Consider the following 121,896-nt stretch of genomic DNA (forward strand, 5'->3'; position numbering starts at 1 on the left):
CTCCCTGGTCTCTGAAAGACATGCCTGCCGCACTGATGCAAATCCAGCAACCCACATTACAAAAAGAATGTGCAGAATTATAAATGTGCAACATCGTATTTGCCCAAGGGAGAGAATCAAACTCCCAACAACTTATGTTCCAACAACACGACCTTGAATCTTATGTGCCGAGGACAAGTGGCAGGAGAACGCCGCAGCAGCCAATCTTCCTGCGGACGGAGAGGGAGGTGCCAGAGAGGTAAGGAGGGCGGAGAGAGGGCGTCGGGCACCGACAGACACAACAAATAGTGGGCAAAACTAAAAGGAGATATTATAAGGACAATTAACCTTTTTATTAGGAAAGTAAATAAAGGAAAAAGGAAAGAGGAAAGAGGTCACTATGTTCTTCTAAAGAAATTAGCTGAAAAGGTAAGAGAGAAAATGTTAGCGTTCATAAACTACAAAAGATCACACTAAGTGGAAGACAGGCAACAATATCTGGAAAAGCTAAAAGAAGCAGGGAAAGTAGTCAGGAATGAAAAAAAATTCAAATGGAAGAAAATAGCAAATATGGTAAAAAGCGGAGGAACAAGTATACTTGGATTTTCAGAAGGCATTTGACAAAGTTCCTCATGAGAGGCTTCTATGAAAAGTAAAAAGTCATGGGATAGGTGGCGATGACCTTTCATGGATTGCAAACTGGCTAAAAGACAGGAAACAGAGAATAGGATTAAATGGACAATTTTCTCAGTGGAAGGGAGTGGACAGTGGAGTGCCTCAGGGATCTGTATTGGGACCCTTACTTTTCAATATATTTATAAATGATCTGGAAAGAAATACGACGAGTGAGATAATCAAATTTGCAGATGACACAAAATTGTTCAGAGTAGTTAAATCACAAGCAGATTGTGATAAATTGCAGGAAGAACTTGTGAGACTGGAAAATTGGGCATCCAAATGGCAGATGAAATTTAATGTGGATAAGTGCAAGGTGATGCATATAGGGAAAAATAACCCATGCTATAATTACACAATGTTGGGTTCCATATTAGGTGCTACAACCCAAGAAAGAGATCTAGGCGTCATAGTGGATAACACATTGAAATCGTCGGTTCAGTGTGCTGCGGCAGTCAAAAAAGCAAACAGAATGTTGGGAATTATTAGAAAGGGAATGGTGAATAAAACGGAAAATGTCATAATGCCTCTGTATCGCTCCATGGTGAGACCGCACCGTGAATACTGTGTACAATTCTGGTTGCCGCATCTCAAAAAAGATATAATTGCGATGAAGAAGGTACAGAGAAGGGCTACCAAAATGATAAGGGGAATGGAACTGCTCCCCTATGAGGAAAGACTAAAGAGATTAGGACTTTTCAGCTTGGAGAAGAGACGGCTGAGGGGGGATTTGATAGAGATGTTTAAAATTATGAGAGGTCTAGAACGGGTAGATGTGAATCGGTTATTTACTCTTTCGGATAATAGAAAGACTAGGGGGCACTCAATGAAGTTAGCATGGGGCACATTTAAAACTAATCGGAGAAAGTTCATTTTTACTCAACGCACAATTAAACTCTGGAATTTGTTGCCAGAGGATGTGGTTAGTGCAGTTAGTATAGCTGTGTTTAAAAAAGGATTGGATAAGTTCTTGGAGGAGAAGTCCATTACCTGCTATTAGGTTCACTTAGGGGCGGATTTTCAGAGCCCTGCTCGCCTAAATCCGCCCAAAACCGGGCGGATTTAGGCGAGCAGGGCCCTGCGCGCCAGTGAGCCTATTTTACATAGGCCTACCGGCGCGCGCAGAGCCCCGGGACTCGCGTAAGTCCCGGGGTTCTCCGAGGGGGGCGTGTCGGAGGCATGTCGGGGGCGGGCCCGGTCGTCGCTGCGTTTCTGGGGCGTGTTGGCAGCGTTTTGGGGGCGGGGTACGGGGGCGTGGCTACGGCCCGGGGCAGTCCGGGGGCGTGGCCGCGCCCTCCGTACCCGCCCCCAGGTCGCGGCCCGGCGCGCAGGAGGCCCGCTCGCGCGCGGGGATTTACTTCTCCCTCCGGGAGGCGTAAATCCCCGGAGAAAGGTAAGGGGGGGTGTAGACAGGGCCGGGCGGGTGGGTTAGGTAGAGGAAGGGAGGGGAAGGTGAGGGGAGGGCGTTAGATGATTCCCTCCAAGGCCGCTCCGATTTCGGAGCGGCCTTGGAGGAAACAGGGGTAGGCTGCGCGGCTCGGCGCGCGCCAGCTATACAAAATCGATAGCCTTGCGCGCGCCGATCCAGGTTTTTAGCAGATACGCGCGGCTCCGCGCGTATCTGCTAAAATCCAGCGTACTTTTGTTTGCGCCTGGAGCGCCTGGAGCGCAAACAAAAGTAGGCCTATTCGCGGAGTCTGAAAATCCGCCCCTTAGAGAATAGCCACTGCCATTAGCAATGGTAACATGGAATGGACTTAGCTTTTGGGTACTTGCCATGTTCTTACGGCCTGGATTGGCCACTGTTGGAAACAGGATGCTGGGCTTGATGGACCCTTGGTCTGACCCAGTATGGCATTTTCTTATGTTCTTATGAACAAGAATTTTTTTTTTAGATATGTTAGTAGTACATGGAAGTGAAAAATGGCATTGAGATACTCAGAGGTGAAGTGGAGGAATATGTAGATGCTGATGAGGAAAAAGCAAAATTTCTGAACAAATATTTCTGTTCGGTGTCCACTGTAGAGGGCCTAGAGCAGGACCACATAAAATGAACACAAATGAGATTGGCAGTGAATTAAAACTCAAATGATTTTCAGAACAGTGTGTTCATGCGGGGCTAACTAAACTTAAAGTAGATAAGGTGATGGGGCTGGATGTGATACATCCAAGGTTATTGAGGGAACTTAGAGAAGTCCTGGCAGCTCTGTTGGCCTATCATTTCTTTTTTTTTTTTTTTTATTTAAGCATTTTTAATATACAATTTTCCAAGAATCCACTTGAAAAGGAAATCTTGAATAGACAAAAGTAATCAGGTAAGAAAAATCCAAAGATAAGAAATTGAACATTCCATATTCCAAATCCTAGTCCTCAAACGATGAGAATCCAGACACTATTTCAGGCAATAATGAGTTAAAGAAAGAAAAAAAAGAAAATTCTAAGAAAGAATTCTAAACAATGCAGAAATTCAAAAAAGCAGGAAAAATAGCAAAGCAGGGACCTTACTATTTTAATACAGAATGTAGTTCCTGCCTAAGAAATCAAATGGCTGTTGATAGTGAAGACACCTCAGCAGATAACTTATCACTAAGGAAATATGAAAACTGAGATGGTTGAAAAAAGATATATGATGTATCTCTATACTTTATATAACATTTACATGGATATTCTAATAAGAAGAGAGCCCCCGCCCCCCATTGTAGGACTCTGGGCCTCATATTGAGAAATTGCTTCTTCTTTTTCTGAGTTTGTCTTGCCACATCTGGGAATACTCTAACTTTTAACTGAAGTAAAGTTTCCAACCGATGCCTGAAAAACAATGTAAGTATCCAGTTTCTGTCCAGTTCCAACACAAAAGAAAAGACCATAGTGGCAGGCCTAGCCAGCACACTATCAGAAGTCTCCAACACTGCAGAAATACTCAAATTACTAGATTTCATCAGTAATAAAGTCTGTATGTTTTATCCATCTTCACTCTATTTTTTAAAAGGAGGTAGGTAGTAGAGTTTTTAAACAGGAAGAATAGGTTTTTCAGGAACTTTTAAGACCTCTAATAAATACCTCTTTCACATTTCCTTAGCGGATGTAAGAGGAATTCTAGGAAAGTTAATAAATGGTAGATTTCTACCTCTGACAAGGTTCTCCAAATATTCTATTCTGTTGGACAGAATTTGATTTTCCTTCATTAATGTGTCTTGCAAAGGTGTGATATTTTCCATTCCTTGTTTAAAAGTATCAAGTTGTTGCCCAATATTTATATTAAAAATAAATCAAGAGCAACTTGGGGCTGCTCTGTCGCTGCAGAATTGTGTTTTTCAATAAATGTTTAAAGACTCTATTTTATGTAAATTCAAAATTACTCAGTTGACCTACACTCTGTGGAGCTGAATTTCAGAAAACTTTTCAAAAAGAACTGAAAAAATATTTTGATGGAGAACAAAACAAAAATTAAAAAAAAAAATTAAAAAATTTTTTTTGTTTTTTTGGAGGTGGTGGCGGTTAATGATTATAACCAATTACATATTGGTGTGGAGTCACCTACACTATATATGAAACTTCCACCTTCTCCATCAAAATATTTTTTCAGTTCTTTTTGAAAAGTTTTTCTGAAATTCAGCTCCACAGAGTGTAGGTCAACTGAGTAATTTTGAATTTACATAAAATAGGGTCTTTAAACATTTATTGAAAAACACAATTCTGCAACGACAGAGCAGCCCCAATTTGCTCTTGATTTATTTTTTATTATATTGCATCGCTGTATACAGTGGTGATTTAGGTAGATTTATTTAGGTTTGTCACAATATTTATATTAGTCATTTCCAGAACCTGCACTTACCAAACAGCACTGAGCTGGGGGAGACTTCCTTCATACTGCCTCTGAGTTCTTTCAGCAAGAGAAACCCCTGAATTTCCGGACATAGCCAAACCTCAACCACCGTTGTTCAAGGGAGCCCCCTGATGCGTGGTCTTGTGCGGTCGCTATCTTTAGTTGGTAGTTGGGTAGTGAATACTGGACATAGCCAAACCGGCAGCTGAGCCTGTTCCCTAAGACGACGCGATCATTGCCTGAATTTCAGTGACTTCAGTGTCAGTACTGTGCACCAATTCCCATTGCAGGGTATGGACTTTGGCCTCATCAGGATTAACAGGGGCCATTCTTTCAATTGTGGACAGCAATGTTATTGAATCATGGAAATGAACAAGTACCTCTTCTTCTCGTTCTAATTCCAGTGATTTACCTCCCGATCTGGATGCCCCTCGAAGCACATGTGCATCCTTTAGGCCGACAAGAGAGCACTCCAGGAGTTCAGCAGAGACAATCCTCTCCTTGATTCTTTATTTATTTATTTATTTAACAGTTTTATATACCGAAGTTCTAGCAACAAAGTTACTAATCAATTCGGTTTACATTGTAACAATAAAATTGACAGAATGTAGAATAATGTCTTACAGAGAACAGGGAAGATTTAACTTGGAAAAATAAAATAAAATAACTTAATGAGAACAATAAATAACTTCAACGGAGTAAGGAGAGTACAATTTAAACAACAAAATAATTTAGGAGAATATATGTATCAAGTTGTATCAAGTATATACTCTTTACTTACGACTAGGGATGTGAATCGTTTTTCAACGATTAAAATTATCGTCCGATAATGTTTATATCATCTTAAATCGTTATAGAACACGATACAATAGAAATTCTAACGATTTATCGTTAAAAATCGTTAAATCGTGTTAGTGCGCACTAAATCGAGTTAGTGCGCACTAACTCCCCGTTAGTGCGCACTAACTCGATTTAATGCGCACTAACTGAAAATGATACAAATAAACACTTTCCAGGTCACTGAAGGTCAGTTAGGAATGAATATGTGTTCCTATTGGCTGGCTGCCCTCTTATCTATTGATGTTACCAAGGTTACCACTGAGGTGATGGTTGGGGGGATGGGAAATGGAACTGGAAACTAACGAACACCAACAGAAAATGAAACAAAGTGTTCACACTTCCCAGGTCAGTAAAGGTCACTTAGGAATGAATATGTATGTATGTATTCCTATTGGCTGGCTGTGCTCTTATCTATTGATGTTACCAAGGCTAACACTGAGGTAATGGTTGGAGGGATGTGAAATGGAAACAGTTGGAAGCTTGACAAAAAAAGTAATGTAATGATCAGCACTCACGTGACTAGAACTTGTTTGTTTATTATTTTTGTTAGCAGGCACCTGAAATGCTAGTGCATGTTGAATTTGCCAATCACTGTGCATTTTAGAAAGGTGTTCCTGGCTGGAACTGTACACAGTTCAAATATATGTAATTGATTGTTGGTAAGTGTATTTTTTAAGTAGCCACACTGGCACAAGTATGTTTACTTTTCCTCCTACTTAACTCACTAGCTCAGCTTTGTAAGAAGGGCTTCTCTGCTTGTGTGTTGTTTTTGTTTGGTGTGAGGAGAGCAGAAACATCAGATCTTTATTCAATCTACTACAGTCATCTCTTACAGTGCCCTATCCCTATTAATACCAGGAGTGTTGTGATCTTCCTGCACACAGTGCCCTAACCCTGATACCAGTCTGAGACAGCTCCCTCCCTGCATTACTAGTGAGAGGCTGGCTTCACAGACAGGGGGGAGCTGCCTGACCCTCACTCCTGACTTCCCCCATGTCCCAGCTAGTGAATGGTGTGTGGGTGAGAGGGGGGGGGAGGAGGATGGTGAAGTCTGAGACAGCTCCCTCCCTGCATTACTAGTGAGAGGCTGGCTTCACAGACAGGGGGGAGCTGCCTGACCCTCACTCCTGACTTCCCCCATGTCCCAGCTAGTGAATGGTGTGTGGGTGAGGGGGGGGGAGGATGGTGAAGTCTGAGACAGCTCCCTCCCTGCATTACTAGTGAGAGGCTGGCTTCACAGACAGGGGGGAGCTGCCTGACCCTCACTCCTCACTTCCCCCATGTCCCAGCTAGTGAATGGTGTGTGGGTGAGGGGGGGGGGGAGGATGGTGAAGTCTGAGACAGCTCCCTCCCTGCATTACTAGTGAGAGGCTGGCTTCACAGACAGGGGGGAGCTGCCTGACCCTCACTCCTGACTTCCCCCATGTCCCAGCTAGTGAATGGTGTGTGGGTGAGGGGGGGGGGAGGATGGTGAAGTCTGAGACAGCTCCCTCCCTGCATTACTAGTGAGAGGCTGGCTTCACAGACAGGGGGGAGCTGCCTGACCCTCACTCCTGACTTCCCCCATGTCCCAGCTAGTGAATGGTGTGTGGGTGAGGGGGGGGGGGGGGAGGATGGTGAAGTCTGAGACAGCTCCCTCCCTGCATTAGTAGTGAGAGGCTGGCTTCACAGACAGGGGGGAGCTGCCTGACCCTCACTCCTGACTTCCCCCATGTCCCAGCTAGTGAATGGTGTGTGGGTGAGGGGGGGGGCGGAGGATGGTGAAGTCTGAGACAGCTCCCTCCCTGCATTACTAGTGAGAGGCTGGCTTCACAGACAGGGGGGAGCTGCCTGACCCTCACTCCTGACTTCCCCCATGTCCCAGCTAGTGAATGGTGTGTGGGTGAGGGGGGGGGGAGGAGGATGGTGAAGTCTGAGACAGCTCCCTCCCTGCATTACTAGTGAGAGGCTGGCTTCACAGACAGGGGGGAGCTGCCTGACCCTCACTCCTGACTTCCCCCATGTCCCAGCTAGTGAATGGTGTGTGGGTGGGGGGGGGGGGGGGGGAGGATGGTGAAGTCTGAGACAGCTCCCTCCCTGCATTACTAGTGAGAGGCTGGCTTCACAGACAGGGGGGAGCTGCCTGACCCTCACTCCTGACTTCCCCCATGTCCCAGCTAGTGAATGGTGTGTGGGTGAGGGGGGGGGGGAGGATGGTGAAGTCTGAGACAGCTCCCTCCCTGCATTACTAGTGAGAGGCTGGCTTCACAGACAGGGGGGAGCTGCCTGACCCTCACTCCTGACTTCCCCCATGTCCCAGCTAGTGAATGGTGTGTGGGTGAGGGGGGGGGGAGGATGGTGAAGTCTGAGACAGCTCCCTCCCTGCATTACTAGTGAGAGGCTGGCTTCACAGACAGGGGGGAGCTGCCTGACCCTCACTCCTGACTTCCCCCATGTCCCAGCTAGTGAATGGTGTGTGGGTGAGGGGGGGGGAGGATGGTGAAGTCTGAGACAGCTCCCTCCCTGCATTACTAGTGAGAGGCTGGCTTCACAGACAGGGGGGAGCTGCCTGACCCTCACTCCTGACTTCCCCCATGTCCCAGCTAGTGAATGGTGTGTGGGTGAGGGGGGGGGGGAGGATGGTGAAGTCTGAGACAGCTCCCTCCCTGCATTACTAGTGAGAGGCTGGCTTCACAGACAGGGGGGAGCTGCCTGACCCTCACTCAAGCAGAGAAGCCCTTCTTACAAAGCTGAGCTAGTGAGTTAAGTAGGAGGAAAAGTAAACATACTTGTGCCAGTGTGGCTACTTAAAAAATACACTTACCAACAATCAATTACATATATTTGAACTGTGTACAGTTCCAGCCAGGACCACCTTTCTAAAATGCACAGTGATTGGCAAATTCAACATGCACTAGCATTTCAGGTGCCTGCTAACAAAAATAATAAACAAAGAAGTTCTAGTCACGTGAGTGCTGATCATCACATGTCAAGCTTCCAACTGTTTCCATTTCACATCCCCCCAACCATTACCTCAGTGGTAACCTTGGTAACATCAATAGATAAGAGCACAGCCAGCCAATAGGAATACATATTCATTCCTAAGTGACCTTTACTGACCTGGGAAGTGTGAACACTTTGTTTCATTTTCTGTTGGTGTTCATGAGTTTCCAGTTCCATTTCCCATCCCCCCAACCATCACCTCAGTGGAAACCTTGGTAACATCAATAGATAAGAGGGCTGCCAGCCAATAGGAACACATATTCATTCCTAACTGACCTTCAGTGACCTGGAAAGTGTCTATTTGTATCATTTTGAGTTAGTGCGCACTAACTCGAGTTAGTGCGCACTAACTCGAGTTAGTGCGCACTAACTCGAGTTAGTGCGCACTAACTCGAGTTAGTGCGCACTAACGGGGAGTTAGTGCGCACTAACTCGAGTTAGTGCGCACTAATCGGAAAAAACGATTTTTAACGATTTTTCAATGAAATAATCGTGCCAAACACGATTTTCTTCTCCTGCCACACGATTTCTATCGTTAAGACGATATGGAAAACGATTCACATCCCTACTTACGACCAGAATGAGGCATTATAGAAAGTAATTTTGTCAGCAAATGGAAAAGGAGGACACCATGCAAAATGCTATGACGCCATCTTGGATTTGCCTCCTCAACCTGGCTGACCTTTTCAATGCTTATTTAGAGTCAGGCATAGTTCTGGAATACTGTAGAGGGGCAGATGTGGTTCCTATTCATAAAAATGGAAATAAGGAGGAGGTTGAAAACTATAGGCCAGTTAGTCTGACCTCTGTGGTGAGAAAAATTAATGTAATCACTGTTAAAACAGAGGATAATGCAGTTTCTGGAATCCAATGGATTGCATGATCCAAGGCAGCATGGTTTACTAGAGGTAAATCTTGTCAGACGTATCTCATAAGTTTCTTTGGTTGGGTGAACAGAGAGTTGGATCAAGAGAGAACACTAGGCAATGCATTTGGATTTCAGTAAGGCCTTTGACATGGTTCCACATAAGGGATTTATAAATAGAGTGCCCTTGGTATGGAACCTAGAGTGACTAACTGGATTAGTAACTGGCTGAATGAGAGGTGGAGTTTACTTGGAGGAGGGGATGTTACTAGTGGTGTGCCTCAGTGATCAGTCCTGGGAGCAGATCTTTTCAAGATTTTCATGAGTGACATAGCAGAAGAATTGTCACGAAAGATTTGTCTTTTTGCCGATGATACCAAAATCTGCAATAGGGTAGACAGCCAGGAAGGTTTGGAAAACATATGGAGAGATCTAGTAAAGCTTAAGGTATGGTCTAGAAACTGGCAGTTAAGATTTAATGCTAGAAAATGCAGAGTAATGCATTTAGGCTGTGTAACAGCCAATTGCAGTGCTGGAAATGATCAGGACACAACACAAAGAATGAAGTACAAAAGGCTTTATGTATGTATATCTGTCTGAGCATAAATGTAACAACAACAGAGGTATACAGACATTTATAGATGTACAAGATAAAAAGAGAGATATATGCAAAACAAGTAAATCACATAAGTAAAAAAACCAGTTATTTGTTCAGTAATTAAACTCCATAATTAGTTCCATAATTAAGCTCACTTCACTTATCAGGTCCCTCTTTATGATAAATGGTGCAGCCTCAAGTCTATCTCAGCTGGGAGCTGCAAACGATTGGTGATTTTTCCCCCAGGTTATGAGGACTTACAGTGCTAGGAAATAGACTGCTCTCTTAGCTTGCTTATATCCATTCCCATTGATTGGGGCTGAGGACGAGGATTTTATACTGTTTAGTGTTTAGACGTGTACTGCTCAAGTTTTTTTGTTTGAAGCAGTCTAGGCTATAAATCATAGTTCCTGCTTTCAGTGTTTTACTTTTTGGTGGGGGCTATTTCATCCCTGTAAATTCTTCCAGTCCACGTTCCCTAATTCTAATGCACTCTGCCAAAATCCAGGAGAGAGGTACATTATTGGAGGTGAAATTCCTCTAAGCACAAAAGAAGACCAGGATCTGGGGGTGATTGTATCTGATGATCTTAAGGAGGCAAACAGGTGGATAAAGCAACGGTAAAAGCTAGAAAGATGCTTGGCTGCATAGGGAGAGGAATGGTCAGCAGAAAGAGGGAGGTGAAATATTGAATACAGTTCTGGAGACTGCACCTTCAAAAGGATATAAACCAGTTGGAGTCAGTCCAGCGGGTGGCTACTAAAATGATCAGTGGTCTTTGTTTTAAAGTTTATAGGTATAGACTTAAAGATCTAAGCATATGTACCATAGAGGAAAGGTGAGATAGGGGAGATATGATAGAGACATTTAAATATCTCAAAGGTTTCCATGCACAAGAGGCGAGATTCTTTCAGTAGAAAGGAGTTCTAGAGCAAAGGGTTCATGGGATGAGGATGAAAGGAGGTAGACTCAGGAGTAACCATAGGAAATATTTCTTTACAGAGAGAGTAGTGGATATGTGAAATGGCCTCCCAGTGGAGGAGGTGGAGGCAAAAATTGTATCTGAATTCAAGAAAGCATGGGATAAATACAGGGAATCTCTAAGGGAATGATGGGAATTCTAAGGGCTACATAAATTGCATGGATGGGCACACTAGCTGGGCCATATGGTCTTTTTCTGCAATCATGTTTCTATGTTTCTAAGATGTTACCAAAAGGGCATCCTTGTTGGTATCCTTTGGGTTGTTTTGAAGATAAGATTAATATCCTTCAATTTATACTTTTGTAACAGAGGTTCTTTGTTCCTGATGTGTTTAAAAAGACTGAAGAGCATAAGTAGAGATTTTTAGAAATGCACCAGGAGACAATTGCCCTTGATGCATATTTCATTATTTTATATTCTTGTAAATGTCTTGTTAGTTTACTAACAATCTTCATGATATGAGGCACAAACTACGAAGATCTGAACGTCACTGGCATTGTGTCAGAATAGATGAGGTACTTCAGGCTTATAAAAATCAATTGGCTCTTTATAAGAAATTTCTTGATGTTGCAAAGAGGCTTTTTATAGCTTACAAATCCATTCTGTGGGAGGAATTTTAACAAATTCAAAAGAATTATTTAGACTGGTAAGTAATTTGACAAGTTCTCCTGAAAATCATTCATGCAATAATATGGGTGATACTGATCATCTTAATTGTGATATGATTGATTTTTTTTTATATACTTTATTTTTATACTTTCCAATAACACAACAATCAAGTGAACATTGAACAAGAAAACTATAAAACAAAACAAAAACTATAAAACAAAAAAAAACCTTAAATAAAAAGATCTTTGCAAATATTTTACAGTCCACATTGATAAGAGAAAACAGGGTGATAATTTTGCAAATAAGAGATTTTTACTTGGATTTTTAAACCCAATAACTGTGGCCTAACTAAAAGAACCATTATATAAGACCTGAAGCTAAGTAAAATTCCACTGAAAGCCTATCTTGGCCTGGAGACTTATTAGGTGTCAAAGATTTAATTGCCTCAGTTATTTCTTCTACAATAATATCTAATTCTAAAAGGCTGTGGTCCCCTTCAGGAAGACGGCGGTGCACCAGAGGGTCCAAAAATTGATCCACTTAATAATGGGATACAGCATTTTCTGATGAATATAATTGAGAATAATAATATTTAAACTGATGCAAAATATTCTGATCTTTAAACACAGTAGATCCATCCGAAGACTTTATAGCACCAAATCTTTGCCTGTACTGCTTGGCTTTTAAATATTGAGCTAAACGATATCCAGGTTTATTATTCTTAGCATAAAATCATTAAAGCCTATCAAACAAAGTACTTAACTGCTGACTTAGAATAGCATTATATTTACATTTTAATTTCTGCAATTGCAAGAATACCTCATATTGCATAGATTGTTCATATTTTCCAAAGAGACTAATTCCCTTAGATTTCGTGGCTGTATAATTAATAATGACTCCTCTTATAGTAGCTTTAAAGGCATCCCACCAAACATCTATCAAATAGGAATCCCTCAGATTACAAGTCAAATAATCCTCACAAAAATCCTTAATAAGCTTTTAAAAAATCATTTCGAAGCAACCCATTTCGAATTTCCAAGAGAGTCTTGGTGTGAGGAGTTCCCCTTTAGAAAGAGATCTCTGCATGATCAGAGACTAGGATATTCTCTATTTTAGTATGACTTATGTAACACTTTGTCAGGGATGTGTTGGTTCCCCTAGGGCCATAAAAGTATGCATTAGTCGGGGCTGTTCCTGCCATACATCCCCTTCTTCCTGCACCTCCCAGAGAGTGAGCTCTTTCTGGGGGGGGGGAAGAGGAAATTCTCTGTGGCCCAGATGATGAAGTGTCTTTCCTGATGTGTGTATATCTTACTGGTGTGGTGTTCTCTTCAAGGACAGCCAGGCTGGACTCAGACTGGATGTTCAAATCATATTTACTGATTATTTCCAAAAGCTCAATCACTGTCCCACAAACATTTAACAAATGAAAAACTGTACAGTTGCACTATTTACACGGTGTCTCTGCTGAAGTGCTGGGGTCCATCTCTCCAGCTCCTGGGAGGGAGCTTACCACTGCCTACTTATCTGTACAACAGTCCAGTAGAGGGAGAATCTTAGTGAGGCCAAAAGATCCTACCTGAGTCCAAAGTTCAGTCTGTGTCATGATCCCCTTGGGGTGGAGATTCGATTGGGAGTCTCCCAAGGCTAGATGTCACAACCTTGATGGACCTCTCAGGGAGAGAGGCCAGATGTTCCAGTTCAGCTCACAGCTCTCTATCTCCTTCACCAGGTTGTGTCGAGGGGTGGGAAAAGCCCTCCACTTGAACAAAAAGGTGAAAAATCCAAAGTCTGTATCCAAAATCTCTCACGATGGGTAGTTCTGTCATTGGTCTTGCTTCCTCTAGGGAGTAGAGGGGTTTCTCCCAGGTTTCTATCCCCTGCTCTCATTCTTGGAAGGGTTGCTCCTTTCCCAAGGCACAGGGTGTTCTCCAGAATAAGAAAACTTATCAAAACTGGAATCAAATCTACAAAAACTTTAACTCTCTACAAAAAGGAGACAGACTCTGTCAGACTAAGAGTTTACTGAGAAGGGATCTCCTCTACATGCAAGAAAAATACCAACTGGGACAGTGGGCCCAAGTCAGCAGTGAGAAAAGAAAAATCACTCCTTACTCCTCAAAACCTAACTAAAAAAACCTGAAACCCCACTCTCTATCTACCTCTAACACTACCTATGCCCCTGGAATATCTAATCACAGTCATCTCAGTGGAAAGACTAAAAGAGTGGAAAATCCCAAACTGTTACTAGTCCAGATGGTAAGGGACCTAGGGCCATCTAGTGACAAACCAAAGGGTTGATCACACTTACATAAGGTATTAAAGAATTAGATACCAAAAAAAATCAATTCTTGAATACGATTGATGAGGAGGCAAATAAAAAGTAAACTTGCAAGCCTAAGGATGCTGTAAATGCCAAGGATCCAAAATCAAAGAATGCAAAACTGACTGCGACCTTGTTTCCTTATCAGAATAGTAGATTTCCTGCGGGGAATGAAATCTGGGGGAAGGTTAAAATCACCATCCAAAACAGAAGGCAAATTCCCTTGTTCTGCAATTATTGAAGCCAGTTACTTAAACAATTCCAGGTCATCTGCCATGGGGGCATAAACATTAAAAACAAACAAAAAAACCCACACCACTTTAAGACCAAACAACTCTGCTATAACCTTAATCCATCTCCCAGCACTGCCTGATTCTTGTGCAAGTATTTTAACACCTAAAACATTATCACTATCACAACTCCATTTGTTTTTCTTTACTGCATGGAAAAACACAATAACCTCAAACAATGTCAGCCCACAAATGTTTGAGATATAATAAGATTTTTTCCTCTTGATGGAATTGTTATTACCTTTCACATTTAAAGAAACCAGCGTCATGTTAGTAGCCATAACGACACAAAAGATAATATAAAAAATAAGAAGTAGCAACAGAATTGGATGGCATGGGAACCTGTTTCTATAACAATAAAATAAAAAACTGCAGTAGATTTCCATTATTAGTCCATATGGTAAATTTGTCTTGTCCTGAGAATATAATATGTTTTTAAAAAATCCACATTTATATCATAACCCATATAAGAAAATATACTTATGTCCCAGTAAGCCTCCCCCAACATCAGGAAACTAGAGAAAAGAACTGTCTATGATCTCCTGCAGCAAAAGCAGACACCTGATAGAACCATCCGGCAGTACTATAAATAAAAACATTCAACCATTCAACCATTCAAAACATTCAACCATTAACAATACCATTTGTACATAGTATTTAATTAATTTAATTTCTATTTTGTCTAACCAGTTATTCTTTCCTATCTCTTCCTTCTTCTCCAAGTTCTGTGACCCTTGTTAATTGTAACTGTTTCCTTCGATCACCACAGTTTTAGTTTGATGTATTTAATGCACCCCGTTTCATGTAAACCAGCAAGATATGTCCTCATGATTGCTGGTATATAAAAACCTTAAATAAATAAATAAATAAAAAACAGAGAGGAGAGAAAAAAATGTGAATCATCCAAAAAGACTATCATATGGGTCTGCACACATTTAAAAAACAAACAACAACAACAACAACAACAACAACGTTCTAAGGCAGTGAAAACGATCTGTACTTGTGACTACAGACCAAACTTCCTGCCTGTATAAGGAGCAAGCTGACACATTTGCCCAGCTTTATTGACCAAACAAACATAATCACTCTCAGTCAACCTCACACTACAAGAACAGGAATGACTAAGTGACAGAATACAATAATGAAGAGAGAACCTCCTACAAAATCGGGGGCAAGTCAAAATAGTTCACAACATTGTCCAAAGTAATCCAACCTGATGCACAAGTCAGAGTGACTAAGGCCCCGGGACAAAACATCTTCTGTAATTGTAACCTGACGTATAAACAACACTCCACGAACAAAAGTTCAGGAAAGTTCACAGATTGTCTTATCTTCATTTAATATCCAGTCTCCAGATGCACGCCAGTGGATTCCTCAGTGTTCATCTGCAAGTCCTGCGGATCTTCAGTATTCTTTGGGACATTATTTAGTGTGACCGTCATCCTGGCAGGGTAGTATAAGCCACAGTGAGATCCTTTAGTTGCCCCCACAGTTCCAAAAAGTGTTTGCACCGTTGAACAATTGGTTTGTTCAAGTCAGGGAAAATCAGAATCGTTATCCTTTTCAACTGCAATGGAGCTTTCAGGCAAGCTCTCTGTAGCCCTTCCAAAGCTTGGAGAAACCATAATAAGAAGGGATATTTAGCATTCCAATTTACGTAAGCTGGTGGTGGGGTAGGGCCGCCCCCTTCTTTACCCCCTTGTTTTGATGTTAGGAGACATTCTCAGTATCTTTGAATAAAGATACTAAACTAAAATAACAAACCTAGACCCTTTTCGGATCACTGAGCCGATTTAACGAAGATTAGGCACCTAATATGCCTGGCCTGAAAAACTGAAAACAAAGAAAAAAACCTATCCGAATTATCTGTAGCCTTTCTATAGTTCCTGCACTAAGCCACGGTAATACATTACCACACACATAATGCATGGAATTTGAAATTCTGTGAGTTATCCGCAAGTTTATAAACCTGGCGCAACATGGGTATGTTAACGAGCTGAGGCCAGAGGCAGGCGTAAATAGGCAACAAAGGTAGGGGGGGATTTAGGTAGGGCTGGGGGGTGGGTTAGATAGGGGAAGGGAGGGGAAGGTGGGAGGGGGAGCAGAAGGAAAGTTCCCTCCGAGGCCACTTCGATTTCAAAGCGGTCTCAGAGGGAACAATGAAAGCCATCGGGGCTCCCCTAGGGCTCGGCGCACGCAAGGTGCACAAGTGTGCATCCTCTTGCGCGCGCTGACCCTGGATTTTATAACATGCGCGCATGTTATAAAATTGGGCGTAGATTTGTGCGTGCCGGGTTGCGTGCACAAATCTACGCACTCGCGTAATTCTGAATATCCAGCCCTTTGCTTTTTAGAAACAAGAACAATCTCTCTATTTTTATCATCTTATAGGAATATTCCTTTTCAAGATCTGGTCATCTTTTAAATTTTAGGGCCACTAATATGAATTGGTTTTCTGGTTTTTTTTTTCCTCTCATTTTGTGTTTCTGTGAAAAAAGTATAATACATCAGGCCCTTTGTGTCAGGTTCCAGCTCTGGGACTACAAACAGGTCCCCAGATACAGAAGTCCTACTAGGAAATTGGCACTAGAAATCTTTGGTATGGGTGGCTGGGTGGGGGAAGATAATAGCAACAGTCTGGAGTATGTTATGCGCCAAACACTCTTATGGCGCTTCTCCATGGATACAAGAACACTTTACACACCCACATCTGGCAGGGCAGATATCTTGTTAACCTGTAGAATTAAAATCTCACATACCAAGAAAAATGTGATTCGTTTAAATCTAATTACATGCGAAGACAAAAACAGCTACAGGATACCTTTTCATTTCTAACTAAAGTAGGAAACTACTGTGAATATTTTACCTAACTTACAAAGAAAGAAATCCTATTCTGTTCTAACCACATAATTTTTTAATTTATTAAGCAAAGAAAGCAAAAAGCAGAAAAGTAAAAAGGAAGCTTATCTCATCTCTATCAGATCTCTGTATAAACAATTACAAACATCTGCGTTGTTCAAAGAGCAAGGCACTCAGAAACTAACTGCATATTTCAACTCATTCTGCTTTATAGATTCCTTCCCTACATAAACAGTATCTATAGTATTTCATTACATATATTAGGGATAAAATATAAAAAGTTATGAACACAGACATCTAACAGGCATTCCAGTCTGATTCAGGACCAAATAACAAGTAGGAGTTTCTGGAGTGAGTGATGTGAAAGCAGGTACCCACAGCAGATCTACTTTATGGGATCTGCCAGATACTTGTGACCTGGATTGGCCACTGTTGGGAGACAGAAGGCTGGGCTCGATGGATCTTGGTCTGACCCAACCTGGCAATTCTTATGTTCTTAAGCACAGAGGCTAAGGGTTCAATAGCAAGGGCCTGGTTGCAGGTAACCAGAATTTATAGTACAGAGCTGAATGCCAGGCACTCAGTAGCCTTGTAGCACATTGGTGACAAGGAGCTGGAAGCAGGAGCTTGCAGCAAGTTGCTAACAAGAAACTGGAAGCAGGGAGGGTTATAATATCATAATGGATGATGATAGAAAAAGACCATTTAGCCCATCATATACCAAGCTGAATGCCTTACCTCATCCAGCTTGTTACCAGCTTTCTACAAGTTCCTGCTTCCATCTTCTTGTTACCAAGATTGTATCAACCTGTCAGGTGTCTGGTACCCAGCTCTACACCTCGCATTCTGGCTATTTGGCCACCTGCAATCAGTGCCTTGCTACTAAACCCTGAGCCTCGGCATTTTCTGCTGAGGGTGCCTATTTTCAAGTCCTTCAACCCAGAGACCCCTGCTCCAGATTCTTGCTACCAACTCCTCCTACCCAATCCCCCATATTGCAGGGTTCTGGTGCCTAGTTCCTGCTGGAGCTTTCATACCCAGGGACCCGTGCCTGTGACACCCCACCCCTACCTTACACATAGTCCCAGAACAGAAACCAGATTTATGTATTTATTTACAAACGTTTGATATTCTGCTTTTTTACAAAAATGGTCTCAAAGTGGATTACAATCAGTTTAGACTACTAGACTAACAGATGCATCAGCAGAAACATATCTTATAGTGTTGTGTGTAGTCAGCCTTGCATAGATGACTTGGCATAGTGGATATTAATGCTTTATCAATGATCAAGCTGGGGAAAGGATTCGTTGAACAGCCAAGCTTTTGCTTTTTTTCGGAAAGTGAGATAGCACAATTCAAAGCAAAGAGGTAATGGTTCCTTGTTCCAGATTTTGAATGGATAGTAGCTGAAAGCCCACAGTCTTGTGCAGTTCAGTTTCACAGATGACAGTGGGGAAGATAGAAGGGCCTTTTTTTTAAGGTTCAGAAATCTCTGTTGGGTGTGTAACAGGCAAGAAGAAGGGCGAGATACTTTGGAGCCTGTCTAATCATACATTTGAAGACAAAACAGGTGTTTTTTAATTTTATTCTAGTTCCTACTGGTAGCCAGTGCAATTTTTCATAAGCACAGTAATAGAAAGCTTGGAGCACAAGAGGTTCAGTTAGCAAGTATGCTCAGCAGCCTTTTGTTTGCTGGGAACAACTTCCTGGTGTAAAAGGGCCTTTAGTCCCTTCACTAAGCTCTGTGCTCCTCCCACAAGAGGACATATTGAAAATGTCAGAGTAGTGAATTGACTGAACCATTTGGTGTAGTACTCCTCTCTTAGGGGCCAATGTAATAAGCTGTGACAAAGCCGATTCTGAAAAATAAGACCGGTAGAATCGATGACTGGGACAACTATCATCCCATATCCAATTTGTCTTTTTTCTCAAAAACACTTGAAAAAGCTGTATTATCCCAACTTGTGAATTATTTGGAAGACCAAGATATTCTTTTCCCAAATCAGTTTGGATTTAGGAAAAATCACTCAACTGAGACTTTACTCCTCTCCTTAATGGACTCTGTTTTATGAAGTTTTGATTCTGATGAAGATTATTTTCTTGTGCTAATTGATTTGTCAGCTGCCTTTGACTCTGTAGACCATACCCTGCTATGCCAACAACTGAGCAATATTGGGGTCAAAGGTAATGCTCTCAGATGGTTCTCTTCCTTCCTATCTAATAGGTAATTCCAAGTCAAATTGGGAAATCACATATCTGATACTTGCTATATTGATATAGGTGTCCCTCAAGGTTCAGCCATCTCGACAACATTAGTCAATATTTATATGCTCCCACTGTTGCGGTTGTGGCCGCGAGCACCGCGGCCAGGCCCTTACCTCCGGGCTCCCGGATCTGCTCCCGCTTCCAGAGGCCTGCTTTGCGGCCTGTTTGGCGGCGTCCCCACTGGGGCTGCGCACTGCGAGGTCTCTCACGGACGCCCGGCTCCTAGGCACGCGCATGCCACTTGGGCGCTTTTCTAGGCCGTTTCCCGCCAGTGGTGACTCCGCCCAACTCCTGACTTCAGACGCCGCAGCCTTGATAAGTCGGCCACGGCCATCCAGGCCTTGCCTTGCAACGGGTTAGCCTCCCGGTTTCCTGTTGCGCTGTGCCCCGGAGTGACTCGCTTTGCTTCGTCGCTCCGTTCCTGCTACAGTACCTGCTTGGTTCCTGCCTGCTACAGTACCTGCCTGGTTCCAATACCCGGATCCTGCTACAGTTCTTGCCTGGTTCCATTACCCGTCTTGCTACAGTTCCTGCCTGGTTCCAGAACCCGAGCCACTTACATTATTGCTACTGTCCTAGTCTGGTTCCAGTTACCTGTCCTGATCCACAACCCGCCTAAGTCCCAGCAAGAACTATCTCATCTTAAACTAATATTAAACCCTAATAAGATCGAAATCATTTGGTTAAGTAGAAATTCTTCTATTTAAACCTCCGGTTCTAGCCTTGGGTACTTTTCAAATTATTCCCTCAAATCAAGTACCGGATTTAGGTATCCAGCTAGATGAAAATCTTACCATGAAAAAAGCACATCAATAAATTAGTTAATACAGGTTACACCAAGTTGCATATATTACATCGGTTGAAACCTTTATTAACTTTCAAGGACTTCTGTACTGTATTGCAAGCTCTTATTTCCTCAAATCTAGACTACTGTAACTATTACTCATTCTTTCTGGATGTCTCATAAAACCATTACAACTATTACAAAATGCCTCAGCTAGACTTTTATTAGGAAATAGGAAATTTGCTCACATTACACTCTCACTGATTTCACTGCTCTGGCTCCCAGTACAATCCCAAATCTACTGCAAAGTATTAACATTAATATTCAAAATCATTCATTACAGTAATACTGGTCTAATCGGGACAACACTACAACCTTACACACCTCAACGAACATTAAGATCTCAAAATAAAGGACTATGGACTGTTCCTACAATATGGCGTACACATCTGAGATCATGTGTTTCCATAGCGGGCCCAAAGCTGTGGAATTCTCTACCTGAGATGTTATATTTGATACTAGACAGAAAGAGATTTAAATGTGAGCTAAAAACATGGCTATTAAAAAATGCATATAACCTAACCCAAAAACATCCGACTGTAAGAGAACTACAATATAAAGAAAGGACGAGAGATATTAATCGAAGAATGAGGAATAAAATATAATGAGAGAATTTAAGAATCTTATCACAATGTACTAACTATTATGTGATATTTGTTATATTACTTTCATGTACTACTTGCCTTATGCCCTAGATCTTTACTAAGCAGTTAATATGTATTGGAACATTTCATTTGATATATATTAATTCCTGTTTATGAATAATACCCCTGGAAACCGTCAATATTTGTTGATTTATAGTTATGAATGTTACTTCTGTAAACCGTTGTGATCTTAATATGGAACGATGGTATATAAAATGCTTAAATAAAAATAAATAAATAGATAATAGACCCGCGGTGAAGCAGCACTAGTTGTGAGCGTGCGTTTTGATCACCTCACATGGCTGAAGCTGGCACCTCCACGGGATGTAAAAAAAAAAAAAAAATTATGCAAATAATTTGCATGCACAAATACACACAGTCATGAAGAAATGAATGTAGAGACACGCAGTAAGGTTTTTTGTGGCATCACAGGCCCCCTGGTGTAGCTCGGGTAGTCCTTTACCAAGCAAAGGAACATGGTGGTCTCAACCTCCCCAATCTCAAGTGGTATTATGCTACTGCCCAGCTCCGTCCCATCATAGACTGGCACAGAGATACTGATGATAAACACTGGGTTCAGAGAGAGCAGGCTTGGTTACCAGACATGCCCATATCAGCTTTAGTATGGCAACCGTGCCATACATGGCGCCCATGTCCTTCTATGTCGCCTTGCACCAGACAAACCCTGAATGCATGGATTGTCTGGAAATGTAAACTGGTGGGTGCTGCCTCTTACTTCCACCAGACTTCTTTATTTCACAATGCCTCCTCTCCGCCGAGTGTACCCAAGTCTGCTTTTTTATTATGGAAGAGTGTGGGCATAACCAGGATCACCCATATTCTTCCACAGGGCTCTATCTTCCTCTTTTCCACAATTCAGGCAACCTATAATCTCCCCACTAACAAATATATTGCCTATATGCAAATACGGCACTTTTTACACACAAGGTTTATTATCCTCGGAGCGCTCCCTATTTGAGGGTTACTGTTCAGTTCTCCATTCACCCAGGGGTCTGATATCTAAATTATATAAACTATTGAACACCCGACTGCCAAACAAACCTACCATGTTAAAGCTTGGGACATGGACCTTGGCAAAATTTTCTCTGATGATGAATGGTTATTGATTTTCTCTAAACATGCGACAGGCAGTGTGTCCACGAGACTCACTGAAGCCAACTATAAGGTGCTCTATAGATGGTATATTACACCTGCCCGATTACATAAGTATTCCCCACACTCAAGCCCTCTTTGCTGGCGGAATTGTAAACAACCTGGAAATTATTTACATATGTGGTGGGTCTGTGTTCATATTCAAGCTGTTTGGCAATATATTTCGGAAATACTCCAGGATATACTTCAAGTTCCTTTTCATCTTAATAGAGAACTTGTGCTTCTTCATATCCCGGATGATTCCCTCTCACAGCATATGCAACTCCTTGTACATCAAGTTTGAACAGCTACCAAGCTGGCAATAGCAGCCACCTGGAAAAGACCTTATCTGCTGACTTTGTCTGAGCTGCTGACCAGAATCGACAGGATATATACGCTTTCCCCTCTGACAGCCCTCAAGTACCATAATCTGCACAAATTTGACCAGATTTGGAACTCATATACCAACTGGAGGCACCCGACTATACCGATGGACACCGTTTAAAGACTATCTTCGTTTAGGCACCATGATGCTTAAATCTTGTTCGTCTTACTAGATTTATAATCTTACATGACTGCGTGTAGCATGAAGGGGGCGGGTGTAGGGAGGGTGAGGGATTACGAGCACTGTTTATATTGAGCTGTCTAGTTTAGGTTAATTGTTGCAATTATTTTCTATATTGTTATCGTTTGACAGCAATAGAAATTGCTAATTAAAAAAAAAAAGAATGTAGTTGTTGGGGTAAAGTATTCCAAAATGAAAGGCCAGCGACTAAAAAGTCACGCTTTCTTGACTCGACCAAGTGGACTGTTTGGTAGGAAGGAATTTCTAAAAAATATTTATCTGTTGAACATAGTATCCAAGTTGGAATGTAAATACACAGTAAAGTACTAATAAGTTCATAAGTACATAAGATTTGTCATGCTGGGTCAGACCAAAGGTCCATCAAGCCCAATAACCTGTTTCCAACAGTGGCCAATCCAAGTCACAAGTACCTGGCAGGATCCCAAGATATTCCATGCTTCTTATCCCAGGGATAGGAAGTGGATTTCTACAACTACACCTTAATAATGGTTTATAGACTTTTCCTTCAGAAATTTGTCCAAACCTTCCTCTTGCAACAAATTTCAGAGCATAATTATGCAATGAGTAAAATAATATTTTCTCTTATTAGTTTTAAATGTATCATCCAATAATTTCATTGTGTGTCCCCTAGTCTGTACTCTTTGAAAGAGTAAAACAACTGATTGTTTACTTGATCCACTCCACTCAGTATTTTATAGACCTCTATCAGATCTCCCCCTCAGCTGTCTTTTCTCCAAGCTGAAGAGTCCTAACCTCTTTAGCCATTCTTCATAGGGGAATTGTTCCATCCCCTTTATTATTTTGGTTGTCCTTCTCTGTACCTTTTCTAATACTGCTGTATCTTTTTTGAGATGTGGTGACCAGAACTGTACACAATACTCAAGATGAAGTCACACCATGGAGCAATACTGAGGCATTATGATATTCTCGGTTTTATTCTCCATTCCTTTCCTAATAATTCCTAGCATTCTATTTGTTTTCTTGGCTGCTGATGCTGCATACTGAGCAGAAGATTTCAATGTATTATCAACGAGGATGTTGAGATCCTTTTCCTGAATGGTGACTCCTAATGTGGAACCTTGCATTACGCAGCTATAATTTGGGCTACTCTCACCTAAGTGGATTACTTTGTACTTGTCCATTTTAAATTTAATTTTCCATTTGCATGCCCAGTCTCCCAGTTTTGCAAAGTCCTCTTGCAACTTCTCACAATCCTCTTGTGATTTAACACCTTTGAATAATTTTGTATCATTGGCAAATTTGATCAGCTCACTTGTTGCTCCCATTTTCAGGTTGTTTATATATTACAAAGCACTGGTCCCAGAACAGATCCTCAGGGCACTCTACTATTTACCTTTCTCCATTAGGAAAATTTACCATTTAGCCCTATTTTCTGTTTTTTATCTTTTAACTAGTTCACAATCCACAATAGGACACTGCTCCCCATCCTATGACTTTTTAATTTCCTAAGAAGTCTCTCATGAGGGTCTATGTCAAATGCTTTCTGGAAATCCAGATACACTAAATCAACCGGCTCACCTTTATCCTCGTGTTTATTTACACCCTCCAAAAAACGTAGCAGACTGAACATAATATAAGAACATAAGATATGCCATACTGGGTCAGATCAAAGGTCCATCAATCCCAGCATCCTGTTTCCAACAGTGGCCAATCCAAGTCACAAGTACCTGGAAAGTACCCAAACACTAAATAGATCTCAAGCTACTATTCCTTATTGATTAATAGCAGTTTATGGATTTTTTCCTCTAGGAACTTATCTAAACCTTTTTTTTAAACCCAGTTACGCTAACTGCTATAATCACAACCTCTGGCAATGAATTCCACAGCTTAATTATGCACTGAGTGAAAAAGAATTTTCTTTGATGTTTTAAATGAGCTATTTGCTAACTTCATGGAGTGCCCTCTAGTCCTTCTATTATCTGAGAGAGTAAATAACTGATTTACATTAACCTTTCATGATTTTGTAGACTTCTATCATATCTCCTCTCAGTTGTCTCTTCTCCAAACTGAACATCCCTATCTTCTTTAGCCTTTCCTCATAGGGGAGCCGATCCCTTCACCTTATCATTTTTGTCGCCCTTCTCTGCACTTGCTCAAGTGCAACTACATCTTTTTTGAGATGTGGCAACCAGAATTACACACAGTATTCAAGGTTTGGTGAGGCAAGACTTCCCTTGGCTAAATCCATGTTGGCTTTGTCCCATTAAGCAATCAATCAAAAGGCGAAAGTCCAACCATCAAATTAGATAACAAATACAAGGTTCATATAGGAATTTTATTATGTTCATGCAAGCATAAAGGCTATTGTAGCATCCTCCCAATGCAGTTTCCTCAAAACATGGCCCATGTCGGGGGACCATAAAATTATTAATACAAACTGCTGTTTTGGATGCTACAATAGCCTTTTTGCTTGCCTGAACATAATAAAATTCCTATATGAACCTGAAGGACATATTGAATCTTTTGTTCCTCCGGCTTTGTCCCATTAAACTATGCCTATCGATATGTTCAGCAATTTTGTTCTTTATGATAGTTTCCAACATTTTGCCTGGCACAGATATCAGACTCACTGGTCTGTAGTTTCTTGGATCACCCCTTGATTCCTTTTTAAAAATTGGTGTTACATTGGCAACCCTCCAGTCTCCAGGTACCATAGACGATGTTAATGATAGTTTACAAATGACTAAGATCAAGTCTACAGTTTCATTTTTCAGTTCTTTCCGCAATTTGGGATGTATTCTATCTGGTCCAGGTGATTTGCTACTCTTTAGTTTGTCAATTTGCCCTATTACATTTCCAGGTACATTGAGATTTGTTTCAGTTCTGCTGAATTATCACATTTGAATAAAATTTATGGCATGGGTATCTCTTTTAACAATACAGAAAGAGCAGCCTTATTTAAATTTAACAACACACAAAAACTAAATAAGATCTTTAAATTATGGGTGTCAGCAAGCCAAACATGTGAGACCTGCATCAAGGGTCCCCACTGGTCCTCTTGATCATTCACCCCAAAAAATTTTTAAAAGTCATTTTATAAATGCAAATAAAATCTCTGGTTGTAACAAAGCCTATAATTTTTATAAGTAATTGTCACTGCTGTGAATTTCCACATGCAACCCAACCTGATATCAGCTATGTTTCATAAACTATTACTTCTTCAGGGATTAAGAGTAATCATACTTAGCTTAAGTAGGTGTTTCACCTGGATGCTGGCTTCTCAGATCATAACAGCTGTCAGAGGCAATCTTGTGTGGATTTAAATCTTGAGTGACGAATCTTGATGTCATATGCACACACAAAGCAACCCAGAAACCACTTGTTAATCACACCGAACCTAAGATCTTCAAACAAGTGCTGAAATTGCAAGCCATGGGGGATTATGGAGCCGTCACTGCTGATTTTTTAGGCAACTCTTGTGTTTAACCAAACTTGTACTGACTTTGCGGGACATCTTCCCAACGTATCCCAATCCACATGGACAAAAGATGATATACACAACTCCCTTGGAGGTGCAATTTGTAGTATGTCCAAAAAAATATTTAACATTTGATGGCTGTTTCTTTCATCAGATTCATGGCCCCCGATTTAGCCAATTTGAACATGGGATATTTTGAGTCTAAGTGGTGGGCACGGGCAGATTAGCCTATTGAGGGATTGGGCATCGCTTCAATCAAGTGGTTTTTTTTAATTTTTCAGCTTCCTGGCCCGAAGAGAAACCTGCAGGGTCGCATCAGACTCCATCCTGCTGTGGCCAGAAGAAAGGCCTGAGTGGCTGCATCAGACCCCCATCCTGCCATGGCCAGAAAATAGGCCTGCATGGCTGAGGCTCTCCAAACCCTACCCCCCCTCCCCCCATCTTGCAGGAACAGTGGGTAGCAGTGGCCTTCTTCCACGTCCTTTTCGACATTGAGGAGCAATGCTGCCATCCCACAGCAGCCAAAGACAAGGCCAGAAGAAAGGGGGAGGTCTGAAAGCTCTCCCCCTTTGTGTATGCTTATGTGTATGAGAGAGAGTGAGCCTAGGTGTGTAAGAGAGAGCCTGCTTGAATGTATGAGACAGCCTGCATGTGTGTGTGTGTGTGTGTGTGTGTGTGTGAGAGAGAGAGTCTGCTTGTGTGTGTCAGAGCCTGTTAATGTGTGAGAGACTGTGTTATGTATGACAGAACGAGAGAGCCTGTATGCGTCTGTGAGGGCCTGAGCTTGTGTGTATGTGAGAGTGAGAGAAATTGTGTGTGGGAGGAGGAGAGCCTGGTATGTGACAGCATGTATGTGAATGAGAGCCTTTGTGTATGACAGCACGTGTGTGTTAGGGGGGGATAGAGAGGATAAAGATTGTGAAGTCTCTCTCCCCCCACAACAATCTGTGGGTGATTGGAAATCCAAAGATCCCAGGTATAGAGAGCCAGAGATTTTTAATCCTAATATTTTTAATTTTTGGGTGTTATTTCATGTATCTGCTGTTTCACATATTTGGTATTTGGGAAATATTGGAAAAAAATTTGTGAGTTATTTTAAATACTGGATATTCATTGGCTGTTGCCTACTTGACAAATGTATTCTTTTGATTAATATGGTTTTAATATTATGAATGATGTTTTATAGCACTTGATTTTATTGCTTAATGTTTTATGAGGAATGATGTTATTTCAGGTTTTCCATTGTTGCACTGCATAATAGTTAGGCTTGCTGTGGTTTCTAGGGCATGTGTGTGTGAGCGAGAGTAAGCCAGTGAGCTTGTATGTGAGTGAGAGAGAACGAATGAGCATATGTGTGAGCAAGAGGACTATTTAAACCAGTGAGCATGTGTGTGAGCCAGAGTTTGTAAGCCAGTCAGCAGGTGTGTGACAGAGAATATTAGGGAGTTTGTGTGATAATTAACATATATGTTAGCAAGTGGGTATATATAAGAGAGAGGAGAAAGTTTGTGCATACCTCCTATCCTTAACTAATCCATGACAATCTCAAAGTGACTGGAATCTAAAGTTCCCAAGTATGGAGAGAAAGGGATTTTTTTTATAGCCTTAGTTTTAATTACTGGGGGTTATTTGAAGCGTCTGCTGTTTTGAAATATTTTATGGATTAGAAAATTAAAAAATACAAAAATAATTTTTTTAAATATATATTTTTAATCATTGGATGTTCTATTTATCAGCTGCTTTGAAATATTTATTCTTTTTATGAGTATGATTTTACTATTATGATTGATAGTTTATATATCTTGATTTTATTGTTTGATGCGGACTCCAGCTCCTGGGTCCTCTTCGCTGGTGGCGGTGGGCCGCCAGCTCCGACCTCTGCTCACTTCCAGTGCCTCCGGCTCTGCCATGGTCCCCAGTGTTGCCAGCCAAGATGTCCTTGCTCGTCGGGCCTCTCTGCGTCGCCCGCGGAGAGACGCCGCCATCGGCGCTGCGCCCCTCACTAGTTCTTTTAAAGGGTCTACGGCGGGAACCTGGCTGCAGCCCCGGATGCTGATGTCAGACTATTCAGCGTATAAAAGCTCAGGCCTCGCTCCATAGTGTTGCCTTTGCAACAGGTCTCCTCATACTCTGAGTATTCGTTGCTAATAGAGAATCCTCTCTACTTTGTATTCCTGATTCCTGTGGTTCCCGGTTCCCCTCTCATCTATGTGTTGGACTGACTCTTTGGATTTCGACTCTGCTTTGTTTGACTACCCTTCAGCTCGTCTCCAGCCCCGGACCTCTGCTACGTCTGACTACTCTTCAGTTTATCTCCAACCCCGGACCTCTGCTCGCCTGACTACTCTTCATTTTATCACCAACCCCGGACCTCAGCTACGATTGACTATGCCTGCCTTCTCCGTGCCCTGACTCTTGCTTTGATTGACTATGCCTGCCTTCTCCGTGCCCTGACCACTGCTTTGATTGACTATGCTACAGACCTTTCTGTGTCCAGAGTTCTACATTGCTTGCCATGACTTCCACTTGCCACCGGCTCTGATCCTAGCCAGTCAGTGATGCCACCTCTCGCCTATCCTCTGGATGTGGACTTACAAGGCTTAGCCCTTCCTTTGCTCGAGCGCCTCCTGTTACTCGTTCCTTTGGTGCCTGAGTTCCTGTACCAAATCCAGTCCAGGGTAGGACTACGCCATCTACCGGTTGCTGTCTCTGGGCTGAACCACTTCTCGCTATTCACTAACCTCAAGGCCCACCTAAGTCCTGTTGGCCCCCAAAGGCTCAACCCGAGGGGAATGAGGGCAGGTATAGGAGAAGCTCCAGTGGCCTCTAGCTTCAGCCCACTCCACTTGCTGATGGTGGGGACCTGTAGGTAAGGACCTATGGGTTGCATCAACCCCACGTCAGCACAAGGGTCCACCTCTGACGCAACAACAATAAGTGGTTTCTGCAAGGCACAGAGGTCTTTGCTCCACAAGCTTATTATAAAGAGAACAGTTTGTATTTTCAGATTGTAGAGAGGGACTCCTATGGAACTTAACAGTGAAATGAATTATTCATGTTTTGTATTTATTTAAGAACTTTTTTATACTGATATTAGTAGTGACATCATATCGGTTTACAGCAGGTTGGAAATTACAATAAACAGGTATCAGGGAAGGGAATACAAAGGAACCGAGTAAGGATGCAGTAAGGAACTGAAGAAACAAGCCCAAAAAGCTGCTTGCGGAATTACGCAGAACAAGGAAAAACAGAGAAACAATGTAACATGACTTTATACATAGGTTCGGATTACATGTTGGCGCAGCAAAGGGGTGAGGGAGTGTAGAGGAGCTATTGCGGGTAGGCTTGTTTGAAGAGCCAGGTCTTTAAGTTAATTCTGAATTTAGTAGCGCACGGCTCAAGCCAGAGGTTCGAAGGTAGTGAATTCCAGTGTGTAGGCCCAGCAATGGAAAGGGCTCGGTCCCTCGTGGATGCAAGGTGTGCCTTCTTTAGGGAAGGCATGTGGAGGGTCTCTTTATTAGAGGCTCTGGTGGGGCGGTTAGGGCGTGTGTAACAGAGTGGCTCATCTAGCCAGTTGGAGTTGTGAGTGTGAATGGCTTTGTGGATCATAGTGAGAGTTTTGTAGAAACTCTCACTACGATGATAAACTATGATGATAAACTACACTGACTATACAGAGACTCATTCTTCATTCTTTCTGCGGTTATTTGTGCTGATTTGCCTTTGTTTTTGTGCTCTCCTTTGACCAACTTTCTATTTTTCTTTTTGCATAGATGCAATACTATCCAATTGCATTTGACATTCTGTGTGTACATATGATGTCAAGATTCAGCACTCAAGATTTAAATCCACACAAGATGGCCTCTGACAGCTATTATGATCTGATACGCTGGCATCTGGGTGAAACACCTTCTCAAACTAAGTGTGATTACTCTTAAATCCTGAAGCATTAATAGTTTACGAAACATCAATTGATGCGGTTTGGGTTGCATTTGTAAATTCACAGCGGTGACATTAATTACTTATAAAATATATAGGCTTTGTTACAACCAGAGATTTTTTTGTATTTATAAAATGACTATACATTTTTTTTTCTGTGGTGAATGATCAAGAGGACCAGTGGGGGAATCTTGCAGGCTTCACGTGTTTGACTTGTTGACACCAGCAATTTAAATATCTTATTTAGTTTTGGTAAGGCTGCTCTTTCTGTATTGTTACATGTGATTTTTGAGCCAATTTGTTCATTTTGATTGTTGTATGGGTATCTTATTTACATCTTCCTCAGTGAAAACAAAGCAAAGCTATAGCTTTGTCATCCCCAAGTGCCCTTTTTACCCTTTGATCATCTAATGATCCAACTGACTCCCTCACAGACTTTTTTCTTCCATCCAAGCTTTTCAAATTCTCTCTTTGCCTTCCTGATCAATGCTTTGTATCTAACTTAGGCAAGGGGCTATTTCATTATTCACTAACAACTTGTGAATCAGCATGGACAGGAGTAATATGTTGGTAGCGGCTAGTTCCAGTGAGAAGTCTAGCCACAGACTTCCGTAAGTTCTGTAAAGATTTCAAAGTAGAAAGAGGCAATCCTAAAAACAGTATTAAGCAATGACCATGCACCCTCCCTTCTCGACACTTCCTCTGAATACATGTTCCTCTGATTACATGATTTATGTGGTGGTTTGTCCTTGCCCATCCATCTATGTAGGCAAAATGAAGAGATCAGTACATGTTTGCATTTTAGAGCATAAGATCTACCTAAAGAATATAAGAATGGAAGCACCAATTGTATCACATTCTATTGAAATGAATCAGATTTCTCATCATTAAAATGTTTTGTGATTGACCAATATAAATGCGATATCAGAGGGGAAAATAGAGACAAAAGCTGACACAATTAGAACAGAAATTGAGCTATAAGTTAAATAGCTTGGAACCAAAAAGTTTAAATTATTTTATAGAATGGTCTGTCTTTTACTAATCAATGAAGATCCAGTGTTGATAGTTACACATTTTTGATTGGCTGAAAGTTCTTTATAAATCATACTGCACAATGCATGCATGAGCATTCTTTTAAAAAACTGAGAGAGTGCAGTCTCCATATAGAAATGTTATCTTGTATACATTTTGGAGGAGAAGAAATAAAGTAAGTGTAAAAGATTCAATACAAATTTTTTATATGGCAACTTGGTGCGTAACAAATGTTTTTGCCTTGTAGAGAATTATCTTGAAGCAGCTATTGTGAAATGATGACCACTGTCTTTGCTATTCAGAGTCACAGTTTTCACTATTCACTAAGAAAAAAAATGAAAAATAGAATGGAGGTTGGAGGATTTTGAGCTATGATTAAAGCTAAATGCTTTTTTGAGCTTTTAAGCCATTGCATTGTCTTTCTAAGGTCTTTTTTTCCTTTCTTATATTAAAAATTGTAAATTAAAGGGTGAAATGTTGTTTTACTGACAGTGATATTACTTTGCCTGCCTGCTTGTTGTTTTTGATTTATCTACATAAGGAGAACCTGAAAATTGCTGCTAGGCAGAAGAGAGTTTTCAGATCCCTATCTATGTTCTGTTAGTGCTCACTGAAAGAAATGAACCAGACTATATCATGGTGGTAGAACATTATTCTGTGGGAGACATCTCCAAGAGGGAGCCCTTCAAAGGAGGACAATATTAGGCATCCCCATTTGAATGGCCTGGTGTGGAACTTGGTGTTCGTGAGATGTTTTTAAGATAATTCAGTGACCAATTAAGATAATTAATATCCCACTTGTCCATTTTCATTACTATTTGATTCCCATGGAGGTGTTACTGTTCATGCATTTTGAAAGTGCTCCTAACTAAGCATATATCATTGTTAATCTGGATTGGGGTGCTGCTGTGTGGATTCTCATCAGACTCATTCAGCATCACAGCAATATATACAAAACATGAAACAGATTAAAAAAAAATTAAACAGGCAGTATAAAAATAACAAAAGGTGCACACTTTTAATTCCAAAACAATAAAAATGTAAGAAATGATATATTAGTACAGAAAGGGGAAGAGACTTAGGAATAAGACCAAAAGTTTGAAAAAAATCATAAAACCAAGAAACAGGTAAGTTCATATTTTAAAGAATGTAGTGACTACTTTTGCTACTTTAGCATGCTGATGAAGACAGCTAGGAAGAAAACTAAGCTGCTCTATCCTTCAACTCAAAAGATTTTTCTAGGGTTGTGATTCAGATTACATCAGCAAGAGGTCTTGGCAGTCAGAAATAGGCAGTGCAGAGTGATTGATAAATGTCAAACTGGGAAGGTGATAATCCCAGCAGCAGCTGGAGATGTTCAGTCAGAAGGATCCTAATTGGAGGGTGTTAAGTTGACACTGTCCTTCCTTCTCACCATTCACTTGTTCTAGATCTCAAAGGCCTGCAGTTCATGTAACATACCATTGACAACATGTTCCTGTCTTGCGATACAGGTTCTGCTGCTGAAAACTGCAGTCTGTTGAGGTCCTCCAGCATGGCTCCCATCATCTGGCTTCTGTTGTACATCCCACTCTATCTGGGGCAGACTACTACTTCCAGGTTTTATAGGCCTGACTTCCTGAACTTCTGGTGGTGTTGGCTGATTATGTCAGCACTACTCCTGAACATCTTTGTATCTGAAGACTGATATGCACTTCCAGAAGAGATCCCGAACATAGGAGCCCCTCTGATGCCATACGCACCTGGCTCCCAAGTTTCAAAAGCCTCTATTACGCTCATTTTGGACCCTTCTGCAGTCTTCTCCGAATGACAAGCCCATACAGCTGGGACTTCCCAAGCTCTCAGAAGAGGAGAAATGTAGAAAGATTGGTGTGAGCCCTTGGTGCTGCAGCATAGCTGATGCAGCCTCACCAAAGAACTTATGAGGCCTACGCCGGCAGCTGGGATAGACTAGAGTTTACCTATACCAGTTAACTCCCCCACAGGTTGAGCCCTTGGATTCGGGTGGCGGTAGGTCGTAGGTGGATCCCTAGAGTGGAGACAAGAACAAGAGTCCAATAGCACACAGAGGTCAAGACAGGCAGTGGGCAGAGTCAGAGATAGGCCAAGATCGGAGCAGGCTGTAAACAGATGTGATCAGGTCCAGACAGCAGACAAAACGTGGTCAGGTCCAGGTGGCAGGCAAAATGTGGTCAGGTCCAGGCAGAAGGTCAAGATCCAGAAAGTCAAGCCAAGGGAAGATGAAGACAGTCTGAAGACACTGGATGATATGGAGAGACAAAGTGGATGAAGGAAGCAGAAGACAAGGAGAGCAGAAAAAGGCAAGGATGAAGTTGAACAAGGCAAGGCAAGGCTGGATGAGGCGAGGCAAGGCAAAGCTGGACGAGGCATGGCTGGAGAACACAAAGCAAAGCAGGAGAAGGCAAGCTGAAGACATAGGAACTAAGGAACACTGGCAACATGCACTGCAAAGCAGGAGACCTGTTGCTAAAGTGAGGAACTGCTGCAGAGCCCTGGCTTAAATAGTCTAAGAAGCTAACATCATCTGGAGGCATTGCTCAGAGGTTCCTGCCCCTGTGTGCATATGCATGTGCACATGCCTATGGGAAGGCCAGGTTGTGGCAGCATAGCAGTGTGGAATGCTAAGCTGAGGCCAGGCCACGTTGGGGCTGACAGAAGAGACAAAGCAGCATGGGAGGTTGAGACTGACAAGCATCGGGGGTGAGTACCACTGTTCACAGGGCCTACCTGTGGGCTGCAAATCTTAGAAGTACCCACCCCCCTCCCAAATCTTCTGCACTTGGGCTTCCTGGGAAATCTGTTAAATTCCAAAACAGGTTGAGAGACTTATAGGTTGGAGGCCAGCTCCCACGAATTTTCCTAGGGTCCATAGTTCTTCCAAGAAATAAGGTATTGTAATTGGTTCTGGACCCTTCAAGAGTCTAAAATTTCTTGCACTTCGCGCTGGGTATCTTCTTCAGTGGCCACTTCGGTGGTCTGGAGGGGCAGTCTCTCTGGCCAGGAGAGAATCGGTGGTTTAATAGAGACGTGGAATATGTAGTGAATCTTCAAGAATGCTGATAATCTAACGCCTGGATTCATCATTCTACCGCAGAATGGTGAATCCAGCGAAAACAGGGAGTGGGGGGGGGGGGGGGGGGGGCGGGCCTGCGAAAGCCGGCAGCCATCGCACCATCGCAGTGTTTTCGCTGCTGGCGTTTGCACCCAATAGCGCCACCAGGAAATGTGGTGCTATTGGGCGCGCTACTGGCGATGATAACATGGCTTACCTTATTGTTGCCAGCAAAGACACCGCCGAGTTTGCCTCCTCACCACCCCGACTCTGCCCCCCACATGCTATCGCACGTGATAAGCATTAGAAAATGACCCCCTAAGTTTGTAGGCCATGGGACCCAATTATCACTTGACAGGAAAGGAGCTCACGAATCAAGGGGCGAACCTCATGGGGGGCATGTTAAGTCTTAGGTTTCTGGTGCTAAGCCATACTAGGTTTACCCACTTTGACTCTTGCTCATCACTTTTTTCAACACATCTTCCAATTATAAAGACTCCAGGAACACATTGTCAGCAACTGAGGGGTACAATTTACCTCAAGATTCTGGTGTATCCTATGCAAGAATTGGATATAACCCTAGATTTCTCCTCTGCTTACCATCCGCAGTATAATGGTCAGATGGAGAGGATCAATCAACTACTCAAGGGTTTCTTCAGGGCTTATATGTACACCAGGCAGGACGAGCGGATGCCATTGATTCCTTGGGCCGATTTTTGTTAACAACCCACAGGAGATTTGGCAGGCCACCCAGTCTCTACCTAGAAATGCAGCTGATCGCTATAAGAAAGGTGCCAACAGGAAATGCAGGTCTGCTCCTCCATTAGCTCCAGGTGATACAGCATGGCTCAGCACAAAGAACATTTGGCTAAATTTGCCCACCATCAAATTTGCCCCTAAATTTATTGGACCTTATCAGCACTTAAAACAGATTAATCCAGTGAACTATAGAATCAAGGTCCCCTCCTTCCTCCACATGCCTAATGTCTTTCATGTCGCATTACTTAAACCATTAATTCTCAACAGATACACCAAGACAATCCTTCTATCCATCCCAGAATCATCTAACTCCAATGCAGAATTTGAAGTTAATGAAATAATTTACTCCAAACTGGTGAGAAACAACTTTATTATCTGGTGGATTGGATGGGTTATGGCCTTAAGGAATGATCCTGGGAACCCATGGAAACTCAAAGCCCCAGATTTGATCAGAAGATTCCATCAGCTCTTTCCCCTCAAGCCTAGAACGAGGCTAGAAGGGGGTCAGGTGGAGGGGGCTGGCCTTGGAAAATGGGTACTGTAATGTATCATTGACCACACACTCCTGCCTCATGATCCAGGAAACCTGCAGCCTGTTGAGGTCTTCTGCATGGCTCTTGGCATCTGTCTTCTACTGTACATTCCATTCTATCTGGGGTGCACTACTACTTCCAGGTTTTATAGACCTGACTTTTTGAACTTCTAGTGGCATTGGCTGATGATGTCAGCACTACTTCTATATACGCAGAAGTCCATTCCACACACTGGGTGCCTTAGCAACAGGTCTTGCTTCCTGTTCCTGAGTCTCTTCACTGTTCCTGCTCTGACGTCTGCTTGTGACTCAACCTTTTTCCTGACCTTGTACTGCTAGCTGCTGTAACACCTTACCTCCAAGTACTTGCAGCATAGCATCCTGCTCTGTGGTGCGTCCAAGGGCCATGTATAGTCCTTTCTGCACCCTTGAGATATTATTAATAGGCCCTACAGCTGGGACTTCTGCTGACTTCACCTTCTGTCTAGGTATATAAGGAAGTTCCCTGCAACCAGCTACTGCCTCAGCAACAGATCCTCCTGCACTAGTTGTTGGTACTATGTTGCTGCTGTTCCTGCCTTGTCCAGCCTCGCCTAGATGTGCTCCTTCCATGCCCTGTCTTGGCTTTCCACCCTGCTTTGTCTTGCCTTGCAATCAACCTTTCCTCGGACTGTTCTGTTGCTGACCTGGACTGTCTTCTGACCTTGCTTGTTCTCTTCCTGCCTCAACCCCTGCCTGGACACAGACTTTGCTAGTTATTTGCCAACCCTGACCCTTGCCTGTTTTTGACAGTGCCTGTAATGCACCAGCCCTAACTCTGGTTCACCTTGGTCTGTCTGCTTCCTCGTTCCTTGTACCCTGCCAGAAAACCTTTACTGCAACCTGTAAGCTCAACCAAAGGGGGAAGGGCCTGGCCAGGCAGAAGACCTTGCCTTGTGGTGTGTCAGCTGCCCTCTGCTAGGGCCTGATCTGTGTATGCACCCATAGGCTGCATTAATCTAGCAGCAATCCAAGAGCTCACATTCCCCGGAGCATGACAGCTGCCTGCCCTGAGCTCAGCTTCACTCTCACCCGTGCCTGAATGCTGCCTGTCCCGACGTCAGCCTGCTTGACCTCACTTCGGCCTCCTGCTATAACATGGTGCCTCTGGTCCTACCTACCTGTGAGAGCTTACCTAACTCCGTCAGAGGTCATTTTCTGATCTGAATCTTCACTGTGGCCCCTGACCTCCCTTCAAATTTATGACAACCATGACAGGGCCGAAAGGGAACACCTCCTTTATAACCTAATAGAGCACTGACAATACTTTAATTTGAGCTCACTGCAATTAAAGTATTCATCCTGGGATGTAAATAGTAGCTCGTCATTAGGTGGCACTCAAACACATTGTATCTGAGAATATACTGTATTAATCTATTTTTGCATCTACCAGTCCAGGGTTCCCAGCTGCTCCAGTTTCTCCCTTCCTGTTCCCCCCTCCCCCAATTGCCTCCTGTTGACAAAGGAACAAAAGAGGAGGTGGTGAGGCTGGAAGGGATACAGCAGTGCAGAAAATAACTTTGCTCTTCTCCAGCCCCTCCCCTCCTGTTTTTTCCATGCATGCTACCTGTTGACATGGGGACAGGCAGGAGGGGCGTGTGTGAGGATGAAAGATTATAGTAAACAATTGCTTTGCTCCCTTTTCCAATGCCTTCATTCCTGTTCCCTGTAGGCTGCCTTGAGGAAAGAGGCTGGAGCTGTGAACAGAATAGCTGGTTTCTGCAGCCTGAGATTCAATAGGTCTCTGTTGGGTAGAAGGTTAGCCTACCCCAGCAGAAATGCAGGAGATGACCTGCCAAAGTGGGAGTCTGCCACAAGTTGCTGGAGATTTGGCAGGGTTGCAGAGGGAAAAAAAAGTAATCCATTAATTAGGAGTTTATAATTTTCTCTGTTCTCTCTTTCCCAGGGAAAAATTTAACCTTGCTCTTCAAACTCCTGGTAACAGTACAGAACTGAAAACTACCATGTCAGAGTCCTGACAGAGGTGTAGATACAAAGCAAGTCAAACTACTTAAAAAAAATAAATCATAAAACTTAAACAAAAATAAACAAATCCATGGTGAAAAGCAGGACTTAGTGTGGCTGTTTATTTGTGCATGCATGACGGTTTGAAGATGAATATGAAGCTTTAAAGGCCTGTTTTGCTGCAACTGCGGCTTCTCTTTTCAGTCCCGCCAAATGTAAGGTATGTACAGTGTGTGCCCTGGGTCGTAGACGACAGGGAGGTTAAAGTGGATTTAGTGGAGTGCACGGCGTCCAGTGTGAGGGGGGAGGGGTATGGCAGAGCTGGTCACCCTACTCTCCTCACTCGTTCTGGTTGACTGAAAACACACCAGCTATGAAGGCCTCAAAACCTAGATCTGAGGTTTTGACACAGAAATGTGCCTATCACGGCCTAATAAAGGGATATCTAGCAACAACCCAGTTCTTCAAGCTCATCGGTATGCAGAAATGTTTTCATTTAGCCTGTGCAAACAATAGCTGTTAAAGTGTCTGACTCATTGACGTCTCATGATCAAAAGAGGAATGACGAGGATAGGATGTGATGCCAATTGAAACTGTATGAAAAGTTCCCAAATATTTTAAAATAGATCAACAATTTTTTTTTTTTAAGATAATATAGTTCTTAGTTCAAACAATTAAAATGCTTAATAGCACCCTTTCAGTTTATTTATTCACAAGAAGACAGGAGCTTAGACATGTTTTCAGTCACTCCAATCATAATGAAGCAAGGTAAAGTGGTATACTGCTGTCCTGACCTTCCCCAGAACCTCATGCAGGAATTACAGTGAGACCCACAGGATCTCACTGTGATTGTTTTTCAGTTTCTTTTGGCAAAGATCCAAGCATAAGGTTCATGCTTCAAATTCAGGATAGTCCCTTTTAGGCTTCTTGGCCGAAACTGGAGGAACAAAAATGGGGCTCAGGAATGAAAAGGTGGTTTTCCCACATGTCAGCATCGCGGTTGAACCATTGGGCTTAGCCATATATGTTTTTTGTTTTTATAAAGACTTTGCTAGTCTAAGAAGCAGGAATATGAGCTGGGAATCATATCCAGATCTACCACTTCAAACTGGCACACCTTATTTTATTATTATAAAGCTTTACTGTCATTTAAATTCCATTCTGTAAAAATTCTGGAAGCATATTTCAATGTAATATGTATGACCTTAATAGAAGATATAAGCCTCAAGGTCAATATACAGTAGAGTGGATTGCTCTTCAGGACAGACTCTTTAATTAAACTCCTGCATTCAATAGAAACAGCTCAGTAAGTAAAACTAAGCTAGTAGGACTGCAATTTTCAAACTGTAGGTCATAACGCTGACTGGTGTTACAAAATCTGTGAATGGGTTCATGAGAAACAGGGTTGCTGCTCCTCCCTCTAGACCTACCTTCCGCCAAGCAGTCAGTCTGGAGCCTGTGAACCAGCACAGACTTAAGGCCATGCCCCCTCCTCAAACATAGAAATGATGGCAGAAGAAGACCAAATGGCCCATCCAGTCTGCCCAGCAAGCTTCACACATTTTTTTCTCTCATACTTATCTGTTTCTCTTAGCTCTTGGTTCTATTTCCCTTCCACCCCCACCTTTAATGTAGAGAGCAGTGATGGAGCTGCATCCAAGTGAAATATCTAGCTTGATTAGTTAGGGGTAGTAGCCACCGCAATAAGCAAGCTACACCCATGCTTATTTGTTTTACCCAGACACTCAAATCAGCTGTTCTGTTCCAGCCGCAGCAGCTATAAGGTCAGGAGAGGGAGGGAAATTGCGCTGGGGCCTGGGATGGCCTAGGTAAACAGTCAGCCTTGATGGGGACTGAGGACGTTGTTGTCTGGCAACCAGTGTGACTGCAGAGTCTGTCTGCCTCCCAGTTCCTTTAAGAGCGCAGAAAGAAACCTCGAGGGCAACCGGTGAGCATTGGGACGGCTGAGGCTGTTTTTTGGGGTTTTTTTTAAATGATGTTGTTGGTTCAGTTATGCACAGTGCCTCTAAAAGCTGGCCTTTGTGGTGCAGTGCCACTAGCTACCCTCTTGACCGGATATTACAATGTCCGGTTCATTAAATTACCCCTAAAAGCTGGCTGTCTGTTCTAAAAGGGGGCAGTGGGTCACCCTATATTAGCCTAACAGCGTACTTCACAGAATGTAACAACAGGAAGTGCAGCAGATAGCCTACCTGCAAAAAAAAAAAAAAAAAAAAGCTTTGTTCCTGCTGCCAAGCTGAAGAAAGGTTGATGACAACAGTAAGACAGTTCCTACTCCTGCTTCCCTGAGGCATGAACCAATTGTCTAAGTACAGGTGGACCAGAATGCCATTCTTCCTCAACACTGCTGCCACCACCATCAGAGGGCCGCACAGAATTAAAAATGTAAAAAGGTGGCAGGCCCAATGTAGCTTTACGTTAGGGGCCTCACTTTGTCCATTGATTCCTAATTCTGTGTAGATTATGGTGAGGCACCAAAACATGCTAAATGTTAAGCACCTTTTTTATGGGTCTGCTACTGGTTTCTCATTGCAGCCTTTCCTGCAGTATTCACCATCTCATTCCTGATAAGATATCCACACTGAAACTTTAGCTTTATGTAGAATCACAGACTATGACAGTTCTCTCCCCCCCCCCCCCCCCCCCAACTCTAGCCCCAGATGACACAGCTGTTCTTACTGTTGTCATCAACCTTTCTTCAGCTTGGCAGCAGGAACAAAGCTTTTTTTTTTTTTTTTTTGCAGGTAGGCTATCTGCTGCACTTCCAGTTGTTACATTCTGTGAAGTACGCTGTTAGGCTAATATAGGGTGACCCACTGCCCCCTTTTAGAACAGACAGCCAGCTTTTAGGGGTAATTTAATGAACCGGACATTGTAATATCCGGTCAAGAGGGTATCTAGTGGCACTGCACCACAAAGGCCAGCTTTTAGAGGCACTGTGCATAACTGAACCAACAACATCATTTAAAAAAACCCCCCAAAAAACAGCCTCAGCCGTCCCAATGCTCACCGGTTGCCCTCGAGGTTTCTTTCTGCGCTCTTAAAGGAACTGGGAGGCAGACAGACTCTGCAGTCACACTGGTTGCCAGACAACAAAGTCCTCAGTCCCCATCAAGGCTGACTGTTTACCTAGGCCGTCCCAGGCCCCAGCGCAATTTCCCTCCCCCTCCTGACCTTACAGCTGCTGCGGCTGGAACAGAACAGCTGATTTGAGTGTTCAGTTTCTCTGCCGGCACCACACAGCTCAGTCAGAGCCTCTGCTTCCCAAACTCTTGCATTGTGCTCATGAGACTTTGAGAACACCATGAGAGTTCAGGCACCCTTGGGCTGGTTCATACACTGAAGAGCGCAGCTCCACCAATCAGCTGTTCTTCCAGCAGCAAGGTAAGGCAGGGCAGGTAATCTGGCTGAAGATCATTAGGCACTATGACAGGGGAATTATTGATGGGGGATGGGGGGGGGGGGGGGGGGGGGGGGGGAGGAAGGCCTAAGGGATGAAAAGGGTATTGTATGTATATGGTGGAGGAGGGAAGAGCAAGGAGGGGATGAGAAGGGGGATCAATGAAGAGGTAAGGAGGATTTGGGGAATGAGAAGGGAATTTGCTTGGGGAGGGCAGTAGGGTGAGACAGGAGCACGTGTGTTTGACAGAGGGGAACGAAGGAAGTGTGTGTGTATGTAAGTTGGGCCTAAGCATCCCAGATTTCAAGATGACAGAGCAGCATCATAAGCAGCTGCTGTCTTGCTTCCTGACCTGGCTCATGGGGCTGAAGATCAGCAGTTCTGCCCCCTCCATTTCCCGCTCTCCTCCACAGCCCAAATGGCAGGATGGAAATTGAGAGGAGGGGGATAAATGGAAGCCTCTGCTCTGTGCTCCAGCTGTTGCCCCTGAGCTGGCCTGAAGCTCTTCTTCATGGTGGGAGGCCCTATCAGCCTTTCCTTCCCCCAGAGCAAACATTGAGCTCCTTAAACAGGGCTATGCCGCCCTACTCCTGCTTCCCTGAGGCATTTTAGCTTGGGCTTTTCAGTACTCACTCCCTATGTGGCAGCTGGGGCAAATCAGGCTTTCCTTCAAACAGACTGCATGAGCCATCCATATGCCAATCTTCCAGCCCTATACCTAGGCATGGGGTACCCAGACATCCAGGAGCATAAGAAATTGCCATGCTGGGTCAGGCCAAGGGTCCATCAAGCCCAGCATCCTGTTTCCAACAGAGGCCAAACCAGGCCACAAGAACCTGGCAATTATCCAAACACTAAGAAGATCCCATGCTACTGATGCAATTAATAGCAGTGGCTATTCCCTAAGTAAACTTGATTAATAGCTGTTAATGGACTTCTCCTCCCAGAACCTATCCAAACCTTTTTTGAACCCAGCTACACTAACTGCACTAACCACATCCTCTGGCAACAAATTCCAGAGCTTTATTGTACATTGAGTGAAAAAGAATTTTCTCCAATTAGTCTTAAATGTGCTACTTGCTAACTTCATGGAATGCCCCCTAGAACTTCAATTATTCAAAAGTGTAAATAACCAATTCACATCTACTCGTTCAAGACCTCTCATGATCTTAAAGTCCTCCATCATATCCCCCCGTGGCACACGCCGAGTCTCCCTGCCATATAACTTTACTTCTGCTATGGATGATGTGTAAGTTAACAAATAAAGAAAAATAGACAGAGATGTGGGGTTTTAAGGGTCAGAGATAACTGGAGGGAATGAAAGCTATTAAACTAGGAAGGGTTGAAGGACCTCTCTCTTAACTGGGCAAACAGGTAAAATTAGGAATAGCGTCGGTGTGCACCCCTTTTAAAATCCCCCAATTTCTGTGGTAGAAGTGGCATTTGCACGCACATGCACACTTAAAATCTGGCACACATACGCACGCATATGCTATAAAATGGCCACATCCCTCACGTGGACCGACATATGTGCACATGCGTGCCAGTTTGAAAGTTACCATTCCTATATAGGACCCTCCCATGTGAAATAGTGTCAAACCCCTTATTGAAATCCAAACATACCACATCCACTCACTAATTACCTAATTCTTTGGTTATCCAGTAAAAACAAATTGAATAGATTTGTTTGACATTATCTTTCTCTGGTAAAAACCATTCCGCCTTGAATCCTGTAACCTACTGGATTCAAGATACCTCACTATCCTGTCAACTATGAAGGGCATTGCGCTCCCTGTCACTATTTGAATGCTGTTGCCAGTTTTTGTGTGAATTCCTGTATGGCGATCCCCCCCGATGCAGCCCGCGGCGAAACACGGGACCGTGTCGGGGGACGCCATTAAGCTGGTGTTCGTTTAAAACTGTGGAGTTGCCTATTGAAACATAAAAACTTCTTAACCATAATACGCTGTTTGGAGTATTTTGTTAGGATCGAATATTCAGACTTCAATTACCCCAATATTGACTGGGTAAATGTACCATCGGGACACGCTAGAGAGATAACGTTCCTGGATGGAATAAATGATAGCTTTATGGAGCAATTGGTTCAGGAACCGACGAGAGAGGGAGCAATTTTAGATCTAATTCTCAGTGGAGCACAGGACTTGGTGAGAGAGGTAACGGTGGTGGGGCCGCTTGGCAATAGTGATCATAATATGATCAAATTTGATTTAATGACTGGAAGAGGAACAGTGTGCAAATCCAAGGCTCTCGTGCTAAACTTTCAAAAGGGAAACTGATAAAATGGGAAAAATTGTTAAAAAAAAACCAAAACAAAGGAGCAGCTACAAAAGTAAAAAATGTCCAAGCGGCGTGGTCATTGTTAAAAAATACCATTCTAGAAGCACAGTCCAGATGTATTCCACACATTAAGAAAGGTGGAAAGAAGGCAAAATGATTACCGGCATGGTTAAAAGGGGAGGTGAAAGAAGCTATTTTAGCCAAAAGATCTTCATTCAAAAATTGGAAGAAGGATCCAACAGAAGAAAATAGGATAAAGCATAAACGTTGGCAAGTTAAATGTAAGACATTGATAAGACAGGCTAAGAGAGAATTTGAAAAGAAGTTGGCTGTAGAGGTAAAAACTCACAGTAAAATCTTTTTTAAATATATCCGAAGCAGAAAGCCTGTGAGGGAGTCAGTTGGACCATTAGATGATCGAGGGGTTAAAGGGGCACTTAGAGAAGATAAGGCCATTGCGGAAAGATTAAATGATTTCTTTGCTTCTGTTTTACTGAAGAGGATGTTGGGGAGGTACCCGTAATGGAGAGGTTTTCATGGGTAATGATTCAGATGGACTGAATCAAATCACAGTGAACCTAGAAGATGTGGTAGACCTGATTGACAAACTGAAGAGTAGTAAATCACCTGGACCGGATGGTACACACCCCAGAGTTCTGAAGGAACTAAAAAATGAAATTTCAGACCTACTAGTAAAAATATGTAACCTATCATTAAAATCATCCATTGTACCTGAAGACTGGAGTAAATGGAGCAAATGTAACCCCAATATTTAAAAAGGGCTCCAGGGGTGATCCGGGAAACTACAGACCAGTTAGCCTGGCTTCAGTGCCAGGAAAAATAGTGGAAAGTGTTCTAAACATCAAAATCACAGAACATATAGAAAGACATGGTTTAATGGAACAAAGTCAGCATGGCTTTACCCAAGGCAAGTCTTGCCTCACAAATCTGCTTCACTTTTTTGAAGGAGTTAATAAACATGTGGATAAAGGTGAACCGGTAGATGTAGTATACTTGGATTTTCAGAAGGCGTTTGACAAAGTTCTTCATGAGAGGCTTCTAGGAAAAGTAAAAAGTCATGGGATAGGTGGCGATGTCCTTTCGTGGATTGCAAACTGGCTAAAAGACAGGAAACAGAGAGTAGGATTAAATGGACAATTTTCTCAGTGGAAGGGAGTGGACAGTGGAGTGCCTCAGGGATCTGTATTGGGACCCTTACTTTTCAATATATTTATAAATGATCTGGAAAGAAATATGACGAGTGAGAATCAAATTTGCAGATGACACAAAATTGTTCAGAGTAGTTAAATCACAAGCAGATTGTGATAAATTGCAAAAAGACCTTGTGAGACTGGAAAATTGGGCATCCAAATGGCAGATGAAATTTAATGTGGATAAGTGCAAGGTGATACATATAGGGAAAAATAACCCATGCTATAATTACACAATGTTGGGTTCCATATTAGGTGCTACAACCCAAGAAAGAGATCTAGGCGTCATAGTGGATAACACATTGAGATCGTCGGTTCAGTGTGCTGCGGCAGTCAAAAAAGCAAACAGAATGTTGGGAATTATTAGAAAGGGAATGGTGAATAAAATGCAAAATATCATAATGCCTCTGTATCGCTCCATGGTGAGACCGCACCTTGAATACTGTGTACAATTCTGGTCGCCGCATCTCAAAAAAAGATATAATTGCGATGGAGAAGGTACAGAGAAGGGCTACCAAAATGATAAGGGGAATGGAACAGCTCCCCTATGAGGAAAGACTAAAGAGGTTAGGACCTTTCAGCTTGGAGAAGAGACGGCTGAGGGGGGATATGATAGAGATGTTTAAAATCATGAGAGGTCTAGAACGGGTAGATGTGAATCGGTTATTTACTCTTTCGGATAGTAGAAAGACTAGGGGGCACTCCATGAAATTAGCATGGGGCACATTTAAAACTAATCGGAGAAAGTTCTTTTTTACTCAACGCACAATTAAACTCTGGAATTTGTTGCCAGAGGATGTGGTTAGTGCAGTTAGTATAGCGGTGTTTAAAAAAGGATTGGATAAGTTCTTGGAGGAGAAGTCCATTACCTGCTATTAAGTTCACTTAGAGAATAGCCACTGCCATTAGCAATGGTAACATGGAATAGACTTAGTTTTTGGGTATTTGCCAGGTTCTTATGGTCTGGATTGGCCACTGTTGGAAACAGGATGCTGGGCTTGATGGACCCTTGGTCTGACCCAGTATGGTAATTTCTTATGTTCTTATGTTCCTCAAATGCTGAAGTTTGCAGATAAGTAAATTTCCCACAGAAATGGTGGTTCTCGAACTGCTGCATTCCAACAGGGCCCAGTGGGGAAAGACTCTGCTGCCAGCAGCCCTGGCAAAACTGCATCTGATTTGTTTGGCATCTCTCACTGGGGCCACACATAGAACTCTACTATCTCTGGCCTTTCCTCTCCCTGATCTATTATTGCTCTACTGGGCCATAGCATCATATTCAGAGAGATGCTGGAGGTAGGGAAAGAGTGAAGTGTTGAGGATGAGTGAATTGCTCTTGGGGGAGGGGGGAATGAGGGAGGTGAGAAGTGAGTTACTTCTGCAGGGAGGGAAGAGTGAAGGCAAAAAGGAGTGAGTTGCTCTAAGTGCCATGAAAGAGGAAAAGTGAAGGGGATGAAGGGTGAGTGAGTTGCTATAAGTTGGGGGAGGAGAGTGAAGGGGATGAGAGATGAGTTGCTGGGGGAAGAGAGTGAAATTGATGAGGGATGAAGTGTTGGGGGGAGGGGGCTAGGAGAGCAAAGGCATTAATGGATACGTTGCTGTAGGGGAGAATGATTAGCTGGAGATGTAAGTCTACTTCCCTGGCGTCATCTCTGCTCCGTCACACATTGCTCTTCCCAAGCCTTGCCCAGTCACTCAGACTTCCCCTTAGACTGTCCCTTCCCCTATCCCATACATTCCTCCAAATCAATGGCACTTCCTTGGGCTTTGTCACCAACATCCCAGGCTCTGACTTCACCCCCCACTTGGCAGAGAGCCAAGGTTTAAGTTTGAAAACAGCCACGAAAAAGTGGGTTTTGGCCACTATTTGAGTGTAAGAGGGCACATGCTTTTTTTTTTTTTTTACTTGGCCATATGTACTTAATTGCCTGGCTACAGCTCTGATATTCAGCCAAGTCTGAATCAGTCAAACATTTCTTTAAGCATTACTAACTATTGTGAAATGAAAACAAAAAGGAGAAGTTAGCAAAATATAGAAACCAACAACTATCTGAAGATACAAGTTACTGGGAATTCTAAAGGTCCCTTCCCCTCAGGCAATGCGAAGGGCCTCAGCGTTTCTAAAAAGGTTCCATCTCAAAATCTTCATGAGCCTAACAGAAGTGGTTTATCACCTCTACACAAATACTTTGTGAAGTTTATGCTAACAGAATTTAAGCTGAACCGTGAACTCAATTTTAAGGGATAAAACATAAGCAATCCACTACCTATTGCACACAGTGTTTTGACTCTTATGTAATCTGCAGTTCTGACAGTATCCCATTGTTTGTAGCCAAAACTAGAATATGAAGAGTTTCCTGCCAACTAAACACCAATCATCACAGTCAAGCAGATCGACCCGAAAACAGGTAAGGTACTGTTAGAATGTTTTTTCCTTTTTGCTCATTCGTAAAAGAACAAAGCTAGCTTTGTGTTGCAGTGTCATTTCCTCCATTTCTTTTCCTGTTGGTGCTTTGGCAGGATTTATTTAAATAAAAAGCTACAATAAAAGCTTTACTAAAGTTTGCACAGAGCCACAAGAATAGGAAAACAGTTACTCCAAAGGAGGAACAGTGAAAGTACAAGGTTTACACTGGAAAACTCACTGCCCCCCTCCCAATTATTACACTAGACAACATAAAATTCTAACAGCTACAAACATACAATTAATTTAGAATTTCTAGAAAAACATTTGTTTAAATAAATGATAAAAAAACATCCTTTTGTTGTTTAACTTGTGTGAAGATTTATTTAGTGTGTAAACCGTACAGGTTTTGTCTACATTAGTAGCAGACAGGGACTCCAAGTTGAAAGCTACTAAGGCAACGAAGAGTGCAGAGCTTGTTTACAATATCTTCTATATAAGCTTTTCATTAAATAAGTGTTAGTGATACCTACTGAAGGAGAATTTTGGGCTCCTGCATTAAATTCAGAAGAAAGCCCAGCCTCACAGCTGTCACTTCTGGGAACAAAACATGAAATTCCATTTATGAAAACATGAAATCACCCAGTAGTACAGTGGTATTCACTTCCAGCCCTCAAGGGTTGCAAATGGGTCAGGTTTTTAGGATATCCTTAATAAATATGCATGAGATAGATTTGCATACAATGGAGGAAGTATGCATGAAAATCTCTCTCAAGCATATTCAATAGGGACATCTTAAAAACCCAACTTGTTGGCGGCTAACAAGGGCTGGGAGCGTACATCACCGGGGTAGGACATTACAGTCCAGGACAAAGCACTTATACAGAATTACAGAATTATATATACAGAACATGCACATTTGTCTAATTTTATAAAAATAGTAATATTATGCTTCCATGCTAGTACTTCCAGTGAAAAGGTACACTGGGAAAGCAGATACTAAAAGTGGCTATTCATTTCTACCATACTCAAAAGCTCATTTCCATCACATATCATCAATGCACCTGAGAAAAATATAATTCTACCTTGCACGAAAACTATTCCAAAATATACTGAAATGAAAAGATTCCTTCCAGACTGACACAATGATACAAACTGTTTTGGTGGTCCTGCTGATAAGAAAAGGTTTCAGGGCCATGGACTTAATAGAAATTCCTGTTTATGCTTTTATTTAAGACATCTCACCTCTTGTAATGGAGTCTTAATTTTCAGGAAACACTAATGCTTGCAAGAGTTAAAGGATTGCTACAGTTGGAAATGTTGAGACTTCTTCTGTACACAAGACAGGGCACAATCAACCATCTCATGCAATCTTCCTCAATACTCTATTAGTTACCTACATATTAATAGCAGAGTCACGACTCCATAAACCCTGGTTAGGCTTTGACCCTTCTGGAATAAAATGTGTGTAACGGTTTTGTAATGTGGGCTCCTATCCACTTGCAGACAGCTGAAACCACCATATCTTCAAGCTGGACCTGGTCCTATAGCAGTCTATCAGCTCCTCCCACATTCTTCTACTTTTATTTTATTTGATGTTTAAAAAAAAAAAAAAAAGTTATGCAAGTTACTCTGCAGGGAAGATATCTTAGGGCTGTATGGGTCTGTGTGCCCTGTGGCTTTTAGGGCACTCTTACTCAGGACAGTAGTTAAAATAACTTTCATGGACCCTCTAAGACACTGTACAGTGACACTGGTATACTATTTTCAGATTTGAGTTTTCTTTTCCCCAAAGTACAGTCACAGTAAAAAGATATTTTAAGAAATAATCTGAGCAAATATGGTATAGATGTCACAACACAATACATATGCAGCCCACATTTAAGAAACATTTTAAAACATTAAAACTTTCATATAGCTGGAAGTCAAGACAGGCTGTAGGTTAACCTTTACTCTCTGGATTTTCCAGTTGGCAAAATATAGTAGGGGAAATGGTAGCAGCTCAGATCCTGCGGACTCCAAAATGTGACGAGTGTGCTAGAGATTGGTGTCGTTAGGGCAAACTAATGTATTCCTTTGAAAAGGGATTACATATAGACAATTAACTATTGAGATAAGTGGTACAGTTCTGACTACTATAAAATTAAAATACATTTAGACAGTGGGCAAACAGCCTCTTTAGTGCACCAACTCAGGTTGGTTCTCCACAAAAGGAAGTACCCCACTAACGTAGTATGCAATGCCGAGAGACAGGAGTGCAATGACGAGGAGGAGGAGCAGCACCCTCCAGAACCCCAGGTCCTCCACAAACTCCTGCCAGGTGGTGCGGAAGCTGGAAAGAACCCCTTCACCCTGCTGCAGGTTTGGATTCAGGAGGGAATGACTTTCCATTGCACTGCAAAAGAATTCAAGCGACACATTAAGTCTAGAGAAAAGAATATTTTGTCAATCCCACAACCCTTTAGTAATTGCAACAGAAGTATTTCAATACAGACAAATGAACATTTGCTCACTTATTGTATTGGCAACTAAACTCTTAACAGGCAACATAGCGGTCCATAAGAATCTTGAGGAAAATGCAAGAGAGTATACAGAGATGAGAAAAGCATAACTATAGTACAGCACGACTCAAAGATTAGTAACGCAGTTGAGTGAATACAGGTTGACACTAGAATTAGTACGGCCAGGTTTTAATACATTACTGTGGGGAATCGTTATGCTACCCACATAGCAGCAAAGTCCACAGGTACTTTTTACCCGCTGTCTTTACACTAACTTTTTAAAGGGAAAGTGCGCACATCCTCTTACTTTGAAAACTGTCCAAGAGAAAAGTGCTGAGACTTGCCGTGGGTTTTTCTGGCAAAAACTATGCACGCTAATTTTCTCTTCTAATCCACCCCACCCCAGGAACGCCTCCACTACAATTCAGGTAAAAGTGCATGGATTGTGAAACAATGCATGCATTTTACTCGTATACTTGACAGCTACTAAACATAATCGGGCGGATTTTAAATGCCCTGCTCGCGTAAATCCGCCCGGATTTACGCGAGCAGGGCCCTCGCGCGCCTATTTTGCATAGGCCGCCGGCGCGCGCAGAGCCCCGGGACGCACGTAAGTCCCGGGGTTTTTTGTTTTTTTTTAAAGGGGGCGTGTCGGGGGCAGGGCCGAATGATGCAGCATTTCGGGGGCGGGGCCGAATGATGCAGCATTTCGGGGGCGGGACCGGGGGCGTGGTGCCAGCCCGGAGGCGTGGTCGAGGCCTCCGGAACAGCCCCCGGGTCAGCTGGCGCACATAGATTTACGTCTGCTTCTAGCAGGCGTAAATCGAGGGACAAAGGTAAGGGGGGGTGGGTTAGGTAGGGGAAGGGAGGGGAAGGTGAGGGGAGGGAACGGAGGCAGGCTGCGCGGCTCGGCGTGCGCAGGCTGCCCAAAATCGGCAGCCTTGCGTGCGCTGATCCAGGATTTATAAGATACGCGCGGCTATGCGCGTATCTTATAAAATCCAGCGTACTTTTGTTTGCGCCTGCTGCGCGAACAAAAGTATGCGATCGCACTCTTTTTTAAAATCTACCCCAATAAGCTGGCTTCCTATTTAAAAGACATGGAAACCATTTACAGACTATGTGGCCCGTTAATGCTCATCCTGGCTTTGATGCTCGGCAGTGTCGCAGAAGAGATTGGAAGAGGATTGTCACATGGAAGGGCTTACACCAGAGTCTTGTCCCAGAGGAGATATGTTACTCTCGCACCATGGAGGAACTATAGCCCTGGATGCAGACACTTCTACTTTTTTGACTCTTTATCTATTCCAAACTTGACTTTTTTGAGTTTTGCGCAATGGACTGATACCCAACCACCAAGGAGGGAGGGGGAGGGTAAAGGGAAGGGGTAAATTCATATGGTTGTATTGACAGTGGATTATGCTGTTATAAGTGTTACCAATCTGTTAAGCAATATGTATCTCACTGTTGGTGAAAACTAATAAAAAACGTAAATTAAAAAAAAAAAAAAAAAAAAAGAATAGGTAATTTTCGGAAAGCCCATTTCCAAGATGGCTTTGAAAAACGGTCCTTCAGGTGCAAATTCTTCTCTGTCCAAGTGTTGTGGCTCACCCTTTACCATAGTTATCCTCATGTTCCATTTACTGCTATTGTCTTGCTTAATGCAAGATCCAACCTCCAGAATGCTGTATGCCATGGGGCTGTGTGGGTCAAATTGCTCTCAAGGGGTTTTGATTATTTAAAACACTAATACTTGAAAAGCAAATGACAAACTGCAGCAAAAAAGTGTCAAATTATATTTTGCTCTGATTCTTATTTAATTTCTTAGAGGACAAAAGTTCTAAAAAGCTTTGGACTTTTTTTTAGATTCATTTGCATTTCAATTATAAATCAAATATGTCTTGATAAAGCAAAAGTAGCACACTGATAATTACATATGTCCCAAAAAAAATCATAAATTAAGGAAATATTACAATTGGCAGCTACAAAGAGCTCCTTAAAAGGAGAGGGATTCAAGAGAAAACCCCAGAACAAAAAGGTATAATAAAAGAAATAGAGAACCTATTGCTACATCCAATAAAGAACTGCAGGACACATTACAGGGCTTCTTATCGTGAAAGAGAAAAAAAGAAAAAAAAAACACCCTAAGCCAACTTACTAGCCAAGAAAACCTCAACTACGACGGCTCAAAGAATTTGCACCTAGTACCTGAGCATAACATTTACAAGGAAATTTAAGAGTAAAAGTCATTCCTAAGATCGACTCCTGGCGCATAGCCAGAAACGTCTGTTCTTTGTTTCGTGACAAAGATCTAGAAATACCCATATCTTCAAACCCATAAACAAAGCCTAACGATTATGAAAACACAATCAACATAATAACTCAATCTTGAGGAAAAACAAATGTTATAACAAGCAGAGCTCTATTCACTTCATCCTCAGATTTTTTAAAGAAATTAGTCAGCTCCAAACTATCAATGGAAAAGTTTCACCCCTGCATTATCTACTTGTTCCACGACAATTACTCCTTCAGACTTCTAAAAAGATGATAGAAAAAAAGATTTTATTCAACTCTGGAATACCTCAATCAGAAATATTTAATATAATTCTCTTTCACTAAAGACCTTGTATGTAGATGGTCCAAGAATCCATGCATATACCTCAGAAAGAGTACTGATCATTACCCTACTTGCGATTCAGCAGTGCTTACCGCTCCCACAGCTGCAAAACTCAGTCAAACCCCCCACACCTCCAGTTCCTCTTGTCTCATCGAGACAGGGCATCGAGCTCCCTGTGCTCATGTCCTGGCGGGGCAGAGGCGGGGCAGAGGCATGAGTGCAGGAGTGTTGGGCCTTTTTCAAGGCGGACTACGCAACACTGAATGGTGGGGGAGATGCCACTTCTCAAACCCCACGGCCTGCGGCACTAAGTAGGTGGCGTCAGCCTTTCTATTGATGGGGGAGATAGAAATGGGGTGCTCCCACATGCGGAGGAGGTGGTCTTTGAAGATATCGTGGATAGGAACTGCCATGATCTCCTTGGGAGCATCGATAAACTGGAGTACTTCCAGCATCTTATGTTGCACATCTTCCTCCATAATAGTTGAAAGGGAATGGCTTCAGCCAGGGCCCTGACAAACCCCACAAAGGACTAGTCCTCGGGGGGCGACCGGCGTCATTCCTCCGGTGGGGAGGGCTCCGAGAGGGGGGTGGTCCGAATAAAATGGAGGACGACTCCATGGAGTCATCACCCCAAGGGTCATAAGGCCCTTCCTCCCCACTGGGACCCAGTGTGCTGTGGGCAAAGTCCGTGAGGGGCATTAGCCCGGGTCTGCGATGGTTTTGGAAGCTTTGAGTGTACTGCTGGACTCAATGGTTCTCCTGGCATCGAGGGGACTGGAGGTCGCGGAAGGCCTGAAGGGCCCGACAAAGGCTCGGGGAACAGTGGTCTGGGAAACATGGTACCAGCCGTATCTTCCTCCTCGGAGGACCCGAGGATCAGGATTGCTCCGGTTCAGGGTATCGGTGGCCACTGGGGAACAGACGGTCCCTCGGGCACTGATTACATTGGAAGGGCACCCAGATGCTCCAGCAGGGGTGTGAGCAACAAGGGCAGAGGCTCAGGCACCAGTAGGGGGGCCAGTGGCATGGGCAGCTCAAAGCTCTGGAGAGCTTTGAGCACTACGGACTCACCCTGTGGTCCAACTCCTCCTGAAAGTCCAGAGTGGCCAGGACTGATGGAGGGGGACGAGGTGTTACCAGCTCTTCCTCGGGTCTCCGAGGTGGCATGGTGCCCAGCACTGGTGTCGGTGAGGAACGCCTAGGAATACCAGGGGCATCGGAGGATGGGGCCTCCAATGGCTGGTGTTGCTTTGGTGGCAGGTTGGTAGCCACTGATGCCACCCTGGAACCGGTGCTGTGCGATGGCAACTATGCTTCCGGGACCTCCTTCAGTGCTTGGCCCGGTCTTTCCCCAGTGCCAAGGAAGGAGAAGACCTGATGTCCGGGAGAGCGGTGAGACCATCGAGGATCTTTCACACTCTACCACGATCCTTAGATGTACTAGCAAGGGGAACCACCAGGGAAAGCATGTCAGATGACTCCCCGCGACCTCTTGGCGTCAAAGAGCCCGACGCAGGAGTGGAAGGAGCAGATTTTGGGGCCTCAAAGTTTCTCCATCTTATCGAGGTGTGCCCAATGCACTTTAGGGGTCATCTGATCACACAGACGACACCCAGGGACGTCGTGTGAGGCCCCCAGGCAGAGGATGCAAACCTCGTGTGGATCCGTCATAGACATGGTATGTGGGCACTGACGAAAATCAGTCGATGACATAAAAATACCCAGCATGCGGTCGATGACAGACTGTCACCACGAGGCAGAAAAGGCAATAAAGAAAAAATCTACCACACCGAGGAGGCACAGACTGCAAAGTGGGATCCAATGAGGAAAAATGGCACGAACCCAAAACTGATCGATGAAAACAAGAAAAAAGGAGAGCTCCCTGACCGCAAGGCAATTGCATTGTGGAAGAGAGACTGAAGGAGGACCTCACGTGGATGCACGGATAACGGCAGGCTGTGCATGCTCAGGCTGCTGGTCAAAGCTTCTAGAAACTTTGACAAAAGTTTTCCGTGCCAGGCTCCATCGGATGATGTCACCCACATGTGAGGATTACCATCCTGCTTGTCCTAGGAGAAAGATTAGTTTTTCCTGTTTATACATAGTTCCTCATCTAAACCCATATAAATATTTCTGAACTTGTTAACTTAAATTTCATTCTTATCTCTTGAAAGGTCATGAGCTCGTTTCCTTTTAATAGCTGATCCAACATCCATGTATCCAGTCTTTGCCAACCAGGCCAATTAATGTAAAACATTTTAGGGGTAGATGTTCAAAAGCCATTTAGACGTATAACTCACAAGTTATCCGTCTAAATAGGTTATATGGCATATTGAGCCTCTTATTCAGCTAAATTATAGCTGGATATAAGAACATAAGAAATTACCATACTGGGTCAGACCAAGGGTCTATCAAGCTCAGCATCCTGTTTCCGACAGCGGCCAATCCAGGCTACAAGTACCTGGCAAGTACCCAAACACTAAGTAGATCCCATGCTACTGATGCCAGTAATAGCAGTGGCTATTCTCTAAGACAATTTGATTAATAGCAGTTAATGGACTTCTCCTCCAAGAACTTACCCAGACCTTTTTTAAACCCATAAGAATTTGCTCCAATTAGTTTTAAATGTGCTACTTGCTAACTTCAGGAAGTGCCCCCTAATCCTTCTATTATCCGAAAGAGTAAATAACAGATTCACATTTACCCATTCTAGACCTCTCATGATTTTAAAGACCTCTATCATATCCCCCCTTTAGCTGGATATAAAAGGGGTGTTTTGGGGGTGTTCCGGGGAGGGGTTCAGATATCCGGCTAACTTAGAACAAGACCAATGACATCTATTCCCCCCTCCCGCTCCCCGTATTTAAAATGTGAGGATTACGTGTCCAGCCCCCTCTCCCAACCGAGCCAGCACATCTGATATTTCTAGGCTACTACGTTGGGACGTTTGCTCTCAACGTAATAGCCTAACGTCAGATGTGCCCAACTCTGATCAAAGTAGGACACTACCGTGATCAGGGTGAAAAAATAAGACTATTTAAGGTACCTGGGGGAGTTGGAGGGAAAGGATTGGTGGGGCCAGGGGTAGAGGGGGATGGATACACACTTTAGCAGGATAATTTGTCTACTAAACGTCCTACTAAATATGGGCCCATTAATTTTAAACATTGGGTTGTATCACAGAAACATTTTTGTATTGCCTATTTAATTTTCAATTACTTGTCCAATTTCAAAATGCTCTACAGGTAGATATTAATACTAAATTTTTCTTAACACATTTTGTAAAGATCTATTCCTGGAATACGACAAGGGAAATAAAAATACTAGCTCTCTCTCCACCTCATACCATAGAGGATCAGTCTCTTCCATCCAGTTTTGTAGTCACAACCCACCTTGTTGCAAGAAACATGCAAATTGATAAAGAATGAAGTTTGAGCAGTAAACACTGCTTTCAATTTGCTCATTTTAAATTTTCAGATGGCTATGTGTGGAAGTTTCTTTTCCCAGAGGAAACAAAGTATGTGATCCATTTTCTTATTAAAAAAAAATAATAAGTTACCTGGAAAAAGTATGAGCAACATACTTTGTATATAATTTATCTACAATTGAATAGAGATTTTAATAGCTTCACGTCTTTCCCACCACAATGAGAATAAAGCAAGTTTGCTTACCTGCAAAACATGGCTCTCTCTAGATTGCAGGAAGAATTAGCCATGACATGTGGGTGACATCATTCAATGGCACCAAATGGACCCATCTCTCAGAATTCAGTAAACAATAAGCATCGGTATTCCCGCTGCAGGAAAGTCTACACTAGGCCACTAAGCACTACGGCACTTCCGTCTGGGAAGAACACTCACTCCTGAACAGAGTCTCTCCACACTTATGAACTCATTCCTCTGAATAGGGGTTAGCTCAACTTGGCAAAATTAATCAGGAATTCTAGGAACAGGAGGAACAAAATGGCCTTTGAGGGACTCAAAGACCACCGGCAGGCACTATGTGAGACCCTTATATTGATAACTTACCTCCTTCCCTAGGTAATCTGAGGAGCTTTCTGGGAGAAAGATGAATAGGATATGAGGTAAAGGGTACACATCCAATCTCCTGGTGGAATGAAACTGAGGATTGTGTGAAAAAAATTCAACTTGAATTTCTCTCAAACCAGCAGTTTGTTCAGTCTTCATAAATCAACCCTTCCATTTTCCTAGGAATGAAGAAGTACCAGGAGTAGAATCCCTTACCACATTCCAGACAGCAGGTACCTTCCATCTTCTTCTGCAGAAGGAACAACGCCACTTCCAGCTGAAGTTAGGCAGATGGAAATAAATCTGAATTGAAGGATGAAAAGCACTGGGTTATATGGAGGCAAGAGAAACGCAAGTGGTAGCCACATACCACAATTTTTAGGACCTACCAGACCTTGGTTATTTTCTGCCACTCTGGAAGGAAAGACTGGACCATCCCCCACCCACCAGTGATGGCAGGGAGTTGGGTTTGAGATCCATCAAAACTGGGTCCAGGTTCCTATTGTATCTGCTGCAGAACTTTCACTTGACACTTTTCTCTCTGATGTCCCCTGGCAGGGAGCTAGTGCTGCTGCAGAGTATGAGTGGCCTGATGGCACTGATAAGAGCAGAAGGGGTGTGTCTGAAAGAACAGTCATCTATAAGTGAAGTACTGAGCCGATGAGGCTGGTCATCTCCTCCAACTGACAATGAATGAATCATAACTTGATTGGAGCCAAGTCTCCTTAACTTCGTTTTCAAACAAGCTGTCCCCAGAACAGAGGACATGTGTATGATGATCATACACATTTTTACACAAAACCTGCAACCAAGCCACTCTTCCGCCTCAATGACCGCTGCATCAAAAGCTTTATAGACTGAGTAGATTAGATGTTTCTCACTCTTCCACATCCTCCACTGCCTTATGATCATTAGCCTGTACTGAGTCTAGTGACTGTAAAGGGCTTCAGGTTCGTGATGCATCCATGCAGGTATTGCACCATATATAACTGATGTGCCACAATCCATGTGCTCAAAATAGAACTCTGGAAAATTTTCTTGCCAAAAGGTATCCAGGAGTTTTGGGTCTTTCCACAGGCGACTCTTTTTAACATCTCTATGTTACCACTCTGCCACCTGCTAGCCGGACTCGGCCTTAATCATTATGTGTATGCCGATGACATACAGATTTTAGTACCAATAAACGATTCAATTGAAAAAACATAAATTAATTGCAATGTATCTAACAATAATTAGTCAACTTTTAAGACGGATGAAACTTGTTTTAAACATAAATAAAACAAACATGATACTTTTAGAGAGAAAATACTCATCTGAGACACTACCTCCATTAGTATTAAATGATAACTCCAAAATCACGCCTTCGGACAAAGTACGTGATCTAGGTATAATTACTGAACCAGATTTAAGTTTTAAAAAACACATATCAAAGAAAATGAAGGATGGGTATCTTAAACTACTGACATTAAGGTGATTAAAACCACTTTTAAATAAAATGATTTTAGAACAATTATGCAGTCAATCTTCGCAAGTACAGATTACTGCCAACACCTACCGGCGTCAACAGTCAGGCCACTACAACTTTTACAAAATGCCGCTGCTAGCATATTGATGGGAAAAATGAAAAATGAGCATATAACACCAGCCTTAATAGCTCTGCATTGGCTACCAATTGAGTCACACATTCTTTTTAAAACATTATGCACCTTACATAAAGTAATTTTTGGTGACCAAAATGACTGGTTGAAAGCTACAATATGGCAACACATGCCACAAAGAAACCTGAGATCAGCAAACAAGGGTCTGCTGACTATACCATCTGTTAATACGGCCAGACTAACATCGGTGCGAGATAGAGCAATCTCATTAGCAGGCCTAAAACATTGGAATGAAATACCTCCTGAGCTAAGAATGCAGTCGGATTTTAAAATTTTTAAACGGAATCTGAAAACCTGGTTGTTTAAAAGAGCTTACAGCATGACTAAGTGATCTTTTACTAATCTTATTCTTTTATGCTGTTCTTATCTATTTTATATTGATTTTATCTACTTGTTTTGAAAAATTTGTTTTATTGTATTACTATGTATACCTTTAAGTATTTTATATCCAAAGATGCATTTATTTTTCTTAAATTGTAAACCGTTGTGAAAGTTTTTACTAACAGACGATCTAGAAAACCTGCCAAATAAATAAATAGGGGTATACTGGAGTACTCCTGAGTCCTCTTGGCCCACTTGGGGGCTAACTCCACCACCGAGTAGTGAGGAAGTTGGATTATGTCAAACAGAGGGGCTGGGTGCAGCCTTTATTTTAAGTCTAGTTTTTGACTCACTGGAACACATGAGATGGGAGATAGCTACATCCTTGTCTGGAGGTCTTGAAGTAACTTATGCACTGAGACTGCTGTAGAATCAGTTGGAGGTTGTAGGAATTGTAGAAGTCTGAAGACTTCTGTTTCTGGATCCATCTCTTTCCCAGGACACGGTACAGGATACGGTGCCCATCGCCTTTCCTGGAAGCATTACTTGCAATACATCAGTAGCAAGAATGGGCAAATTCTTCCCCTTCGTCTTCCTCCCTTTCTGGAGCAGGAACATGCCCCAGGGGACTGATCATGGATTTAACAAAAGAACTACTTAGCTCTGGGCCAAGAGGCCCCTTTTTAAAAAAATGGCTTAGCAGGTTCATGTTTGTTGTTATTGCTGTAGAATATTTTCCAGAACTGCAGAGAGTTCGAGGCTGTTACATTGATGGGGCGGGCCTGTATTCTGTGAAAGCTGTGGTTATAACTATTCACAGCTTCATATCGAAAAGTGTTGTGCGATGTAAAGTATCGCCACATTTTGGAATTTAAAGAACTGTTAAATCTCTCCACAACTGCTGCTTTAACATCGTTGTTGGTCACAAAATGATGAACACCTCTGTATTTTAACAAATTCTTCACAGAGCTGTGGAGTGGAAGAGTCGCCTAGTGGTTAGAGCAGTGGGCTACAAACCAGACGACCAGGGTTTGAATCCCACTGTGGCGATGGGCACCGTATCCTGAGGCTCGTCCAGGAGCAGGCAGACTTCCATTAAAGGAAGTGAACAGATACAACGCCTTGACTGTTCAGGTTGGAGAGTGGACACTGGCCATCTCATGGCAGATGCCATGTTGGGTTTTGTTCACGAGTCTCTCGGCTTTGGAGGCTTGGCCTGGTCAATACTTAGATTGCCAATTAGGTTTTAGCACCAAGGAATAAGCCTACATGTGAAAAGAGAGGGATTTGCTGGATGTGACAAATTGTCTCATTTCTGGAGGAATTTGGATATGAATGTCCATTAACTGCTATTAATCAAGTTTACTTAGGGAATAGCCACTGCTATTAATTTCATCAGTAGCATGGGATCTTCTTAGTGTTTGGGTAATTGCCAGGTTCTTGTGGCCTGGTTTGGCCTCTGTTGGAAACAGGATGCTGGACTTGATGGACCCTTGGTCTGACCCAGCATGGCAATTTCTTATGTTCTTATGTAAAGGGAAATTTGAAAAAGGTTATGAACAAACATGGACAGATGAGATATTTATAACAACTAATGTCTTAAACAAGGGGCAGTAAACAGTGTACAAGAAACAAGATTATGGTGAGGAAAGCTATTTAGGGTTCTTTTTATCCTGAAGAATTACTGAAAGTCAACCCTCGACAAGATAGAATATACCGCATTGATAAGGTTCTAAAGGTAAAAGGGAGAGGTAGAAACAAGCAGTGCTTTGTGAAATGGCAGGGGTGGCCTGAAAAATTTAACAGGTGGATAAAAGCATCAGAGATTCAAGACTTTTGATTTAAAAAGGCCTTGTATCATAAAAAAGAAAAAAAAATGAATGAAGCGGGATTTTTACATAACACTCCGTGTGACCAGGTACATACATAGACTGTAAACCCTCTGGGGATAGGGAAATACCTACAGTACCTGAATGTAATCCACTTTGAAGTACTGAAAAAAGTGTGAAAAGCAGAATATAAATCAAAATAAATAAAGAGCTACTTAAAACTCTTTATTCCTGTCTGTATATATTTTATTGGAAACTCGGCCACCTTTAAATATATTTTCAAGTGACTTGGCCACTTCACAACCTGTTTTTGTTTTTAGGCTCATAACCTTTGCATATTTTGACAAAATATCTATCACTGTCAAGATGTATTGGTAGCCGCTGTTATAACCGGACAAAGCAGTCAGTTCGACCAGATCAGCCTGCCATTGTGCATCCACTTCTGACACTATTGTTTTGTTTCTTTAAAATGTATCCTAGCAGGTCTGTTTAAGGAATAAGCATCTTGATCTGTAAGCCATTTAGTTACTTGTTTTCTGGTCACTTTTTCATTACATGCTTTAGCAGCATGAAAGAGGATTTATTCCACCAATACTACAGCGCCTGGTTCATAATAAATTGTATTTAAGAGCTGCTTGTGCATGGTTGTTTTGAATGGCTGTAAACACAGATGTCTGTTTTTTTTAAAAGAAAACTAAATCTTTGTTTTATTCACTTTTGCAGTTCCCTAACCTCCAACAGCCAACACCCTGTTAATTATCCTTTTAATATACTACGAAAGATCTGCTCAAATTTTACTCTGCAAGGTTAGGGACCATTGAGCATGCATATCTACAGTGAGGGGAAGATTCTCCCTGTCACTGTGTACAGAATGAGAGAAAGCTTCCTGCCATGTCACAGATAGTAACTTTTAAAACAGAGAGGCTAGGGGAAAAAAAACCTGCTTCCAGCTCTGCCATCATTAAAAGTGATAGGGACATTTCTGATGATGTTCTAGGGGGCACAGGTTTGGGTGTGGGTTGGGTTTGTGTTGTATTTTCGGTGAAATCATCAAAAATGGCCAGAGTCCATTAATTCTGTCATCATTAAAAAGCGACAGGGCCTTTTCTGATGACATTCTAGAGGATATATTTTTTGGGGGTGTGGTGAGGGTTGGACTTCTGGTGATGTCATACCAGTGACATCATGGGGGGTTGGTTTGGGGTGGGGCTACACCCATATACTTCTATGGGGGTGAGCGGAGTTTAGACCGGAAGTGAACACTGATTGGCTGATGTCAGTTTTGAGAGACAGTGTACCCATAGACTACTTGATGGGGATTACGGCATAATCAGTGGCCATGTATGCACTTATAATATTTTTGTGATGTTAGCTTTTTTCCCCCAAGCCAGCTTTTCATTTAAGTTTTTAAAATGTGCCTCCACATTTCCCCGCAGGCTTCCACTCTCCAATGATATTTAAATTTCTTAACTGCCCTTAGAAACTCCCAGCCTCTGCCTTCTTTTCTTATCACCAACCCCAGCACTCTCCTCCTTTTCCCCTTACAGTCAGGCTAAACCTCAACACTACCTACATTCTCCCTTTACCTATTAAGCTAGATCCCAGCACTGTCTTCCCCATTCTTTCTCCCCTCACCCTTTAGGCTAGACTCCAGCATTCTCCCTTCACTCCATTCAACCCCAGTACTCTCCTCTTATTTATTTAAACGTATTTATATACCGTTTTTCAAAGCAAGGTTATTTGTCAAAACGGTTTACAAAGGTAAAAATAAAATTTAAAAATAAAATAGGATTGAAAATAAAATTAAAAAATACAGAAACTGGTATATACCTCTTCCCCCCAGGCTGGAGCAGTCTGTATTTTCCTCCTCCTCTCCCCTTGCTGGATCCCAGCACTATTTTGCCTCCCCAAGGGCCAAGCCCAACAGCACTCTTTTTCTCTCTAAACCCAACTCCCCCTCAAGATCCAATCCCAATCAACTTCTCCCCAAAGTCCATTGTTCCCTCTAAGGATTGGTTTGCATATGAGTAAAATGTTTGCTTACATTACCTTGTGAGCACTACTTTCTTTGATGCAAAATGCCTAATAATTTAGATGCTCACAGCAACCCAATCCTTAGAGGGAACATTGGGTACTTGCCAGGTTCTTATGGCCTGGATTGGCCACTGTTGGAAACAGGTTGCTGGGCTTGATGGACCCCGTGGTCTGACCCAGTACGGCATGTTCTTATGTTCTTAACATTAGCTAAGCCCATCTCTTGCTTAAAATAATTGCCTAATACTAACAGCAGTGAAAATAAAGTGTGTATGAAAAAATAATTTCAGCAGTTATATTCTAAACTGCTTTCTACATGCAAGTGAAATTAATAAAGAGCAAACATGTGTTAAAAAGAAATGAAGGGATGATCATATTGCCATAAAAGCATTTTCACAGCAAGAATTAAAGTTACATAAGACAGACCTTCACCAAAACAAAATAGAAAGGCCATAAAGTATAAATAGTAATGTGCCAACAAAAATTGAACTGGAAACCACAAACCACACTGTATAAAGCAGTGAAACAATGGAAAACCAGAAACATGATTCCTCACAAAATATCAAGAAATAAAATACATCATTCATAATATTAAAATCATACTAATATAAAGAATAAATGTCAAAACAGCCAAACATCCAATAATTTAAAAATTCACATAAATTTGTTCTAATATTTCCCAAACATTAATATTTCAAAACAGCAGACACATGAAATAGTACTGAGAAATTACTATTTACCTAATAATTTCCTTTTCCTTAAGGTAGATAGATGGATTCAGGACCAGTGGCTTATGCACCTCTACCAGCAGATGGAGATGGAGCAAACTGACGACACAGTATATATAGTTGGCAGTGACATCTGCCTGCCTGTGGACAGACTAGCAAAAAACTTGATTAAAAAACAATCATTTCTGTCCTCAACCAACAAGAAACACTGAACTCGGGCAAGAATGTATGCATACTAATCTAGGGACTGGATGAACACTTACTAGTAATCCCCTGGAACACAAGACGACCATCACACAATCATTCAGCAGCCAAGGGCGAGAAGCTGAATCTATCTATCCACCTTAAGGAAAAGGAAATTATCAGGTAAGTAGCAACTTCTCATTTCCTAGCATGTGGATAGATGGATTCAGGACCACTGGGGATGTACCCAAGCTACTCCCTAATAGGGAGGGAGGCTGCCCACAGTCCAGTCAAACACTGCACGTGCAAAATCTGCATCCTCCCAGGCCTGCACATCCAGAAGATAATACCTGGAAAAGGTAAGAAGGACCACGTCGCAGCTCAGCAAAAATCATCAGGAGACAACAATCTAACCTCTGCCCATGACACTGCCTGAGCCCTAGTGGAATGAGCCCTAACCTGAGTAGGCAAAAGCTTTTCAGCATCCACATACCTGGCCGCGACCACTTCCTTAATCCAGCGAGCTACTGTAGCTCGCAAAGCTGGTTCGCCCTGTTTTCCTTCAACATGAAGGACACACAGACGATAATCTTTCGGGAAGGGTTTAGAAACCTCCAGATACCTCATAACATGTCTCTTGATATCCAAAGGATGAAACAGGTAATATTCTTCCGCATCACTTTCCTTATGCAAGGACGGCAAGGAAATGGATTGATTCAAGTGAAAATCCGAGACCACTTTAGGCAAGAATGAAGGAAAAGTATGCAGCTACATCACTCCTGGAGTCAGCTGAAGGAATGGCTCTGGGTAAGACAAGGCCTGCAGCTCGGAAATTCGATGTGCAGAATATAATCGCCACCAGAAACAGTTTTCAAGGTCAATAACCGCAAGGAAAGGCTGCATAGTGGTCGAAATGTAGGGCCTGCCAAGAAATCCAACACCAGATTAAGACTGCACAAAGGAACCGGTAACCGCAAGGGAGGACGAAGATGTTTCCCTCCCCTCAAGAAACGGGCCACATCAGGATGAGACTACAAGGATTAACTATTCATCTGGCCCCTGAAACATACCTTCATGGAATTAAGGGCTAACCCTTTATTTAACCCATCCTGCAAAAATTCCAAAATGAGCGGGATCTTAACTGAATGAGGATGAACACCTTGATCCTCACACCAAGCCTCAAACAATCGCCAAATCCGGACATAGGCTAAGGAAGTGGAGAACTTTTGAGCTCATAGCAAGGTGGCAATTAGTGCAGAAGGATATAAATACCTATTCTAAGCATTAAAGAGCTTGCAAAACAGTCATAACCTTCTACAGTGGAGAAATTACTTACCTGATAATTTCGTTTTCCTTAGTGTAGACAGATGGACTCAGGACCAGTTGGTATAGTGTACTCCTGCTAGCAGTTGGAGATGGATCAGATTTCAATCTGACGTCAGCCCCTAGTGTATATACCTCTGCAGGAAGTGCAGCTCTTCAGTATTCTCCTCAAAAAGCATTGTGGATATATGTGTGACTGACTAATTTGATTAACTTGAACTGGTTGATTGACTATAGCTGGAGACCGCCAGTGTGCTCAATCGGAAAGCATCGACACCCGGTAGGGTGGGTGCCCTAGGTAAGTGAAAACATGGCTTACCCTTGAATCATTTGAAAGACCTTGCATAACGGCAGCTGTGGGTGGGATGCTGAGTCCATCTGTCTACACTAAGGAAAACGAAATTATCAGGTAAGTAATTTCTCCATTTCCTAGCATGTAGCAGATGGACTCAGGACCAATGGGATGTATAAAAGCTACTCCCAACCCGGGCGGGAGGCTGCCCGTGACCCACTTAGTACTGCCCTTGCAAATGCCGTGTCCTCCCGAGCCTGAACATCCAGACGGTAGAATCTGGAGAAGGTATGGATGGAGGACCATGTAACGCCCTGCAGATCTCGGCGGGTGACAGCATTCTAGTTTCTGCCCAGGATACTGCCTGGGCTCTGGTAGAGTGGGCCTTGACTTGTAGAGGTGGTGGCTTGCCTGCTTCTACGTAGGCCGCCTTGATAACTTCCTTGATCCAGCGGGCTATGGTTGCCCGCGAGGCCGCTTCCCCTGGTCTCTTTCCACTGTGAAGGATGAAAAGGTGGTCTGTTTTTCATTCGGGTTCCGACATTTCCAGGTATCTGGATAAGAGTCTGCCGATGTTGAGGTGGCGTAGACAACGGGCTTCTTCCGAATTCTTCAAGTCATCTGCTGATGGTAGCGAGATGGTCTGGTTAAGATGGAAGTGTGAGACCACTTTGGGGAGAAACGAGGGAACCGTGCGTAAGTGGATGGATCTCGGGGTGAGCCTGAGGAACGGCTCACGGCAGGACAGTGCTTGTAGCTCCAAGATGTGGCGAGCTGAACAAACTGCCAGCAAAAACACCGTCTTTAAGGTTAACAGGCGGAGGGACAGGCCTCGGAGGGGTCTGAAGGCGGTTCCCGCTAGGAAATCCAAAACGAGATTGAGATTCCACAGAGGTACTGGCCACTTTAGTGGTGGGTGAAGGTGTTTGACTCCTTTCAGGAAGCGTGACACGTCCGGGTGAGAAGCTATGCTCTCGCCCTCGCTCTTGGAGCCGTAGCATGACAATGCAGCCACCTGTACCTTGATGGAGTTGAGAGACAGTCCCTTCTGTAGTCCGTTCTGTAAGAATTCCAGGATTACGGGAACTTTAGATGCGCGTGGTTTCACGTCATGATCTTCGCACCAGGCTTCAAATACTCTCCAAATCCTTATGTACGTTAACGATGTGGAGAACGTGCGTGCTCGGAGGAGGATGTAGATTACAGCCTCTGAGTATACACTCTCTCTCAGGTGGGCCCTCTCAATGGCCAGACCGTAAAAGAGAATTGAACTGAGCCTCGTGGAGGATCGGACCTTGTTGTAGCAAGTCCCTGTGTGGAGGCAGTGGCAGGGGGTTCCCTGCCAGCAGTCTTCTCATGTCTGCGTACCACGGTCTTCTTGGCCAATCCAGAGCCACCAGAAGAACTAGTCCCCTGTGTAGCTGTATCTTGTGAATGATTGCGCCCAATAAGGGCCACGGCGGGAAGGCATATAGCAGGGTCCCCGGTGGCCAGGTCTGTACCAGGGCATAGATTCCTTGGGCCTGCGGTTCCCACCTACGACTGAAGTATCTGGGTACTTGTGCGTTGGATCTGTTTGCCAGAAGGTCCATGTCCGGTGTCCCCCATCGTTTCACTACATTTGGAAGGCTGCGGGCGACGGCCTCCATTCTCCTGGGTCTAGACTTTCCCTGCTGAGGTAGTCCACCGCGATGCTGTCTTTCCCGGCGATGTGGACGGCGGAGATCTCCTGGAAATTTGCTTCGCCCGTGCCATCAGGGGGTCTATTTCTAGGGACACCTGCTGGCTTCTGGTTCCCACCCCCTGTCGGTTGATGTAGGCCACTGTTGTGGCGTTGTCCGACATTACTCTGACCGCTTTGTCCCGAAGTCTGTGAGCGAACTGCAGACAGGCTAGTCTGATTTTCGCGCTTCATCCCGCCTCTTCTGCGTTCCACTGCCCTTGGGCGGTTAACTCCTCGCAGTGTGCTCCCCATCCCCGTAGACTGGCATCTGTGGTGAGTAGGGGGTCCAGGTTCGGGAGGATAGTCTTGATCCCTGACTCAGGTGGCTGGCCTGCAGCCACCACCGTAGCTGGGACCGGACACTGCCCAGGAGTGATAGACGTACGGTGTAGTTCTGGGACCGTGGGTTCCATCGTGATAGAAGGGAGCACTGTAGGGGCCTCATGTGGGCTTGCACCCATGGCACAACTTCCAGTGTGGATGCCATCAGCCCGAGGACTTGCAGGTAATCCCATGCTGTGGGACAAGGATCGTTCAGCAAGGTTTGCAACCGGTTCCACAGTTTTGATCTCCTTGTGGGGGTCAGGCTGACGTTGTCTTCCTTGGTGTTGAATTGGACTCCTAGGTATTCCAACGACTGTGAGGGCTGTAGGGAACTTTTGTCTATGTTGACCACCCATCCTAGGCTCTCCAGTAGAGCTATGACTCTGCTGGTTGCTTGGTGGCTTTCCTCTGGTGATTTTGCCCTGATCAGCCAATCGTCTAAGTAAGGATCTACGAGGATTCCTTCCTTCCTCAGTGTTGCCTCCATCACCACGATTACCTTGGTGAACGTCCGGGGTGCTCTGGCTAACCCGAAGGGTAGTGCCCGAAACTGGTAGTGGCGGTCCAGGACTTTGAAGCGTAGATAGCGCTGGTGTTCCTGATGAATTGGGATGTGTAGGTAGGCCTCTGAAAGATCCAGGGATGTGAGGAACTCTCCTGGTTGTATCGCCCTTATTCAGATCGTAAGGTTTCCATGCGGAAGTGGGGAATCCTCAGGTGGCGGTTGACCAACTTGAGGTCCAGGATGGGTCTGAATGTTCCCTCTTTCTTGGGGACGATAAAATAAATGGAATAATGACCAGTATTTATTTCCTGTGGAGGCACTGGGGTTATGGCCTCGAGGGCCAGTAGTCTGGACAGTCTAACTTCCACTGCCGCCCTCTTGAAGAGGTCGTGGCAGGGAGACTCCACGAACTTGCCCGGAGGGGTTCGTAGAAAATCCAGGTAGTACCCCTCCCGAATGATAGCTAGGACTCACTTGTCCGAAGTTATCTTGACCCATCTGCGGTAGAATAGGGTTAGTCTGCCCCTATGGCTTCTTCCCTTCGACAGGTCGGCTGAATCTCATTGTGGGGTGCGGCTGGGGCCTGTACCCGAGCTGGTTCCCCTCTTGTTCCGAAAGGACTGGTTCCTGCCCGTAGGGCGGGGCGCTTGGTAGTTGCTTCTGTAAGGATTGAAGCGCTGTGAACTTCTGCCCCTGGAGGACCTGAGGAAGGGTCGCTGATTTCTCTTAGTCTTATCCGCCGGCAGGTGCAGCAATGGGGACTCACCCCATTTGTCGGCCAGTTTCTCCAGTTCACTGCTGAACAGGAGGGATCCTTTGAAGGGCATCCTTGTGAGGCATGTTTTGGAAGATGCGTCGGCCGACCAGCTTCGGAGCCAGAGTTGCCTCCTGGCCGCCACTGCAGATGACACACCTCTGGTCGCTGTGTGCCAGAAGGTCCATGTCCGGGACCTTCTGGCTGTGTGCCAGAAGGTCCATGTCCATGGACCTTCTGGCAAACAGATCCAACGCACAAGTACCCAGATACTTCAGTCGTAGGTGGGAACCGCAGGTCGGAAGCAGCATCCGCAAGGAATGATACTGCTGGTTCCATGACTTTTCCCGGGGTGTTGTTCCTGGTCTGGGATAAGCAGGCACGAGGCACCACGGTACAGCAGGTCGCAATTTGTAGAGACATAGCGGCTACGTCAAATGACTGTTTAAGGATGGACTCCAGATGCCGGTCATGTGAACATAAGAAAATGCCATACTGTGTCAGACCAAGGGTCCATCAAGCCCAGCATCCTGTTTCCAACAGTGGCCAATCCAGACCATAAGAACCTGGCAAGTACCCAAAAACTAAGTCTATTCCATGTTACCATTGCTAATGGCAGTGGCTGTTCTCTAAGTGAACTTAATAGCAGGTAATGGACTTCTCCTCCAAGAACTTATCCAATCCTTTTTTAAACACCGCTATACTAACTGCACTAACCACATCCTCTGGCAACAAATTCCAGAGTTTAATTGTGCGTTGAGTAAAAAAGAACTTTCTCCGATTAGTTTTAAATGTGCCCCATGCTAACTTCATGGAGTGCCCCTAGTCTTTCTACTATCCGAAAGAGTAAATAACCGATTCACATCTACCTGTTCTAGACCTCTCATGATTTTAAACATCTCTATCATATCCCCCCTCAGCCGTCTCTTCTCCAAGCTGAAAAGTCCTAACCTCTTTAGTCTTTCCTCATAGGGGAGCTGTTCCATTCCCCTTATTTTGGTAGACCTTCTCTGTACCTTCTCCATCGCAATTATATCTTTTTTGAGATGCGACAACCAGAATTGTACACAGTATTCAAGGTGCGGTCTCACCATGGAGCGATACAGAGGCATTATGACATTTTCCGTTTTATTCACCATTCCCTTTCTAATAATTCCCAACATTCTGTTTGCTTTTTTGACTGCCGCAGCACACTGAACCGATTTCAATGTGTTATCCACTATGACGCCTAGATCTCTTTCTTGGGTTGTAGCACCTAATATGGAACCCAACATTGTGTAATTATAGCATGGGTTATTTTTCCCTATATACATCACCTTTCACTTATCCACATTAAATTTCATCTGCCATTTGGATGCCCAGTTTTCCAGTCTCACAAGGTCTTCCTGCAATTTATCACAATCTGCTTGTGATTTAACTACTCTGAACAATTTTGTCTCATCTGCAAATTTGATTATCTCACTCGTCGTATTTTTTTCCAGATCATTTATAAATATATTGAAAAGTAAGGGTCCCAATACAGATCCCTGAGGCACTCCACTGTCCACTCCCTTCCACTGAGAAAATTGTCCATTTAATCCTACTCTCTGTTTCCTGTCTTTTAGCCAGTTTGCAATCCACGAAAGGACATCGCCACCTATCCCATGACTTTTTACTTTTCCTAGAAGCCTCTCATGAGGAACTTTGTCAAACGCCTTCTGAAAATCCAAGTATACTACATCTACCGGTTCACCTTTATCCACATGTTTATTAACTCCTTCAAAAAAGTGAAGAGATTTATGAGGCAAGACTTGCCTTGGGTAAAGCCATGCTGACTTTGTTCCATTAAACCATGTCTTTCTATATGTTCTGTGATTTTGATGTTTAGAACACTTTCCACTATTTTTCCTGGCACTGAAGTCAGGCTAACCGGTCTGTAGTTTCCCGGATCGCCCCTGGAGCCCTTTTTAAATATTGGGGTTACATTTGCTATCCTCCAGTCTTCAGGTACAATGGATCATTTTAATGATAGGTTACAAATTTTTACTAATAGGTCTGAAATTTCATTTTTTAGTTCCTTCAGAACTCTGGGGTGTATACCATCCGGTCCAGGTGATTTACTACTCTTCAGTTTGTCAATCAGGCCTACCACATCTTCTAGGTTCACTGTGATTTGATTCAGTCCATCTGACTCATTACCCATGAAAACCTTCTCCATTACGGGTACCTCCCCAACATCCTCTTCAGTAAACACCGAAGCAAAGAAATCATTTAATCTTTCTGCGATAGCCTTAACTTCTCTAAGTGCACCTTTAACCCCTCGATCATCTAAAGGTCCAACTGACTCCCTCACAGTTTTTACTGTGAGTTTTTGCCTCTACAGCCTACTTCTTTTCAAATTCTCTCTTAGCCTGTCTTATCAATGTCTTACATTTAACTTGCCAACGTTTATGCTTTATCCTATTTTCTTCTGTTGGATCCTTCTTCCAATTTTTGAATGAAGATTTTTTGGCTAAAATAGCTTCTTTCACCTCCCCTTTTAACCATGCCGGTAATTGTTTTGTCTTCTTTCCACCTTTCTTAATGTGTGGAATACATCTAGACTGTGCTTCTAGAATGGTTTTTGTTTTTTGTTTTTTTTAACAATGACCACGCCTCTTGGACATTTTTTTACTTTTGTAGCTGCTCCTTTCAGTTTTTTTCTAACAATTTTTCTCATTTTATCAAAGTTTCCCTTTTGAAAGTTTAGCACGAGAGCCTTGGATTTGCACACTGTTCCTCTTCCAGTCATTAAATCAAATTTGATCATATTATGATCACTATTGCCAAGCGGCCCCACCACCATTACCTCTCTCACCATTACCTCTCTTCACCATGTGCATCCTTGAGTGCTGCCCCTCCCTTCACTGGGATGGTGGTGCGCTTAGAGACCGCACAGACCATGGCATCAACTCTTGGGCATGCAAGAAGATCTTTGGCTGTCTGGTCCTGGGGATACATGGCTGCCAAAGCTCGTCCCCCTTTGAACGTGGATTCCAGAGCATTCCTTTCCAGGTCAATTAGCTGTTGTGCCGCTTGTAACAGAGGGAAATGGCGGGAAGTCTGATGTAGGCCCTCCAGCAGAGGGTTCGGTTTAGGTTCCCCCGAAGTACCTGGGCCCAGGATGGCGAGCTCAGTCAGGCATTCGGTGACCAGGTCCGGGAGCTCGTTCCTTGTGAAGAAGCGTCTCATGGTTCGGTGAGGCTCTGTCCCCGGGGGGAGCTCCCCCTCTTCTAGGGGCTTGGCTTCCTCTTCAGAGATGTCCAAGTCCCCATAGGTGGGGCTTCTGGGTAGTGGAAGTCTGTGCCTAGGTCTTGAGGGGCTAGGGCATAAGGGTCCTCCAGTGGAGCATGTGGCTGCTCAGTCAGAGGTTCAGATTGCATTTGAACAAAGGCGTGAACCCCTTTGAAGAACTCCACCCGTGAGATAAACGCTGGATCCAAGCTACGGGGCGCTGGTTCCCTGTGGGTCCCCGTCTGTGGGAAGGTCCCACTGGGATTTGCTAGGTCCGGGGTACCCCCTGAGGAGCTAGTACTCGGCCCTGGGTGGGACTGGCCCTGAACTGGATCTCCCAGGGCCTCCTCACACTGGGTGCACAGGGCGTCGGCCTCCTCTCTTTGTGCGGCTCTGATGTGGCATGCTGGGCAGAGGCCCTGAGCCTTTATCCCTGTTTCTGGTGGTGCCATGGCTGTTGGCGCATAAAATCTTATGTGCTCCGGTGCGCCTAAGATGTGCATGTGAGTTGTGCACGCGGCTATGCGTCCAGGCCGTAGATATGCGCACAGCTCCGTAAGCGTGCAGGGCACGTGTATTCTTGTGCGCCCGGCCCTTGTGCGTGTAACTTCTGCTCACAAGGATTATGTGCGTGTAAGTCTATGCGCACATGTGCTTTGTGCGCCTAGCTCGGTTTTGTGCGCTCGGGCTGAACGGAGCAGCGAGTAGGGCCAAGATCGTGGCGGCGAGCACGTGGGCAATATGGCGACCCCTTCGGAGGGTCTCCATGTGGGTAGACCCTTGGAAATAGCCGGGGCCTGGCCCTGCTAAGGCGGATCAACCCAGTGGCACTGGTCCCGGCCGGTGACCTGTGCTCCTCCTCGATGCTCAGTGACTGGATTCGAGCAGAAGATTTCTACCTTACCTTGTCTTCGGCGCTTCCCGGTTTCGTCCCGGGCGGTCTCCGGATGCAGGGGGGAGAGGGCAAATACCTTCACCGCCGCGCTCGAGGGTGCACCCGTTGCCTCTCAGCCGCGCCCGAGGTTCGGGGGCTAGGTCCTCGCCACGATTCGGCCGCCGGACCAAGGCTCACCTCCAAGGGACCACGGAAATCACCTCGGGAATCTCAACTGGGGGAGGCACCCGAGGGTATCACCGCAGGAGAGCGGGGCTCGTCTTCAGGTAGGTTTCTCCTTTAAATTTTGGTTTTCTTCTTTGAATTTGGTTCTAACACTGTGAAAGCGTGCAGATAGTCCCTAACTGCTATGGAGATGGAAAATACTGAAGAGCTGCACTTCCTGCAGGGGTATATGTACTAGGGGCTGATGTCAGATTGAAATCTGATCCGTCTCCAACTGCTAACAGGAGTATACTATACCCATCGGTCCTGAGTCCATCTGCTACACGCTAGGAAATGTACCATTGCCCCCTGATGGTACCTTACAAATAAATGAATCCTAAATATTTGCCAGAACAGGCTTACCATCGTCTGTCCCCCACCACCCTCCACTTGCTGTGGACTGACACAGCTAGCATTCAGGAAGTAATAATGAGAAGGCTAAGCTTGATGAATGTCTTACATTTGCATTTGAGAAGACTTATTATGAATGCTGTTAGATTTAGCACTGAAAAATGTCAATTCAGACAGGAGAGCGTGCACTGCCAAGAAGGGAAGTTACAGTATATGTCTTCAAAAGGAGGCCAGACGTTTCTGTGAATACTTCAATCGGCACCACTAAGCCTATCAGGAAGATCAATTTCCGTTTTTATTTTTAGGCAGTGGCTCACCTCTCACTTTCAGCAGTTTGCATGGTCTCCAGCTTGGAGTGAGCTCCTCTATTAAATCCTTTCATCTCTTGTTCCTCCAAAGACTCTAGTAACCGGATCACTTCTTTATTTACTCCTCGACGTTTTGCCAGGACAAGAGGTGTTGCACCTTGGTGATTGCTAAGTTTAAAATTGAAAAATAGAGAAAAAGTTACAAGTAAAACCTAATCCCAAACCAGAACAAGGTACAAAAAAAAAAAAAAGAAATGAACATAACGGTTACAGCATTTTAGCTCTATGCTGGAATAAGAGACCTTGTTACAAAGTGTAAAATACTGAAACCAGAATAATTATGTAAGGCAGGAATGATACTTATTTAATCCTCTGCATCTGACTCTCTCTCCATCTCAATTAATGGTAAGTTTCTTTTCATCTATATATTTAAGAAATACACCGCAAGCTGTTTGAGATTGACTCTTAAATTAGAGTTCAAAAATGCAAAACAGCTGGAAAGCTATGACCACAAATGCTCATAGTTTGGGTAATGCTCATAGTTTGGGTAAATTAGAACCCAATAGCAAACAGGCATCATAAGAGCAGGGTGATGGACAAAATGATTTACAAAATTGGTCATCAGCTGAAGGAATCTACCATTCACTCTAACTTGTAGACTTTTTTTTTTTTGTGCTATCTAGTTATTAAACATGGCGATAACAGGAGCCAGCCAGGATCCCATAGGAGAGAGGCACTGAACAGCTACGTATGAGAGAGATATGGGAATGAAAGAGCAGCCACCTGTTGGGGGAGGACTAGTGGTTTAGGAAGTGAGGCTGTGGAGAAGCAGACATATAGCCCATAAAAGGCTGCCAATGGCTTTATCTACAGAACATTAAAAAAGGTGGCATTGCCTAATTAAAAGTTACAATTAAGAGTTGCTCAGGCTTGATTCTATAGGAAATGTATGAGAGGGGAAACTTTGGATTTCCTACATCTCAGACTAAGACAAGATGCATCAACAGAACCGCTCAGCTTCCAGAAGAAGGGAGCAAACAGAACAATCTAAAAAATGTCCCCTGGTGGTCTAGTAAGAGAGCCTTGAATATGACTGCCAGACCATCTGACCACTAGAAATCATACTCTGTGGAAAAAGAAGACCTGAGAAATACTGAAGTTGCAAACACCCTTGAGCCAGACACCTTTAAATCTGGGTCTCCATGTACATACTTCCTCCCCCCCAAGTCTTTCAGATGAACTTTTATAGCAACAGGGTCAGATGTCAGTAAGTAGAGGCAGGGTAGGAGGAGGATATAAAAATGAAGAATGGAGAAGTCTCCCCCCAAAAAAAAAAAAAGAAGAAGGGTTAGCTTGATGGCAGAGCAGCATAAGTAACATGATGAAGATATGGGTTTGAATACCGAATCTGGCTTCTGCTCTTTGGGCTGGCCAGGAATGTACTCAGGAGGAGGAAGTGCCAGCCACTACAGAGTGGTGACATGCACAAGCCTGACTTAGGGGGCATAATTTCCAGAGGAAGTTGTGGTCTGTGGTACTTGGCCAAGGAATGTCACAAGATTTTGAAATCGTCCCAAAATCTTGTCTGGCTTGGCTGACCTAGATAGGAAGGAAGAAGGATTAAAGAATGGGGGAGGCGGGGGGGGGGGGGGGGGGGGAGGAAAACCTGATTAGTTGTCAAAGGCTCACTGCAATTACAGTAGCAATCCTCAAGAATAAGAGAAATACCCATGCTCTCTCTCACCCCCACCCGTTTAGATGTTGAAAAGGAAGCCTAAGGGAATGGGGGACAGGGCTGCTATTACTGCATGGACATGTATTCACAGTCCTGAGCTCAGTTCAACTTGTTGCCATTTCTACTCTGTACAGCAGCAACCCTCACACTTCTGCAAGATGCGAGGCACATGATGGAACTGTGATCACAATTCAAAAATACCATTGCATTTTGTGAATAGCATTCTAGAACAGCTTCTCTCAATCTTGTCCTGGAAGAATACCCAACCAGTCTGATTTCCAGGATATCCACAATTAACATGCATGAAATATATTTGCACACAATGGAGGCAGTGCCTACAAATGCATTGCATTGCTTAGTTCTGGTGGTCATCAGGGTGCAGGAAATAGCCAGACGAGATTTTGGGAAGATTTCAAAATCTTGTCTGGCAGCCCCAAAAACACTTATGTTGTATTAATCGTTTGACCTATTATTGTTCCCCTTGTCTACTAGAATTATATTTATCCTGTAACTGAGGGTTTTTTGTTTTGTTTTTTTTACAGTGAAATTGTTAATGATCTAAATTCCAAAAACAGGGAGCAACTTACCAAATGTCAATTTTAAGCCCATTAGAAACCAGGAACTGGATGGTGTCCACGTGCCCACACAGATGAAGAGCAGTGTTACCCTGGTAATCTGTGGCAAGCAGATCACCACCAAATTTGTGCAACAGCTGACAGATATCTACATTTCCTCTAGCTGCTGCAAGGTGAAGGCCGGTCCGACCACGGTTATCACGAATGTTTGGGTCAAAGCCACTCTCGAGTAATCGCTTGGAGTAATTAAAATCCCCATCAATGCATGCTTGCAGCAGTGGAACATTTGTCTGAGAAGAATCATTTACAAAAACATAGGACATGGCGGTGTCTGTATTCAATCCACCTGCAAACAAACATTTGAAGGATGAATACTGAATAGTGCTTTAGCCTATTATGTTTCATAGACATACAATATACATAACTAGGAGAAGCAGAAAATATGTCCAAGGTCTATTTATTAGGCTCTGTTAAGTTAATTTCTTTTCTTTGGAGGAGTGGCCTAGTGGTTAGACAAAAGTCAGGCAGAATGGAAGAGCGTGCATATAATCTCTTCTCTTGGCCCTGCCTGGGTCTTGGCCTTTTGGCTGGGAGAAAGTGACTCATCCAGGCTGGGTAACAGTGGGCTATGACCCAGAGAAACCAGGGTTCAAATCCCACTGTTGCTCCATGTGACGTTAGGCAAGTCACTTTACCCTCTGTTGCCTCGGATACATAGGGGAATACCTATAGTGCCTGAATGTAATCTGCTTTGACGTACACTTTGAAGTGCCGGAAAGCGGAATATAAAAATCTAAATAAATAAATCAATCTCTGACGGAGTGGAATTTGTTAAGAGGGGCATGTCAAACAATAGTCTGCCTTTTACAGAACTACTTGCTTTGCTAGGCCAGCACAACAAGGGGAAATGGCAGCCCTTATGTATGAAAGCTGTGGATCCATACCTTGTTTTGTCTCTCTGGTTGTCTGACCACAGGGTGTATATATATATGTATGTGTACTTACATCCTTGTGATTCATTTCCACAAGAGAGGCCCTTTTTGATATGTGGATCTACTGTGGTCAGACAGCCATAGAGCCAAAGAGACAAAACAAGATATGTGCATATACATAATATATACAGCGGGTACTGGGTGAGAGCGCACCAAGAACCAGCAACATAAAAAAACAACAAAAAAAACAAAAAAGAGAGAGTAGTTTATTCATTTCTGGTTGCTCTGTAAACTATACCACTTTTATATCAGTTATACTACTAAAATTAACAGAATCAATCAGAACAGCAGAAAAAAAAAAGCGGTGGCAGGAAATATACAAAAATGCTCAAATCTGCACTTTGTAGAAAATTAGAGCCAAAATACAAGATGTTGAGATTATGTAAGTTAAGAGGATGATAAGAATTTAAACCCCTGCCTATACAGTCACAAATCTTTTAAATAACTTTAACATGTACTGGCAGCACAAACCAATGCTCAAAAAGTAGTGATGTTTCGGGGGACCTGCTGCTATCGAGTCCAGTGCATTGTCTCTGTCCCTCCCGTCCAAAGATTCCATCAGGCAGTGAGGTGGGCACTTTGAGGTCCTGACGTGGACTTCAGGGGTAGATTTAAGCAGCTAGCCTGCAGTGCTTGTGGGGGCCCTTCTGATACTGAGTCCAACATGTTATTTCTGTCCCTCCTGCCTGAAGATTCCATCAGGCAGTGAGGCAGACTTCAGGGGTGGATTTAAGTGGCTGGCCTGTGGCGCACTGCTGCTTGTTCACCAAAAGCCACGCACCTGGCAGTTTCTCTTTTGTGCGGATGCTAGAATGGGGGGAAAAAAGAAAGAGAGGAAGTGGAGAGTGAACTTAGTCCCTTCTGCCTTGACACCCACAATGGGACAGATGGGTTAGTACCTCATTCAACTAGATGCACATTCAGAAGAGTCAGCTGAGGGTGAAGCAAGCGAAGTCTCCCTTAGTGCGGGTGTGTGTTCTCCTCCACAAATACCACAACCTACAAGTGGGGGGTGAAACAGCAAATTCATCAGCTGTTTCAAGTGATGGACCTGTGACTGCTTTTATAATTCAAGTAGAGCAAGTGGCTAGGTGCCTTATACCCCCGCATGATTGAGGGGGCTGCTCTCCCTAGTCTACATTGTACCTATACATCTGAAAAAGGAACAGTGTCACTGGTTCCTAACCCAAGTGCAATTTGTCTAACCTCTGATCAGAGAAGTTTGGAGACTAGGGAACCATAAGAACCAGCAAATTAACTCATAAAGACATATGGAAAGTGATCAAGGATGGAGACCTCTTTGTCCCAATCAGCATTTCAACACTTTGCTTTACCTATGGGAACTTCCCTTAAATTTATGAATTTAAAGCATAGGCTAGCTATTATGGAAGGGCAATTTGCTGTATCAAGTAATCTAATTACCTGATAATTTCATTTTCCATAGTGTAGATAGAACTCAGGACCAAATGGATTATGCTCCCCTGCCAGCAAATGGAGACTAGTCAGATTTCAAAGCTGACATCACCCTAGATACACCCCTGCAGTGACCTCAGCCCTTCAGTATTCTCTTCAAAATCCACTGTGGACATACTAATGAAAAAACTTAATTAAAAATATGATTAAAAGAGGATAACCACAACTGTACTCAACCAATCATAAACAGTGAACTCCAGTAAGAATATAGATGCCCCCATGATCTAGGGACTGGATGACAGCTTACCCATAATCTCTTGGAATCGATATCCACTCCACGGGCGAATCCTTGGGCAGCCGTGGGTGGAATTCTGAGTCCATCTGTCTACATTAAGGAAAATGAAATTATCAGGTAAGTAATTTCTCCATTTCCTAGCATGTAGCCATATGGACTCAGGACCAATGGAATGTACAAAAGCTACTCCTGATCGGGGTGGGAGACTGCCTGCGATCCTGTTAACACCGCCCTTGCAAAAGTTGCGTCCTCTCGGGCCTGTACGTCCAGGCGATAGAATCTGGAGAAGGTGTGCAAGGATAACCATGTCGCTGCTCGGCAGATATCGACGGGAGAAAGCAGTCTAGCTTCCGCCCATGAGACCGCCTGAGCCTTAGTGGAATGAGCTTTAACCTGAGAAGGTAATGGCTTTCCTGTCTCCATATAAACTCCCATGACTACCTGCTTAATCCAGCAAGCTATGGTGGCCCACGAAGCTGGTTCGCTCTGCTTCTATCCACCGTGAAGGACAAATAGTCAGTCTGTTTTTCAGACCGGTTCTGAAATTTCCAGATACCGCACCAAAAGTCTACCGACATTCAAATGACGGAAGAGGCTGTATCATTCCGTGTCATTGTACTCATCTAGGGATGGCAACGAAATGGTCCAATTCAAATGAAACTCCGAGACTATCTTGGGCAAGAAGGATGGAACGGTACGAAGCTGTAAGATGCCCGGAGTCATCCTGAGGAACGGTTCCCGGCATGACAATGCCTGCAGTTCAGAGATGTGACATACTGAACATACAGCCACCAGGAACACAGTTTTCATGGTTAATAAACACAAGGAAAGACTGTGCAATGGTTAAAAGGAGAGCCCTGCCAAAAATTCCAATACTAGATTAAGATTTCACAAGGGAACTAGCTTCTATAGGGATGGCTGGAGGTACTTCACCCCTTTCAGAAAACGGGTCATGACACGTGGATTCCATTCACCTCGACCCTAAAATAGGAGAGAGCCGCTACCTGGACCTTCAAGGAGTTAAGGCTGTCCTGCAAAAATTTCAGAATTAGTGGGATTTTGACTGCCCAAGGAGGGACACAGTGTTCCTCACACCAGGCTTCAAATACTCTCCAGACCTGCATACATGCTAGGGACAGAGAACTTCCGAGCACAAAGTTGGCAATTACTGCCGCAGAATATCCTCACTTCATCAGGCAAGCCCTCTCAAGGGCCAGACCATAAAACAGAATAGAGTCGGATCTTCATGAAGGACCAGTCCCTGCTGATGCAGGCTCCTTTGCAGTGGGAGACACAGGGAGGTCTCCACCAGGAGTCTCCGCATGTCTGCATAACACTGATACCTGGGCCAATCTGGAGCTACTAGTAGGACTAATCCCCTGTTATGCTCTATTCTGCAAATGACCCTGCCCAGCAGGGGCCATGGAGGGAAGGCATACAGCAATTCTTCTTCTGGCCAAGGCTGAACAAGAGCGTCGATCTCCAGGGACCACTGATCTCTTCTGTGACTGAAGAATCGGGGAACCTTTGAATTGTGGGATGCAGCCAGCAGGTCGATGGACAGGAGACCCTAGCACTCTACTATCAGCTGAAAGGTCTTGGCTGACAATGCCCACTCTTCTGGATCCAGACTCTCCCTGCTTAGAAAGTCTTCTCTGATGTTTTTTCCTGCAGTGTGAGAGGCTGAGATCATCTGTAGACGTATTTCTGCCTATTCCATAAGGAGATCTATCTCCTGTGACACTTGCTGGCTCTTAGTTCCACCCTAGTGGTTGATATAGGCTACCATCATTGTGTTGTCCGACATTACGTGGACTGTATAACCCTGGAATCTATGACTGAATTGTAGACAGGCCAATCTGACTGCCATGTCTTCCAGGCGGTTGATGTTTCCGAGGGCCTCTTCCTCGGTCCTGCATCCCTAGGCCATCAGCTCCTGATAGTGAGCTCCCCAACCCCAGAGGCTTGTGTCTGTTGTGAGGAACAGCCAATTCTGGGAGGACAGGGGTATACACCTGCTCAGATAAGCTTCCTGCAGTCACCACTGGAGCCGAGAGCATACTCCCATCGGTAAGTGGAGATGAATCAAATAGCCTTCAGACTGCGGGTTCCAACGTGACAGTAGTGAGTGCTGAAGTGGTTGCATGTGTGCCCTCGCCCATGGAGCTATTTCCAGGGTTGCCGCCATCAACTTGAGAACTTGGAGATATGCCCAACGGTGTGGAGCTATCACGCTCATCAATTGACGGACGTAGGACATCAACTTCCATATCCGCGTGGTCAGAAGGAAGACCTTGCACTGCATGGTGTTGAACCAGACACCCAGATCTTCCAAGGTCTGGGAGGGCTTGAGACTGCTTTTATCCAGGTTTATAACCCAGCAAAGTTTCTGAAGCAAGGAGGTCAACCCTGTTGGTCAACCTGCAGGCTCTCTTCCACGGACTTGGCCTGGATCAACCAGTCATCCAAGTATTGATGCATCAGGACTCCCTCTTTTCTCAGTGCTGCTACTACGACCCCATAATCTTGGAAAATGTTCTGGGGGCGGTGGCGAGGCCAAAGGGCAGTGCCCAGAACTGATAATGGCGACCCAGTATTGCAAAGCATAGGAAACATAGGTATTCTTGATGGATTGGAATATGTAGGTAGGCCTCGGATAGCTCCAGGGAGGTTAAGAACTCTCCCATTTGTACGGCCATTATCACGGAGCATAGTGTTTCCATGCAGAAATGATTCACTTGTAGATGTCGGTTGACACCATTGAGGTCCAGGATGGGGCAAAAGGAAACTTCCTTCTTGGGTATGATGAAATAGAATAATGCCTCATATTTTCCTGAGGCACAGGTACTGGGATTACAGCCCTCATCCTGAGGAGCATTAAAAGAATAATCTTCACTACCTACTTCTTGTGCTGGAAGTGGCAAGGAGACATCATGAATATGTCCCAAGGAGTGCTGTGAAATTCCAGTGCATATCCTTCTTGTATGACCTCCAGTATCCATTTGTCCGAAGTGATCTTGACCCAATGCTGGTAGAAGAGGGACAGTCTATCCCTATTCTCCTCGTTCAGAGGGTGGGTTGGCAAAATTTCATTTGAGGGGGTTCGGGACTAACCTGAACCCAAGCCTGCCCCTCTCTTAGACTGTCGACTATGAAAGGACTGAAACCTTCCAAAGGCCTGAGACCTCTGAAATGTCGAGTTTCTGTAGGGGTGAAAGCGTTGGGAGCCCCTGGATCGACACTTCATAGGCGAGGGGCACTGTAACTGCTTTCTCTTATCTTCTGGTTGCCATTTACTGGCCAGCTTTTCCATTTTGCTTTTGAAAAGGAGTGATCTTTTAAAAGGCATCATTGTAAGATTTGCCTTGGAGGTTGCATCTGCGACCAATTCCGCAGCCATAGCTGCCTTCTGGCCGCCACCACTGAGGCCACTCCTCTGGCCTAAGTACAGACCAGATCCGTGCCCATGGAGGCGGCTGGTTCTATAACCGCTCTGGAATTCACCCCTGAGTCATCCACCTCCTGAGAGAGGAATAGGCACGAACGAGTTACCAGGGCATAACAAGAAGCAAATCTGTAAGGTCATCGTTACTGCATCAAAGGCCTGTTTAAGGATGGACTCCATCTGTCTATCGTGCGCATCCTTTAAGACGGCTCCTCCCTCCACTGGGATAGTTCACTTAGAGATGGCACAGACCAGTGCATCCATTTTAGGGAAACACAAACGCTCTCTCACTGCCAGATCCAGTGGGTATATTTATTTATTTTTTAGCTTTTCTATACAGACGCTCCTGTAAAATATACATATCACATCTGTTTACAATGCAACTAAAACGTTCGCTCAGGGCGATACAAACTAAAACGTTCGCTCAGGGTATAGAGCTTCTAACGCTCGTCCCCCTTTAGAACTTGCTTCTGGGGCATCTCATTCCAGGTCAATCAACTCCTGGATGGCTTCCAGTACTGGAAAATAGCAAGAGGCTTTCTGTAGAGGAATCAGAATGGGATGCTTCTTTGATTCTATCATAAAGTCTGCCCCAGGAACTCCCAGCAACTTCAGAATCTGGGAAACCAGGGCCAGCAATTTCTCTTTCGAAAAACCGTAACATGGTCCGATACGGTTCTAAGCCAGGGGGAATTTTCCCATTTTCCAATGAATCCATATCCTCCTCTTCATCCAGTTCCCTGCCAGGGATACCCCTGGTGAGGCGGGGCATGGCTAGAGGTCTGCCAATAGGACTGGGAGAGGGAGGGCTTACCAGCTGAGGTTCCCTCCGGACAGGGGCAAATGAGTTAGCAGACTGTGCCTGTACGAAGGCTTGAAGGCCCTGGAAAAATTCCACCCAAGAGAAGGCAGCTGGGTCCATACCTAGCCCAAGAGGTACTGGAATAGGTACCACTGAATTTCCCTCTCCCACGGATGACCCAGTCACGGTTATACTCAGATCTGGGGTACTTCCAGTTAAGGCTGTAGCTAACCCATCTTCTGAATGTGAGGAGCTGGGTTTAGCAAAGTCCAGGGAGGCTAACTCTCCCTGAGCTTCCTCACAGTACTGACATAAGTTGGAATCCAGATCAGACTGGGAAGACCTATTATGACAAACAGTGCAGAGAGAAAGGCGCTTATGTTTCTTGGCTGCCGGAGACACTGGCGGCAGTAACCGTGCTGTCGGTTTGCACTTAGAATTTTATGCGCACAGATTTCGGGCGCCTAGGTAGGATGCAGCGAGGCGCACACACAGCCCATGCATCTGGCTTTACCTGTATTCTGCGCTTAGTAGGTTGTGTGTGTGTGTGTGTGTACATGCGCAACGTTATGCATGCGCAGAGCCGACGAACTGTGCATACCGACGTTCTATGGACAGCAATACGGCACGCACAAAGTGCACTCAAGATGGCGCTGCCGCAGTCTACAATGCTGTGTGGCAACCAAGCCTAAAGCGGGGCATAGCCCACCGAGGGGCCACTCAACCTGCTCGGAAGCCTACTTCCCCCAAAGGGATTGGGAACGATTTCGGTATGGCGCGCCAAGCAAGGAGACCGGAGGAAATCTTACCAAAAACCCCTCCAAACATCTCAAATCGATAAATCTTCTCTCTCTCTTTTATTTATTTTTTTTAAACTTACCTGGGCTCAGCGCTTACCAGCTGAGTACAGAGATGGTCTCCGGCTGCGGGGGAAGAAAGCACTGGCCGTCACCGCCACGCTCGGCTTCCTGCACCTGTTGCCTTTCAGCTGCTGAGCAGCAAAGTCCATGCTGGAAACCAGCTACCAGACCAAGGCACACCTCTCAATCTTTTCTCCAATTTAAAAGTAGAATTTCTTCTTCCAAAAGGTACAACGATCCCCATAGGGAAAGCATGTCTGCATCTGCTGAAGATGGAGAAATACTGAAGAACTGAGGTCACTGCAAGGGTATATCTAGGATGACATCAGCTTTGAAACTTGACTGTCTCCTTCTGCTGGCAGGGGAGCATAACCCATTGGTCCTGAGTCCATCTGGCTACACACTAGGAAATTTAAGAATCTACAGACATCAGTGTTTTCAGATGTAAAAGATTGCTTATGGTTGCATAGTAGGACTGAATCTCTAGATAATGCTATAAGATAAAACAAAATTGCAAATGTTTCTAAGTCTAGGTTTATGTCAGCAGTTGAGTTAAAAAATATATATGTGATGTCTTGCAGATTGCTCAACATAGAGATATTAAATTATCTAGGTGCTATTATATTCCTGAATTTAAAAGGGAGGTTAGACCTGAAAGAAGTTTGTATCTTTTTGTCCCTATTGACAGTTCTAACATATTTGAATTTCTTCAAGATTCTCAGGATATCAGATCAACTAGATCTACTTTGATGGTATAATTTATGTCAAAAATGGACAAAGAACTAGTATTCAAGCAATACTATAAGTATAAAGCTGTGAATTTTTGTGGTCAAAAACTACAAAGTTTTCCCATGTCCCTTGAGACAGTTCCTACGGAAATCATTTTAGTACTTAAACAGCGTACTATTCTCCTTGAGGCCACATTTTTCTTAAAGTTTCCTAGTAAATGTATGTAGTCTATCAGGGGAATACCTATGTTTTACTAGAGCCATCTCATTTGGATATATTTTACTAAAGTATCAATAATATAAAACTTAATAAAGATATAATTTAAAAAATTGTTTCAGAGGAAAAACCCCTACATATTCAACTCACTAACGTTCCAACAAATTATTTTAAAGTAGTGATGCTTCCCAAGCTCTAAGAAAGCTGTCAGCATATCAGTGCCCTCCAAATACCAATGACACCATCTGCATCTCTGAATAAAACACCCGATTCAGAAAATGTCATGACCTCTATAGCACTTTCACTATGTTTAGTGTTATAATTTGTTGGAATTGTGCTGAGTTAAATATATATGGGCTTTACCCTCTGAAACATCACTATTTTTAGGCACTGATTTTTGCTTGAGGCCTATATTCAGACACTGGCTGGCTAGCAAGCTTGCCAGATAATTTTATCTGGCTAATTTTACTGGGATATTTAGTGGCGTTCCCATGCTGCTGAACATACCCCGGCAATGTCAAATTTAGGCAAGTAGTTTCCTTAGCAATCAGGCAGGTCAATCCTGATGAGTGGGTTTTGCACCTCTGCCAGCAGATGGAGATGGAGCAAAAGCTGAAGTCATGGCTATATAGTCTCGCCACGACATCAACCCACAGTCTCAGTCTCCAGCAGATGGTGAAAATGCATTTTCCTTCGGAGGATTGCCTGTGAGTAAAAATAAAGTAAATAAATAAATAAAAGAATAGAAGAAAATTTGGAAAGGAGTATCGAACAGATGGGATGTCTGAATAGCACCCACTTGTCTCCTGAGGTGATATCATGCTGTCCCTCCCCTCAGTAGAGTGCCTCAGTCCAGTAGCCTTGAGTGGTGTGGATGTAGAATTTGATTAGCGGTTGCAGGCCAAGAGAGGCTCGGCGATGAAAGCTTTAACCCTCTCCCCCCATAATTGGGACCTGTTCCTGCTCTCAACCAGAAAGGGCTGAGCACAGGTAAAAGTTTATCTTACTTAAAAAAAAAAAAAAAACAAACCAAAAAACAGCACAAAGAAGAAATCAAACAGGAGAAAGGGGTTTGTTACCTTGGTGTTGGGCTGCCCCACTCACGTCTCTGGGGAGTTTCATGAGGTGAGGAGGTAGTGCAGGCACGGCGGGTTGAGCAGCCATTTTGCTAAGCCTAGCTTACAGGCTTCTCCCTTTTTAGTGCATGGTAGGCCACGAGGTGTTTTCGGGTGTTTTGTGCTGTGGGCTGATGGCGAAAGCCTGCTTGTGCGTCCATTCTCGCCTATGCACCTAATTTGGACATTCTTCCTTCTGGATGCACATCTTGTGCTTCCTGCTTAGGTGTCTTTCTTGGTGTCTGTACCGGGCGCTCAGTTTGGCGCCTAGTTGGACATGCGGTCTAGGCGTGTATACTTACATGCCCATTTTTTGTGTGTACTTTGTGTTCATTTTGAGAGCAGGTTTTATGCGCATATAATCTAGGTGCGAGCTTTTACCATTCTGCATGCTTACAACTATGGCGCCCATGGCGAAGAAGCCTAAGCCACATCAGGGCCATTCAACTGGAGCTTTCTTTAAGCCTGTGCCAGAGCTGCCTAGATGCTCGGGGCGATTTACCCCCTTCTGAAATTTGCCAGCAATGGTCCATCTCCTCAGTCTGAGAAGAGTGGAACCGAGTGAGACATGATGGGGGTGTCCCCTCCCTTGACTGATCCATGGGCCAAGTCGTCACGGGCCACTAGCTCTCAGGACATCAAGTTTGGGCCTTGGAATGGAATCATCCACCTTTTCCTGGGTAGAATTCTTCCAGGAATTGCAGACATTTCTATAGGGCCAGACTTCTGAAATAGACAGTGCCTACTAAGGTTGATCCGGGCGCTCCCAAGTGCGCCACTGCCTATCTCTGCGGTCCAGTGCCGTGGCGCAATGTAGCCTGACTAAGCTTGAATGCAGGTGGATCAAGATGATACTGATGATGGTGGGGGGGGGGGGGAACCACCCCAAATTTGGAGACATATCTTAAGAAGACCACGTTAAGGGATCTAACTTTGAAGGTGGTATTTTTGGTGGCGGTCTGCTCAGCTAGGAGGGTATCTGAGCTCCAAGCCCTTTCTTGCAGAGAACCTTTTTTGTATATTTCCGAATCCGGATTCTCTCTCAGAACAGTTCCATCTTTTTTGCCAAAAGTTGTCTCGGCCTTCCACTTGAATCACTCTGTGGAACTTCTGGCCTTTCCAAATGTCGAGATGGATGTGACTCACTCTAGAGAATTGAGGCTTCTAGATGTCAGAAGGGTTCTGTTGCGTTTTCTTGAGGTCACAAATGCCTTCTGGGTTTTGGATCATCTGTTCATTTTGTGGGGCAGTGCTAAGAAGGGTCACAAAGTGTTGAAGGTGACCATAGCCCATTGGTTGAAAGAGGCTATTGCTTCCGCTTTCATTTGCCATGGACGGCCTGTTCCTGATGGTTTGAAAGTGCATTCAATTCAATCTCAGGCTGCATCCTGGGCAGAGTGCCATTTGGTCTTGTCACAAGAAATTTGCAGTGCAGTGACCTGGAAGTCTCTACATACGTTTGCCAGGCACTACCATTTGGACGTCCAGCACCGGACGTCAGCAGTTTCAGAAGCAGTGTCATTCGAGCGGGACTCTCAAGGTCCCACCCTAGATAGGGAAGCTTTGGTTCATTCCAGCGGTCTGGATTGATCCAGGTACATACAGGGAAAGGAAAATTGGTTCTAAACTGTTAATTTCTGTTCCTGTAGTACCACAGATCAGTCCAGTCGCCCTCCCATTGTGGGAATGATCAATCAGTTTCTTGAGAGTCCGCTCTGATTGTTCCAACACTGAAGAAGGCTACAGGTTTCTCCTTATCCTGTGCTCAGTTTTCACCAGTTCATGGTTACTTTGTTGGTTTTCTTCTTGTCCTTTGCTTGATCTATGCTATGTTTAGTTCTTATGTTCTGCTTTGGTAATGTTAATACTGAAGAGATACAGGTGGTACACCAGGTTAAGAAGGGGGTGCTCTTTAAGTTTTTCTCTGTCTCCATCTGCTGGAAGGGAGGCAAAACCCAGCAGTCTGGACTGATCCGGGTACGTACAGGGAACTACATATTCTCATCTGTCAGGAACTTCAGCGGTTCCTCCAATTTGCTATTCTGGATAGTCATTACCAGTTTCAGGCCTTGCCTTTTGGGCTAGCCACGGCATCCAGGACCTTTTTCCAAGGTCATGGTGGTGGTAGCAGTGGCTCTCCCTAAGGAGGACATTCTAGTTTATCTCTATCTGGATGACTGGTTGATTCGAGTCAAGGCTGTGGAAGAGTCTTCGCACTTCCGCAGGCTGGTTTCCTTGCTTCAGGAACTACGCTTGGTGGTGAATCTAGCCAAGTGAAATTTTCAGCTGTCTCAGACCCTGGAGTATCTCGAGCTTCGATTACATTCAAGGCAGGATTTCTGCCAGTCTCTGATCCACATGTTGATGCTGCGAGTTCGATCCCTGCGGAACTCTGTTCATCTGACTGAATGGCCTTATCTGCAGGTCCTGGGGTTGATGGCTGCCACATTAGAAGTGTTGTCCGGGGCAAGAGCACATATACGCCCTCTTTAGCGCACGCTGCTCTCCTAATAGAATCAGCAGTCGCAGATCTATGCAGTGAGGCTGCTTTTCCCATTAAGAGGTGTGATCCCAGTTGGACTGGTGGTTACAGGTGGATCGTCTCAGGAAGGGAATTTCTCTGATGCCGCACTGGTGATGCAGGCAGCAGTGATCCGCTGGGTTAAGGAAGTCATTACGGCAGCCTATGTGGCTGCTGAGATAGCCTTACCGAAACAGATTAGACTGCATTCCTCAAGGGCTCAGGCGGTATTTCATGGTTGGAACTTTGTTTGTTGTCGCCTGCTGAAATTTGCCAAGCAACAACGATGTCATCTTTGCACACCTTCTATAAGCAGGTTAGGGCTAGGGAGGATCCACAATTTAAAAATCAGCAGCTGAGGGCGTTGACCTGCCCTTACTAAAGGAAAGGAAATTATCAGGTAATTAATAATTTCTCCTTCCTTAGCATTTGGGCAGATCAATCCCAACGACTGGAATGTACCAAAGTTAATCTAGAAAAGAGTGAAAGGCTGCCAGTGGTCCAGTCAATATCGCCCGCACAAATGCAGCATCCTCCCTAGCCCTAACATCCAAGTGGTAATGCTTATAGAAGGTATGCAAAGATGACAGCGTTGTTGCTCGGCAAATTTCAGGTTAGCTGTTCTTCGGGCAAGCTATACAGAGTATAATTCCTGCTTGTCGTTAACAGGCAAGTGAATTCTCTAGGCCTTAGTTTGCTAGATATGTTCCTTCTTTTGGCTGAGTAGCATGCAAATTTTATCTCGTGCATATTCATTGTGGATATCCTGAAAACTTAACTGTCTGGGGATCCTCCAGGACAGGTTTGGGAACCTCTAAGCTAGCTAAACAACTTTTTAGCTAACAAAAGGTTATCCAGCTATCTCTGTGGATTTTCAAATCCTGATTTGTGTCCAGCTACGCTCTAACTTAACTGGACAAATGGTGCTGAATATGGACCTCCTGATGTTTAAAAAAAGTTGCAAAAAAAAAAAAAAAAAAAAAAAAAGATTAAAGTCAGTGATTTGATTTCTTGTCATCCTCTTTTCTTATATAACAGTTTCATCGTCATCTGATTTTAGTTTTCTACGAAGGGCAGGTTTTTAGCATATTTGCAGCCATAGTCCTGGATTCATCATTCTGCTATATATATAGCGGAATGATCGCCCGCGGCCAAAAAAAGGGGGGGGCGAAAGTGTGCAGCCAGCTGCATTGCGGCGGTGCAGTATTGCACGCTGTGGTTGTGGCGATGCTAAACAGTTTCACCCCTGTAGCACCAGCAGAAAAGGTGCAGTTATTTCCGGTGCTACTGCCGGTAATAGTGTGTGAAACATTATCACCCGCAGCACTACTGGCCCCTCATTATTCAAAACCCTGCCCAAACTCCTCCCTTTTTTATTTTAATTTCAAATTTAAATATTCAAATTGCAATGCGGTAATTATTGCGATTTGATAAAGGACCCTCAGTTTGTGATACTGCTAAAATACACTTTTAGGTCTAGCTCCAATTCATCAACCTTAACACCATGGAAGCTTCAAAGAGCACATTCAGGAAAAATCTCCTAATTTGGATCTGTTTTCTTAGGACTAAATAACTTTTCCCATCCCAAGATGTGACTGCATCTTAATGTTGTCTCTGGACAAATGTACTGATTGCATGTTCTCTTGTGTTATTTATAATAAAAATCTCCTCTGTTACATGAGCCAACTTCCCCAAATAAAAACATCTTTGTTCACTGCCTAATCAACTGGGGGAGCTCTCCATGTCACCTCATTGACAGAGAAACCCAAAACTGGACAAACAGAACAGGAGCACCAACATTAAAATTACCCATGCCAGAGTCATACACTGCAAATTAATTTCCAAGGAAAAAGCATCAATATAATTACACTTACCTCTGCTAAAATCTTCACCTTCTGTAACCTGTACTGATGTTCTGGGGTTCTTAGTGTCCTGATGCTCAACATAGATCTAAAACAAACAGAATATTCAGTTAAAGGAGCAGACGAGCCTAAAACTTGCCAAGTACACAGCGTTGTTACAAGTTTAGTAGTTGACTGTTTGATAAATATATTGAGAATGTATGCAAGAAGATGCCCAGAATGAGATGTGGCAGGAAAGAAATCATCCTCATCTGGACCCAAAGTTGCTTGGAATTGGTCCCTTAAGAGCATAAGCAAGAAAAAATATGGTAAAGCTCTGATGCTGCGTCCTTCTCCTATAGGCTCTTGTGTAATTGCCATGCATCCTGCTAGCCTCAGAATCTGCCTCTGCTGCCTCCATGACAATTGTATTTACATCCCATGGCTTACAACTATTGTGGGACCTCGGATAGGGCCAAAACCTTCATGCTTTGAGTAGGCCGCAGGGATCAGAGGCAGACTCATCCTGGCTCTGACTTTGGGTAAATCATTTAATCACTTCTAATACTACATGTTAGTATTAACAGTACTAAAATAAAATGAGTGTTACTAATAGACATTAGCTTTATTTTAATAAGAATTTCAAGTAACACTATACAGAATTTGCTTTATACATTTAAGGAAAATGAGTTGTGGTCAGTTATATAAGATAAGGTGCCAATTTATTAGCATACTGTACCAAAGTTAATCTTGTGTTATAACTAACTTGACTACATGCCCTGAAAGTGGTTAAAATTTAATTTGTAGGAATGATGATCCCATAGCTCTGTTAGAATACTCTCTTGATCACAAAACCTGACAACAGTTACAAATGAAAAGAAACACTGTACTCCCTCCTCATGCATATCACTTCAGTGTCTAGAAATGTCTCTTCTAGGACATGATTAATGTTTAGAGTTAAAGAGGAGTGAAAGGAATGGGTGCAAAAGATGAACTGTGCTCTAGGAACATCATTACTTTCTGCAACTAACTAGGAACTAGGGATTTTTTTCAATGTATGTTCCTGCATTCATCTTATGCCCTCCAGAGAAAACCAGGACAACCTGCCAACAAGAAAGCCATTATTTAAAACAGCTCAGCCTGCATGAACCGTGTCATACATGGAAAACATTTCTGACTAGTAATTCAATACAAAATGCCCTAGAAAAGAACATTTCTCCCAAACATCTCAAGCTGCTCACTGACACCCAAGCAGGATCCTAGAAAAGGTGCTCTGCTACTGAAACCTTAATACAGGGTTGGCCAACTCCAATCCTCAAGAACCACAAATGGTCCTAGTTTTCAGGATATCCATAAAATATCTCTGTATACAATGGAGGCAGTGCATGCAAATTTATCTCATGTATACTCATTGTGGCTATTCTGAAAACCAGACTTGTTTGTGGCTCTCAAAGACTGGAGGTTGGCCACCCCCTGCCTTACTACAAGTGGGGACTAGGACAGTTAAAAACCGCAGTGCTCAACCCACATTTCTGGCTTATTTTTCATGATGATTATCTAGTCTACAAAGCAAGCATCTTGAAGTCCTTCCCAAAATTGCTGATAAACCATTTGTTTCTTCATGGTTCTCTATTGCTTCTATAAGAACCAATTTTTGTTTCTCCTGCACAAAGTTTAGTTGGTCTAACTTTGTGCTCTAAGGACCTAGCAAGCCATGGGAGAGCAGATGATTGCAGAGAGCGGACAGCTCCCCCTAGTGGTTCGCAGAACACCTTTAGCTCAGGCGTATCTCAAGAACCATGAAAGCAAAAAGCAGACTTTTTTTTTTTTGTTTGTTTTTGAAGGGAATGTCATTGATAGCTGTACTACTGGCCTCCAAAAATCTGAAGCACTGAATTTTTTTTCAAATATTTGCAATATTCCAAACATTATAAAAATGTTTTTTCTTTTTAAATGCTTTATTTAATAAACTTACAAAGAAGTGATACAGCACAATAAAAGAATGCAAATGTGGTGTAAAAGAACAACAACATATGAATAGTTACAAAACATGCTTCCATTGTTGTGTGAGAGATACAAGTTAAAATCACTTGAGAGGGATTTCAAACTGTTGTATGGACACTGGAGCGGCTCCTTACGCATTCCCAATAGATAACCCAAATTTTATCATACGTAGTCGTCTTCTTGTGCAACATAAAAGTCAGTGACTCTATCAGCGCTCTCTCATGTATCTGTTTGCACCAAAGACAAATCAAAGGTACAAGTTTCAGTGTATCGCAATGTATCTCTGAAGAGAGAATGGTGTTAAGTGGAATGCCCCACATATTGGTTTTGGGTCCGGTTCTGTTCAATATCTATGTTAGCTACATTGCAGAAGGGATAGAAGGTAGTGTATGTCTATTTGCAGATAATACTAAGATGTGCAACAGAGTGGACACACATGAAGGAGAAAATGAAAAGGGATTTAAGAAAGCGTGAAGAGTGGTCAAAGATTTGGCAGCTGGGATTCAATACCAAAAAGTGCAGTCATGCATCTGGGGTACAGCAGCTGTATGTGATGGGGAGGGGGGGTGAAAGACTGATGTGCATGGACTGGGAGAGGGACCTTGGGGTATTAGCATCTGATGATCTGAAGGCAGCAAAGCAATATGACAAGGAGATAACTAAAGCCAAAGCCAGAAGAATGCTGGGCTGCATAGAGAGGAATAACCAGTAAGAAAAAGGAGAAGATAATGCCCTTGTACAGGTCCTTGGTGAGGTCTCACCTGGAGTACCGTCTTCAGTTCTGGAGACTGTATCTCAAAAAGAATAGAAACAGGATGAAGGCAGTTCAGAGAAGGCAAATCAAAATGATGTGGGGTCTGTATCGGAACACTTATGAGAAGAGACTGAAGGATCTAAACATGTACACCCTGGAAGAGAGTAGGTGCAAGGAAGATATGATACAGACCTTCAGAAGCCTGAAAAGTTTTAATGATGCACAAACTTCGAACCTTTTCTATTGGAAAGGAAACAGTAGATCTAAGGGGTCACAAAAAGAAACCCCGGGTGGGGGGGAAAGCGACTCAGATCCGTCAAGAAATATTTCTTCACAGAGAGGGTAATGGATGCCTGGAATGCCCTTCCAGAGGAAGTCATGAGGATGAAAACAGCAAATGAATTCAAGAGGGCATGAGATAAATTTGTGGATCCTAAAGGTTAGAGGTTGGAAATAAAGAAAAGGGTGCATGGGGGTAACCTGCATGAAGCAGTGTTGTGGTGCCCAGAACTCCTACTGCAGGCATGACTTGTGATAAAGAGTAGTGAAGAGGCAGTGAAACACTGACATGTCACAAAAGAAGTCATTATTCTTGTTCTAAGTTTTTGATTCACTCCCTATAAAAGGCTTGGTGCTGCCTCAGCTCCTCCGTATGTTATGCCAAAGCTAGAAAACCAACCAGGAGCCAGTTAGTTCTGATTTCCACAACTATTATAACAATAATCTACTACCATCACCAGCGTCGTCTCCTTGGATACTAGACCTAGAACCCAAATACCAATTCCAAGTTCACTATCAGGACTACTGCATTTCGCATGGTCAATGTTGCACTTGCAGTTGGTTCTTCTGAGTGTATGGTTCCCCTAAAACTGCAAAGAGAGAAGAAGAAAAAAAGGACATTACTCCACAAGAATAAGTTTCTTAGCCAAATTGGCCCTCTTTTTGCTAAATTCTATCCATAGGCATGTATGTGTATATGTGTGTATATATCTCTATTTCTAACTCTCTCTATCTAGATAGATAGATATAGAAGTTCACTCATCCCTTTTTATTTTTTTTTTTAAACCACAGTTTTCTCGGGGTGAGTCCTGGACTAGTCTGCTAGGACTAAATGGAAGGAAATTAATGGGCAAGTATAAATTTCACCTTCCTTTTCATCCTGCAGACTAGTCCAAATAGGTGGGTTGTACCTGAGTAGTTCCTATCCCAGGTGGGAGTTACTCAGGCCTACTTCCACGATTCTCATATTAGATGCAATGTTTTTTTTTTCCCCTTTAAAAGTATTAACCTCTAATATTCTGTCAATGTATACTGAGATGCCCTTGTAGGAGCCCTATAGATTTTTCCTAGGGTCACCAGTCTGCCTGGTGCAGAGGATGCTGCCTGGCCTTTGCCAAGTGTACTTTTAGGCTCTGAATCTTGGCTTTGCCTTTGCTATGCACGCTGCCGTAAATTGCTTCCTTAATCCATTAAGCACTTGCTGACTTTGAAGTCACTTCTTTCTTGCAGGCCTCTGCAGCCAAATATAACCATCCGTTTGAGTTCCTGCATTCCTTCGTGAATTGCAGCTATCCTTGAGGAGCCTAAGCCTATTTCATGATCTGAGCTTCCATTTCTAACCTTGACCTTTCGCATTAAAAAAAAAATATATATATCTTGAATGACACATCCCATTATTGTAAAAACAACAGTTGGGCATATTGGGCACCGTGATCCCTTTTTTTTTTTTTGAAGGATTGCTCAAGAACAGCCAGGAGACAGAAGTCCAATATGTCCATGAGATACTCCTCTACCATCACTTCCTTTTAAGCTCGGAGGTTCTCTTCCACAGCAAGCTCCTTACCAACTTGTGATCATGACGCCTCAAAACAATTGTATTTTAACGTGCAAGTGAGATGAGATAGGTTTCCTTTCTCTGTTCCTTGCAACAAGCATTTTCCTTGTATTGGTATTCCCCAGAACTCAAGTCACAGAAGAATCTCCTCGGAAATACAGAAAGACAATGATGTATACACCCCACACCAACCACGAGAGCATCTTACTACCTCTATATGCACAACTACAGGAACACCATACAAAAACCAAAACGAGACTACTATGCCCAAAAAATACACAACCTCCAATATAATGCTAAGGCACTATTCACCATCGTCACCAACCTCACCAAAGCCCCTTCCACTCACTCACCAAACTCAGGAACTAAAAACCAATGCAACGACCTAGCCCTCTTCTTCCAAAACAAAATCTCCGCCCTTACTGCCCACTTCCCCCAGAACACCAATAACACTAATTTTCATCTCCCAAAACCCACCACTTCACTTTCATCACTTGAATCCACATCTTCCCTAGAAATAGAAAATATCCTAAGGAAGATGAAACCCTCCTCGCACCCAGCAGAAACCATTCCACCTAAACTCCTCCTTTCCATCCCTAAGGTAATCGCCAAACCCTTATCAGATATAATAAACTGCTCCCTAGAACAAGGTACCGTTCCAACCATTCCGAAACAGGCAATAGTCAAACCAATACTCAAAAAACCTAACCTCGATCCCTCAATTCTATCCAACTTTAGACCCATCTCAAATCTACCATTTCTCTCTAAGGTATTAGAAAGACTAGTCAACTCCCGCCTAACTGAATACCTCGACCAGCACAAAATCCTCTCCACTTCACAATTTGGTTTTCGCAAACACCTGAGCACAGAAACCCTTCTCCTATCCCTGACACTCTTATCAAAGGGCTCGATAGCGGCAACTCCTATCTTCTAGCCATGCTAGACATATCAGCCGCATTCGATACAGTTTACCACGACATCCTAATCAATCTTCTCATGAACATCGGCATCACTGGAACTGCACTACTTTGGCTACAATCTTATTTACAAAATAGACTCTACATGGTCACCCTAGGTAATCACGAATCCGACCCTATCAACCTCAACCGGGGTGTCCCCCAAGGCTCCCCATTATCTTCCATTCTGTTCAACATCTACATGCTTCCCCTAGCCAAACTCCTCACTAACCTTGGAATCACCCACTATATCTACGCGGATGACATTCAAATTCTCATCCCCTTCACAGACTCTCTTCCAGAAGCCCTGCAATCATGGGACTTATGCCTTACCTCTATCAATCTTCTCCTTACCGATATGAACCTCGCTCTTAACCCCCACAAAACTGAACTACTCATTATCTCTACAAACCCCTCCCCCCCGCTAACCCCCCACTTCCCAATCCATTTTCCCTACACACTCGAAATCACTATAGAAAACCAACTCTCTCTAAAACCATTCATTAAAGCTACCCTAAAAGAATGCTATTACAAACTACACACGGTTAAAAAATTAAGTCCTCTACTACACTTCTCTGACTTCGCACAGTGCTCCAATCCATTATTTTCTCCAAAATAGACTACTGTAACTCACTGCTCTTCAGCCTCCCCACCACCAAGCCCCTACAACTCCTACAGAATGCCACAGCCCGAGTCCTAACCAATACCTGCAAAAGAGACCACATTACACCCATACTAAAAGAGCTTACACTGGCTACCTATCAACTCAAGAATACAGTACAAATCCTTATCCCTCATTCACAAATCTATAATCAATGAAAACGCGCACTGGCTTAAACAGCCTCTCCTATTCCACACCTCCAACAGACCAACACGCACCATCCACCAAGGTACCCTACACCTCCCCTCCCATAAGCTCACAAAACTTTCCTCCACAACGAAAAGAGCCTTCTCACTAGCTGGTCCAATCCTGTGGAATTCCATGCCCCACGACCTCCGTACAGAAACTTTTACACCCAAATTTTAAAAAAAACCTAAAAACATGGCAGTTTCAACAGGCCTTCACCTAAACAGACCCCTCTTTACAATCCCCCCACTAAATTATTTCTGCGCCTCTTTAAAGCATTCCTCTCACTCCCATATCCCTGAGACTGAACTAGGCCTAGCAGTCCTCCCCTTGCTTGTACATAAGTTTACTTCCCCTTAACCCCCCCTTTTCCCTCCCCTCCCTGTAAATAATACCTTCATTAAACAACCTTCCTCCACCCCCCTTTTACCCCCCTGCCCCCCCATGCCATTATTTAAAATATATATCCTTTACCATTGTAATACAGGTCTAAGTTAAATACTCTCATTTGTTATGTTCTCATATTTTATCAAATATTTTTCCGACGTTCCTTAAAGGCGTTCAAATATTACTCTTATGCATTCCATGTAACGATTGTGCCTGTCTCCTCTGACCTTCCGCCTGTTTTTTGTAAAACCAGTACGATGTGCAAATGGCTATCGGTATATAAAAAAAATGTTAAATAAATAAATAAGTATTGCTTTTACGGGTTCACACACTCAGTCACGCTGCACATCACTAATGTTTTCAGAAAGAAATGTAGTTGAAATGCTTAACTGAATCCATGTTGACTTTGCCCTTTTGCGGGCCATGTCCGACCGGCCTTCCTCCCAGTATCCCTTAGTGGAAGGACTCTTCCCCCAGAATATTGTACTTCTCATAACATTGACCTCTCAGAGGCCTCCCAGACTCTAAGGTATGCTACATGGATCGCTTCTACCTCACAAGTGGCCCTAATCTTACATCCTTCCTATCCTCTCTATGTAGCCTAGTCCTTACAGCACCAAGGCTGGCCAGAGAATATCATGCTCTTTTTGGTAAGAATTTTCCTAAAATGAGGGAGAACCCCTGCATGCCCCACCCTCAGGCTAAGTACAGGGACTATATGGGCTTCTAGCTGTTACCTCCCCCCAAGCCTGGATATCAGCCATGGGTTTCCCCGGAAACCTGAGCCTCCTTGTTCCTGCTTTCCCTTTTCTTGTTAGCAAGTTGCTCATTTGACCCAAAACACCTCTCATGGGGGTCACCTCACCTGCCCTTTCATAGGGTCACTGCTCCTTCTACGAGACCTTGCCCAGTCAAGGCCTCCTGTATGTTCATTCTAACCAACAAATCACAAGATACTGCTGTTAGCCTGGGCACTCTTGGCTTTCTAAGTTTGCAAAGAACAACTACAGGTCAGGCACTAGTTCCTGATTCTTACGATGCCTAATTTGCAAACACATATTTGGAATTTTAGCCAGCTGGCCTTTGTCATTAACCTGGACCCGGCCCCTTTTGACCTCCATCAGGGTTCCTATCCAGTTCCCGCTAGTTCTGACCCCACTCCCCTCTCAATCTCTATAGTTTATGCCAATGGCCCAACTCATTGAGGGACAGTAAAGATCTATTCCCCCTTAGAGGTAAGTATCAGGGCCTTCCCATACAAAAGACTGGGGGGGGGGGGGGGGGGGAACAAAACAAAACTGAACGCTATCTATAAACAGCATATATCAGCATAGGGCAACCCTTTGGTCCACCATTAAGCTGTTTACTTAAAAGGAGGGGTCAGTTTCCCTCCCTGTTTCAGGGAGGCTTATTGTTCCTTGCCCCACCAAGTACCCGGAGCTCCTGCTAACTCAAGGAGGGGAGAGCCTCGTTGTTTTCTTCAAGGGATCCAACAGATGTTTAACCAATATCAAGTCATAGAGTTTGGAGCACATTAGAGAAATTACTTCCCTGATAATTTCGTTTTCCTTAGTGTAGACAGATGGACTCAGGACCAATGGGTAATGTGCTCCCCTGCTAGCAGATGGAGAGGGAGTCATGTTTGAAAGCTGGCGTCACCCTAGATATACCCCTGCAGTGACCTCAGCCATTCAGTATTCTCTTCAAAAGCTATTGTGGACATACTATTGAAAAACTTGAATACAATTTAATAACTTGATTAAAAATGGTCACCAGAACTGTAGTCAACCAAACATAAGCGCTGAATCCCAGCAATATTTTAGATGCCCAGATCTAGGGATAGGGTGATGGCTTACCTGTAACCTCTTTGGGATCGAGATTCATGTGCGTTTCCTTGGCATTGTACATGGGCAGCTGTGGGCAGGATGCAGAGTCCATCTGTCTACACTAAAGAAAACAAAATGGTCAGGTAAGTAATTTCTCCATTTCCTAGTGTGTAGCCAGATGGGCTCAGGACTGATGGGATATACAAAAGCTACTCCCGAACGGGGCAGGAAGTTGCCCGTGATCTGGTTATCTCTGCCCTCACAAAGGCTGCTTCTTCTCGGGCTTGGACATCCAGGCAATAGTACCTGGAGAAGGTTTATAAGGAAGATGTCTATGGGAAACAGTAGCTTAGCTTCCACCCAGGATACTGCCTGGGCCCTAGTGGAAAGAGCTTTAACCTGAAGGAGTAAAGGCTTCCCTGCCTCTATATATGCTCCTGTGATCACTTCCTTAACCCAGCGAGTTATGGTAGCTCACGAAGCTGCTTCACCTTGTTTCCTTCCATCATGAAGAACAAACAAGCAGACCGTCTTGCACACCGGTTCTGTATGTTCTAGATACCATACTAAAAGCCTACCCAAGTTTAAATGGCATAGGAGGCAGTAGTCTTCAGAGTCCCTGCGTCTATCTAGGGATGGTAAGGAAATGAACTGGTTCAGGTGAAACTCTGAGACTACCTTTGGAAAGAAGGAAGGGACAGTACGAAGCTGCAATGTTCCTGGAGTCAACCGGAGGAATGGTTCCCAACATGACAGCACCAGCAGTTCAGAGATGCGACGAGCCGAGCTATCGCCACCAAGAATACAGTCTTCAGCATTAACAGGTGTAGAGAGAGCGCGGAGTGGCTGAAAGGAAAGCCCTGCTAAGAAGTCCAATACTAGATTGAGGTTCCATAGGGGGACTGGCCACTTTAAGGGTGGTTGGAGGTGTTTAACTCCTTTTAGGACAGTCCTTTGTTCAGGCTGTCCTGTAAGAATTCCAGAATTTTAGGGATCTTGGTCGTCCAAGGGGGCACCCCATGTTCCTCGCACCAGGCCTCAAATATTCTCCAGATTTGCACATACACCAGGGACATTGAGAACTTCCATTTGCGGAGCAAAGTGACGATTACAGCCGTCAAATATCCATGCTTCATCAGGCGAGCCCTCTCAAGGGCCAGACCATAAGCCAAAACAGAGTTGGAAGGATCGGACCTTGTTAGAGAAGGTCCCTGTGCAGGGGGAGACATAGGGGCTTCTCCACCAGAAACCTCCGAATGTCTGCATACCACGGGCATCTGGGCCAAACCAGGGCCAACAGAATGACTAATCTTCTGTGGCGTTCGATCTTGCGAATGACCTTGCTCAGGAGAGGCCACAGAGGGAAGGCGTACAGTAAAGTCCTCCTCTGGCCAGGTCTGGACAAGGGCGTCAATCCCTTGGGAGCGCTGATCTCTTCTGTAACTGAAGAATCGGGGGACCTTCACATTGTGAGATGTGGCCAGTAGGTCGATGGATGGGAGGCCCCAGCGATCTACTAGGAACTGGGAAAATTCTGGTTGACAACGCCCAGTCCCCTAGATCCAGACTCTCCCTGCTGAGAAAGACAACTTCACAGCAGACTATCTCCAAAGACACTTGATGGCTTTTGGTTCCTGCTGGCGGTTGATGTAGGCTACCGTTGTTGTGTTGTCCGACATCACATGGGCTGCTTGTCTCTGGAGCCTGTGGCTGAATTGCAGACAGGCTAATCTGACAGCTCGGTTTTCCAGGCGGTTTATGTTCCAGCACGCCTCTTCCTTGGTCCATCACCCCTGGGTTGTCAGTTCCTGACAGTGGGCTCCCCACCCTTGGAGGCTTGCGTCCGTCAAGAGGACTAGCCAGTTCAGTGGAGACAGGCTTACACTTTTGCTTAGATGCACTTCCTGTAGCCACCACTGGAGCAGAGAACATACTTTCATCGGTAGGTGGAGGCGAATCGAGTAGTCTTGAGACAGTGGGTTCCAACATGACAGCAGGGAGCATTGGAGTGGTCGCATGTGTGCCCTCGCCCACAGTACTATCTCCTGGGTTGACGCCATCAGGCCGAGGACCTGGAGATAGCTCCATACTCTGGGGCGCATTGTGTTTGTCAACCAATACACTTGGCACATTAGTTTCCTTATCCTTGAGGGAGGGAGGGAGGGAGGAAGACCTTGTCCTGCTTGGTGTCGAACTGGGCTCCCAGGTACGCTAAGTAGTGGGACGGCTTGAGACTGCTCTTGTCCATGTTCATGACCCAACCGAGCTCCTAAAGCAGGGACCTGATCTGCTGGTCACCTGGAGACTCTCTTCCAACGACTTCGCCCACATCAGCCAGTTGTCTAAGTAAGGGTGCACCAGGATCCCTTCTTTCCTTAGTGCCGCCACTACGACCACAATAATTTTGGAGAATGTTCTGGGGATGGTTGCTAGGCCGAAGGGCAACGCCAAGAACTGATAATGGCGGCCCAGTACCACAAAGCATAGGAAACACTGGTGCTCTTGAAGGATTGGGATATGAAGGTAGGCCTCTAAGAAGTCCAGGGATGTTAAGAACTCTCCTGGTTGTACAGCCATTATGACGGAGTGAAGAGTTTCCATGCAGAAGTGAATTGAACCTGAGCTATCTTCCTCTCTCAAGAGAAGCAGACACGAACAGGTAGCGATCTGCAGTGTCATTGCTGTTGCGTCAAAGGCTTGCTTAAGGATGGACTCCAACCTCCTATTGTGTGCATCTTTCAAGGCCGCTCCTCCCTCTTCTGGGATAGTTGTTTGGTTTGAGACAGCGCAGACCAGGGTGTCCACTTTTGGAAAATGCAGGCATTCTTTGGCCACTGGGTCCAGAGGGTACAAGGCCTTCAAGGCCCGACCTCCTTTAAAACTGGCTTCTGGAGTGTCCAAGTGTCCAACTCCAGGTCAATCCTGGATGGCTTCCAGCATCAGGAAATAGCAAGAGGCTTTCCATAGAGACCCCAGGATGGGATTCCTCTTTGGTTTCGACATAGGGTCCATGCCGGGAACTCCCAGTGTCTTCAGGATCTGGGAGACCAAGGCCGGCAATTCATCTCCGAGAAAAAACCATAGCATGCTCCGGTATGGCTCCAGGCCTGGAGGGATTTCCCCATCCTCCAATGAGTCTGCATCCCCATCAACGTCCATGTTATTTGAATCCCTATTAGGGATTCAGATAGCTGATAGAGCTGGGAGGACAAGGCCTTCCCAGCTGGGGCTCAGAACGGGCAGGGGCAGCGGCTGATTGCACCTGAACAAAGGCTTGAAGGCCCCGAAGTAATTACACCCAAGAAAAAGTGCTGGGTTCATACCTAGCCCAGAGGGAACTGGAGTAGGAGCCGCTGAACTGCCCTCTCCCGGGGAGGACGAAGCCCCAGGATGCTACCAGATAAGGTCGAGGCTGACCCGTCCTCTGACTGGGAGGGGCCGAGCTTGGAGAAGTTCTGAGTCCAGCCTCCCTGGGCTCCTTCAAAGTGCTAACACAGGAAGGATTCTAGGTCAGACCGTGCAGCCCTAATATGGCAGGCAACACAAAGGAAGTGTCGCTTGTGCTTCTTTGTTGCTGGAACAATAGTTAACTCTGGCTTGTGCATTCAGCCGGTTAGTGCCTGAGCTCAAGCACACACTAATCCTCCCCAACACGTGTAAGTATAAGCATCCAGTTGTGCGCAAATGTATGTGTGTATTTATGCACGCGGTTATGCGCACAGGTGTGCGCGCACAACAGGGCTGGCCTGCACCACACGTACCGATAGTCAATGGGGGAAAATGGTGCCGCACCAAACCGTGCGAGATGGCACCGCTGAGGCCTGCCACGTGGTGTGCCCACTGAGTCTGAAGTGGTGTCTAGCCCATCGGGGGGCCGCTCAACCCGCTCACAAACCCCCTTCCCTTGCCTTAAAGGGATCGGGAACGTCGTCAGTACAGTGCGCAGAGCAAGGAGACTGGAGGAAAGATTTACCAAAGCCCTTCCACGTCTCTGAACCGGAGGAGTTCTTCTTTACTTACCTGGGCTCAGTGCTTACCAGCTGAGTACAGAGACTGTCTCCGACTGCAGGGGGAGAGGGCATAGGCTGTCACTGCCGCACTTGGCTTCCTGAACCCACTGCCGCACTTGGCTTCCTGAACCTGCTGCCTTCTTACAGATCCTTTATCTGTAAGAAACGGTCAGCATGGCTTCCGCTGAGGGATGCTAGCCTCACTGTAGGAGGTCTTGAACCACAAGTAATCATACAGAGCAGCCTGGGAAAAGAAAGGAAAACGGTTTGAGCTTCGATCTTTGCCCCACTAGCTACAGACTTCATAGCTGAAGGCAACTCCCATTTATCTACTTCAATGTCCTCTCCTAAGGAAGTTTTCCTTCCTGTGGAAACATGACCAATATTTGGTTGCATGTGGGCTAATAAGCCAGAAGAGTTACCAATGCTATATCCATTGCTTTAAGTAAGGTACATCCAAGCTGATTACACTTTTTTTGGGGGGGAGGGACCACTTTCATAATGGTCTGCCATTGTCTTCAGCTTAATTTGGTTTTGCCAACTTCTCTAGATAGCATCCTTCCTGCAGAGGGAAAGAAGAGGTAAATATATGGCTTATGTGCCTTATATATATACTCTTCACTAATATAGGACTACATTTAAATAGGTACATTATATGAAAACTGCCACAAAATTGTTTTTTTTTTTAATTTTTTTTGGTACAAGCAGCAGGTAAGCGAGGCCTTTGAGCATGCCTCAAGCCTAAGTACCACTGTCTTTCCAGAGGTTCTGTCTTCCTCTTACTCCATTAGAACATTCTATAGGCTCACATTTTTATTTTTTTTTTTTAAACAAGGTACTGAACCAAAAAATAAGAATAAGCCATTCCTCCGGTTGTCTCCAGGAATAAGAAAGGGCACTGGAATCTGGATCTCACAACCAGGTTCTAGAATTATAAAACTGCAGCTCTGCATCTGAGTCCAGCTCAGGAGGTTACTGGAGTTCCAGAGAGGTAATCAGCCAACTGCAATCAGCTTAACAGCCTACTCATTAGCACTTCTGCAACTCCTAACTGGCCTTGTCTGCCTGTTGGTTAAACATCCTCACAGGAATTTTTCACAGCTGAGAACTTCTTACATCAGTTACAGAGCATAACTATCTTTACCTGAAGCTGGCTCCCAAAGCTAAATGGGTACAATAGCCCAAGTAAAACATACTAACATTCTCTCATTCAAGCAGACTTGCTGGTTTCCTCAGCCTTACCTGTGGTGTCATCTACTTCTTAGATTCCTGCTCATGGGGACAAATCAGGCCCTATGTCTGCTGTCCTGGAAGTCCATTCAACCAAGAAAATCAGCCTTATGCCTGCTATCCTGGGAGCGCAGAGTAAAACATACCAACACTCTCCCATTCAAGCAGATATACTGATTTCCTCAGTGTTGTCGTCTTCTTCAATTCCTGCTCGAACCAAGCACAAATCAGGCCCTATACCTGCTGTCCTGGGAGCTCATTCAACCAGGGAAATTAGGTCCTGTGCCTGCCATCCTGGGATTCTGTGTTTACCATGTGATTCAGGCCCTTTGCCTGTTATCTGGGAGCTCACTTCCACCAGGACTCATTTCCTGGGCTTCTGCTTACAGTAGGACATACAGGACCCTTTGCCTGTATTTAGGGCTCTTTGACTGGTTTTCCTGGGCTTTTTGCTTCTACTAGTATTTTTCAGGATTCTTGCCTGTTTTTCTGGAAGACCAGGAATGCAGCTCCTGCTGCTAAAGACACCACAGGATTAAGTTACTAAGAATCCATTTATCTGTTACAGCACCAGTCTACACGTCTGCACATCTGCTGAGGCAGACACATACTCAGGAGCTGAGGCAGCACCAGGCTTTTTATATGGAGTGAAGTCAGATCTTCAGTTTTGTCTCTGCCTCCATCTGCTGGCCAGGGGGGCGCATCCCACCTGTTAGGACTAGTCTGCAGCATGAAAAGGAAGTTATGTTTAGAAACACACCAAGGTCATACTAGCACTGTAGCAGGTAGCAGGCCCATAGATAACTTTTGTATACAAAGCGAGAGTGAATTTACATGCAGAGCGAGAGTGAATTTACATTGGAGAAATTATTTACCTGATAATTTCGTCTTCCTTAGTGTAGACAGATGGACTCAGGACCAATGGGTATAGTGTACTCCTGATAGCAGATGGGAGATGGAGTCAGCCCTGCTGTCATGGGAACTGTCAATCAGGCCCGGAAGGCGGAGCTTCAAAGTGATGTCAGAGCTTTGCTCTGAGGCTGCGCGTGAGTTCCCTCACTGGAATCGACTCTCCTTAGTCTGTGATTAAGCAAGCGTGGTCTTAAGGCGGAGTCGACTGTTCAGGGAGGTGGGTGGGTCAGCATGGCTAATTCATTCTGCTATCTATGGAAACACCGTTTACAGTAAGCAAACTTGCTTTTTCCTGTCGACAGCAGGGCTGAATTAGCCATGCTGTGATGGGAGTCCTAAGCTCCACATCACACTGAAGGAAATTTTATTAGTCTCCGATACCTTTGAAGTGTGATGAAACCATGAGTGACAGTAGACTCAGTTACTCTGTGGATAAGGTTTGTAGAAGAACTCTTCCCAGTTTAGCATCTTCAGTGATTTGTTGATCCAGACAGTAATGGGAAGTGAAAGTATGAAGAGATGCCCACGTAGCAGCCTTGCAGATGACCAGTGGCGCTACGTGTCGAAGGTGAGCTAGGGAAGTTGCTACTGCACGTGTTTGATGAGCTGTGGGCTGAGAAGACAACTTGCACGGTCGCTTTTCGTAACAGAATTGTATACACTGGGTTATCCAGCTAGAGATCGTACGCTTAATAGCTACTGGAAGGCCCGGATCATTGGGATTGAAGGAGACAAAGAGCTGTGAAGGTCTGTTCTGCGTGTTGTTCATTGTTTATAGTACGCCAGTGCTCTTTTACAGTCCAAGGTGTGCAATAATTTCTCCCATTCATTGCAACGAGGCTTTGGACAAAACGATGGAAGCTCAATGGACTGGTTAAGGTGGAATTGGGAGATAACTTTCGGCAAAAAAGTTGGATGAGTTCGTAGAGGGACCTTGTGGTGGAAAAATTGGAGATACGGGCTATAAAGTACCAATGCCTGCAACTCACTTACGCATCAGGCTGACGTAACCGCTGTTAAGAATACTACTTTCCAAGTGAGGTATTTAATATGCGCTGAATCCATGGGCTCAAATGGTGGTAACATTAATTGTTCTAGAACCAAATTGAGATTCCAGGGTACTGGAGGCTTAGAGACTGGTGGACGAAGGTGAAGGAGACCTCGCATGAATCTAGAAACGGACGGGTGTAATGAAATCGGTTGACCATCAAAGAGTCTATGATAGGCAGCAATGGCACTTAGGTGAACCCTAACTGAGGCAGTGGCAAAACCTGCGGTATACAAGGTGTGTAAATAGTCTAATAACTTGTCCGGAGCACAGGTGAGCGGGTCTAAACCCTTGGAGCCACTCCATGTCGCATATCTCTGCCACTTGAATAGATAACTGCGTCTGGTGGATGGTTTCCGGGATTCTAACATTATGTCCTGGACTGTGATGGAGAAACCTTGTTCAGAGAAAAAGACCCGTTCAACCTCCAAGCTGTTAGATGCAGGGACGAGTGGAGCGGGTGGAGCAGGATTCCCTGCTCTTATGACAGGAGGTCTTCGCGTTGCGGTAGGCGCAGCAGTGCGTCTGCTGATAGCTGCAGCAGACGTGTGTACCATGGCTGTCGAGACCATGCATGTGCTACCAGAATTAGTTGAGCCCTGTCCTGCATGCATTTTTGTAGAGTACGGTGATGAGCGGAATTGGTGGAAACACATACATCAGCGGTTCTGCCCATGGTATGAGAGAAGCATCCTGGGCGTCCCTGCAGGGACTGGGCCACACGGAGCAAAAATGGGCCACCTTCCGGTTGAGTTCGGTGGCAAAGAAGTCTATCGAGGGGCTTCCCCACTTGTGGAAAAGGGTTTCTGCCACCTCGTGATGGAGGGACCATTCGTGTGGGTGAAATACGTGACTCAATTTATCCGCTTGAGTGTTGGCAATGCCGGGTAGATAAGTTGCCTGTAAGTGAATGGAGTGACTGTTGGCCCAGTTGAAGATGGTGAGGGCCTCTTTGCATAGTATCCAAGAGCCCGATTCTCCTTGTTTGTTGATGTAGAACATGGCTACTTGATTGTCTGTATACACCATTACCCAGTGACCTTGGAGGTGAGCAACAAAGGTTCTGAGGGCGTATCGTATCACTCGTAGTTCCAGGAAATTGATTTGATAGGACTGCTCCTGTCTGGTCCATTGACCTTGAGTTTGCAGGTGGTTGAGATGCGCTCCCCATCCCTTGCGGGAGGCATCCGTGGTGAGTACTGCATTGTGCAGGAGCAGGAGAAATGGGGCGCCGTTGGTGAGTGTTGAGCGTTGTAGCCACCAGTCTAGTTCTTGGACCATGCCCTTTGTCAAGCGTAGTTTGTATGTCAAGGGCTGTGAATGTTGTTTCCATTGTCTCTTGAGATCCCACTGAATCTGCCGCATATGGAGACATGTATTGGACACTGTGTGAATCGATGCCGCCACATGCCCTAGGACGGTTAATACCTGACGGGCGGATGGGAATGGGATTAGCTTGAGACGTTGAAAAAGGTTGTGCATGGTGGACCGTCTGTCCTGCGGCAGGAATACTTTGTATTTGATCGTGCCCAGGCAGGCCCCTATGAATTGAAGTTGCTGAGATGGTTGCAGGTGGGATTTCTAGTAGTTGACTACTAGGCCCAATTTGGTGAGGCAACTGATTGTGTCGTGGAGGTGTTGGCGAAGTGTGCGTTGGGTGGAAGCCACAATTAGCCAATCATCGAGATACGGAAATATTATTATGCCCTGCTGTCTGAGAAACACCACCACCACTGCCATGCACTTGGTGAACACACGGGGTGCTGTTGAGAGACCAAAGGGGAGTACCTTGTATTGGAAGTGATGGCTGTTGACTTGAAAAGATAGGTATTGCCAGGAGGAAGGATGCATTGGAATATGAGTGTATACATCTTTGAGATCTAACGAACACATCCATGCATTTATTTATTTTTATTTTATTTGTTGATTTTTATATACTGACATTCGTCAGAACATCATGTTGGTTTACATTGTAACAAAACAACAAGAGAGAGAAATACAATAAACAGGGAAGGGAAGGGGGAGCAGTAATGAAAGAGGAGAGAGGACAGCAGTAGGAAGGATAGGGAAAGAGAAATTTGATAGGAACATTTGAAGAAAATAAAATTAACATTAGACACTATGTACAGGTGGGCTGGTAGGTACCAGACCAGTGATGGCAGTGACAGGGAGAGGTGTGGGGGGGGGGGGGGGGAATGGTAGGGTAGGATTAAAGGAGGGAGAGGGGAAACTAATAACAGAATTTAGGCGTCATTGCTTAGGGGGGAGAAACACTATATTTTGGAGTCTTTGCTTGGGGTGAAGAAAGGGGGAGAAAAGGAGAGGCAGAGAGGAGGAGAGGGGAAAGGGTGGGCTGCGGGGTTAGAGTGCAAGCTAAGTTTGGTCAACGTCTGGGTATGCTAATGTAAAGAGTCAGGTTTTGAGCCCTTTTTTAAATTTAGACAGGTTAGGTTCTAGACGGAGGGCCGTGGGCAGGGTGTTCCATAGGGAAGGACCGGCAATAGAGAAAGCCCTTTCTCTGGTTGAGGTGTGGTGAGCAGTTTTTAGGGAGGGGGTTTATAGGGTACCAGAGCAAGGTTGGATCTGGAGGGGCAGGTAGATGATTGGAAGAGAGGTGCATTCTCGAGCCATGTGTGATTTCGATTGTACAATAAATTGTGGAGGATGGTGAGAGTTTTGTATTTTATGCATGAGGTTATGGGTAACCAGTGGAGGTCTTTTAGGATAGGGGTAATGTGATCCGATTTACGTGTGTTTGTTAGGATTCTGGCCATGGCATTCTGTAAAAGTTGGAGGGGTTTGATAGTGGAGAGAGGGAGGCCCAGCAATAAAGAATTGCAATAGTCCAGTTTAGTTAAAAATAGTTGCCTGTAGGACTGTGCGGACGTCTTGGGTATATAGCAAGGGTTTAAGTTTCTTTAGGATGTGCAATTTGAAGAAGCCTGTTTTTAAGGTATTGTGGATGTGAGATTTGAAATTTAAATGTTGGTCAAGATAGACGCCGAGATCTCTCACATTGCAGGAGAATGAATCAGGTGGAGGGTTGGTGTTGCTTAAGGCAGGGAGCGAGCGAGTTGGGGGATTGGTGATTGTGAGGAGCTCCGTTTTTGTTACATTTAAAGCGAGATGTAGGTTTGAGAGGAGGGTGTTAATTGAAGTAAGGCAGGAATCCCAAAACTGTAAGGTTTTGGGGAGGGATTCTTGAAGCGGGATGAGGATTTGAACGTCGTCAGCATACATGAAGAACTTTAGGCCAAGATCAGAGAGGAGATAGCAGAGGAGAAGGAGATAGAGTGTGGAAGAGAGGGAGGAGCCCTGCGGGACGCCCTGAGAGAGGGGAATGTGGGATGATTCGCAATTGGCTATTTTTACGGTGTAATTTCTGTTGTCGAGATAATTGGGTTCAATCAGTGGTAAGATGGCTTTTAGTGATATCATCTTGAACTTTTCTTTGGCAATGTATTTGTTGAGGTCCCGGAGATCCAGGATGGAACGGAGATCCCCCGAATTCTTGGGTATGAGGAAGTAGGGGGAGTAGATGAGATGGCAGAATGCGTTGAATCGACTTTTGCTGTAACAGGATGGAAACTTCTCTTTCCAAGAGAGTAATATTGGTCTTGGTCCCTCGGAATGATAAGTGAGGGAGCTGAGGTAGAGAGGGAAAAGGGATTCAGTAGCCGAGACTAACAATGTCCAGTACCCACTGATCCGTGGTGATGGCTCGCCAATGTTGGATTTGCTTCTGTATGCCCCCTGCTAACACCTTCTCTGATGGTGGCGTGGGTGCAGTCAAAAAGACTGGGCCAGTTTATTGGAGGTTGTCGGCTGAGCCTGTTGGCGTTGTGGGCGGGGGAGACCCCTTCGAATCTGTGAAGTCTGGTTCTGTGACCGAACCTGAGGTTGGTAAGGAGCAGGTCTGTACGAAGCATATGGGCGGTAAGCTCTCCGTTGGAAAGGCTGCCTCCTAGGGGGAGCATAAATTCTGCATGACGAGAAGTATGGATGCGGGGCGGTGAGCGATTGGACCGCCACTGACTGTTCTTTAAGTTGGGCTACAGTCTCCTGGAATCTGGTACCAAACAAATTGTCTCCCTTACAGGATAGTTAGACAATTTGTCATGTACATCATCCCTGATGCAACTTGCTCGGAGCCAGGCCATACTTCGTGCTGCAATCTACGCTGCTGAGGTACGCGAGGAGGCCTCAAATCCCTCGTAAACTGTCCGCAAGAGATGCCTGGTGGCCTCCTCCATGTCTCGGATGAGGTCCGGGTTTTCAGAAGTGGGTTCCGAAACTTGGAACATGTCCTTCACACGTTTGATCAACTCGTAGATGTACTGTACTATATAAAATTGGTGATGGTCGATCCTGGCTGCCAGCATCGAAGACTGAAAGGCTCGTTTCGCAAAGTCATCCAAGGATCTCAGATCCCTTCCCGGGGGTGCTGCAAAGTTTGGACTTTTTGGCCTTCACGACAATGGAAGCATGTGGTAATTGAGGGGTAACATAATACGGGAATGGTTGCATCTTATATTTGAGGTCCATCTTCCGAGACACGGCAGGGAGTGTGAAGGGTGTCTCCCAGGATTTTTCTAGAACCGAATTGAGTACCTCATGTGCGGGTAGCGCGGTGGGTTCTGATGGTAGGTCAAAAATCTTTAAGAGGCCAAGGGTGTCCGCCCTCAGGTCCGGCACCTTCTGGATTTGTATGTTCAGTGTCTTACATTCTTATCCAAAAACTTTGGATATGTTAAGTCCTCCGGTGAGGAGTAAGGTTCCGCAGGTCCCTCTCCCGGATCGGAGGAGTATCCCGTGGAGGAATCCGAGGATGTCGTAAGGACCTCCAGAGAGACTGGTCTAATGATGGGTTCTGGTGCGGATGGCACCCCTGGTGATGGCGGGGATTGGGCCCATGGAAGACGGCAACCTGGATCTTGAGGGTGATTTGTGAGTGGAGGAACGTGGAGATTGTCCATCCCCGCTCGGCGAGGAACCTGGCATATGGAAGGAAGCTTGCATGATCTCATAGAAACCAGAGAGAGCCATGGACAAATTAAAGAAGGTCTCCTTTGTTTAGGGAGGCATCTGAGGGCGAGGTGAAGCCGAGGGGCGTCCCGGTGGTACCGCCGCTTTAAGGATGTCCAAGTCTGGTGGTGGTGAAAGATTATGGGTCACCCAGGCAGTCTTTGATAATTTTCGTTTTTTCGAGAGGGGCTCCTGTAGCACATCCCCTGTGGACCTGTGGTGCGACGCAGAGGAGAGGTCTGAGAAAACCTGGAGGAATTGCGAGGAAGATCCCGAGGAGACAGATGTAACATGTTAATGTGCCTCGCTCGTTGATGTGCATCCCCTGTGGTTTCCCTGTGGGCTGCATCGTTCTGTAAGCAGCTTTCAGCGCCAGGAGCAGACGTATGGGAGACATCCTGTGCTTTTTCTGGTGCTCCTGCATCGATATGCGCCACAGGTGCATCGATGATCTTTCTGCCTGTGTCGACGCATGCTTCCTTTTCTCGTGCGTCTTCGTGGCGGGCACCGTCTTCGAGGGTCACTTCTGCGTCTGCGCCACGTCGAGCACCGTTATACTAGATGCGCTGTGCGGCAGCGTTGATGCAGCAGCGCCATGCGTCGGTGCAGATGAAGATGCGCTCTGTCTCGGCGCCAATGAGAGTGGGCCTTGCGTCTGCGCCGATGTGCATGCGCCGTGCGTCTGCACCGATGAGGCTTGATCGACGCCTCGGTTTGCGGCACGGGTCTTTTGGCCGTCCGGCTCACATAAGTCGCCGACACATGGCGACCGTGGCGGTCGGCGCATTTTTGGTGTCGGCCTCAAGGCCTGTCGTGTTTGGGCTTCTTTCTGTGCTCCTAGCCCAACCTGGCTGTCGCTGGTTCCAAGGACGACGCTCGACGCATTTGTGGGGGCGTTGGGGAGGTCGATCCCGGTGAAGATCGGGCCTCCGAGGGTGGAGCATAGGAGCCCTGTCTACGGTCCGTCAGCGCTGTCATCTTCTCATGCCGCTGACGAAGCGCCCTGGGGGACATTTTGCCGCACAGCGGGCAGGTCTGCATCAGGTGGTCTGGGCCCAGACACTGATAGCAGCGGTCATGTCCATCCGTGATGGATATGACTTTGCCGCAGGGGCATGGTTTAAACCCCGATGGCCGTCGTCCTTCTTTCCTACCATGTTCCTTCATGTTTTTCGGGCGATTTTGTCTTTTTGTAAAGTTTTTTCTCTTCAGAGCTGAGGAGGTCTGAAGCTCCGCGTGTGACCTGCACGCGGAAAAACAGACTGAGGAGAGTCGATTCCAGCACAGGAACTCACGCGCAGCCTCAGAGCAAAGCTGACATCACTTTGAAGCTCTGCCTCCCAGAACTGATTGACAGTTCCCATGACAACATGGCTAATTCAACCCTATCATCAACGGGAAAGGTGAAAAATTAAAGGAGGAAATCTACATGTTCTGCGCACCAAATTATACACAAGTTCTACTTACCTACTAGATCATGACATTGTATGCATAGCTTTCCAAATTTGTTTCCAATCTTCAACATTAAGATTCATTTGGAGGTCATAAGAACATAAGATATGCCATACTGGGTCAGACCAAGGGTCTATCAAGCCCAGTATCCTGTTTCTAATGGTGGCCAATCCAAGTCACAATCCCGACATTCTCTTTGCTTTTTTGATCGCCACAGCACACAGAACCGACTATTTCAATGTATTAATCACTATGATAACTAGATCTCTTTCCAGGTTAGTAACTCCTAAGATAGAACCTAGCACTGTGTAATTACAGCATGGATTATTTTTGCCTATATGCACCACTTTGCACTTGTCCATGTTAAATTTCATCTGCCATTTGGAAGCCCAATCTTCCTGTCTCGCAAGGTCCTCCTGCAATTCATAACAATTCACTTGAGATTTAACTACTCTGCATAATTTTGTGTCATCCACAAATATGATCACCTCACTCATTGTACCCCTTTCCAGATCATTTATAAATATATTAAAAAGCACCGGTCCAAGTACATATCCCTGAGGCACTCTACTGTTTACCTTTTTCCACTGTGAAAACTGACCATTTAATCTTACTCTCTGTTTCCTTTCTTTTAACCAGCTTGCAACCCACAAAAGGACATTGCTTCCTATCCCACGACTTTTTAGTTTTCTTAGAAGCCTCTCATGCAGGACTTTGTCGAATGCCTTCTGAAAATCCAAATGCACCACATCTATCGGCTCACTTCTGTCTACCTGTTTATTCACCCCTTCAAAAAAAAATGTAGATTTGTGAGGCAAGACTTCCCTTGGGTAAATCCATAGGTTCACCAATCTTTATTCCATTGTGTAATTAAGGGCATCAAAGGTACTCTCCCCTCGTGCATCACAGTAACAGCTCTATATAAAGGGGAAATTATTTTGGAACTTTCCTCAGCAAAACCATAGGACCTGCTCCACTCTTAAAGGCTTCCTCCTTCCTAATCACGAATGTTCTTTCCATAGTAAGGAGCTTAGCTTTGCTTTTAAAAGAAAATTATTCCTCACCTGCTAATTTTCGTTCCTGTAGTACCATGGATCAGTCCAGACAGTGGTTATGTTCCCCATCCAGCAGATGGAGTCAGAACAAAACTCGAGAGGAGGCACTATATAAGCCCCCTCCCCTTGCCTCACTCTTCAGTAAACTAGACTAGCAAAGCTAATAAGAGAGGAGACAGAGGGATCAAGTAACGAAAAGCCCAAAACGAAGCAAAAAAGTGAAATTGGCTAAACATTACCCCAGTGGGAACTTGTCAACAGAACCGTGAACCATAACTAGCCCTGGAGCCCGAGGGTACAGGGAGAAATAGCAGACAGACAGACCTTCGAGCGGGGGCGAACAATCCCAACTGAGAAAAACCCCGCAAACACAGGGAGGGCGTCTGGACTGATCCATGGTACTACAGGAACGAAAATTAGCAGGTGAGGAATAATTTTCTTTTCCCTGAATGTACCAGGATCAGTCCAGATGGTGGGATGTACCAAAGCTTCCCTTACTATGGGTGGGCCACAGACAGCCCCGCTCGAAGGACTCTATCCCCAAAGGAATCCAAACCTGGCGCCCGGACATCCAAACGATAGTGGCGCGCGAAGGTGTGGAGAGACGTCCACGTGGCCGCCCTGCAGATCTCCTGGGGAGACACTGAAGAACTTTCCGCCCAGGAAGTCGCCTGGGACCGAAGTGAATGTGCCCGAACAGAGATCGGTGGAATCTTCCCGGCCCCAAGATATGCAGCTGAGATCGCCCCCCTTGAGCCAACAGGCAACAGTTGTTTTGGAGGCCAGATGACCCTTCCGAGGACCCGACCAGAGTACGAATAGGTGGTCCGAGAGACAAAACTCGTTGGTGACCACTAGGTACTGTAGGAGACACCTTCTGACATCAAGCTTGTGGAGCTCCCTGGGTTCCGTCGAAGCGAAGGAAGGCAAATCGACAGACTGGTTGATATGGAATGCCGAGACTACCTTTGGTAAGAACGACGGGACCGTGCACAAAGACACTCCTTCCTCAGTAAAGCGAAGATATGGCTCCCGACAAGACAACGCCTGAAGCTCCGAGATACGACGCGCCGAACTGATCGCCACCAGAAAAACTGTCTTGAGGGTGAGATCCTTGATAGAGGCCGACCGAAGAGGCTCGAAAGGCGGCCCGCCCAGTATACGGAGTACCAAGTTGAGATTCCAAGACGGACAAGGCGGCCTCAAAGGCGGCTTCAGGTGTCTAGCCCCCTGCAGAAAACGTACAATATCCGGGTGAGCCGACAGCCTTGAGTTCTGCCCACTGTGCAGGAAAGCCCCTAACGCCACAACTTGTACCTTAAGTGAATTATATGCTAGCCCCAAATCCAGACCGGCCTGCAATAAGGAAAGAACTTGTGTCACTGAGGCAGAGACCGGACAAATAGAACGCTTCTGGCAACATACTTCGAACACTTTCCAGACGCGCATGTAAGTAACAGAGGTGGACATCTTTCGTGCCCGTAGAAGAGTGGAAATCACCTCCTCAGAGTATCCACGGCGTCTCAACTTGCGCCTCTCAAAAGCCAAGCCACAAGACAGAAGCGATCTGCCTGCTCGAAAAATATAGGTCCCTGTCACAGGAGGTGGTAGAGATGATTGAGCCGCAGGGGTCCCTCCACCACCCGATGAAGAAGGTCCGCAAACCAGGGCCGTCGGGGCCATTCCGGTGCCACTAGAATGACCGGACCCGGATGGCTCTCTATGCGACGGAGAACCTTCCCTACCAGGGGCCACGGAGGGAAGACATACAGCAAGATCTTCCGAGGCCACGGTAGAACCAGGGCATCGACCCCTTCTGCCCCGCGTTCTCTTCGTCGGCTGAAGAATCGAGGGGCCTTTGCGTTTTCGGCTGTGGCCATGAGATCCATGTGAGGAGTCCCCCACCGGGTGGCTATTAGACTCATCACTTCCTCCGAGAGCTCCCATTCTCCGGGATCTAAGCGCTGTCGGCTTAAGAAATCCGCCTGTACATTGTCCACGCCCGCAATGTGAGAGGCTGCAAGCCGACTCAAGTTGACCTCCGCCCTCTGCATCAGTCTGTCCGCCTCCAGCGAGACGTGACGGCTCCTTGTGCCCCCCTGACGGTTGATGTACGATACCGTGGTCGCGTTGTCTGATAGGACCCTGACCGCCCGATGGCGGACCAAGGGAAGAAACCCCTGCAACGCCAAGCGTACTGCTCTCGTTTCCAGACGGTTGATGGGCCACCGGGACTGTTCTGCTGTCCAAACGCCCTGAATGGAATTCGCCCCGCAGACCGCTCCCCAGCCGGCCAGGCTGGCGTCCGTGGTGACAACCACCCAGTCTGGGACTTCCAGAGAGACCCCTCACGCCAGGTGGTGAGGGACCAGCCACCAGCGGAGACTGAGTCTTGCAGCTGTCGGTATTGGAAGAACCACCTGAAATTCCCGCGACACCGGCTTCCAACGGGATAGCAAGGCCCACTGAAGAGGACGCAGATGCGCAAACGCCCACGGGACTAGGTCTATGGTGGATGCCATGGACCCTAGGACCTGTAGGTAGTTCCATGCTGTGGGTGTCTGGAGAGTTTGGAACCGGAGTATCTGTTCGCGCAAGGCATGTGCCCGGTCCGCGCTTAGAAACACCTGTCCCACCTTGGTATCGAAGCGTGCACCCACAAAATTCAACGACTGGGATGGAGAGAGACTGCTCTTGGTAAAGTTGATGATCCACCCTAGGGACCGAAGTAATTGCACCACTTTGCCGACCGCTTGGATCCCCTCGGTTCGAGATTTCGCCCGGATGAGCCAGTCGTCCAGGTAAGGGTGCACCAGAACCCCATCTCGACGAAGGGCTGCGGCCACAACGACCATAATCTTCGTAAAGACCCGTGGAGCTGTCGCCAAGCCGAACGGGAGTGCTTGAAACTGAAAATGCTGTCCCCGAATCTTGAAACGAAGATAGCGGTGGTGTGCCTTGTGGATTGGGATATGCAGGTATGCTTCCGTAAGATTTATTTATTTATTTATTTTAATTTTTTTATATACCGGAATTCCTGTATGCAATACAAATCAATCCGGTTTACAAGTAACGAAAAGGTTGCCCTGGTCTGGGAGGTTAGACTGGGGTTTTTTACATAGAACATAGAACAATAACAATCAACTATTGAACATTATTACAAGGAACAGTGAAAATAACAATAGTATTTAACAAACAGATAATATTATTATAACATTATTCGTGTTCACATTTTACAATGAACTTAAGTAGCGTATATAGTCTGCAAGTAATCGGTTAAATAATATAATATGAGAAGGATGACTTAAATAGATAGATATTGCGAATAATCAAGTCCGTGTATGAAATTGAGTGTCAATGTGTTTGTGACACCTTGCAATGGTTGGATCTGAAAGACAGGAGGAGGTGCCTAGTTACACTCTGGGAATTGGAACGCTTGCCTGAAGAGCCAGGTTTTTAACCTTTTTTTGAACTCTGGTAGGTTGGGTTCGAGTCTTATGTCTGGTGGGAACGCATTCCATTGATGTGGTCCCGCAGTGGATAGTGCTCTTTTTCTTAGCGTTGATTTGGCGGGAGCTGCGACTAATGTGCCTTTGTAGGCGTTTCTGATGGGTCTGGCCGATGAGTGTAGGCGAAGTTGAGTTTGTAGAGATATAGGTGCGACATTATGAATTGTTTTATGGATAATGGTTAAGGTTTTATATATGATTCTCTGTTTGATGGGTAGCCAGTGGAGGTAGCTCTCTGTTGGTTCAAATCATTCCTATCCAACAGGTTTTACAAGGTCAGAATTAACAACAAGGAATCTGACCCCATCCTATCAGACCAAGGCGTACCACAAGGTTCATCCCTCTCCCCTACCCTGTTCAACATTTACCTCCTCCCCCTCTGCCATCTGCTATCTCAACTCAAGCTTACTCATTACCTCTATGCAGACGACATCCAGATCCTAATCCCCATCACAGAATCAATTCAAAAAACCTTCATCTACTGGGAGAATTGTCTTAAACCAATTAAACAACTACTCTCCAGCCTAAACCTGATTCTAAACTCCAGCAAAACAGAGCTGCTACTAATCTCACACAACCCGAACCACCACCCACCTAGTCTGGCACAAACCACATCTTTAAACATGGAGCTCTCTGCAGACGTCAGAAATTTAGGAACTTGGCTTGACAATCAACTTAACCTTAAAAAATTCATAAACACAACCACCAAGGATTGCTTCTTTAAACTACAGGTCCTAAAGAAACTAAAGCCACTCCTTCACTTCAATGACTTTCGCCTCGTTCTTCAATCCATTATTTTTTCGAAACTTGATTACTGCAACTCAATCTTACTGGGCCTCCCCTCCAACAGCATCAAACCCCTACAGATGGTACAAAACGCCGCAGCCAGAATCCTAACTAACACTAATAGAAGAGACCATATTACCCCCATCTTGGATTTTCCTTGGCCTTGGATCTTGGGGAATCCATCTTGGATTTTCCTGACCTTCCCCAAGATCCAAGGATGCGAGGAATTCCCCTGGGTGGACCGCCGCCAGCACCGAACGCAGAGTTTCCATACGGAAATGTGGGACCCGGAGGTACTGGTTGACAGTCTTGAGGTCCAGGATGGGGCGAAAAGTGCCTTCCTTCTTGGGCACCACAAAGTAAATGGAAAATTGACCCCGACCCAGCTCGGCGGCAGATACTGGGGTAATTGCCCCCAAGGAGAGAAGATGGTTGAGGGTTTGCTGGACTGCTTGTCTTTTGAGAAAGGAGCCGCACGGGGAGAAAAGAAACCTGTCCCTGGGCGGGCGGACAAAATCCAAGGAGTAGCCGTGTCTTACTATATCCAGGACCCACTGATCCGACGTGATTCGGGCCCATTCCCCGTAGAAGCGGGCAATGCGACCCCCCACCCTGGGAATCGGATCGCGGGTCGGCCTGGCATCATTGGGGCTTCGAGGAAGTACTCTGGGGCTGTCCGCCCTTGCCGGGCCTGCGGCCCTGAAAGGACCGGTTCCAGGTCTGCGAACGAAAGGCTGAAGTCCGAGATTGTTGGTGCTGCTGTTGCTGCTGTCTGGGAGGACGGTACCGTCGCTGACTACGGGAGCGATACCTGATGGAGCCGAAGGATCTAGATGCCCGCGGCCTGTCCTCCGGAAGCTTGTAAATCGCATTCTCGTTGAGGGACTTGATGATCTGGTCCAAGTCCTCCCCAAAGAGGAACTTACCTTTAAAAGGAAGCGAGCCTAGGCGTGTTTTGGAAGAGGCATCCGCTGACCAATTTCGTAGCCACAGCAGCCGACGAGCCAAGACCGCAGCAACCATCGATCGGGCCTGGACCCGAAGGAGGTCATAGAAGGCGTCCGCCCCATAGGCAAGCACGGACTCTAACCGATCCGCCTGTTGGGCCTCCGCATCCGGAAGCCTGGGAAGTGAGCAATTGTACGCATCGGAGTCCCGCTCTTTGTGCAAGTGAACTACAGATGGCCGCTCGGAGACCCAACGCTGAAACCTCAAAGATTCTTTTGAGATAAAACCTCCAACTTCCTGTCCTGGAGATCCTTGAGCGCCGTACCGCCCGTGACCGGGATGGTAGTGCTCTTTGTTACGGCAGAAACTGCGGAATCCACTGCAGGGACCCTGAGGAGCTCCAAGAAATCTTCTGGCAGGGGATAAAGTTTGTTCATTGCTCTACTGACCTTGAGGGAGGCCTCCGGTGAATCCCATTCTCTGGAAATCAGTTGCAAGAAAGTGGGATGAGTTGGGAACGCCTTCGACAGAGGACGAAGGCCCGCCAGCAGAGGATCCCCCTTCCTGCCTTGAAAAGTGGCTACCACCGGTTCCGGGGGAGCATCTATATCCATTTCCTGGAGAATATGAGGAATTAGGTCATCCAGCTCATCATACTGAAAGATCCATAGGACCCTTGGGTCGTCCCCCTCCACCTGGGAAGCTAACGTGGGGTCATCCTCTGTATCCTGGAGCGGATCCCCTGCCGGAGGGTTGCTGGGTCCACCCGCTGGGGCCAGCGGAACCCAGGAGGGCCCCGAATCTCCTGCGTGAGGTAACGCCCTACCCTGAGGAGAAGACCCCTCCAGGGACAATCCCACTTGCGCCCGTTTGGGAGGAGGGAGCCCCCCAGGAGCCTCTGAGGGCTGAGCCCTACACTGTAAGAAAGCCCAGTGCATAAGAAGCACACACTCAGGCGAAAATTCAGAGGTCCCTGAGGGAAACGATCTTGGTCCTCCCCCTCTCGACCGCCAGGCTCCGGGCTGGGGAATGGCGCTGAACCAGAAGGCAACACCGGCGTCGGGCCTTCCACGTCTTCCTCTCCTTCCGAAAACAAAATGGCTGCCGTTCTCTCGCTCAGCGGGAACGGGGCCTGCCGCTTCCGAGACGCGAGGACCCGCGGACTCGTCCTCCTGTCTTTCGGTGTCTTCCCCATCGTGAAGGCAGGTGTCGCAGAGTCCCTCCCGCGAGAGGCGACCACCCTGCCTGCTGCGGGCGGAACACTCAGAGGAGCGCGGCATGGCAGGTTCGGCGAAGGAGAGCTGACAGGAAAAAAAGGGCGCGCGATTCGTGCTGCAGTAACTCCGCGGGCATACAGACACCCCCCCCCCACCACCACCACCAAAAGCGCCGAAGGACGAGGCCTCCTGGCGTCCGACGGTCCCGGGAGAAGGCTCCGCGGACCGCGGGTCGGTAGCGGCGGAGGATAATGTAAAATAACAGGGGAGGGAGGGGGAGTGACTAGCACCACTAGTTTGCACCCCGGGTCCGGCCCGAATACAGAAACTACAACAAGTAAACCTGAGGAAAAGAAAATCTGACACAAAAAATTCCCCAACACTCCCCCAAAACCCGAAGAAGGGCGCCCTGAAAAGGGGGGGGGGGGGGGGGCAGGGAGGAAACAAGGTACAGACCTGGAAGCAAACACTTCACGTCTCTTTAGGCAAAAACCTGCTGAGTCTCCACAGAAACTAAACTGTTTCAAAATATTATACCTGTTTCTTCCTCTCCCCCTTTTTTTTTTTTTTTTTTTTTACTTGATCCCTCTATGTGAAATACCCAAAAGAAGGCAGAAAACTAGAAGAACTAATCTCCTGCACTAGGGACTGCAGAGTCCCCTGCTCACATCTGCTGGAGTCAGAAGAATACTGGAGAGTGAGGCAAGGGAAGGGGGCTTATATAGTGTCTCCTCTCGAGTTTTGTTCTGACTCCATCTGCTGGACGGGGAACATAACCACCGTCTGGACTGATCCTGGTACGTACAGGGAATGTAAATTTTCTTGGATTCCTCCCAAAGACCAAACTCTCTCATCATCCCAAAACTGTCCCAAGAGCCGAAGTCCTGCTTCTTCCCATCAATCTTTCATTTCTGGATGAAAGTAATAAAGACCTTTTAAGATCTCAATCAATGTGCAATTATAGAAAATGTGAAATCTATGAGCTTATAACATACCAGGGCAGTGTTTTTTTTAATAGAGCATATCTTCAGTTATGGCAACAATTTGTTAACACATCATAGTCTTGATTCCCTTTATACATGAATTGCACCAGACTTGCCTTTCCTTGTGGTAGTTTTGCGATTTATGGGACAGATTGCATGGGTGTATGCTTGAGTTCTGAGGATCATAAAAAAATAAAATAAAAATAATGGGATCAGCTTGGTTTTTGCTCGTTGATGGGCATGTGTAAGTCATAGGGTTTATCATGTGGGGTGGTGTGTCCCATCACTGCATTGTACGCTTGTTTACAGTTTTTTTCTGTAAGGTCTAAGATGGTTCAATAAACAAGACTCTAAAAAAAAAAAAATTAACTGGCAGTATAACAGAGGCATTAAATGAAATTCTCAAGTGCATCACGTAACAGCGTGTTTATTTCCCAACACCATCATATATCTTGTTAGCTCCAGAGAGTTTCGGGGGAAACACTCTACGGCCAAAAGGGTCAAAATCCCGCACACAAAAAATAACTGCAAGAAAAATGCTTTATAATTCAGCACTGACAGCTGAGGTCGCTCCTGACGGCAAAAGTACTCGCCAATGCCAGAGACAGACAGACAGGCCCGAGCTAGCCCCAGGGCAGAAAGCAAGGAAAGAAAAGCCGCCGCCGCCGCCGCCGCCGCCGCCCCCGACCTGTATCCTACCTTCAACTCCGTGCCTGGATCCGTCTCGGCGGCGACTCAGCGGTCCCAGGCAGCCGGAGACTGGAGCAGCAAGAGACAGCCCGCCGGGTAAGCCTAAAAGTCAGAAATGGACCGGAGTGGGCGGGACGCCGGAAAGGGAAGCTAAACCATACAGCCGAGGGGGGAGTCACCAGCGGGCCCGAGTAGCCCTCCGCCGTGGTCACTTTACATTTATTTTTGTAGTGATAGCATTTTTTTTAGCTTTATTTCTGTTTTATCGTTAGCAGAAAGGGATGATGGGAGCAGGAGGTTGTTGTCCTAACGACGAACCTGGTTGCCCGCTTCCTCCCCCCTCCTGCTGCGGCTCACTGTGGGAGGAAGGAGGAGGAGAGATTCAAATAACTTTATGGGTATGACAAATGTACGTATACTTACATTCCAGTTTTTAGGTAAATACGTGCAGCCTAAGGATTATACAGAATGATATATATTAAAAAAAAAACAAAACTGGTAAGAAAGGAAAGGACAAAAAATTACAAACCGGCTACAAGTCAAGTAAACGTACAGATTAGGGAGACGTTGAGCCCGTAGCACCAAGTCTAGGCAAAACACTTCCTGGGTCTCGCACCTCGGAAGCAGAGGACAATGCCTGTCCCCAGCAATTCTGCTAGCAGAAGAGGAAAGCCCCAGCTTTTTGTCTGCTACAGCCAGTTTTTCTCTTTCTCTCTGCCAGCATTCCCTTTGCTGAGTGGTGGACGTAAAAACAGTTTAACGCAGGCACTAAAAAGAATTTTATTCCTGTTGCAGAATGCGAATAGTATGCTAACGCATTGGGATTTTAAAATGTGCACTCAGCACATGTTGATCAAAGATTTTAACTCGGGCGGCAGAGGAGAGTCTCAAGCTAGGATCTATGTATACAAAAATGTTTTTTTCAACACAAAACTGTATACATAAATCATATTTATATCCATGTAAATCCACCTCGCTCTATCAGCTACAGGGGTGGGAATAGACCTTGCTGCAGCCCCAGAATTGGATTTTTCCACTGGGGAATAGCACAAAAGCTATGCATGCAGCCCAAAGAGAGTCACAAACCTGAAGGAACAAAACACAGTCCATACAAAGTGTTGTTCCAAAAGAAACAATTTATTCTAGAAGTCGTCGTCCCCAAAAAAAAAAGAAAAATCAAAGTCCAATTAGAGCAGAATAAACAGGGAGAAAAAACCTTAAGAAGCCCAACACGGGCAGCTCAAGACAATCTGCTCCCTGAGGCGGAGGAATGAGATGGCGCCCCCCTCAGCAGGGTATAGATCACATCAAGATGAAGGAGTTCAATTTTATGGACGACCGATGAAGGGGATAACTGAAAATCTCTGATTAACCGTGCCAGCAGTGAAACGCACCGCCATCTTGAATGTATTAACATTTGCAACGCAACCGGCATGTAATACGTAGTGACGCAGTTACGTACTAACATTTAGTGAAACGTGACTCCATTTTGGAATAATAATTTGTATTGTATTAATACGATCACCGCTATAAAATGTCTAACACGTCAATTAAATGACGAAACAATAGTCTGATCATAAGCTACCCCTACTAGAGGACCACGCTAGCAAATGCTTGTTC

The 121,896-nt window shown here is 44.8% G+C and overlaps 1 protein-coding gene and 1 long non-coding RNA gene across 4 annotated transcripts; one reads left to right on the plus strand and one right to left on the minus strand.

Moving 5' to 3' along the window:
* Positions 1–40,350: 40,350 nt before the first annotated feature.
* On the plus strand, positions 40,351–74,667 carry LOC115085597. The gene is made up of 3 exons (XR_003854902.1): positions 40,351–40,502; positions 46,360–46,435; positions 74,542–74,667. It is a non-coding gene; the product is annotated as an uncharacterized LOC115085597 (long non-coding RNA).
* On the minus strand, positions 48,029–120,853 carry ANKRD46 (ankyrin repeat domain 46). Of its 3 annotated transcripts, none has more exons than XM_029591813.1 (6): positions 120,830–120,853; positions 88,837–88,912; positions 74,587–74,920; positions 72,274–72,432; positions 55,797–55,883; positions 48,029–48,826 (listed from the first exon to the last, which is right to left on the minus strand). In XM_029591813.1, the coding sequence occupies exons 3-6, from the start codon at positions 74,895–74,897 to the stop codon at positions 48,610–48,612; spliced, it is 774 nt and encodes a 257-aa protein (XP_029447673.1). In that variant the 5' UTR covers positions 74,898–74,920; positions 88,837–88,912; positions 120,830–120,853; the 3' UTR covers positions 48,029–48,609. The 3 variants fall into 3 exon arrangements, with proteins under 3 accessions (XP_029447673.1, XP_029447672.1, XP_029447674.1); XM_029591812.1 differs by lacking the exon at positions 120,830–120,853 and adding an exon at positions 120,286–120,606; XM_029591814.1 differs by lacking the exons at positions 55,797–55,883; positions 120,830–120,853 and adding an exon at positions 120,286–120,597.
* Between the last annotated feature and the right edge of the window lie 1,043 nt (positions 120,854–121,896).

Source organism: Rhinatrema bivittatum, chromosome 2, assembly GCF_901001135.1.
Source record: "Rhinatrema bivittatum chromosome 2, aRhiBiv1.1, whole genome shotgun sequence".
NCBI lineage: Eukaryota > Metazoa > Chordata > Amphibia > Gymnophiona > Rhinatrematidae > Rhinatrema > Rhinatrema bivittatum.

What these genes read in the sequence shown, in the direction of transcription:
- ANKRD46 (XM_029591813.1), bottom strand. Translation starts at nt 74,897, where the DNA reads ATGTCCTATGTTTTTGTAAATGATTCTTCTCAGACAAATGTTCCACTG. An exon ending in GGGCTTAAAATTGACATTTG is followed by an intron (nt 72,433 to 74,586) that starts GTAAGTTGCTCC and finishes TTTTAAACTTAG; the next exon opens with CAATCACCAAGGTGCAACAC. An exon ending in CAAACTGCTGAAAGTGAGAG is followed by an intron (nt 55,884 to 72,273) that starts GTGAGCCACTGC and finishes CCTTCAATTCAG; the next exon opens with ATTTATTTCCATCTGCCTAA.